This window comes from Amborella trichopoda, chromosome 13 (genome assembly GCF_054954075.1).
Source record: "Amborella trichopoda isolate Santa Cruz 75 chromosome 13, AtrichopodaSantaCruz75HAP2 v2.0, whole genome shotgun sequence".
NCBI classification, from domain to species: Eukaryota; Viridiplantae; Streptophyta; class Magnoliopsida; order Amborellales; family Amborellaceae; genus Amborella; species Amborella trichopoda.
Genome location: NC_142348.1, coordinates 6,321,876 through 6,466,054, shown reverse-complemented (window position 1 = coordinate 6,466,054; position 144,179 = coordinate 6,321,876). Strand labels below are relative to the sequence as shown.

The 144,179-nt window shown below is 34.6% G+C and overlaps 3 protein-coding genes and 3 pseudogenes across 7 annotated transcripts; 5 read left to right on the top strand and 1 right to left on the bottom strand.

Annotated features, from left to right (window-relative positions):
* Window positions 1-26,655: 26,655 nt before the first annotated feature.
* On the top strand, window positions 26,656-48,000 carry LOC18423979 (uncharacterized). 2 transcript variants are annotated; one of them, XM_011630246.3, is made up of 5 exons: window positions 26,656-27,253; window positions 45,486-45,638; window positions 45,751-45,892; window positions 46,267-46,376; window positions 47,683-48,000. In XM_011630246.3, the coding sequence occupies exons 1-5, from the start codon at window positions 26,828-26,830 to the stop codon at window positions 47,887-47,889; spliced, it is 1,038 nt and encodes a 345-aa protein (XP_011628548.1). In that variant the 5' UTR covers window positions 26,656-26,827; the 3' UTR covers window positions 47,890-48,000. The 2 variants fall into 2 exon arrangements, with proteins under 2 accessions (XP_011628548.1, XP_006828636.1); XM_006828573.4 differs by having other exon boundaries at window positions 46,135-46,376.
* A 4,534-nt stretch (window positions 48,001-52,534) lies between these two features.
* On the top strand, window positions 52,535-55,317 carry LOC18423980 (3-ketoacyl-CoA synthase 6-like; annotated as a pseudogene).
* Window positions 55,318-69,913: 14,596 nt separating this feature from the next.
* Window positions 69,914-71,661, top strand: LOC18423983 (3-ketoacyl-CoA synthase 5-like; annotated as a pseudogene). The gene is made up of 2 exons (XR_016046746.1): window positions 69,914-70,799; window positions 71,007-71,661. The product of XR_016046746.1 is annotated as a 3-ketoacyl-CoA synthase 5-like (transcript).
* Window positions 71,662-80,957: 9,296 nt separating this feature from the next.
* Window positions 80,958-85,121, top strand: LOC18423985 (3-ketoacyl-CoA synthase 5). Of its 3 annotated transcripts, none has more exons than XM_020676471.2 (2): window positions 80,958-81,776; window positions 84,334-85,121. In XM_020676471.2, the coding sequence occupies exons 1-2, from the start codon at window positions 81,054-81,056 to the stop codon at window positions 84,883-84,885; spliced, it is 1,275 nt and encodes a 424-aa protein (XP_020532130.1). In that variant the 5' UTR covers window positions 80,958-81,053; the 3' UTR covers window positions 84,886-85,121. The 3 variants fall into 3 exon arrangements, with proteins under 3 accessions (XP_020532130.1, XP_006828642.2, XP_088710884.1); XM_006828579.4 differs by having other exon boundaries at window positions 84,103-85,121; XM_088854758.1 differs by lacking the exon at window positions 80,958-81,776 and adding an exon at window positions 81,785-82,760 and having other exon boundaries at window positions 84,103-85,121.
* A 6,986-nt stretch (window positions 85,122-92,107) lies between these two features.
* Window positions 92,108-112,396, top strand: LOC105421756 (3-ketoacyl-CoA synthase 5 pseudogene; annotated as a pseudogene).
* Window positions 112,397-124,260: 11,864 nt separating this feature from the next.
* LOC18423992 (indole-3-acetic acid-induced protein ARG2) lies at window positions 124,261-125,883 on the bottom strand. The gene is made up of 2 exons (XM_006828586.4): window positions 125,383-125,883; window positions 124,261-124,732 (listed from the first exon to the last, which is right to left on the bottom strand). Exons 1-2 carry the CDS (start codon window positions 125,421-125,423, stop codon window positions 124,489-124,491), a joined length of 285 nt encoding a protein of 94 aa, XP_006828649.1. The 5' UTR covers window positions 125,424-125,883; the 3' UTR covers window positions 124,261-124,488.
* Between the last annotated feature and the right edge of the window lie 18,296 nt (window positions 125,884-144,179).

The window sequence follows — 144,179 nt, the reverse complement described above, 5'->3', positions numbered from 1 at the left end:
AAATTTGTTCCAAAGTGTTCCTATTAAATTGACAAACAAATGTCTTCTCAATCGGTTTTTGGCTTATTTTCACTCTTTTTCTACCATATTCTTCATAGTTTTTTATTTTTATTTTAATTTTGATTCCTATTATATGAAAATAAATATTCGGTTTTAATTTTATCATACTGAGGACCTTTTTAATTTTTTTATCATTTGTATCAACTGCATCTAGCTAGTACCAATGAATGACTCGTCCATTGGAGTTTGTAAACACCTACTTATACTAGCCGAATCAAATCTATTTTATTTGGGACCATATGATATGCTTTAAAGGCATGTTTGTTTCACGTAAAAATATTTTTAAAAAAACATTCTCACATAAAAGAATTCTTTTATGTAGTTAAGTGTGAGAATATTTTCACATCAATTGATTTTAGTGTATCTTTTCACACCAATTAGCTATTCCCACACCTAACCAAATGAACAAAAATTTCATGAAAAATATTTCAAATATTCCACTAAAATATTTTCACGCGAAACAAACATGCCGTAAGAGTCTCATATCTTTTGGTCTAATTTAAAATTAATGGTCCTCCACCCCACCAAACCAAGAGTTCCATGTGCATTGTATGGGTGCTTTTCGACCTCTATTTTATAGCCTTTTTTGGAGCATGCTGTTGTCCTGCCTAAGTTTTCGTTCCAAGAAAGGGTGCGGAACCATCCTCCCCTCTGCCTCTTTGTCTATCCAGCAAATAGTTAAAAAATGGCCCCACCCTTATACTCGGCCACGTCAACTGGCCCACCCTTATATAAATTTGATAAAAATATTGCGAAACAGAAAAGAAAAAAGAAAAGAGGAAGCACCACTAGTTAGAATTAATTTTTTAGATGATTTTGAAAGCTTTTAAAATGATTTGTAAACTTTCATATTTTTCTCTTTTCTTAAATTTTTATGAAATATTCCAGGTCAAAGATCAAAATCTTCAATACTCCATCTTTCTATATATTTTTATTTATTTTGATTTAATTATCCTTCTTATGCTTTCCATTACCTATTTTATTTTCTCTTATTTTTTTATTTTAAAAAAATTGACTCATTTTTTTGGTTTTTTTATTTATCTTATTGGGTTGGACGTACTTGGGTGAGTCAGGGTAATTGGCCTCAGCCAAGGGCCAAGTATCTTGGTCCAGACAGTTTCCAAAACATTAGTTAAAAAAAATAAAAATAAAAAAAGAAAGAAGAAGAAAGCACAGGAAATAAAAGAAAAAAAAAAAAAAAAAGCTGTGTAGAGCCATTTTATCTTTGTTTGTTTGATAATATGTATCTTCAATCATCAAACAAACATTAGAAAAATGGGGAGTCGATTAACTTCGAGAACTAGAGCCGATTCAAGATTGTGGAAGGAATCAACTTGGCAATCCTCCAAACCTGATCATGATAAGCAATTTTACTATCTGGATCTAGATCCGAGATTTTTTTAGCACAATTTTCCAAAGTCGAAGCCAGAGATCTTTTGTTGATAGTTTAGTTCTCAGTTTTGAATGTTTATAATTTAATTCTATTTGATAATATAAAATGCGTTTGACTTATGAGTAATAGTCAAGGTATGGGATTGATATAGATCATTCCACATCACAATATGTGTTTACATATATGTACATGTAAATAGCACTCCTATTTGATTTACATTCGTATTTATTCAGATAAATCCAAAAGAATCCAATTGTCGACTCTTTCAATTCATAAGTTTCTGTCTAGTTCTATGGTGGACTCCAAACTAGAGTCCAATATGGCTGGATTGGACTTGGCTTGACATTAAATTGGACTTGGATTTGAATAATTGATTTCATTTGTTTTACCCCCTTTTCAGTTTATGGATCAGAGTAGACCAGGATTAGTGTTGAATTGGACCTGGTTAGAAATTTTATTTCACATGGTTAATCTCTTTCTTACTGTTCCACTTTTCAATAAGAACAGAAGACTTTAAAGTTATCATTTTCTTTTCTTTTAGTAACTTATCCCTTTTTGTCTGCTATCTGTGGTGACTTAACATCTCATGACTCAGGATCTAAGCTGCTTTGGAGGAAGGGATGATGCTCTAATCTTTGTTGATTATTTTAACTGAACGGCCATTGTACCTTCTCAAATTCATGGCATAGCAGGGTTTGGCGGAATGAAATGACAAACATCCTTAATTCTTTAAGCATCAAAGGCAGAATATAAAAACACTTAATAATAGTGCTTAGTCAATGAAAGGAACTCATGCATAGTATTATCTACCATGAAACTCATGGATAGTATTAACAGAAATAGACTGACAAGCGAATTTGGTTCGACATTTGGTCTAATCAAAACAAGTATGATTGCTCGTCAATCGAGTTAGACTAAATTTTATAGAAAATCAAAAAAGAAAAATAATCATTTAAAGATATAAAGTGTATTATAAAAAAGAAGTTATCTGATTTTATTTTACTGATCCAACCGGTCAAACATTAGTTTTGACCAATTTCAATCAAACCTAATTAATGCTTTAAACCCGGTCAGAGCCAAGATACTGGGTCTCTGGCCAGTCAGGTTCATTCTTGATGACATTGCTCATGCAAACAATAGTTAGTGGTTACGCAACCTCGGGTGCACGTTCACGCTTTCGGTTTGGAGAATGAGACTTTCCCTATTTCTCCCCAAATCCTAGTTAGTTTAAACTCTTACCTAACCATGCCCATCCTGAAAAAAAATTTCTTTTAGAATAAATTGCCCAAAGTAATGAACCTTTGTTCTCTAATTAGACCTGTGAGTTCACATAGTTTAGATATAATCTTAAATAAAATATATTTTATCTCTTTATTAACCTTCTATAAATTGGTGTGGTTTGTATAAGGTTACAATCTTAAACTATCAAAGCAAGGTGCACCTTCAAACTTTGTCATAAAATACAATTTTGGTGTTGAAAATTTTTAGGATGACCGGAGAATCTATTTTCATATCTAATTATAAAACTGTTTACTCCAAAAAACATTTCAAATCAAGTAGATATATAAACACATGAAAATCTTGGTATTGGATAGTCCAAATAATGTGTTGCAAGATATACTATTATTGAGGCTTGAAATTTTTTTTTTTAACTTGGCATTTGTTGTTGGGCATGGGTAGTATTCTAACGGGAGCATATTGTACATTGACTCCCATGGATAAAAAAGATCTACTTGCGTAGATTTTTACGATTTGAAATTCTGAGATCAACATTAAAATCAAAAGCTGAATTATGAAAAATTTTAGATTTTGAGTTTCTAAATACTTGCATCTAAATTTTTAAAGATTAGATGATATTTGTTCAATATTAGAACATTGTTTTTCATGCACCTATAAAGTACCTACAGTTTTGGTTTTTTTTAGTTCATAGCTAAATCAAAGAAATTACATCCCCAAAATTTAGGATAAATTTATGTAGCAGTGCAACAGTTTAAGGAAGCCATAGCTTCGATGAAACAAAGGCATCTAAAAAATCCATCATAAAAGGTTGTTTGGATGTTGGAAGACCTTCTAATTGATCAATGATATCATCATGGATTATAAATACGAATTTCAAACTATAATTTTATGCCCTAATATTCTAATTAAAGAAATTAATCAGATCGCACTTAAGAGATGCAACACATTATCTGGACTATCCATTTTCAAGATTTTCATATTTTTATAGATCTATTTGATTTGAACTCTTTTTTTAGTTTAAAATTTTATAATAAGAGATGAAAACAGATTCTCAAGCCATTCTAAAAAAAAGTTATATCAAAATTATATTTGTGATAAAATTTAAAGGTGCGCTTTAATTGGAATGTTTAAGGTTGCAACCTTATGCAAACCACACGCATTCATAAATACCAATATTCAACTGGGTGACTTGGTAAAACATTGATATCAGAAAACACCATCATCTCATGGGGTTAGGCTTTTAGAGCTAAAAAATACCAAGATCTCATAAGGTGTTCAGATTGAAATAATGGCGAATGGAAGAGTCGATACCTTGTGAAAACTCAGCATTCATCGAACATTGGTATTATAAATTACTAATGTCTCATAAGTTGACTTAGTGAGATATTGATGATTGAATATATCAATATCATGGTTATTTATTTAGTAAGATATTAGTCTTTAAAAATAGGAATATCTCATAGGATATTTAGAGGTATTTGAAATCCAAATATGTTGGTTGCCCAATGGAGGAGCGGACACGACAACTACCCCTCTTAACCATTTCTAACCTATTGTTCATCAGTTATGACATTGTGCTTTGAGGCCTTTAAAAATAATAATAATAATAAATAATAATAATAGCAATAATAAAAAATAATAGTAATAATAAACATAAATAAATAAAAATAATAATAATAAAGGGCATAATGTTAAAGTCAGCCCCTACATTTTGTTTTATTTGGCATTGAAAACTTTATTGCATAAGGAGCGTTATTATTTGAAGGTAGGAGTATTTACAAATTAATGGTGCATGTATAGTTTGGAATTTATGGTGTAAACTCTCTTTGTTTATTATTTACACAAGATGTTCTTGTTATAATTTTAATATATCTTGTTATATTAAAATCAATACTTATGCTAATTGTTATTTATTAAAAATGTAAGTTTGCGAATAAGGTTCATTCAATGATTCAGCTCATTGTGCCTCCAAGTCAACATTGCTTGCAACTCATTGCATTTTAAAAAAATCTAAAATTGAAATTATTTGGAGGTTTCTATTAAAATTTTCCACACATCTAATTATAAATATTTATCTAATTAAAAATTCCAAGTAATTTCGAAAACATTTAAAATTAAGTAGCATGGCACTATTGCATATGCATATCCTTTTATTGAACTCTATAGTTTATGCATTGGATAAGGACGAGTCTCTATCAAAAAAAAGTCAAATATTGTTCTCAAAACCGAAGTCTCACAATGATATTTTTGTTTAAGGTTGGGCGGCCCTTAGATGCAAGCCCTTGTCCTTAGATGCAAGCCCTTTATCACCTTGTGATATATTTTACAAAAATTAATCTTCTTTTCTGTAGTTATGTAAATTAGGATTGAACTTTTCTTGTGTAAAATCAATCTTTCATTTTTTTTAAGTAGGTTAGCTAGAAGTTGAACTCGAAAGCCTAAGTGCGCATGTAATTTTCTTTGATGTTAGCATGCATTACGTTTTTTTGGCAGCTAGTACGCCCGTAAAATATACCTCGAAAGCAAGAAGCAACGGCTAGTGAGAAAGCCGTTGTGATAACGGGCATCTATTGTCTTACAACAAGCAATGGCAAAGCCTAGTGCAAAAATTGTTGCGCTAACGTGTATCTATTTTCTTGCAAGAAGCAACTGCTAGCCTAAAAAGCCATTACACTAATGTGCATTTGTTTTCTTGCTTGCATTTGTTGGTTTGACTTTGAACGCATGTATTGCATTCGCATTCACGCCCTAATCAGGCCCTAACCACCAATCCAATGGACCAATCTTTTCAAGGAATAATTAATGTTTTCACTCAAAAGTTCCTGCTCTTGAATATACAAAGTATTTGATCATGCCCTGCATGTGTATCTAATCCACGCGAGTAAGATAGAGAAGGTAAGAATGCATGTTGAATTCGTATATGAGAGCATCTAGACATACACATGTGTGTGTTTTAAGAATCTCCATAAGAGCATATACATTTGAATGCCCATATGCATACATCCATCAGCATATACATGGGAGAGAGGATGTTGCATGTGTATTAATGTGCATTTGCATGCTTGAAAGTAAAAATCAATATTTGATCGGTTGTAGTTTATTGGAGTGACAATTTTGATGGATTTAACTAGCTAAATAAAGTTGAAAAAATAATATATTTCATATTTTGAAATATTTTTTATTTTAGTTTCTAAAATCTGATCCAACGAGTTCGATTGACATTCATACCAATTTTGATTGGGCTATAATCTTCATAGATTCGTGATAAATACAATCTACTCAACATTCTTTCCCCCAAAGAGAGACAATAATCCCTCCCTAAATAATAAAAAATCTAATTCTTGAGACTAAGATAAAATTCAAAATATAAGGAATCTAGTTAGGCTTCAAGAGCATAGAGAAAGGTCGTAAAAGTTAGGTTTAGATCCAGTTTGTGTGGGTCAGAGATAAGCACGTAATTGCTCCTATTTGGTTGGCTATCAAATTATGGGATGACCTAAAACGTAAATATTTCTTATTCTCTAACCACTCACCAAATAGGAAAAGCATTTGCAAGTGGAGCCCTTATTTTAATTTGCAATAAAAAGGCCCACTCTGCCCTAAAGTGAAAAAAAGTGCAATCCTACTGTGCCCTAAAGTGAAAAAGTTGTTATCATTGAATTTAACAAAAAGAGCAATGAGAAAGTCTAGTGAATTGTAGGGCTTACTCTTGTTGCACTTTATTCTCTTTTAAAAGAGGAGTTGAATTCATATGGATTAAACAAAAATTGGTTGAATAGCCTTTTAATTACCTGATAATTTTTAGCATTGATTTTAACTTCACTAAACCTAACAGCTTCATTTGATCAAACAAAATCAAGTGTTCCATGACCCTCTAACCCCTGCTCTCTCTCTCTCTCTCTCTCTCTCTCTCTCTCTCTCTCTCTAAAGAAACAAAGATGAGCTTTTCCTTATCTCTCCCTCTCTGGCTTTGTTTAAATCCCTGGAAAAATTTGTCGGGAAAATTTATTTCCTGGGAAATAATTTTCTTGTGAAAAATATATTTTCTATAAAATGGTTTTTTGCTATTTGTTTAGCATATGACGCGACATGGAAAATTCATTTCTACTTCAAAAAAGGGTTAAATGCAAGGAATCTCTACATAGTAAAAAATGGTAGATAAAAGAGATAAAGGAAATGACTAGAGCAAAATGCATGCAAAATAATATTTCTATGAATGAGGAGAGGGAGAGAGATATTTGTTTTGTTATTTTATTTATTTATTTATTTTGGTTACCTAAGAAAATCTAGCGAGGAAATTAAACTTTTAGCTTGTAGAAAGAAAAGAATTTTATGTATTTTGGACTTAAATGGAGAAAATAATTTATAGAGAGGGTTTTACTCGCTCATTCTAATGTTTTTGCATGTATAGACTCACGGGGGAGCACACTCAAATACTTACTCCCTCGAGCAAATGACCTGCGCGCTTGTATTCTTTTTATTATGAAAATTTTAGGATACGCTTTAGAATGAAATGGTTGGAGGAGTAATTTCAAAAAAGTAAAACAGGGATTTTGAGATCCTGAACACCTAAATTTGATAGTTCAAAAATTAGGCTGTCGGTGTGCAATCCCATAATTTTTTTTATTTTTTTTATAGAGTGCAAAAGATTATTTTTAGGGTTGCCGAAGGTTCAGGAGGTTACATCCTCAAATTTTGAGATATTAAAAATAGTCCAAGTTAGTAATTTAGTTGAGGGAGTACATACGTGATTACTCCGGCAGGAGCATATAAGCTTATAATGTGTACTCCTTCGAGGTAAATATAATCTAATTTATATCAATGTTTAAAAATTGCCTGTTTGACTTGGCATCCCCGGAATTGGATTAAGATCGGTGCCGAGTCCTTCTAGAATCAAGCAAGTCGGGCTATTTTTTTGCAAACCGAATGTAGAAAAAAATTGATTTCTTTCTGGTGCCTTTGTCAAAATATCTCAGATTTGTCCCAATTTGTTCCAATCTCATTCATATAAAATAATTTTAAGACAAAAAAATCCAACTAAAAGGCAAAAAACACTTTGAAATCCCAAGATCAAATTTCATGTTTTCTTCGCCATTCTTTGAGATCCGGATCCGACTTTCTTTCGATTTATCCCTCGTCTCTACTACGACATTTGTTTCAAAGTGATCCTTTTGGGTCCCTTTAGTAGATTGATATCATAATTTGTTGAATCGAATACCTTGTTTGAAATGATTTAGAGTCAAAATTGGAAATCTTTGATTTCTCACTCGATGTTTATTTTTTCTACCATTTTCTTCACAGTTTTTTTTTTTTTTTTTTATTTGGATTTTGATTCCTAATAGATGAAATTAAATTTGGTTTTGGTTTCATTATATTATGTATTTTGTTTTTTATTTTTTTTATCATTTGTATTAACTAAGTCAGTTGAACCAACTGATAGATTTAGCTGGTACCAATGAATGACGGGTTTGACCATCCGAGTTTATAAACACAAATTTATACTAGCCAAATTAAATCCATTTTCTTTGGGGCCATATGATAGGGTGGTCACAATTAATCTTGACTATTGGATGTGAAATTGGATAGCTGCATTTATTTTTATTAATTAAAGCCAAAGTTCAATATAAATGTTCTTAAACTTTGTGACATACCCAAGCTATCATATTTCACAGAAAGATGATTGTAAATAATTGTGACCTCTATGTATCAAAGATAGGTGGTTTCATTGTATACAATCCCCATATGATATACTTTAAAAGTCTTATGTCTTTTGGTCTATATTTAAAATTAATGCACCTGATTTTGGTCCTCCACCGTACCATACCAAGAGTTCCATGTGGATTGTATGGGTGTTTTTCGCCCTCTATTTTATTGCCATATTTTCTCACGAGTTCCATGAGGGGTATTTGTAATATTATTTTTATATATAATGAAATTTTTATGTCTATATCGATCTTGATTATATCACTAGGTTACTATAAAAGTGGACCATACTGTTGTCCTGCCTAAGTTCCTATTCCAAGAAAGGGTGGAACAATCCTCCCCTTGGCCACTTGTGGGCTCATGCGCTTTGTAGACCGGTTCACACGGTTTGGAATGTTATTTTATTTGAAACTGTTATTTTATTTTCAATGATCTTATATTTATATACTCTATGATTCTTTGGTTCAGTCAAAACCACGTGTATTCTACAATTTAGTAGGTACCATTTTGCTATCAGAACTGAATCATGCCAATTAGACAGATCATGAACAAGATCTCAGTGCAGTTCATTGCCTCAATAAAAGATTAAGATGGTTTGTGATGTCATTGTCATCATCATCTTTCAAGCTTTATCGCAATTATTTGGGATTAATTATATAAATCATGTTTTGTCATTTTGCTCCATCAATGACTGTACATGTCGTTGTAGCTTGTCGTTTTCAGGGAACACCCTAGCTAACATTTTTTCATTATTTACTTCACCCGAGTGCCTGTATACCTCGTCTCTTACCAGGAATGCCCTAGGATGAGCATATAAGATATGATCAAAATTCATGAAATAAAATTGTCAAAAGTTTTACGTTGACTGCTAACCAAACACGGCTTCCTCTTTTATCTGGGCATGAGACTGGCATGACGGGTGGTTAGCACACCTTTCTCTTTTATCTGGGCATGGGATTGGCATGACGGGTGATTAGCATGCCTTCTTTTATTCGGGCATGGGACTGGCATGACGGGCTTGGGATCCACCATGGCATAATTACTAAAATTGTGTGTGATGTATGTTGTAGAATTGTTTTGTAATGATATTAGCCGTATTGAGGACACTTTCCAGTTTCTGTGAGATCAAGGATCTTTGGCGAGTGGTGATTTTGACTTTATTAATGCAGACAAGGAGCATAACACTACATAAGTACTGAAAATGGTAGGCATTCTTGTTTAACATTATATTACATAGATATTAAGGCTTTTTAGAAAAAAAAAAAATTTAAATGGGAGAGATGAATGAGGACTTGCAGAAGAGAGAGGGAATGGAGTCTGTAGGAGACAAAATGAATATTTCGACCAAAATCAATCATTGGAAATCATTAGAAATTCCTCATTTTCTAGAAAGATACTAAAAATTAATTTTTCATGGATTCAAACAGGGAGAGTACTAAATTAACATTAAAAGAAATTAAAATGAGCTCAGCTGAAGCAATAAGGCTCCAAACTTTAATAACAAAATAAAAAATTGTCTGTTGCAGGTCTTCCATAACAATTATTTGCAATTATTTGAAGATAGAAAATACTAAACTCAGTGAGAAAGTAAACCGTGCCTTAATCTTAATCCCTAATTTCATTTGACCCTACTTGTTCATATAAATACTCAAAGGAAAAGCTTTCTATGTGGCTCCACCCACTCATAAATGATATGTGACCCCGCTACTCAGATCTGAATGAACGGCTAGGGTTGTTTCTGTTACAATGTCACAATGTCACGCCAAAATACTATTTGATTTTTATTTTTTTTACGAAACATTTTTGAGTGAAATTTGGGGCGTCCCACCTTGTTGTGGTGTACCTAAAAAAAAAAAAAGGTATTTCCCATGAAAATAAATAACCAAAATTTCTCCAAAAAGTTTTAGGGGTATTCTGGTAAATTTACATCATGAGATTTTTATTTATTTAAATCAAGTGTGCCCATGTCAGATGTATACATTTCTCAAAGTATTTTTGTAAAATTATTTATAGAATAAAAATTAAAAATAAAGCACTCCGAGCCGTATGATCAATATCTGATGCTCCAGAGTAGCTTGTGATATTGTAACTCAAGGCATCCTAGCCATCTACCCAGATTTGAAGGCTGGGAGCAGGGATCACATATACTTTAGATGGAGGTGAGGTCACATATAAAGCTTTCCCATTCCTAAATGCTCTAATGAACCAACAAAACTCGCATTCTATTGTGTCCCATTATCAATGGTTTGGCTCTTATTTGTTGCCTACAATGACTAAATCTAACACAACGTATAGACATAGCACTGGTAGTGCTCCTCAATCTCTTTAGAATAAGAATGTACCCAATGCAATTCCCGGTGTGTCTTTTAGTTTGCCATTAAATAGTTAATAACATAAAAAGATTACTTTAATGATGTGCTTATTGATGTTATCATCCTCCAAATTCTGAACCAGGATTGGATAGAGATGACCTTCACAACCACAAATCCTTTTGGTCATGAGGATCATAATATATTTGTCCTTCAAGTGAATGGGATCATGAGAAGTGTGCAATACAACGGGAAATTAGTTCATACATAATGAGCATAGTGAATATTTTAAAGCAATTTTCGCGTCATCTCAGCCGTAAGCTGGCCATTTCCGATGGCTAGGCTTCAATGAGGTTTTCAGGCTTTCATCACATTGAAAATTACCAAACATGTAAGAATATCCCCAAGACCCAACCATTGGATCACCAAACATGTAAGAATATCACCAAGACCCCAAGCATTGGATCCTATACCATATTGAAACCACATCTCAAAGTATGATATGGATATATACCAGTTATGGGCCTTTTCTTAAAGACCCGGTTTTTATGCGGCCAGCTTGCATATTGTAGAAATGCAGGCCCTGCAATAAATATATTTTTTAAATATAATTTGGTCCTAATTTCAAAAGAATATATAATCTTTAACATGGAGATCCTGAATACGAAAAAAAATATAAATAATAATTGAAACTTAGAAATAATAATTATATTAAGAAAACATTAAGACGGTTAGTTACACTTGTTTTTAGATTGACCACCTATTTGTATCCATCTTTAAGATGGATACTTTATACCTCTGGACCGCATATTGTCGAAAAGTGGTCCAGCCTGCATGAAACAATTTTCATTTCTTAAAATTACATTAGTAATTTATTCCTCTACAACAAAATTTTGCTATGTATTTTTTTCTAGCATTGATGAAAAATTAGATGACTCGGGTGCAGAATCTTCCAAGTCACAAATATGGGTGTCACTCGCCAGAGGGTTTTGGATCAGATCCCAAAAACAAGGAACCGATCCGCCATGAAAAGACAGAGAGTTGCTAATCATACGTCGGTCAAGGGGGTTAGAACTCAAATTCTATGGTGCCCACCTTATACTATACAAGAAAGACGCAACTCTAAATTTTGTCGGAAGATGTAGTTTTAGTATATAAAGAATATAATGAACTGGAGAACTACGTTTAACCCTAAACATGAAATTTTAAATTCTAAAAAAGGTACAAATCGAGCGGATATATAAACACATGAAAATATTGAAAATATATGGTCCAGATAATTTATTACAAGATACACTATTTTTAAGACAAAATTATTTTTTTCTTTTTATCCATATATCTTGAGATTGAGATAATCAATGAGAAGATTTTTCAACTTCGAAAGGCCTCTTGCTATTGGATTTTGCAGGTGCACATTACTTCTATAATCTAAAGTTGCATCTTTATATAAACTTTCTCTTGTTATAAAATGATAAACTCAACAAACGGGTCACAAAGAAACAAGAGAAGATCTATAATAATTGGTGTCAAAATAACATCAACAGCAAAATAATTGGAAAAATAATGGGTTGTAGGGTTAAATGACCAACTGATTACGTTGGTGATTTTGCTCTAGGGGTAAAATACCAGCATTTAGCAAAAACGTTAGGTCTCATTACCAAACCAGGGATGCAATTTTACTTGGGAATCAACTGGGAGCCCCAAAGCATTGTGTAAATAGAAAATGGTTACTTGAAATGAGAACCTTGTTTGATAACTCGTTCGGGAAAATATTAGAAATCCGCTATTGCGAAATTATCTTGTATGCTAATCTGGACACCGCTATTTAACTATCAATTACAAAACTCATTAATTAGAAGTTGAAAGTTATCAACTAAATGAAATTTTTTAGTTACACTGATCCATGTCATTACCTACAAAAATAGATGGTTCAAATTGTAAGGTGTTGGTAAATCTCTCTTCCTGTCCCTCTCCATGTCCTTGTCATATTAACCCATGTGTACACTTTTTTTTAGAGATTTAGATTAAGCCATGTAGACATTTTTTTAAAAGCTTGAAATCCTTTTCTTCTTTTTTTTTCTCAACCATAATGTTCAAGCCAAGATGATTTATGTAAAGGTTTTCTGATGCTTGAATTGCAACTTTCGATGCGGTATGAGTTGAGACAATTAATTTTCCTTTATACTAGATTTCACCTCTAACGGTCAATAATAGTTGTGATCTCTTTGAAGCAAAAGTAAATGGTCTTATTGTATATATTTCCTTATATATTTGATGGTGTAAAAAATATAAAAATATTAATAAACTTCATAACGATAAATATAAGTAATCAATGCATACCATAAAATATTAGTAAAACTACTGACTAACTTATAGATATCATTAAAATATCAAATTTACTAATGAATACTATGAATAACATTTTAAAATATAATTAAATATCAGAAAATACAAATTTTATTGATTTATTAATAAATATCAGTGGATATTACTAAAAATACTAGTAAATAAAAATTTCAATATTAAATGCAACAAATTCATTTTCTATTTTACTAATAAATACATAAAAACATAACATAAAAAAGATAATCAAACATCACTTTTATTGATAAAAATTAATAAATACCATATTCATTATAAATATTAGTAAATATCATATTTTAGTAATATTTAAATGACATATTCAATTTTGTTTTATCTATAAATACAAAATAATACTGTCAAATATCATATTTACTGATGAACATTCGCCAAATACCATATTTATTGAATTTATTAGGTGGAATATTTGACTCCAACAAATCCATGAATTGAAAAAAAAAAAAAAAAAAATCTATCCGTAATTTAGGTCTTGGGCTCGAAGAACACCAATTGATGTGGAAACAACCACAACTTGTGGTTACTACAGTGTGACAACTTATGGGTAAACATTTGCTGTTATAGTAGGAAGTTTTGCGATCGATTATACTATGATCGTATTTGCATGCTTTCTTTTTTGGGCGAGTCAATGGAGAGGGCCCATACCTTGGTAAGAATTAAGCATAGGAGGTAAGGTAGAAAATCGTCAAGTGCTAACCAATTAAGTTCGAGCTTTTTTTCTGGCGTATTTACTGTGCACGTAGTTGCAAGTGTACTCTAGATAAGTCGATTCAACATCAATGGTAAGATGAATAATCCAAAAATAAATAAAAAGTTAGCAGTAAGAGGAGATAAATTGAGTAAAACAAAATGGTATTGAGGCAAACATATTCCTCAAGGTTGAGGCTAACATATTAATTGTTGTAGGTACAAAAAAAAAATGAAAGATTTGTTGGGTGTCCCGTAGCATGTTGGGAGGGCACTAATGGAATTGCCCTTGTTAAATTGGCAATGTGGGAAAGTTAAAAAAAAATGACTTGTTGACCAAGTCACTATCCCACACAATAGAATATCATGTATGGTTTTGGCATGGGGGAGATAGTCATCTTATATTTTTAGGAGATAGTACTCTTGTATCTTTCTAAAAAGAGGAGATAGAGATGTATTGCTCTTTAAGAAGTTATAGATATATTTTTAAATACGGTGGTTATCCCTTGGCCCATATACAAAAGAAAAACTGTGGGAGACTCTTTGTATTGCAGTTGACTCTCTTTGGTGTATTAGAAAAAATACAAGGGGCATTATTTTTGTAGAGAATACAAAGAGCATTTTTTTCCGGGTGCAGTTTGCATATGGATGCATCCGTAGGTGTAGAGGTAAGGTGCACCTTCAAATTTTATCATGGTATATAATTTTGATGTAAAATGTTCTTAGGATTATCTCAAAATCTATTTTTATATTTAATTATAAAATTTTAAATTTCAAAAATGGTTAAAATCAAGTAGATCTATAAACATATGAAAATCTTGAAAATGGACGATGTAGATAATATGTTGTAAAAAACACTATTTCTGAAACTTAAAATCTTTATATTTTTCATAGTTATACATCTCGATAATTTTTGAGGGGCATCCATAGTTCTACATTATAAGGTAGCATCCTTATATAAACTGTTTATTTCTTTTCCAGATAAGAAGAAGAGAGAAAGAGCATTCTTTTGCCGACAAGAAGAAGAGAGAAAGAGCATTTTTTTGCCAACAAGAAGAAGAGAGAAAGAACATTCCTTTGTAGACAAGAAGACGAGAGAAAGCGATATCATTTTCATTTAGAGAGAAAGATGCACTAGAAAAAAAAGAAGCATCTGAGAGAAAAGATCCTCAAAGAAGAAAACCTAGAGATAAAGTCTCTAAAAGAAAGTAAAAAGCTCAAGAAATGTTGTTTTTTGGAAGAAAAAAAAACTAGAGAGAAAGTCTCGAGAAGAAAGTAGAGAGCTCAAGAAATGTTGTTTATTGGAAGACCATTGTAACCTTGTGAAGTTTATAGTAGATTTGATCTCTTTCTCCTATGGACGTGTCTTGAAAAAGTGAACAATTCTATTGCTTATCCGCATTCATGTGAGAGTGCTCTAAGTGGATTAGCCCAACAAAGTTTATCATCATCATAGTCTTTTCTCAATTAATTGGAATTGGCTACATGAACCATGATCCATAATTTTGCTCTATTGAGGGTCACACCTTAAGTAATGCCATAAATCCCTATATTTTTCTCACTACTTCCAATTATATCTACTCTCTCTCTTTCACAACTTCCAATTATATCTACTATCTCTCATCATATCACATGTTGGTGTCACATCTAAATTTTCTCGAATGTATTCATTTCGAATTGTATACCTTCTTGTTTGGCCAGTCATCTATCTCAATATCCCCATTTCCACTCCACTCCACTCCACTCATTCTATGGGTATATTATTTTTGAGTACCTAACATTCTGCCTCATAGAGCAAAGCTGGTCTCATGAAAAGATCAAAGATTGAGCTTTAATATTAATACAAATAATACAAAATTAAAGAAGGGATTCATTATAGATTTCTTTATTTTTTCTATTGGGCGGAAGAGTGACAAAGATAATTGCACATGTTCATAAGCAAAAACAAAATAGCCAACCGAATAAACTATATATATATATAGTTATCTTTTAACAACTTTTATAGATGAAATATATCTTTTAACAACTTTTATAGATGAAATCAAATGTAATCATGAAAGAACAAAATTGTGCACCTATCTCACTCAATTACATCCATTATAGCTAGTAAAAACTCCACAATGTAATAGGGCTGAGCCTCTGGTGGGTTAGAAAAATACTTGAAGCTAAGTAACTGGGCATCGCTCCGTACAAATTTGAGTCAAATTAAATTTTGATGGCAACAGATTAGGCAACCTAGATCTACTAAGATTGGGAGGCCTCCTTAGAAATGAGAAGGGTAGAGTTTCAATCTTGTACTTCGGCCCTTGTGGGGTTGCACTACTCAGTAGAATTAAAGGCTCTCAAACATGGGGTATTTAGCTTGGGGCAAGCTTTCTATGCTTCTGTTACAACGTAAAATTTATATAATTCCCCTTATCCAACCATCCATTCTGAATGGAGGGCTAAGATTGCCCCAATCATAATGTCATGTCTCTACACTATTTTATTTTTAATTTTCTTTATAAACTATTTTGATACCAAATTTTGTAGGTCAATCCTCTATTAGACTCGCACTAACGAAAAATATATATATATAAAATATTTTTAATAAAATAAAATGACCAAAATACCTTTGAAAGTTTCAAAAAGGTATTTTGGTCATTATATTTTATCAAAAAATTATTTTTAATATTTTTTATTAGTGCATCCCAATGAGAAGATGACACGAACTACATTTCATACTCACACAATTTGTATAAAAAAATTTAAAATAAAAAAATTTATATAAAAAAATTAAAAATAAAATACTTTGACATGTCAGATCTAAGATCAAACGGTGAGTGGCTTTCTTGATCCAAATTGCATAGCTGGATGGTAGGAGAAGCGTAAATCTCCTATGTTGTAAGGGAAGTACCGAAACCTTTCCCTTTAGCTTGAAGCTTGACCATCCGAAAATCATCTTTGAGGGAGACTTGTCAAATGTAATTTCCTGGTTTACCAAGCCACGTGTATCTCCCGGTACGCTGCAATCGATTGATTATCTTTCTGATTTTCTTTTGTTTCTATTTTTTTTTTTCCTATTTTGCAATGCATATCTCATAGTACAAAAGTGATTATTAATAACATTTACTTCATGTTCCCAAAAAAAAAAAGAAAACCTCCACAATGGGCCAACAAATCAACCAACTTTGTGCACCTGATGGAATGTCTCCAAAGAGCAATTAATCTCAAAAAACATGTTCATTGATCTTTGTAATTCTCTAGGAGCAACTAAAAAGGTAAAAGAAATAAAGAAAAATAAAAGCACCAATATCTTAATTCCGCATACTAAGAAAATGAATAAAAATAAAAAATAAAAATTTCATTAGCACAAACAAACCAATAAAACAAGGGTACGGTTTGTATAGGGCCTAGGCTCTAAACAATCAACTTAGAGCCTACCTTCAAATAATATCGAGAAATATAGTTTCAATATTGGAAATCTTAATGATAGCCTTAAAATATATTTTTATTTTTATTTATAAAGTTTAAAGCTTCAAAAATAATGTAGATCGACAGATCTATGAAAACTTGAAAATGTTGAAAATTGATGGTTCAAAAATACGTTATAAAATACACTATTTGTAAAACTTGAAATCCATTTTTTTTCTCATGTCCATGCATCTTGATGTCGAGATGATCAATTTGAGGATATTTGAGTATCAAAACAACTTCTTCTAGTGAAATTTTTGAAGTAAGCTCAAATTTGATTATTTAGAGCGTCGTCTCTGTATAAACTTTCACATAAAACAAAAATAGTGTTTTTTTTTTTGCTTTCTATCGTGCTTGTTATCGTTTGTATCTTCGTTGCATGCCTTTCTGAAAATATTGCTATGCATAACGTAAAGAACAGCCCCAACTGGTCCAAGAATCGGTGGGATTACTCATTTGCTTCGCAAAACTCTAATCTCTTGAATAAAACCATAAAAAGACTCTAGTTTTCATATACATTGATTTGATTTTGAAAATTCTTTGAAAATGGAGCCCTACAATATTTTAAATCAAAGTTTCTTTTGAGAGATGACATGGGACTTGATAGAGAGGAATCGGGGTTTGTCTAAGAATCAATATTGAATGTTTAATAAGCCATGACTTGATCTTGGAGGCTTGAATCATCCACATCCAAAGCTTGCCATGCAATTTTCGTAGTCTTGGAAGCTCAAAGAATTTCGTGACTCACCCAAAACCATTTAATGTGACATCTAATGAGTAAAAATAGTTATGACCTTCTACAAAGGTATTGGTCTCTTTGTAGACAATCCTATTTACATTACTCCATATTCCAGAAAGAGGAGAAAGAGAGAGTAGTGATAGGTCCAAATGTAGAGAGGTAGAGAGAGACACCATGTGGAGAAAGCCGGATGCTATAATACTTGAGCAATTTACTTTTCAATTAGTGTAACAATGTCATACTAGCCTAATACCCACAACCAAAGAGATAGAAGAACAATTAAAATGAGGTAAAAAAAAACTTTCATTCAAACCATAAAAATGGGCATTTGTGTACCTTATTTTTCATCATTGAATGAAAGTTTTTTTTCTACCTCATCTTGATTGTTCTTCTATCTCTTTGGTTGTGAGTTTTGGGCTAATATAACATTGTTACACTAATTGAAAAGCAGATTGTTTAGGTATTGTGACATCCGTATTTCCCCATATGGTATCAGAGCCACAAAGGTGGTGGTGATATTGTCTTGACTCCCTTGGTGAAATAGATCGATTATCTTTTTTAAGGTGGATTTGGATGGAAGGTCAAATGGTTTTAGTGTTGATTTGGGAAGTCAATTAAAGGTGAAATTTCTGTTTCGTAATTCTTCTTAAAGATGAATAATCTGTGTTTGGAGATCTCTCATTGATTCAAAAGAACCTATTTTGGAGGCACGAATGAAGTGTTACATCATTCATAGGTAAAAGATGATATTCCCTATGTTATTTGTATTCAATGGTGGGCTACACAATCATCCTTCGTGGAATTTGGAAATTTCCTTAATGGCTTGTCAAATGGCCGGATATTTTATTTTGGGAAGTAATGGAAATGATCATATCATATTTAAGAGCTAGGCATAGTCTCATTTTCTAGAAAATCACTTTAAGGGGGAGCATTAAAATTGTTAAAATATATTTTCTAGAAATTATATTAGTTTTTATATTATTTTATTTTGAGTGATGTAGTAGGGTTGTATTTGTAATTTTGTGTAAAGTAATGAAACTGCTAGGTGGTTAGTAGTTATTGTTGTAAGTTGGTAGTTATTATAGTAAATATAGTTGTAAAAATCTCTATTTAAAGAGGTGTGTGGTGGGAAAATTGGGTCACAAGCATAAAGTTTCTAATACTTTTCTGTACCCTATTTTTCATTGTTTGAATGAAGTTTTTTTTCCACCTCATTTGGATTGTTTTTTTTCTATCTTTTTAGTTGTAAGTCTTGGGTTTATGTGACATTGTTGCACTAATTGAGAAGCGGACTGTTCCGGTACTATGGCATCCAACTTTCTCCACACACCATTCAAAAAAAAAGAGAGATACACAAAGAGAGAAGTTTTTAGAGAGAGTATTTTGGGTATGATAGATTAATATAAATAGAATTCTAGACTCCAATGCTTTGAAAAGACTAATATTTTCCTTTTTAGAGAATGTAACAAGATAGAAAAATGTATATTGTAAGTAACAAGATAGGAACGCATAATAGCATTGTATCACCATTGTATATAAAATATCATTATATATACAATGAAAAAACCACCAAATTAAAGTGTAGGGGGACAATTGACTTTTCAAAAGTTTCTCTTTCTAAAAAAATTTATGAGATCAGAGGTTTGGTTTTTAAGTGAGCGGGTTTTATAGAGAGAGAGAGAGCATGATGGAAGGAACAAATGGTTGGGTTTAAGTGCGGGGAAAGGTTTCTATACTTATGAAAGTTCTATACTTCCCCCCTCATCCAGCCGTCCAATTTAGATCAAATAAGCTATTGATCGTTTGATCTAAATTTGATGCCTTAAGAGTATTTATATTTTTTATTCTGTAGATTCTATGAAAATAAAGTTTGGTAAATTCTATTATCTCAATAGGGACAAACCTAAAAAATTAAAATTAAAACTAATATTTCTAATAAAAATAAAATGACTAAAATACCCCTAAATGTTTCATAGGTATTTTAGTCATTTTATTTTTTCAGGAATATTGTTTTTATATTGTTTATAGGTGCAAGTTTAAGAGAGAAGTGGACACCCAAAATTTGGTATCAAATTGTTGTGAAGAAAAATTTAAAATAAAACAATGTAGAGGAGAGATATTGTAATTGGATCCAGTTTAGCCGTTCGTTCAAATCTGATGGTTAAATAAGGATAAATATATAACTACTATACATTAGAGGAAGTATAACCGGCCTCAATTAATTGAAAAAAAGTTATGATGATGATGAAGATATTAGAGGAAGTATAAAAAGCTTATTATTAAGTGCGAGAGAGGAGCTCTTTTGAAGCGAAAATAAAACTTGACATGCTTATGACATGGTCAGTAAAATATATTAAGAAAAAAAAAGAAGAAGCAATGGGCAGCCCCGAACTGGAGAGCTAGTTCCACGAGTTTCAATTTTGAGGATCTCTCAATGTCTATAGATATTAATATCATGATTACCATGTTTCAAAAGTGAACGACCTAATTCTATATACTTCAAAATCCAAGACTTTGAGAATGCCAAGCAGCAAAAAAGGCTCTAACTATTGAATTTTTTAAATCTAGAGATCAGATCCCTCCAAACCAAATAGGATTCAGTCTAATATATGCCTCCCTTTGTATTTTTGTTCTTTGTTTTGAAGAGCTGCATCCTTTGCCCCCTCAGGAGCAATGTTGTACACTTACTCCCTCAGTGAATGAGCTTCTTGGAGGTTCTTACATTTTGAAATCTAGAGATCCACCTAAGAATTGTTGGTATGTGATGCAAAGATCATACCATGTAGTATTCTCATTAAGGTGATGGGTATTTTAGTCCCTAAAATAAGCTTTTTAGTGAAAGTACATACAAAGACCTTTTTGAGAGAGAGAGAGAGAGAGAGAGAGAAGCGGGCATTTTGAAGAGTGGGGAGCTCTTTTGTAGAGAAAAGGAAACTTGGAGAAAAAGGTTGCAGTTGGAAATTGAAGGTTTTGCAACAAAACCCTAGCACCATCATTTGGACTCGTGTTGGGCTATTATATCGGTATTTCTTCGCGGCATCCATGAATAGGAAAAAGGAATCGATTGTAGCTGATTTGGTGATAGGAAGTTTTTTTGTTTAAGTTTTTTTTTGAGATTGTATGAAGTAACTCTACATAACTCTTTTCTTATAAGTTTTCCTCTTGATAGTGAATACATCGTTGCCGTCTTACCCGTGGACATAGCCCATCTTGGGTGAACCACATAAATGCGTGTGTCCCTATCTACTTTCATTTGTGTGGTTATTTAATGATTTTCCATATAATTTGCTTTCTTGTTTATTTATTTTTTGCAAATATATTGCACTTGTAATTGCATATTGGGCGTGTTATTTGAGTGTTGAAATTATTGTTGAGAGGTGTTCATCACATCAGGAAGGGATTTGAGTTATCCTGATTGGCTCAAAGGGGTAATTGGATTATCCTGATTTTACAACAAGTGGTATCATAGTTTAACGAAGTAGTGTAGTATTTTTGGGAAAATGACATCTCACAAATTTGAGTTGGAGAGCTTTAATGGGAAAGATAATTTTGAAATTTGAAATTTGAAAATGCAAGATTTATTGGTACATCAAAGGCAACACAATGCATTACTTGGAAAAAACAGATAAATATGGCTGATTATGATTGATATGAACTCGATATGAAGGCACGAGCTACTATTTGTTTGTGTTTAGCGAATAAAGCTTTGTTTAATATTATTGGCGAAAAAGTGGCAAAATATTTGTGGGAAAAATTGGAAAGCTTGTATCAAATAAAATCTCTCACAAATCGAATTTTCTTAAAAAGAAAAATTGTATTGATTGAGAATGAAAGATGATGCAAATGTGTCAGAACGCTTGAATGAATTTAATAAATCATTTGTCATCTTGAGAGTATTAGTGCGAGAATGGAAGATGAAGATAAGGCGGTCACCTTGCTTTGTTCATTGCCATAATCTTATGATAATCTTGTTACTACATTGATTTGTCGTAAAGAAGATTCTCTTGATTTGGACTTGGTGTGTAGTGCCCTACTTGCCAATGAACTTTGAAAGAATGTATATTTGGGAAGTTCAGTGGAATCAAAGACAGAAGCTCTTGTGGCAAGGGGTTGATCGAATGAACGGGGTGCTTCAATGTGGGAAGCCCTGTCATATAAGGAAGAATTATTTTAAAAGAAATGAGGTGAATTCTTTCAAAGCTCCTAATGTTGTAGGTGAAATGTCAAGTGAATCCAAGAATGAAACAAATTAAATTGAAGAGTCTATATCTGGGTTCATTGAAGATGAAGTATTGATGATAACATATAATTCAATATTCTATCAAAATTGGATACTTGATAGTGGAGCCACCCATCACATGTGCCCACATAGATCATGGTTTAACTCTTATGAGTCATGTGAAAGAGGATCGGTATTCATGGGTAATAACTCCACTAGTAAGGTGGTTGGAATGAGTCCGATTTGCCTAAGAATATTTGGTGGGACTATTAGGGCAATTAAGCATGTTATGCATGTGCCATAACTAAAAAAGAGCTTCATCTCTCTCTCTTCTTTAGATTCGGAAGTTTATAAGTTTACCGGTTAAGGTGGTATAAAGAAGGGCTTGTACAAGTTATTGGGAAACATAACAATAAATGATGAAGTGAATTTCGTGGTGGAAGGTGAGGAAGTTACATTTCACTTTTGGTATAAAAAGATTGGGGCATATGAGTGATGAGGGTATGAAGGCCTTGATGAAGATGAGTTTTATTCCTACACCTAAAATTGATGGATCCGAATTTTGTGAGCATTGTGTCTATGAGAAATAATATAGACAACTTTTCAAAGCCGGAAACATACAAGCAAGTGCAAACTTGATTATATTCACTTAGATGTATGGGGTCCTTCACCGACTACATCTTATGGAGGTGCATTATATTTTGTTTCATTTGTTGATGACTTCTCAAGAAAGTATGGATCAAAACTCTCAAGTTTAAAAATGATGCATTTTGTGCGTTCAAGAATTTTAAAGCCAAAGTTGAAAAATCTACAAGGCATTACATCAAAGTTTTTCGGACCGATAATAATGGATAGTTTGGATCAAAGGAATTCGAAAGTTTTTGCAAGGCTGAGGAAATTAATAGGTATTATGCAAATGCTTACAATCCTCAACAAAACGGTGTGGCTGAGAGGATGAATCGCACTTTGATGGAGCATGCGAGGTGTACGTTAAGCAATGGAAGTCTAGAACAAGAATTATGGGCAGAAACTGTATCAATGGCTTGTTATCTTGTTAATCAGTCACCTTCGATAGCATTGGGAAGCAAAACTTCTAATGATGTATAATATGGAACTCTGAGTGACTATTCTGATTTAAATTTTGTTTGGTGATGATGCATATGCACTTATTCTAAGTTGCCAAATGAACAAATTGGATCAAAGGTCAAAGAAGTGCATATTTGTGGGTTATAGCAAGAGTGTGAATGGGTACCGGTTATGGGATCCAAGTACCCGAAAAATAATCACTAGCCATGATGTGCATTTCGATAAATCCAAGGTATTGGCAAAATAAATGATGTTGAAGGACAACAGTTAAGAAGTGCAACAAGAGAGCCAAGAATTGGAAGACAACTCTAAATACTTCCACTAAGTGCAATTACGCCTTATGAGAATATACTCATTGATCATGGTGAAGAACGTGAAGAACTACGAAGTCAAGATGAAGAACCACATAGCCATCATGATGAAGTTGTGCCTTTGGCACATCGACACGCTGCTAGAGAAACTCGTGCACTCGAGTGGCACAAATATTATGTGGATCCAAATACTTGGGTTAGTTGCTATGTATGATTTACAGCTTGAGCAAATGGATGTGAAGACAACCTTTTTGCATGGGGAACTTGAAGAGGAAGTGTACTTGCAACCACTGGAGGCTTTATAGAGAAGGGCAAAGAAGAACTTGTGTGCAAATTGAAGAAGTCCTTGTATGGGCTCAAGCAAACATCAAAACAATGGTATAAAATATTTGATATGTTCATAATGAGAATTTGGTACATTAGAAGTAAGTATGACTAATGCATCTTTTTAAAGTTCTTTGATGATGGTACGTACTTAATTTTAGTCTTATATGTGGATAACATATTTTTGGTGTGCAAAGATAAGGCTAAAATTGATGAGCTCAAGACTTTTCGAGCAAAAGATTTGAGATGAAAGATCTCGGGACAACAAGGTAAATCCTTGGTATTGAAATTGAAAGGGATATAGACTAAATGGAATTTTTTCACTATCTCAAAAGGGTTATATAGAACGAGTGTTTGAAAATTTTGGCATGAAGGATACAAAGCCGATGGAGCCACCCTTAGTGCCTCACTTCAAATTGTCTTTAAGGCAAAGTCCGAAGATAGAAGAATAAAGAAGAAGCATGGCTAAGGTGCATTATGCAAATGCGATTGGAAGTTTAATGTTTGCCATGGCATGTAGAAAACTGGATATCGCACATGCAGTTGATGTTCTAAGTCGATTTATGACAAACCCCAGAAAGATTTATTGGGAAGCAACAAAATAGGTGCTTCAATACTTAAGAGGCACAACTAGTTATGCAATCACATTTGGCAAGGGCTCAATTCAAATGCAAGGTCTTGTGGATGTAAATTTTGCCGGTGATCTTGATAGAGGTAGGTCGACCACTACATTTTGTTTTTCGGTTTGCAAATGAACCGGTAAGTTGAATGTCAAAGCTCCAAGGCATGGTAGCATTGTCAACTACTGAAGCCTAGTACATGGCAACAATGAAGGCATCAAAATACTTCGTGCGGCTTCAAGGATTGATGAGTGAGATGAGTATTGTGTGCAAGCTTTTTGAACTATTTTGTGACAATATGAATGCTATCTATTTGGCCAAGAATCCAGTTTACCATAAATGATCAAGACACATATTGGTTTAATATCATTATATCCAACAAATTTTTGAAGATGAAAGAATTTGATTGATCAAAATCAAGACCGAAGACAACCTTACGGATATACTTATGAAGCCCATCAAGTAGAGAAGTTAGAATGGAGCCTAACTTCTCTAAGTTTTAAGAAATGCAAGAAATGATGGGTTGACAAAGCACAAATGTGATTTTGCATCAAGATGGAAATTATTGAGATGTGATGCAAAGATCACACCCTATGGTATAATAAGGTGAAGTTTATTTTAGTCACTAAAATAAGCTTTTTAGTAAAGGCTCATAAAAGGGCCTTTTTTAGAGAGAGAAACGGGCATTTTGAAGAGGGGGGAACTCTTATGTAGAGAAAATGAAACTTGAAAAAAAAGCTTGGGGCTAGAAATTGAGGGTTTTACAACAAAACCCTAATACCATCATTTAGGCTTGTGTTGGGCTATTTTGTCGGCATTTCTTCATGGCATCGGTGAATCGGATAAAGGAGTCGATTGTAGGTGGTTTTGAGGTAAGAAGTTCTTTTTTTTGAGCTTTTCTTGAGATTGTATGATGTAACTCTATATAAATCTAATCTTATAAGTTTTCTTCTTGATAGTGAATACATCTTTGTCGTCTTGCCCGTGGACGTTGCCCATCTTGGGTGAACCACGTAAATGTGTGTGTTCCTCTCTACTTTCATTTGTGTTGTTATTTAATGATTTCCCATATAATTTGCTTTCTTATTTATTTGTTTTTTTCAATTATATTGCACTTGTAATTGCATCTCGGACATATTATTTGAGTCTTGAAATTATTGTTGTGGGGTGTTCACCACATCAAGTAAGAATTTGAGTTATCCTAATTGGCTCAAAGGGGTAATTGAGTTATCCCAATTTTACAACAAGAATCACTAGGTGATTATGTTTAAACAAAAAAAAATATTTGGATTTCAAGTTCTTCAACCCTTAGATCTCATACTCCAAAAAGTGGATAGCTTTTGTTCAATATTGGGAAGTAACTTTTTTAGGCATATGCTAAGTGCAATTTTGTTATTTATTTATTTATTTTTATTTTATTTTTGAGGTTAGTAGGTTGAAAAGGTTACATACCCATAGTTTTAAGGTCCTAACCATTCATACCAATTGAGTTTACCTAAGAGTAAGATAGAGTGTATGCTCCAACTGTAGTGCATAACACTTTTTAACTATTTTGAAACCGTTGCCATAAGGGCATACAAGTTTATTAATAATTTTTTTGGTGAATACAAGTTTACAAATCTTAAAAAAGTAGGTCGGCCTGGCCTTGAAAAAAGTAGGGCCTAGGCCGTGTCCTCTGAGCCGGATTAAGTTACTGCCCATCCTCCTTTTTTCTCTTAACATTTTCTTCTATTTTTTCTTGTTTTGTTTTTGTCCAGCCCGAGGTCCGGCCCTTTGCCACCCTTGGAGCGTTGGACTTCCACAATCATGCCATAACCTCGTCACTCCATCACCGTTCATCCATTGAGCACATGGTGATGATGCAATGGACGATGAAGTTCCAAGCTCTGTTCATGGCTGGCAACGGGCTATCCCGGTCCTATACTCCATAACACCGGCCCAGGCCTCTCCTAGTATAACATTACGCCGCCAAAGTTTGAAGTGGTCATGGACCTATATCGGGCCTAATTGCCCGGTCCAGTCCAAAACTTCCCAGCCTATTGGGCCTGCGCCTGGCGTCCTGGCCTTTTCTAGCCCTTGCGGCTAATAAATTCTCGGACATTACTTTTCCTGCGAATCTCTCTCTTTTACTGCGAATCTCTCTGGTTTCTCTCTCCCTCTTTCTCTCTCTCTCTTTTCCTGCGAATCACTCTGGTTTCTCTCTCCCTCTCTCTCTCTCTCTCTCTCTCTAAAATATCATCACTCGCTTTTTCTCTCCACGAAATCCCGGTGGTCCACCTCGCAGGAATCCGACGCCCTCTATTAAATGTTGAGGCCTTCTGCTTCTTTCATTCTCGACCAACGCGAATCCCTCTCTTCTCCGCCTCCAAATTTAGCGCCTCCTGCAACTATGGCGCCTAAACCCCCAATCCAAGCCGGCTCTGGAGCTGGCTACTACGCCGCTAGAGCCGAGCACCACGCCGTCTCAAGTCACTGGCTTGCCCAAGCCCAAGCCGCCGTTGATGGCGGCCCGGCTAAGCCGGGCCTGAGCGAATCCCATGGTGATAGGCATAGAGACAGAGAGAATGCCTCGTTTAGTGTTATAGATGAATTTAATTTTTGGCGAAAGAAACCCGATTTAGCTGAGGCTGTAGCAGCGATAATGGCTTTGGCAGCGGTGATTAGAACCAGTGAGGCTACGACGATGATGGAGTTGGAGATCGAGTTAAAAAAGGCGTCTGATACTCTAAAGGTTTTTATTAGTATTTTATTTAGGGTTAATTTTTTGGTTAAAATGTACGGGAATGATTTGATTAATGGTTGTTTTTTATCTGTTATTTACTTGTTCCAATCACTAATTCATTTCTATTTTTCTTTTTATCCTACTTGATGTTACTATATTCTTCTTCTTCTTCTTGTTCTTGTCTTGGTGTGATTATCCATTAAAAGGTTAGATTTTTGGGATTGTTATTTGGTTTTGGAGTGGGAAACTGAATTAGGTTTTCTTTTTATTACATTTTTATGTTGTTTTGCTTTAATCACATTCTTCATTCTTGTTTTAATGGGTTATTTTGTGGGTTCTGTTTAAGTTCCTTCGTTTTTCTGTTTTGTTTGAAATGGGAGCTTGAATTTTTTTTTAGGGGTTCTGCTTCTTTTTTTTTATTTTGTATATTTGTTTCTTCAATGGGACATTGGTGTATGTTTATATACTGATAATCTTTCCATTGCATTTTAAAATGTGGCATCCTGTTAAAAAATTGAACTTCTTGGGTTGTGCTTTTCTACTCTTTAAAGGGTAAAATTAGGTTCCAGGCGCAATTCCTACCAAGGGTAGGGACCCTCTCCCCATTGACTCAACCAAAAAAACTTACCCAAAGAAAATGTAAAATGACCAAGCTCTTAATCAATAAACAAAAAAGAGAGACATTTTATCTTTTGAAGGGTGACATCTAGGATTTAGGCATACTTTGCATAAAATTGTGGTTATGATCATCATCATCATCCAAACCTTATCCCAACTATTTGGGGTCCGCCACACAAATCGTTTTCTACCATTTGACTCTATCAAGGATCATATCCTTAGTGGGACCATTCGCATTAAATTGTCGTTATATATGAACATTTTGGTTCTCGGTGATATGTATCATGCTATTTGAGTGCGAACCTATAGTATTTGATTTGTCCTAATTAAAAAATATTATTGTGATGATGGGGTGTGTGTCTTGCTTATCGAACCTTGAGCACTTTGTACAATTGAAGTTCTTGCTTACTAAATTTGCATTGAAGAGCGTCGATGATAATGTCATGTCGTTAGATATAAGTTCCTTCTTTTTTTTTTTTTTTAAGGGGAAACACTTGCCTCAAATTTTAATTTTTGACAATTAGATACAAGTTCCTCTATTTAGTAAACTCTGATGCTACATGCAATTTGAGGTTTCATTTTATTTCCAAGGGTGCCATTCTCCTGAACAAACGACAATCTATCTCTACATGTCTCACCGATTCATGGAGTTTTGATGAAGAGTGCACAAAAATTTCAACACCAAGATTGAATAGGGATCCAAGCAACAAAACATCTTATTACATTAGTTGGATATAAGCCTATATTCCACTTTACTATTGGACTCCAAATGGAATTATTTCTTGCTTTTTAGTGACTTATTGAAAAGCCAAGAAAGACATGGTGCTTTGTCTTGGAAATTTGGTATTAAATCAACCTGGCTAGTATAAATTAGTCGCAAAGGTGTATTTTATATAACGATAATACTTTGCTATACAAGTCCCAAAAATAAATTTGGAGATTATAGCAATTGCACAGATGGGGCTCGGTTGGCAATGGCATACATTAGCTTTTGATTGGTTTAGACTATATTTACTATAGTAATAGCTAGGTATTCTAGCTGTGTGCGATCTATGAATCATAGGATTCTCATTTCATGGTAGCTAATATTGACATTTAGATAGAGGATTAATGTGGAACTTGACATTTTGATCAATGTGGAATCTTGCGGTTGTTAGGCACAAAAGGGCAGACATGGAGATTTTCATCAAAATATTAATTTTTAGCTAACATAAAATAATGATAATCATAGTGATATTATCTCTAATCGTTTTCACATGGACGTGCAATGGACATGTATGCAATGTGACTAGCAATGTATGTTGGGGTTATGTGGCCATTTAAAGGCCTTATGAGAGCATATAAAACTATGAGTATAGTGATGTGCTCCAGTAGAGCATGGTCGGAATAGGGTATGGTCAGGATGGATTATAAGGCGTGGTCCGTATGGACTGTGTGGCATTGGTAATGCTGTGACTCACCTGATTTTTGATAGGCTAGTGTCATTGGTAATGCTGTGTCACAACCTGATTTGTGAGGTGTAGTTTCTAGAAGGGATGGAGTTTTCAGTATATTTGTGATAGTCAGTGTTTCAAAAAGCGCTAGGCGTGTCCTAGGCGGGCACCCAGAACCTGGGCGGCCTAGTTGAATCCAAAAAGGATTCTACAGTTATATATTTTATAAAATATAAGAATTAAGTATTTAGGACACATCAGAATTCAAAGTAAGCACACACTCTATAAGCATAACCATAGGTCGGTCCATAATCGATATCCAATTAAAACTTAAAATTTACCAACCAACCAAATTACCAAACCAAAGTTAACAAATAGTACCAAACCAGTGGAACTACAAATCCACTATCCACAAATCACATTATAGTATTACACCACCATGAGGAAGAAAATAAAAATGAAAGTAATATTTGAAGACTCAAGAATCTTTAATAGACAATAGTTCAATCAAAGTTCAAAGTTTAATAATTATTCAACATTCATCATTTATCATCAGAAAAATTAGGGTCAGCTGCATTGATGTCATATTCATCGGAGTCGTCACCCTCCTGGACATATTGGTCGTCCTCCTCCGTCTCTTCTGAATCTGCCTCTTCTTCCTCCTCTTCCTCCTCCACCCTCTTTCTCTATGCAGAAGATCTAATGGCTCTAGGAGGGTCAGCTGATGTCCCTGAAGCATCCATGACCATGTCCCATGTCAATCCTTCATACCCCTCGACCTTATCATCATCAACTAACCACTCCATAGCATTGTCCATATTTTTTGATCTGATGGGGTCTCTCTTATCTCTCTTAGCAAACCTGTCATTCAAAAATCGATTATACTTGACATAGACTATGTCATTGAGCCTCTTTGATTTAAGCCTGTTCCTTTTCTTTGTATGAATCTAACAAAATCAAATGAAACTAATTAAAATCTATAGTTCATGTATTATTAATACAATTATACAAATTGCCCTTACGGCCTTACCCCTTCAAAAGTACTCGAATTACGCTCACAACCGGATGAGGAAGTGGTTAGGTTTAAGATCCGAATGGCAAACTTTGTAAATTTGGGGAACTACACCCATGTTGGCTCTACCAATTGGCTGCAAAGATATAGAATAAAATCATAAATAAATAATAGAATTATAAAAATGAAACTTGATTACTTGAACTTGATGAACTTAAGAAAATTATTACTACTTGGATCAATTTTGGTCCTTTGCCTCATCACCATTGGACTCCCAAAGGACTTTAATGAGCACGAGTAATTTATCAGCTCATCAGCGAATATAATATCCTGGATATCCGGATCAGGAACTAGCACATCTACACACTTATTAAATCCAGTCATAATTGTGTCATTTGTGTGTATATCCTTGTCAACATAAAAAAAAGCTGGGTTCAAATAATAACCAACTGCATGCAATGGCCGATGTAGCTGCCTATCCCACTTCTCATCAATAATCTCCCAAACAGGCTTGTAGCAGTTCTCATCATCATCAAAATTTTGGGCTATCTCTCTTTTGCATTTCTCCATAACCTCATATATAAAGCCCATAGCAAGCTTGTCACTATCAACCATGTGAAGGACTTTGACAAGAGGAAAAAATACCTTAAGAGCGCCCTTCACCCCTCACCAAAAAGCCTTAGAAAGGATAATATCTCTCACTTTCTTCCCAACCTAATCTTTGGACCACTTGCATGCTCTCCAGTCATTCGAGGTAAACATCTGCCTCAATTGTACACTCCTCGAATGTATGCTATCTAGGCATAAGTACCAGATCCCAAATCTCGTGACCCCACCAGAGCCTCACAATCTCTTTCTTCTTTATAAATCTACTCATCATGTTGAGGGTGAGATGGTGGCCATAAATGAAATTTGTAACTAACTTTGCCTTCTTCACTACACCTGATATCTCGGTTAAACCACCAAGAGCCTCAAGCATGAGGTCTATACAATGTGTTGCACATGGTGTTCAAAAGATTCTAGGATAATCTATGCGCAATAAATTAGCTGCAACAACATTAGGAGCAACATTGTCTGTGACAACCTATACAACATGATGCTCCCTAACCTCCTTGATTTCCTTCTCTAAAACTTGGAATATATAATGGGCATCATGGATATGATCATGGGCATCAATAGACCTAAAAAAAAAATCCCTAAAGGACAATTCACAAGCAAATTTATTTGACATCTTCTCTTCTTATCACTCCAAGCACCAGTCATAATAGAAACCCCATACTGAGTCCATGCATCCTTCTTAACTTCTATAGCTTCCTTCGTGACACTCACCGCCTTTTCAAAAGAGGCTCTGAAAGCTCATATGGGTTTGGGGGTTTTATCTCTGGCCCAAATTGGCCCATTGCCTCTACCGCGGCATAAAAGTTGCTTAAGCGAGCGGTATTGAAAGGAATGCTCGTGTCATAAGACTAGATAATAAGCAGCTCTATCTCTCTCTTCCTTCTTCATTCTATTTTCAATGGTGGTTTGCTTCTTTGTTTCTCTCTTGCAACCTTATGGTCAGGCCGAGGCGAAAAGCTATCCATAGGGCCTCTAACCGAGACTTCTTACTCCTAGAACCAGAATCAGAACCAGAAGCAATTACAACTCGCTTTCCCTTTCCCCTAGTAATGGATTGTTCTACTTCTACCTCTTGACATCCCCAATACCATCCTTATCACTATCATCATCATCATAATTGACTCGAACCTCAGACCTAATCTCTGTTATGAAGGCAAATCTCTCATCTTTTTTCTTTTTTACTATATTCAAAAAATTGGTTATTTTCTCTTTAATAGCATCATGAGTCTTTTACATGGGACAACATTCCCCTTTATAGTGGCAAGATGTTTCTTGAACCAGTTTATGCTCCCTTTTGTATCATTCTCACAAAAATTGCTTCTTATGCAATTTTATCATTAAGATCTGGGTTGTAGCCATATTTCCAACCGGGATCACCTCTCCTATTAGATCCCGAAAACGACATCTCAAAGCAATGCAATTTATACAAGCAATAAAAAAATCACTTACTTTGAGTTTGATTGCTGAATCTCCAAACTTCTACCTCAAAGATGTTTCTAAGGATTCAAAATCTTCTAAAAAACCGCTCAATAGATTTGTAAAACATCAAAAATTAAATCTAATATCAATGGGTGATGTTTTGATCAATATCTCATAACTTTGAGAAACCCTTTGATCCTAAAGAAATCACCAAAAAAGTAGTTTATTGGATGCTCTCCCTCTCTTTAAAATGGGCTCCAATAAGTTTTAGGTTTCAAATGAACCTGAAACTCCATTTTTGGCCCTTTAGTATTAAGAAAACGGACAAAAAATGCCCCCAACAAAAGCAATTTCCGTCTTTGGGAGGGGTGCTGGACAGCCACCTAGGCGGGCGCCGCGCCCAAGAACCACCGCGTTTTTTGGGGGCTTAGGCCTGAGTGATGCGCCCAGGCCCCCAAATCCGCCTAGGCGGCCTCCCAGGTGCTGGACGGTTTACTTTTTTGAACATTGGTGATAGTCTTAACTCTTTGGATCCAATTCCCATCATATTCTTTTTTATATGTTTTATTATATTTTATTTATATTTTAGATTATTTAAATAAATTTTTACATCTCTTTGGATATTTTGTTTTTTTGTGAAAAAGGATTTTTAAATAAGCTAAAATCAATTTTTTGGATTTATTTTTTTCAGAGGGAAAAAATACTTATTGATTTTCTAATTTTTTTTTTAATCTAAGATTAATTTGAGGGTATGGGGGCCCATTAGATCTTTGGCCCACCACATAGGAGCCCACTTTTTGGGGGTGTGGGGTCCACACCTGGGACACCTCATGTCTTCTTTTCCTTATTATATGGCTTGTCATGCGAGGCTTTTCGATGGTTTTGAAATAATAGGAAAGTGTTTTTAAATAAGGATGATTGTTTCAAAAGGGGAAAGTGTAGAGATTGATGAACATTAAGTAGTAATATCTAGTATTTTCGTTTTACAAAATACTTGATGGGAGTGGAGTTATGGAAATTGAGGGGTAATGGTTCCAGCTCATTTATTTAATCATGATGATTGATCTATTGAATGAAGGGCTAAGATCTCTTCACTCAACAGGTCTCCAAGATCTACGATCTAGATTAAGTCTCATAATAATGGCAAAACCCTAGCCTCTACTCTGTAAATGTTCTCTATGGGGGATATTCTGTACATCTCTTTCTCTACAAAAGGTTGGCCCCTCTCTCTCCTTAGACAGGTACCCCAAGCTTCTCTCTCTCTCTCTTATTTATTTTATTTTAGGGTTTTGAATTGTGTTTGATCCTAGAGAAAACCCTAAGGGGCACCCCTAGCCACTAAGGGGTGGCACGCCCTAGACTAGATAGTACATGTTCTTATGTCTTATGCTATGAAATTGTTTCCATCCCATGTCATACTCTCAATAAGTTTTACCTAGGCTTCCTGAATTATGAGACAAAGTTAGGACCGAGATCCTGTATGCCCTTGGTGGAGGAGATCCGATTTGGGGTGTACAAAATCCTTGGGGGTAACCTGAGGCAAGGTATTCGGTATTGTCTTCTTCCATGCTTTCTTGAACTCATTGAATGTCATATGTAATTTTCAGCTTTATGTATTGAATTTCAATTGTGTTTTGATGGCATGCAAGTGAGAATCCTTGGCCTCTCGTGCAAGTGATCCGGGCTATAGAATAAAAGAACAGAAATAAAATTTTTAATAGGTACATTGTTTGGGTCACATGGTCCAACTTTCAAAGTATTTGGGCCACGTGGTGTACTAGATTTTACATGGAAGTGTATATGTGTGCACAGCATGCCTGGCAATATTCTTGGGCCATTTGGTGCACTAGACTACATGAAATGAACATGTCCCCATATCATGACTGGTAATGTGCCAGGGCAATGTGGTGTAAGTGGCGCACCGGACTTCACATGGACATGCAATTCGTATGTGTGATGTGCACTAAATGACTAATAGTGTGCTAGGGCGTTGTGGTGCACCATACTTCACATGGATGTGCAATGGGCATGTGTGCAAATCATAAATAGCAATGGTCTAGGGCCATTTGGTACTTGTGGACTTCACATGGATGTGTGGTAGACATTTGTGCGCAACGTGATTATCAATGGGCTAGGGCTATGTGGTGCACTAGACTTCACATGGACAGGCATTGGACATGTCTGCATTAACATGATTAGCAATTTGCTAAACGTGGCTAATGTATATGTTCTATACTATGAGATGTAAACTCTATACCTCATTAACATAGACATTCAATATCTCCGGGCATGGACATATGCGCATGCAATGATATAGGAGAGCAACTCATTCGATGAATCGATTCTACTGACGCACATGATCAGTTCTACAAAGTCCTTTGATTTGTGAGCAACAAGGTGCTTTAAATGCATGGACCATGTAATACAGACATTAGAAGTTGATGGATGGGTACCATTACAATCAATGTATACTGGTCTTAATGTTGTGTCATTCATATCAGGTGTACACAACCTAACTGCAGTTCTATTAGTTCTCTGCAGGCCACAAATTATGGACCTTATTTGCTTCAAGTTCAAGTTGTCCTCATGCACGTCAGGCATGACACTTGCACATGTTTTCAAATTCCAGCATATAGGAATTACTATTTTATAATACCATGGGTTTATCTCATTGAGATTGAATAACATCCCTGCAAGGCACATACGTAATCCAATCCAAAGGGCAAAATGTGCAAAATCAGCCTAAAAGGTTAGATAGTATGAGGTGAATATCCCTAGGATCTTGTGGGGGTGTTTAGAGAAAGTATATTGTGATCAAAGTTACATCTATTTCCAAAAAGGTGCTGTAGGGGGTCCACGGGGATGAGCTAGCTCTTGCTTACTCTTGTACCTCATGGAGGAACGTTTCAGTCCCTTTTTTGTAGTAGTGGGACTCTATAGCGCATTGTTTTTGCTTCTTTCTTACAAATGAGCACCAGACCCCACCTTTTCTGATGCAGGGGATTTTGTAGACCCCATTTTTGCGTATAGACGATTGTCAAGACCACCTACCTTGTGGGTAGCCATTTTTTGGTGGCTATATAAAGTTGTAAACGTCCACCTTTCATCCAATACATTTCAAATATTCTCAAGAAAGCAAATTATTGTTATTTTACTGTATTACATTTATAGCTTAATTAATTCCTGTTTTATGCTCTCATTCATTTTCTTATTATTGTCATCCCCACTATAATATAGTGCAATAACCTTATATTCAGTTCTTTGATAGTTGAGGGTAAAATAGGAATTACCATCTGTTGGAAGTGACATCTCTAATGTCCTTAGTGCAATAGCCAATGTGCTTGGAATGACTATTATTATCATCGTCATCATCATTATGATGGATATTTATAGATAAATCCCCTTATAAAAACTATATTTGAAAAAGGATCACCAATTTTGCATTCTACACAAAGATCTCACTTTTTGTCCTTTTTTTAATCCCCAAATTTCCCCTAGTTTAGATGCCCAGTGTCTGAGCTGGGGCCTTGTGTCATAAAATAATAACTCTTCTCTTTCATAAAATAAAATTCATTCCAATGACATAAGCATCCCATAATATGACGTCCCGCCTTTTGTATGCCTATGAGATTTTAAAATTAACTTAAGATCCAAATAATCAATTTAAGGCTTTAAAATACCCCTAAACAATATTAAAAATTTCGGATTACCCATGTGAACAGTAACTAGGGAACAATATTCATGAATAGTATCCATGAACAGTACCAGTGAGTAGTAACCAATGAATAGTTAAAAAAAAAAAGCAAATAAAAAATAGATACTATGAAAATAAAAAAATAAAAATTAAGTGTTGGAGATTAATCCCGCATTATGATTTTTTGAAAATTCATCATCATCATCATCCAAGCCTTATCTCAATTATTTGGGGTCAGCTATATGAATTATGGTCCTCCATTCTTCTCTATCAATGGCCATACTTTCAGTAAGATCGAATGTGACAAAAGTTCACCTTTATGAGGCCAATTCTTGAAAAATTAACCCTAAAGAAAAAAAGAATTGAAACATACCCCCACATCCATAAAATTAAAAAATAAATTAAATTTTTGAATCACCCAGCTCTTGATCTCCATCATTCTCCCCTAGTGGGAAAAAATTCGCCCTCGAGTTTTGAAATTGTTTAATACCAAACTTCCTCTAGGTCTCTCTTAACCTGAATATTGCGCATTGACATTGGGGCTTGTCCCGGGACCTATGGGTTATAGGTATGATTCAAATATCCTTGAAAATATTCTCAAGCAAGTTATTGAGGATATTGGTGCACCAAGCTGTAGTATAATGGCCTTGGTGGGATGGAGTCCTCTAATTTGAAACAGGAAAGGTCAGCCCCATCATCAATGAGAGAAAAGAGCTCTTTACATTCACTCCCTCCAGTTGCCTTCTATTTTACCTCTTTACCTTAACCACTCTTTCATTCATGACCATCCTTTTGATGACCATCACCACCGTCGACAACTTGTTGTTTATCATAGAAGGAATGCCAAGTTCTTTGTTTTCATCCAATGGTTCATTAAAAACGGGATCACCATCAAAGATAGGATCAACTGGTTCTTTAAAAAAATCAGATCACTATCAAAGATAGGAACGCTATCAAAGATAAGACCATCCACTGATTCAAATAATATTGGATCCCATCAAAATTGTCCTTCCGTCAGTGCTATCGCACATTAAACCCATCTACATAACGTGACACGTCATAATTCCTTCCACTAGACTTAGGCTTTGATTCGGGCCAATCTCTATAAAAACCCTCACGATTTCGATTTGTCTTAAAGATTAGTCTTCGTTTAGGGTATGCTGTTGCTGGTCTCACTTGCGCAACAGCTGTGTAACCCTCTCCATCAAATTGTTGATTTCTTTCCACAGTTGGATTAGATTGGTTCCCTAGGGTCTAGACGTCCATGACCAGTCATTGCAATCTTTGGCTGTCTTCGAACTGAGCTTTGATAGCACTTGATGCAGGAAGGAAAGGTGGGAAATTAAATCCATCTTTCTCCTGAACCTGAAACAAGTAAAATTAATAATAATGGAGAAAAAACATGGCTGTAAATCAAGCCATGAGAAGAACTTTCTTCTTTCGTAAAATAAAATGCATTCCAATAACATAAGCATTCAATAATGTGATGTCCCACCGTTTATAAGCCTGATAATTTAAGTTTCTAACATACCCCCAAACGATATCAAAATTCTTAGAAATACTCATGTGAACACTAACACGTGAATAGTATCTGTGAACAATACCCATGAATACTAACCAGTGAATAGAAAACATAGAAAATAAAAAAAATAGAAAAGAAAATCAAAATAGAAACTAGGTGTTAGAGATTAACCTCGCATTATAGTTCCTAAAAAATTAAGTCCCTAATAAAAAAAATAAGACGTACAAACCACATCTATGAAATTAAAAGAAATAAATAAATAAAATTTTTGAATCACCCTACTCTTAATCCATGAGAGAGAGAGAGAGAGAGAGAGAGAGAGAGAGATGAGAGAGAGAGAGAGAGAGAGAGAGAGAGAGAGAGAGAGAGAGAGAGAGAGAGATGAGAAGGGATTGCCCCTTTTTGGATCTGAACCATTCTACCCCTTTTTGGATCTGAACCAAAGAATGGAGCAATCTCCCTGGAAAACCATTACTTGGTAATCTTTTTCTTGGGATCCAAACCATAGTTATAGGAATAGGATCAGGAATGGTTCTGGGATGTGGGGTGGGATTGATGGATGTGGACTACCCCTGGAAGCTCTTTATGATAAAGAGTGATGTATGTACAATATTAAATCCAAGGAACTTGATCCATGTGTTTTAGGGATTGAGCTCCCCAATTAGATAGGATCGAGTTCCACATTAAATAGGAATAGCGCCATAGCATAGTCACTACGAGCTCCTTATATGGGTTCTTAATGATATCTTCCCCTTTGTATAGTTCTTCAGCATGTGCACTCATGGTGTTGCATGCTAATGTAGTTGACTATCTGCATGTGATTCATCAGCTGAAAAAACTGATTGAGGGGGGCTAGAATTCGATGTCTATACATCATTAAATCTAAGGAACTCGATCCTTGTGTTCTAGTGATCGACATCCGAAATTCTAAAAAATGGGTCTTAGGGTTGAGCTTCCAGACGGGATAGCCTAACAAAGTAGGTGACCCTTGTAAGTATATCCAAACGATGCCTTAAGTGAGAACTGGGTTTGCACATTGGGTGTCTAAACCTATTCACAATGAGAGGTGTGTTCAGACACCCAATCTAAATGTGTCTCCAACTTAAAAAGAATATTGAGTGAGTAACTTTGGTGAATAGGTGTCTGAACTAGCCCATCTATGTTAATATAAGAGGGGGATGGGTTTGAACCATAGTTGCCGGCATCTCCCAACTTGGTGGCGATCCTGATGTACCCCGGCTCCTGGGGATGGACATTGGGTGGATCTCTCTCCCATATGGGGGGACAGGGTCCCAATCTTTTAGAGATCGATCGGATATAAAACACACTCATGTAAGATTGATCTTTTATGAGGAAACGAGTCTTAAATGCACATGCATTAAAAAAAAGAAGTAATTATGTTGTAAAATCATGTTCTATATATATTTTTCAAAGAGAAAAGAGATGCTTTTAATTGATGGATTTTGAACATTTGGAATATATCACACGATCCCAAAAGGTTGGTATCAAGCTCCCCAATATGTTGGGATCAAGATCCTAAAGTTCAGGGTGTATAAACAGCGATCCTGACCATAGGGTGCTTCTGGTCTATCACGATCCCATGCTCCTAATCCTACTATAGCTCCTGTTCCCAATCCTGATCCCAACAACTATGGTCTACAAATCCAATGTCCAAAGCTGCCCCATTTGAAAAAATAACAATAATAAAAAGAGTGGGTTCAGACATTGTGTCTGAATGTGCTCATCTTATTTCGTTTTTGGGGGCCAATGTACACACTACACACTGCGGTGGTGGTTGTTAAATGAAGGTTTATCTGCAAAATAGTAAACAGTACATCCTTCACCATTTGAGGATTACTATATAAAGAGAGAAATGAGGAATAACTTTGAAATGAACAAAATCATTGAACCATGGCATTCGTATTAAGATGAATACTCCTCCTGACTTTTCGGCTTTGGTTTTATTGTTAATAAGATTAATCCTATATTGAAACGCAAGACTTTTTGTTGATTTGTTTGTCTCTCTGTGAGCTTTGGCAGCGGGGCTGCAGGGTCTCTAGCAACAACTTCTGGGCCTCTTGTTTAGACGCCAATGGCCTGCAATATAAATACAAAACAAAATAAAACAGTGGAAAGGTAATTTCCCATTAATTTTGATATGAGCCATAGGGCATTTGGGCTCCACGTTTTGTTGGCTTTAGAGAGAGAGGTTCAATCCATTTTAAGGGGGGCCCCTGCCATGATCGGCTGCAACCTTGAAAATCATCCTAGAGATGGACTGAGGGCACTGTTCTGCATAATCATCTGCTTGACCTCTCTGAAACAAAAAGTGGATTTGTGGTCCTAAAAATGATCTGTTAGGCATTTTTTCCCCCTTGATTATCCATTTCAAGTTTTTCTAGATTCCTTAGATCTTTACTATTTTTAAATCTTGAATTTGACTTTCGGGGGAAGAAATGGATTTGTAGGTGAAGAGAATGTGCTTTGGGTCCTCAGCCCATCTGAAAGATGGAGTTTTGGGCTGCTGTAATGCCAAAGTATTTCCCATGAGTTTCCTGGATTTTTTAATATATGGATTCTTGCAGATTTTCCCATTCAGTTCACAACTGTTTCCACCTCTTAAGATGTTTCCTGTTATAGCACAGGGATCTGATTAAAGGGAACGAGATCCCAAAAGGGATCTCTGGATTTTTTTAGTTTTGATATCTCATTTCAATTACCTCAAAAATCCTGGCTGAGTGCAGTACATGACCTTGATCATGCACCTGTAGAAGGTCGTTCAGAAAGAAATGTATCGGCGATCCAAGTTTTCAGGGAATGCGATCCTTGATACAATTTACTGAAGTCCTTTGGTTGAGAATCCTGATCCAGTTGCACTGGAACCCTGGTCTTGGGCACTCAAGAACCTCGATTTTCACCAGCAGGAGCTTGAACCTGATGGCTTTTTTGTGCGATTCCAAAAGCTTGGGAACAAGATCCCTTTGGAGTGCTGGAGCACTATTCCAGAGCAAGATTGTGACCTTACCACATGATCCTGGTAACTATGGTTCCACCTAAACTAGGGCCTCTAGTGGGTAAAATGGGTTATCGAGAGTTATCGGTAGACCTGAACATTTGCAATTTTATTAGAAACTTCAGCTGTTGATGTGATTTTTGAGCCATTTGTTGCAGTGATTTCATACTCAGAAACCTTTCGTTTAATATCATACAGTAGGGTTGCTTATTACTTTTGTTGTACTACTTAACAACCTCTAAGACTTTATGGAAAGCAGCGTGAACTATTTCATTTTGGATAATTTAATCTCTAATTTCTTATAATTACACTTACTACAAAAAACACAATTGACAGAAATTATTCGAATGTTTTGTTTTTTTTTGAGTTTTTTATTTGCTTTTATACCTTTCATTGATTGTATGGTACAGGAAATACAACAATGAGAGAAATAAGAAAAGGAAAAGTTTATGTATTTTGAGGTTGGAAGGGAAAAATGTAATATATATATATATATATATATATATATATATATATATATATATATATATATATATATATATATAGGGAAAAGTTTATATAGAGCCGAGGCTCTAAACAATCAAATTAGATCCTACCTCAAAAATTCCACTAGAAGAGGTTGTTTTGATGCTCATATATCCTCAAATTGATCATCTCGACATCAAGATGCATGGGCATGAGAAAAAAAAATGGATTTTAAGTTCGAAATAGTTTATTTTGTAACGCATTTTTGGACCGTCAATTTCAAAATTTTTAAATTTTCATAGATCTGTCGATCTGCACTATTTTTGAAGCTTTAAACTTTATAAATAAAGATGAAAATATATTTTAAGGCTATCACAAAGATTTCCATTAATGAAACCACATTTCTCGACACTATTTGAAGGGAGGCTCGAATTTGATTGTTTAGAGCCTAGGCTCTATACAAACCACACCCATATATATATATATGTATCCTATTTTCTAAGAATGATGACAAATTCTAAATGGTTCCAATCCAAGTAGCTTATAGAAAATCTAAGAAAAGTATCATCTCATGTTCGTTTGAGTCAGTTTTGATTTATTTTATTCTTAATAGAATATATGGGTGAGAGACGAAGAATCACAAGTTAAATATTGTGAAACTCTAGTATTTTATATCTAAAAGGACCGTGTTTGAATGTTATTATAGATTGTCATAATTTATAATATCTAATAATGAAATGTAAAAATATGTCCATTTACTTTTTCATTTTTATTTAATGTTAGCTTGGGACCTTGGTACGGCTGGAACTCTTGACGTCATGTTATGACATCCTGTAAGTTTTTCCACCCTAAACACTTACCTAGAGCCCATTCCTGTATTTCTATTGTAATTTCCGCTTAGAATATAAATTGTTAGAGTCTATTTATTGGCATATTTAATCTTTTATTAGTAATTTTTCATGAAAGTTTGATGTATTCTGAAACTCTAGCATGCCCTAGACGTGCTCACTAATATGCATTTTGAATTTGAAATCGATAGAAATCCTGAAGAAACAGATGCTACATAAATGAGGATTAATCTGTTGCATTTTCATTTGAACCTAGCACTTCAGGCAAAGTTCAAAATGCTGAAATTACAGGTCATATCATATGGATGACCTATCACTAAGCATACAGGAAGCAAGTCCTTCCTTGTCAAGAAGTCTTCTAGGATTTCTATAAATAGAGGGTAGTGTCCTTTTTTTATGTGTTGAGATTAGATTGTAATCCGAGTCAAATATTGTGGGGTTGCCTTCTGCGTTTTCACTCACTTGTTCTTCCAGTGAGAGAGTTCTAACCTTAAAATGTTAGATCGATAGGTAGATTATAAGGGAAGTCATGAGAAATCACTTAAATACAAGTTGCTGTCCAAACAGAAACCATCTCAATGAGTAAATTTTGATACAAATGAGAATATAATAATGGTTGAACATATCAAAAAAATTAAAATAACACTTAAAGAATTGAATTTTGATGATGTTTGCCCATTGAAAAGATCATTCACGAATAAGGTGCCAATGTTGCAGTTTTGTAGTTCCTATTTCAAGCTCTCAAGGATTATATTCTCCAATGTTTCTTGTGTCTTCTAGGACCTGGATCTGTCGCCAGGTAACTTGAAGATGCTTGAGATTGCTAACTGTAGTGATGGATCATACAGCAATATTCCTCTTGACATCTTTCGTTTGCATGTGTGCTCCAACACTTAGGCCATGTATTCAGAATGTACATTGTGATCCACCTAAACTAGGGCCCTTGTGGGGAAATTAGGTCAACTAGAATGGTCATTACTATAGAAACTTCAACAGTTGATACTTGGCGCAACTTTTTCCTTAACAGTCAGATGCCAACATTGACAAGACCAGTTGCATCCCCTTGAAGTCCCATGGATATAAATGAACTTTATTTTGCAACCCAAGCACAAAGTCTATCCAACCAACCTTTATTTGTCTTGCTTTTGGGTTAACTAATTCAAGTGCATTTGCCAATCTTTGCCTGATAATTCAGGGAATGTAAACTTTCTTCTTATTGGATGGGGAAGATGCAAAGCCACAAGGACACAGATACATGTTTTGTTCGCCACGGCAACTTAGAAAATGGTTAATCAGAAACATCACATCCATACATGTGCATAAAATGCCAAGCCAATGCCATTAGGGAATTGTACATAGTGATTTACGTATTAAATTAATTTATTAATTCAATAATAATATAGTTGTCTAAGACTATTTGACATTTGTTCTGAAGTAGACAGGTGTCTATAAATTAGGGCATTGTCTTATCTAGACATCCTGTGTGTCATGTGTATGACTCAAAATTTCAAGACACATTGGAGGTACATCCCAGAACTGTCCATTCGTGTGTCTGATGTGTGTCAACACACGTCATACATGTATTCATGTGAGACATGTCAACACATGCCATTTTTACATAAGGAAGATGATAGTTTTAGATGGAACTTAGAGATTTTCCTTAATATCTGTTGTGGAAAGATCTTTTGTGAGGAGAAAAGAAACCTCCATAAAACATGGATCTGCTGCCAGGCTAGGTGAAGATTGTTTTTGTTTGTTTGTTTTTTTTTTTTTTTTTTTTTTTGTTTTGTTTTTTTTTGTTTTCTTACTTTTTTTGAAACTATGGTTTATGTTCTGATACGACCGTCAAATAAAAGATCTTTTAGTGACGTACATTAAGAAAATACTTTATATTCTGATTATTAATATTATCTTCTCTAACCATCAAAGAGGGAAAATTACATTTTGTGATGTGTAGCAGTAGTCTGCTTATCACTTCAATACTCCACTCAAAAGGAAATGAGTGAAATAACGGCTGGGTCGATGGATTTTGGCATTGAAAATGGGTTGTGCAACAATTTCACTTGTGCTAAAAAACTTCAAGGGAATGCAGCTGGTGTTGTTCATGTTGGATCCATTGTATGGGAAACAAGTGGCGTTAGTTATTGGTAGTTGCAATTTCTAGATTGGTTGAACATGGGTGGGTCTAGCAACCATTATGGGCTCCATGCGCCCACTGGGGCCCCTTATTTTGGGTGAAACACAGTGTATATTTAAATGAGTGGCCCAAGGTTGAAGTGTTGGAGCATGTGTGCAGTTGGGAGATTTAGTGATGTGATTGGTCTCTGGATCCATTTCTGTTGTTAAACCCGAACCCTCTCCATGTTTGTAGGAGGTGGAGGACAATGCATATGTATCTCCTTCTTTGGCTATGGAAGCAATTTGAAATGAATCAATTGAAAAGTATATCGATTGGGATGGATGAGTAAGAACTTAGGCCCTGTCTTGAGCATGTATAAAGCTGCCGACAAGGTGGACTGTATGTGTGGGTCCCTTATGAGGTGTTTGGTTTCACATGAATGAGAGCAGCTCTCTGACAAATTCATGTGGGATATGGACTTCTCCTTGATGTGGCATGTTTTGAAAAGGCCATTTTCCTTCTATTTTGGATAAGTCCATTTTCTGTTCATTGCCTTTTCTTGCAGGGAAAGAGGTCTCTGTTATGGAAACTTTATCCTAAATTGCGGACAATTTTTTAGCAAAATGTGTCAAACTAGTTTGCAAAACATAGTGGCCTGCAGGTACCATGGCTTCATAATGTTTTCATGATTTACATGTTAATTGCTTTAGATGCCTCATGGTGTTTTGTTTTGTCACAACAACAAAAAAAAAAACAACTGAAAAAAGAACAGAAAAGATAGGAAAAGAAAAAGATGAAAGGAAAACTAAACAAAAATGCATTAGTTTTCCCATGCATATTGGCTGGATCTTGATGTTGATTCCTTGTGGTGTTTTATGTCTCCTTTTGGTTTTTTTGCCACGTCAGTACTGGAAATGCTATATTATCAGAAGGTCAAGAGACTTACCATTGGAAGTTGTCAATGGATTGTGTTTTGGCCAAGGGAAAAACCCAAAAATAGCATATACCAGTACAAGTTTATGACATCTGAACATGGGCTTTCACAACCATGTTCACACACTAAAAAGTTCTTATCTAAAATAAACATGCGTTAGAAAACCCATTGCGGCTAGTTTGAACGGGTTGAAACTATTGTACTGGCTGATGGAACAAGTGAAATTTTAGTGTATTCTATATGTACCTGAATTTAATACAGTTGACTGGTTTTCTATTTTGATCACAACTTGTATTTGTGTCTAGTTTCTCATGATGTCCTAGCTGTTGAAAACATAATCCCTCGTGCTAGAAGCTTTGTATTCTTTATAGGAAAGAATCACCATTAGTATATGGTTTGCTTTCCCCAAGGAAAAATGTATAATGGTCATTAACTCTTAGTTCTCACGTAAATGAATAAAAATTTCACTTGTGCTCGTCCTTTCAATTCTTTGATTTCATTTAATATTTTATTTCTTTCTGACAATTGAATAATGGTATCTATCAGTCATGGGACACAACTTCCATATCTCTATCAGCTGGTTGTGACCTGTTCATGCGCCATGTTACAAGGACTTCAGCTTTGGAATATGAGGACTTTGATGCTGCCAAGGCTCGTCTAATTGAACGTGGAGAGAGGTTCGGGGAAATATCCCTAAGGGTATGATGTAAAATAACTTATTTGTACGGTGTTTTTTGATACCATTTCTGGTTTCTCTTTGCTGCAACTTGTTGCTTTGTTACAAAATAGGACCTTACTCACCGATGTTTAGGCTAGGAAAACAATTGCAATGCTGAGTCAAGATTTTATATTTGATGGTTGTACCATTTTGGTCCACGGCTTCTCAAGAGTTGTGTTGGAAGTGTTGAGGCTTGCTGCATCAAGTGGGAAACTCTTTCGGGTCTTTTGCACTGGTAAGTATTTGTCTCTCTCTCCCTCTCTCTCTCTCTCTCTCTCTCTCTCTCTCTCTCATATACACGTGCATAATTGCATTTTGAATGGTTCCTCTTTTTCTTTCTCTGTATATATCTCTCTTCCTATCAGTCATATCACTCTGTCTCTTCCTCTCTATCTAATTCTTTTGCCGTGATTTGGACTTTTACATCTCTTCTCACTCTCTACAGTATTGAAATACCGTACATTTTTGAACTTGTAGAAGGCAGGCCCGATAAGACAGGCCTAAGGTTGTCTACCGAACTTGTTGGCCTTGGGATTCCTGTGAAGCTTTTAATTGATTCTGCTGTTGCGTATAACATCGATGAGGTCGACATGGTATTTGTTGGTGCAGATGGTGTGGTTGAAAGCGGAGGCATCATTAACATGATGGGAACATACCAAATTGCATTGGTAGCTCACAGCATGAACAAACCTGTTTATGTTGCTGCAGAGAGTTACAAGGTATGGATTTAAGCTTTCTGTTTTTTTTTTGAGCTTCTTGAAATTTTAAGCACATTATATTCTTCTCACAAATGCTCAGTACTCAAGGTATTTTGAGCTTCTTGAAATTTTGAGTGTTACATGATATTTTTAGAGTTACAAGGTAATTATAGGATAATCGCTCATGTATGACATGGACTGTATCTTTTCATATACATGGATGAAGATATGAACGCTATGTACTAATCTGTTAAGGAATTGCTATCACACTCTATTTAAGGATATTTCTGCCCCCCATACATGTGCTCTTAAGCCTTTAAGTTGTACTAGGGAGAGAGGGGTACCACCAAAAAATCGATTGATTGCTCTTAAGCCTTAAGTTGCATTTTGAGCCCCTCTTCCAAGTAAGGTTTGTCGAAGTGGAAATACCCAGTCACACACATTGTAGCTGCCATGGCCATCAATTTTCTCTGTTTGTGTAGGCCAACTTTGTACGGGAAAATTGTTCCATGCATCAGGGGACACGTTTCTACATTTGCGTTCTCCGAGGTATAAAGCATTCATCTTAAAGATAGCTGCAAATGGGTGGTCTATCTAAAAACAATTAAAACTATCAGTCTAAACGTTTTCTTCCTATAATTATTATTTTTTAATTTTTAAAATTTATTTATTTATTCATATTCGTTATCTCCATGTTACAGATTATATGTCCTTAAAAATTGGGTCCAAAAATCCATCTCAAAAATAGATTTTGAAGATTTTAAGAGGGGATTCATTTCCACATGGACTCATAAAAACCTTATCCCTTCGTATGTGGATTATGTGTGGGTTCCAAGCAATTGCTTGGTTGTGATGAAGGGTCCCATCACTCAAGAACTCAGCACTTTCCCTGATAAATTCTTGTGTAATTCTAAAAAAATTTATTGTCTTTTTTCTTAATGCTGATTACGAGCCTTCAAGTGGTTTTGTAGATTTGCTACTTTGGGATAGACATTTAGTTATATTGACGGTTGTTGTTGTATGCTCTCAACATTTGCAACTTGTTGGCAGAATTTTTACTGTTTTTGCTGTGAGGCATTATCTCTTTAGATTTGTGACTTCTGATTACAACATGGACTGCATTTACAATGTATTTCTTAGAATTCTAGTTGCTTAAGCATTCTCTCTTTAGAATTGATACTTTTAAATGGAACTTTGGATTCACTACTGGTGATATATTTCTTTAGTATCAATCAAATATATAATACTCTCTCGCTTGTTTGCAGTGAACTATTGACAATGTATGGATAACAGTTTCTAACTTTTGGCTCTGTGGAATCTTTGGTAGTTTGCACGTCTCTATCCTTTGGATCAGAAAGACTTGGCTCCTGCGCTACGCTCGGTTGATTTTGGTGTACCGGTTCCTACTGCTGTTGAGGTGGAAACGTCGGCAAGGGATTACACACCTCCACAGTATCTCACCCTTCTTTTCACCGACCTTGGGGTGTTAACACCTTCTGTAGTTAGTGACGAACTCATTCAGTTGTACCTATAGTACCAGAGCTTCACATAGAGAGAGAGAGTCGATGGTTCAGTCAATATAGATCCACGGCACAAGAAATGAATAGGATTATTTATTTGCGAGAGAAACACGATCTCTAGAAAATTGAATTTGCCTCTATAATATTCCGATCAGGGCCCGATCCTGATCTTAATCGACGGTCAGGTCCATATGTTTGGACCTGGACCCGACTTTGTCCCGACTTGGTAAGCTAGATCTACCCGGTCAGCAATTGACCTCAACCGATTACCTCTCCGATGAAAATAACCTTTCTGAAGGTGGACACCTTTTCTTCCTCCCCTACCTTGCACCCACCCAAAAACAAAGAGAAAAAAAAGAAAAGAAAATTCCTCCCCTACCTTGTACCTTTTGGAAGTAACATCATAACCGCCAACACAAGTTGAGGAATCTTTCCCATTAATAGTGGATATGGTCAGGTATCGCGTTTTCCCCTATTTCTATGGAAGGAAAAATACCGTTAAAGGGGTCAAAACATCTTACAAACATCCCAAGGGCCAAAATATCTCACTTAATGGTCAAAATTAACGTTGGAAGTCTTATTTTCAATATTATCATCTTTTAAAAATATTTTTAAAAAAGTCCAAATTGCATAATTTAACATAAGGCCTCAATAACTATAAAGTTAAAATTTTGAAAAAAAAAGGTATTAAATATATAATAAAAACAAAATTGATTTCAGTTAATGCATAGAATATTAATTTTAAATATTTTATTAAGGGTGTGGTTTGTATAGAGTCGAGGCTCTAAACAATCAAATTTGAGCCTACCTTCGAGAAATATGGCTTTAAATTATATTTTCATCTTTAGTTATGAAATTTAAAGTTTAAAAAATAGTGGAAAAGGAGCAAATCTATGAAAGCTTGAAAATCTTGAAAATTTACGTTCCAAAAATGCATTACAAGATATATTATTTTTAAAACTTAAAATTTATTTATTTTTCATGTCCATGCATCTTGATGTCGAGATGATCAAATTGATGATATTTTGGGATCAAAACAACTTCTTCTAGTGAAAATTTTGATGTAGGCTCTAATTTGATTGTTTAGAGCTTAGGATCTATATAAAGTTTTCCCTTTTATTAGTTAGACAAATAAATAGAGTAACATTTAAATATGGGAAAAGTTTATATAGAGCCAAGGCTCTAAACAATCAAATTCGAGCTTACCTCAAAAGTTTCACTAGAAGATGTTTTTTGATGCCCAAGTATCCTCAAATTCATCATCTCGATATCAAGATGCATGGACATGATGAAAAAATGGATTTCAAGTTGTGGAAATAGTGTATTTTGTAACGCACTTTTGGACCTACAAATTTCAAGATTTTCAAGTTTTCATATCTCTCGATCTACATTATTTTGAAGTTTTAAACTTTATAAATAAAGGTGGAAATATATTTTAAGGCTATCAAAAATATTTTCGGTATTGAAACCATATTTTTCGACACTATTTGAAGGTAGGCTTTAATTTGATTGTTAAGAGCCTAGGCTCTATACGAACCGCACTCTTTAAATATAAAACAAATATTACAAACCCATAAGTATAATTAGATACTATATTCGTTTGGGTATAAATATGCATTCAATAATCGAAATATAATTATCTGTTCAATACGCATTCTCTTATTTTGAGATTTTTTGGTTGACATTATGAATGCAAGAGTATGTATATATGAATAATAATAACTATATTTGGAGCATTTAAAAAATAAATTGGTGAGATATTTTTATTACAAGTTTATCATAATTAAAATTAGAACAATTGTTTCATGCTCTACAATATGCGGTCCACAGGTATAAAGCATTCATCTAACGGTTCAAATGTTCGCTTAATATAATCATTTAATTTTTTTTTTTTCATATCATGATCTCCATGTTAAAGACTATATATATTCTCTAAAAATTAGGGTCAAATAATATTTAAAAATATATTTTTTGCCTAGCCCACATGTCTACCTGTGCGGGTTTGGCCGCATGTTAACCGTGCCCTTAAAATTATTGTACTAAACTATTTTATATTTTTTAAGACTAATCCATTTTTATTACGACTGTTCTATTTTTTACAACGTAATTTATCAACAATTATTTAAATTATATAATTAATTAGTTTCTTATACTAACTAAGTAATCACTATTGTTATAACTTATAAGGGAAAAGTTTAGATAGAGCGAGGCTCTAAACAAAAAAATTTAAGCCTACCTCAAAAATTTCACTAGAAGATGTTGTTTTGAAGTCCATATATCTTCAAATTGATCATCTCGACATTAAGATACATGGACATGAGAACAAAATGGATTGTAAGTTTTGAAAATAGTGTATTTTGTAATGCACTTTTGGGCCGTCAATTTTCAAGATTTTTAAGTTTTCATAGATATGTCGATCTATACTATTTTTTTAAGATTTAAACTTTATAAATAAATATGAAAATATATTTTAAAGATGTCACAAAGATTTTTAATATTGAAACCACATTTCTCGACACTATTTGAAGGTTGGCTTTAATTTAATGTTATAATATTAAAACTTTCGATATATATAAATACTATTAGTTGTATTAATAATATAATTTTAATACATGTTCCAAAAATATAAATATTATAATAACCACAAAATAATTAAATATTATGATAATTATTTATTAATAGTAAGCAAATCCTAACTTTATTTATAAAGATGAAGTTTGAGAGTTAAGTTTGTGTTGTTTTAGAAAGTTTATGCATTGAGGAAAATTTGAATGTTATTTTAGAATGTATGAGAAGGCTTATGCATAAAAAATGATAATATAATGATATATTAATTTCTGACTTGAATTAATTGATGGGAAAATGATTTAGGAAGTGGGGGATAATGATTCTAATACCTTCGATAGGATGTTGATGGTCTATTTATAGAATGGAGAGCTTATATTTCTTACCCTATAAGTAACTCAAGATCAAAGGTGTTCTATTAAATCTAACATGATGGGCAAGCCAAAGAAAATACTAAAAAACCTTAATCTTGTTTTGGCACTATAAAAACAGGTTCTTTCCATCTCTTCTTTAAAAACTCCCAAAGGGGGCACACCCCACTCTACGTTATTTCTCTCTCTTAAAAAAGTTTTTTTTTTCTCTCTTGAAAGGTCCAATGGGCGGTAGCCCCCACTCTCTCTCATCTCATGGTTTCTCTCTCATGGTGTCTCTCATCTTCTCTGATCTCACATTAGGGTTAAGGTCCATAGGGTTGTAGTAGATAGAGAAGTATATCTCTCAAACTAGGTTATCAAGGGGGTTCACCGAAGGGTTTGAGATTTGTGATTAAAGGGTTCATGTTTCATTGGTGTGGCTTGTCCAAATTTGTTTTTCCAGTTGAGATTGAAGGTTGACTATAAAATCCCATACTATCGGAAGGTGGTGACTCGGTGTTAGATGTAAGAAGCCCGGTTAAAGTAATTTCCACACCCTTTTTTATTTATTGCATATTTATTTATTATGTCTTTTATTTCCAATCATAGGTTGTGTATTTTCTTTGTTATTAAAAGAAATGTTTTTGAATGACTTCAAGTTCTTGAGATCTTATTGTATTATTTTATTTTATTTTTATTTAAAATTATTATATTAAAAAAATACTACTTGTGAGTGATCTAGGCTATGAAGAAAAAAAAAAAAAATTATATATTCCGACTAGATTACACAAATCCTTAAAAGGTTGATTGAGCTAAAAACGTTCAAAATAAGATATGAAAAACATAGAAGAAAAGGGCATTATTGATTATTCACTGAGATCATTCCCAAAGATTGTAAAAAATAATAATCCACCCATTAAAGTCATTCTATTTGATTCCATCGATTACTATCCTTTAAACAAATCGACAAACAGAGTGCTATTCACTGAGATCATTCCAAAGGATTGTAAAAACCTTCCACCCATTAAGGTCATTTCATTTGATTCCATCAACTACTGTCCTTTAAACAAACCGACAAACAGTCATTCTATATCCGGATAATAAAATGAGGTTTTTCTGTCAATTTGGCTTTTATTTTCGAATATATGCACCTCATCGACGGGTGATAAGGATCTAAAAGTCCGCAGATCAAACAATCCACCTAACCAATTTTTTTTTTTTTTGGCGTACTAGCTAAATGTAAAAATCTAATTTTGGATTAGTGCCATAAGTTGACGTTGGCCTTGCCGTAACAATAAATCTTTTGTTTTCATGTAATTTTGGAAGCAAAGCGAAGGTGGGAGAGATCAAGACAAAAAGTGAAGAACAAAGGATGTCAGTCCAAGACCCGGCCAAAAATTGGTGAGCGATAAAGGAGGGGAGGAAAGAGTGGGAGTCCCATCAAGGGGACATGAAATGATACTATAATAAACTGACATGAAATGATACTATAATAAACTGATTTTTGTGACCTTTTGGTAGGTCATATTTCTCATTCTCTCAATGAAATTACCGTTAGTATTCCAAAAAAAAAAAAAAAAAATGACAATATAATAATTACAATTAGAAAAGTCGAGAAGAGGGGAGCTGAGCTACCAGTTTTTGGTGCTATACAAGCTTTCATTTATGCCCCATACAATGTCATCAGCAATATTTACATTTTCAAACGAAAGTTCTTTTGAACCGTATTTTGAAAACGTAAATGCCGATAGATGAGATTGTATACAATGAGACTATATACCTTTGATACAAAGAAGTCACAATTACAGATAATCACCTGATGTGAAATCTAATAGCTTGAGCATGTCAAAAAGTTCTAGAGAATTTCTTTTAGAGTTTGAGCTTGGTCATTAAAATAAATACAACCATCTAATTTCATATCCAATACTGTCATCTAATTTCATATTCAATTGTCAAGTTTAATTATGACCACCAAAGTAAATGGTCTCATTGGATACTTTTTCTAGATAAAAATAAAAATTTTAGATGAACGAAAAAAAGGTCTATAGATTTCAACAAGAAACACTTTTGTAGGCAATAAAAGTCGTTTTGCCCCTTATTTTTGAAAAGTCTAGCTGAATGATACTATGTGTGATAATAACATCAAGTAGAGAAGTGGAGGTGAACTACCAGTTTTCGGTGCTGACACAAGCCTTCATTTTTGTCCCCATCATAACTCTTCCCCTTTAAAGAGCAAAAACGAATCACAAAAACACTGGAAAACCAGTGTTGTCCGGCACAATTGCCGGAAAAACCAGAGGGAATCCCACAAACACAAAGGGAAATCAGCCATGCCTGCCTCCCTACTTTCCAGAGCTTAGTTAAGCTAAAATATGTGAAACTTGGTTACCAGTACCTTGTTAACCACCTTCTCACCTTTGTCTTGGTCCCTATAATGGCAGCAGCTGCCGTTGAGCTTTTATGCATGGGTCTGGAGGAGATCCTTCGCCAGTGCCACTCTCTCCACTTAGGCCTCATCCAAATACTGTGTTGGTCTCTTTTCATTGTTTGGCCAGTCTCTACTTTATCTCCAAGCCACGCCCCATTTACTTGGTTGATTACACATGTTATAAGCCACCAGAGAGTTGCAGAGTACCATTGTCTACCATCCTAAACCACGCTAGACTCATTCCCTTCTTAGATCCACAATGTCGAGAGTTTCAGGTTCGAGTTTTGGAGCGTTCCGGTTTGGGGGAAATGACGTGCGTGCCTCGTGGTCTCCACTGCATACCGCCGGACCAGAGCATGGCCAATGCTCGAGCTGAGGCTGAGCTTGTTATCTTCTCTGCCATGGATGCATTATTTAAACGTAAAGGGATCCAGCCTAAAGATATTGATATCTTGATAGTGAATAGTGGCCTATTTTCACCGTCTCCTTCTCTCTCGGCCATGGTGATCAACAAGTATAAGATGAGGAGCAACATCAAGAGCTTCAACCTCTCTGGGATGGGATGCAGTGCCAGCCTCATCTCGGTCAATCTAGCTCGTGATTTATTGCAGGCACGGTTCTTCTAAAATCCCAAGAATATGAACTTCTCTTTACTTAGGGTAGGTTAGTATAGAAAAATAACTACACATGTATCAATTGTTCTTGAAAGTCCTGCAACCGAAAAAGATATTCAGTTCCTACATAGAATTATTTTTTCTTTGGGCTAGATTACTCAAAATTCTTGTCCCTGCCTTTTATGACGCGTGCCATTATAACAGATTTTTAAAACCCTGATGGTGTTTATTCTGGTGCATGCAAATGCGTACGCAGTGGTGGTGAGCACGGAAATCGTCACCCTGAACTGGTACACTGGCAACAAGCGGTCCATGCTCGTCCCAAACTGTCTCTTCCGGATGGGGGTTGCTGCCCTCCTGCTCTGGAACTGCGGCAGCGATAGCCGTCCCGCCGCACAAAGTACCGTTTGGTGCATGTTGTGCGCACCCACGGTGGTGCTGATGATAGAGCCTACCGCTGTGTCTTCCAGGAGGAGGACGCCCAAGGAATGGTCGGCATATCTCTCTCCAAAGATCTCATGGTTATTGCAGGTGAAGCCCTCAAATCGAATATGAGGAGTATGGGACCCCTCGTTTTGCCGGCTTCTGAACAACTTCTCTTCCTCGTCTCTCTAATTGCTCGGAAGATATTTAAGCTGAAGTTGAAGCCTTATATTCCTGATTTTAAACAAGCTTTTGAGCATTTCTGTATACACGCTGGAGGGAGAGCAGTGATTGATGAATTTGCAGTTGTCTCCCTTCTGAGCATGTTGAGGCATCGAGGATGAAAACTTCATAGGTTTGGAAATAACATCATCGAGTAGTTTGTGGTATGAGATGAGTTACATTGAGGCTAAAGGGAGGGAGGGAGGATGAAAAAAAGGCAAATTGCATTAGGGAGGGAGGGAGGATGAAAAAAAAGGCAAATTGCTTTAGGGAGGGAGGGAGGATGAAAAAAAAGGCAAATTGCTTTAGGGAGGGAGGATGAAAAAAAGGCAAGCAAATTGCATTAGGGAGGGAGGGAGGATGAAAAAAAGGCAAGCAAATTGCATTAGGGAGGGAGGGAGGGAGGGAGGGAGGCAATAGTGCGGTTTGGAAGTGCAACAGATGCATCGAAGTGGAGGCTGACGATCCATGGGCGGATTGCATCGACCAATATCCCGGAGGTTTCCAAGTCCAAGCTCAAGCTCAAGCTCTAGAAGTTATAGTAAGTTTATGGAAGGGTAGGAACAGTATCCTCTATTTCTGGTAAGGTTCGATGGTGTAGGATATGTTACATAGAATCCACGCACGTGACTCTCAAAAATGTGAATAAAAACAACAAGACATGGACTGTTGACTGATATAGCAGCCAGTTTTTTATCTTGTGGTTAACAAAATATTGAGTTCCTATTTTTGTGGGATTACATTTGTAACGGGACTTGTTTCCAAATTAACAAAATAAATATCTGGTAAATTAGAGTAATACCATGAATAAGATAGTGGTTTACCCTTCGTGATGTAGGTACTATTGTCAAACCATGTATATGCCTTGTTAATCCATTTCTTTTTCTCACTTCTCTATTTATTTCGTTGCAATTTTATCAGAGCAAGCTGATCTATCACTAGCGATCCATTGTAGGTCAGGTGATTGTGGGATCTAATTTTTTTGTTTTGTTTTGGGTATCCTCTTTCCATAGGCTTGTTCGTGAGTTTCCCAAGATCTCATCCAGAGCTACGTTGTTCTCGCTCTCCAAGAAGTTGTTGTGGTGTACTGATGCAAGGAAGAATGGAGGGAAAAAATAAGTAAAATAAAAGATATTTTCACAATACCAACTCTCTTTGGGTCTGTAAGGAATCCGCCTTAAAAGATCTTTTCGCAATACCAACTCTTTGTTGAATCTAATTATCCATTTATAAATACAAATTTCTTCCCTTTAAATATACTTAGAAAAAAGAAAAATAAATAAACAAACAATCCACAAGAAATAAACTCTCTCTCTCTCTCTCTCTCACTCTCTCAAAGTCACATACATCTCTATCTCCCTATTTTCTCTCACATGAAGGCTTCATGTCTCATCCTTATCTCCTTATTTTCTCTAATGTGAATCTCTATAAGTCTTCTCAAATCCTTCTTAAAAGATTAGTTCCTAATTTATTCTACAAAAAGCATCATAAAAAAACAACTCATGCCAAACTTAAGATTTATCTTTTTAAAATTAACCAATCCAATTGCTACCCTATTATTAAAAAGTGCACACACTAAAATTCTCCCACTTAACTTAGTCCAACACACTAAATTTTGATAAGTTCAATTTTTATTTGTATTATTTTTCTAGGGCTGGGAGAAGCTCGACCTCGAGTTTGAAGCCAATTGATTAATTTATGTACTCCTACCATGCACCTCGACACCTTTTCTTCAATAAACCGATTCTTAAAATACTTTGTGTTTATCTTTAAGTAAAACACTGGGATCTCAAGCTAAATTGTGATTTTGTTTTTCAAATTCTTGATAAAAATTGTGAAGATCATGCTGAATACCAAGATCTTGTGGATGCTCATCAGATCATGATTCTTGTATCACAATGATTGTCACATTCACAATTTCTTTTTTTAGAGGAAACCACATTTCCCATATGGTGACTCGAATAAGGTACAATTTTCATCCCATATATATAATTTTAGGAATCCACACTAAATAGGAAACTTCTCATAGATGTGACATATATCTCAAAAACAAGAGTTCTTCAACCGAATGCACAAACACTAGCCTTGTATTAAACCATGTGTTCTGATAGCACTTGTAAGGATACTTCTCTCTAAGGGAAGCCTTGAATCTGATGCAGAGAAGGCCACGTCTCTCTCTTTAGAGGAAGCCACATTTCCCCTGTGGTGATGCGACTAGGCACACATATTCTTTCAACTTTCATCCCATATATATAAGGTTAAGAGTCGACACTAAATAGGAAACTTCCCATAAATGTGATATATTTCTGCAAACTAAGAGATATACCAAGAGTCCTAATCTTTTTAGATTTTTATTTTCGTTAGGAAACTCCCAATCCCAAATCCCACATGCGGATTTCCTTAGGTGGGTAAATCCAAAATCGATTTCACCTACAACAAAATCCCTTTCATAGGTACAATTAGATCCAAAATCCAATTGAAAGATGTATTATGGGAGGATGGGCACACGATGACAGATGCCCTCGACGCACTTAAACCCGACCCTACCTCTGTACTCATAATAATCAGATACTCTTGGTAGAGTAATTAGAGATTAAAAATATATATTTTCCATAGGGTGCACTCTATGTAAACTGCTGGACGAGTTAATGGTGCAGATTTGCATAGTTGTCACAGAGGACATTTGTACTTGTTTTACAAGAATCGTACATCTTTTCCTTGCAGTTTTGGATGTAAAGCAAAATAAGGTGGGGAAGAAGGAGGACAAAACGGGGAAGGGGTTGGGTCATTGTAGTAGCATCCCCACACTCTAGTCACGATGTTGTGGTTTTCATTCACATCACTAATATCACCTCATTAACAACTTCAAAAAGCTGACTACTTATCTACTTGAAAAAATGGGTAGGGGCATGCCTTCCCCACTGAATTACCCAAAAAAACAAAAATGAAGAGGACAAAACGTGTAAGAAGAACAGATCCGGCAACAGCTTGGTGAGTAATGGTTATTACCGATGAGATGAAGGAGTCAGAGTCCGAAAAAACCGAAGAAACGTAATGATGTATAAATATCACAACATCGATAAGGGAAGGTCAGAGTCAGCTAAGAGTGGGGCTGATACAAGCTTTCATTTATGCCCACATCTGCTCTATTCATTATCTTATCCGTTGGAAAATAACTTTGCTTTAGGCCCTCACCCTCCTGAAATGTTCTTTGTTTCAAGGGGGAAAATGATTTCAAAATGTGTTTTTTCAGTTGTAGTTTGTTTTGAGGAAAAATGGTTTTTGGGTTGCAGGAGTAAAAATAAATGGTTCCGAAAAATGATTTGTTGGGCTTTTTGGTAGGAATACACAGGCGCTGGGTATGAAATTGACAGAGAAATGTGATGCTGTAAAGGACACGGTTTCTATGTGGCCAGCCCGCATATTGTAGAAATGCGAGCTTGGCAATAAATATATTTTTAAATATAATTTGATTTTAATTTATAGATGATATATAATCTTTAAAATGAAAAAGTAAATAAAATTGAAAAATAAAAATAATAATTATATTAAAAAAACATTTGGATCGTTAGTTGGATGGACTACCTATTTTGTATCCATCTTTAAGATGGATGCTTTATACTAGACCGCATATTGTAGAAATGCGGTCCAACCCGCATAAAACAATTGTACCATTGTAAATGGATAAGAAAAAGTATAATAGAAAAGTACACCGTTTTGGTGAGTAAGCCGACACACCTATTACCATGTGGTCCTTTGTCTATCTAATATTCATCTCTAAGATTGATGTTAAAAAATATTCCATCTATTGAAAAAGATGAAATTTTGCATCAAGGGAGTGTTAAAGATGATGCATAATAATAGGAATGTGGGGTAGTTAAGATAGTGGGAAGTTATCTCTCTTCACGTAGGTAATGGGTAGTTATCTAACACGTTGGTAGTGAGTGGTTTTGTTGTAAACGCCTATATATATGGGCTCCATGTATTGAAGTGATATGTGCATGTGGTTGTAGATATAAGCAACTTATGGAGGCAACTAATATGTAATTGTACTTAACCTATGAATGTGTTTGTGTTTATCTCTCCAAGAAAAAAAGTGAGTGCGTGCTTTCAATTATCAATTGTATCAGTACCTAATCCAAAAACTTGCAACATGATATCAAAGCCTTATCCATAAAATTTCAACATGGTATCAAAGCGTATGTAAAATTTCAACATTTACTTGGTTGGTTACACATGTTTTAAGCCACCAGACCCTTGTAGATTATCAATCTCTGGCTTCTACTAGACTCTTGCCCTCCTTTGATATAAAAAGTATTGGATTTCAGGTTCGAATTCTGGAGCACTCTGGTTTGGGGGAAATGACATGCGTGCTTCCTGGTACACCACCGAACTGACCATGGCAAATGCCCGAGCTGAAGCTGAGCTCGGTATTGTTTTTGCCATTGAAGCATTATTTAGACGCACGGGGAACATGCTTAAAGATGTTGATATCCTTATAGTGAACTGCAGTCGGTTTTCACTGACTCCTTCACTCTCGGCCATGTTCACCAACAAATATAAGATTGAGGAGCATCATCAAGAACTTCAACCTCTCTGAAATGGTATGCAGTGCCAACCCCATATCGATCTAGCTCGTGATTTATTGCAAGCATGGTTCTTCTAAAATCCCAAGAATATGAACTTCTCTTTACTAAAGGTGGGTTGGTAAAGAAAAATAACTACACATATGTCAATTGTTCGTGAAATTCCTACAATCTAAAATGTAATTTAATTATTGCATAGGATTATCTTTTGGAAAAATTACAAAAAAACTCGAAGACTACTACACTTTCTATGCAACTTACCCCCAACATAACTTTTTCTCTCGTTTTTTCTTCCCAAAAATATACTTTCTATGCAAATATCAATAAAAAAATACCTAAACTACCCTCCCTTACTTTTATCTTACCCATGCCTCTCTCTCCTCTGTGTAAATGCGCTTCGACACTATGTCACAATGCTCCGGCAGTGGAGCACTCTGGAGTCACAGCGCTCCGGCAGTGCAACACTCTGGAGTCATTGCGCTTTGGCACTGTCTATGTGCTCTCTGGCAGCGGATCATGCACTTCGGCACTGTGTAAGTACGCTTTAGTAGTGGAATCTAGAGTCACAGTGCTCCGGCACTGTGTATGTGTGCTCCGACATTGCATAAGTGCGCTCCGGTAGTGCAATACTTTGGAGTCACAACGTTTCAGCATTGTCTATGTGCGCTCTGACAGTGGATCATATGCTTTGGCACTGTGTAAGTGCTCTTTGGTAGTAGAATTTGGAGTCACAACGCTCCAACACTGTGTAAGTGCACTCCGGTAGTGGAATCTAGAGTCAGAGCGCTCCAGCACTATGTATGCGTTCTCCGACAGCAAATGACGCACTCCGACACCGTGTAAGTGCGCTTGAACCCAACATCTCCCACTTGGCCTTTGGAGGTCTTACATTCTCTCTGTCTCACTTTTTCTCATTCCTATATCTCTCTCTCCCAATTACAATCTCTCTCAAGCATTTTTACTTATTCTCTCAATACATTAATCATGACTTTCGCCATCAATCCTTTCACAAAAGGATTTATAGAGGCAACACATTTTTCTCTTTACTGCTCGGATCTTATCCAAAAAATGGTCGTAGCTCATCTTTCACATCGCATCACGAATCATGGACCTGTTGTCGCAAAATACCATCACGTACCCTCATCACATGGGGTCGTATGTTCATGGGCTCAAAAGAGTTCTTCAAATAAGTTGCTCCCTTTTATAGCCATACAACGAGCACCAAACATTTGGGTTCTATGGGTGAACAACATTATACTCTATTGTTCCATTTGGCATGTCAAATATTAACAGGTGCTCCCACTAGAATATTTAGTTTATCTGGATCTCGATCTTTCTCAATCTCACCTTATTCCTCAGGTGATAAAAACATGGTTTTATATGCTTGGAGTTCTTATGGAATCGTGGCTCCTTTGACACGCATATCGTTACCGTGCTGTCGCAGAAAATTCTTACTGCCTCACAACGCACAAGGTGAAAGCCAAGTCGATTAAGAAATTTCTTAATCCATACGGCCTCCTCGATCACCAAACAGCACGCCACGTACTCTGCCTTCATTGTGGACAATTTCGTCATATCCTGTTTCTTTGATTTCCAAGAAATCGTACCCCCTTCAGCATGAATACATATCTAGATGTAGACTTCGTATCATTTGGATCTGTGAGATAGCTTGCACCTGCATATCTCAATATCCAAGCAGCTAAAAAAACATGGGACTGTAGCAGTTCCCACTCAATTATTACACATACAACATATACATTCTTAACATTCTTATACATATATCATGAGGTAGCATATCAAGTCTCATGCAATATGTAATTCAATAACCGTTGATTTCATAATATGCAAAAATCTTCATGAACCACAAAGGTTCAACTACACTAGACATCTTTGTAGTAAATTCATACAAACCAAATTATCTAATCAACACAATATGTGTCAGGGAAGCCCAACATGATGGCATTCCTACGACATTCCCTATGGTTCAAAATCTTAGGTAATCGAGGGTTCTAAATAACTAGAAACATGGGTCAAGGCATATATATATTTTTTTTAAAAAATGCATGATAGTTTTTCTCTCACTTTTATAGATACCTTCAAGACATAGTGTTTTTCTTTTTAATAATAATAAAAAGAAATTGACTTGGTGCATTCACAAGCAATAGTTATACAATGTATGACAATGTAAAATGATTTTCATAAAGACTTAATAGACCTTGCAAGACTATGTGGTTTTCTTAAAACCATATTCATAGACTTAGGCTTTTTTCAAATCATCTAATTTAATTTTAAATTACATGCTTAGCATTGATAAATCATTTTACCGCACTCACCTTTAATTTCCTACCAAGTCAAGTTCATGGCCACAAAAACAAATCATACATACCATATTATAATTTTATCCAAAATAAAGCACGACCAATAATGTCTATTAAAGCCTTGAAAAAATACTTCGTTTTTTGGCAATTATGAAGAATTTATCAAGAGATCATCATCACATGCAACACATCATATTATACACATTATTGAGAGGGTGGTCACCAAGATCAAGTTCCATCAGAACACTCCCTTTGTGCTTACATATTTGAATGAGCCACACCCATCTCTCATGTTTCATCCTTAGGGTTCAAAACCCTTGATCAAATCACATCTCCATGTGTATCACTACCTTAAGTAGTTCATACTCAAGCACAAGGAGGCACAAAAAACACAAGGTATTCAAAATCGGCACTTTCAAATTTGTTAGCACTTATCACTTAATGTCCATATACTCCATACATATTCATAAAACAATTGGCCAAAATATTAACCAAAGCACATTAATCAAATTTATTGAATCCTCTTTCCCTATATGACCGTACCATGTAATGTGGGATAGATTTCATACCTCAAAACCACGTAGTGTGGTACCTGTGCTTTCTTGATTCATCGTTTTTACTTGTTTCACAAGCTTTTGTGATCTTGGAAGTGCATGCAACTGTTGGAGAATATATTGGTCATTGGTTCCACATGTCACGAAGTGTCCATCTCTTCGACACTTGGATTCTCCTGTCTTACACCGTGAATAAAATCTCTTCTTCATCCCATTATTTCAAATATCACAATTTCGATCTCCAACTGATATTTAGCATTTCTATGCTACCACCAAGTCTTTCTATATATCCCTTTATTTAAAAGAAACCAAGATGCTTTTATAGGTATTGTGTTTCTTCTTCTTTCTGCTATTTTTAGATCGAATACTCTTCACATAGAGTGTCTTATCTTGCTAACTGTATATTACGTTTCTCTGAAGTTGTACTATAATAAATCATACTCATGACACACTATAAAACCTTTTGAAATGATTATTAAAGGTCTTCATAATTGGGAATTCAAGGATGTGCCTTAACATGTCACATCTTTTAATTTATTACAGTATAGAACTTGAGGATCCCATGATAAAAATATGATATCTCTCAACTCATAAAGAGTTAATCGTCGAATCCTTTTGAGTATTGAAATAGACTAAAAAAATATAAAATAGTGCTTAGTTTCATCCCTAAATCATACAATTTAGTGAATATTTATTTCAGTGACATTTACGTCACAATGGAAATTTTTCAGTTGAAAATCAGGTTGAGAACCTCTCAATAAAAAAATTGTTTCTCTCAATCCTCAAAGAATTTCTTCATGAAATATTTTGTGTTGAAAACTAGACTCAAAACTAAATCATAACATCATAGTTTGAATCCCAAATAATACTTTTCTTCAGAAAAATAAATAAGTGACATTTATGTCATAAAATAAATCATACTGTAGAATTCCAAGATGAACACTATCTAGTAAAATTGTCTTTTCTCTATACCATCATGAAGTTTCCCTTTCAAACCAATTTTTGTTTGAAATTAGACACATAATAGGAATACATATATTTTTACAAGACTTATATTACTATGTTAAGTAGGCTTGATAAATATAGGTATTCATATCTTCAATGAAGGACATACCAAATTATAGAAAATTTAGAATGACCTCTTTTCAATCTAAAATTTTTATTCCTCTCTTCCCATAGATATTTTTCTTTCAAATAAATTTTATTAGAAAATAGACTCAGAATGGAAGTAAAAATTTAGTGTGGACTATAAAACATGATGTTAAGTATAGAAATAAAATCATGACTTCCAAGTCATGGAAATAATTCTCGCTGCAAAAAACAACACTGGCATACCCTTTAATAAATTGACTTTATCTTTCAAACCACAAGGAATTTATTGATGAAACATTTTTTTCTTAAAAGTAAACTCAATTTTGTGAGTGACAGTCTAATTTTAGCTAGAAATAAAATCATATGATTGGTGAGAAAAATCATAGAACTCAATGGACAGTTCCTTAATTTTGCATGGTCAAAACTGACACCCTTCATTGTTGAGCCCATAACTCTCAATTCCCTTAGGATCTCCCATTGAAAAGTTGTAGGTAGATCCTACTCTTAAAGACACAAAATATCACTAAAGTATGTAATAAAAAAATACCTCATTATATTCTTCATATCACTACTCCGAAATAGCCCAGAATACTCATTATGCAGAGTGCCTTTTCGGTGCTAGAATATTTCAATAATTCTTAACCGTAGGTGTATTTCTTTACCACAAAGGTCATTATCTTTCTTATATCTCATTCCCAACTTGATCTAAATTCAATAAAGAGAAAAAATAACTAATGATATCAAGTATCAATAGCTCTGATACCAATGAAAGAAAGACCTATGTGATCACTTGCATGTGGTCTTTATTATAATAAGATAAATTTCAAAATCAACGTAACAATAAAACCAAGATCTTAATAACTTGATGCCAATGAAGCAACTATACACTATGCTTAAGAATAAAAGATAAGATTGTAAGAAACAAAAGGAAGAGTGCCGGAGATTTCCTCAATCGGGCTTATTATACCCCACACCGAGTCACCACCATCTGATGGTGCGGGATCAACAGTCTAGCTTCAATCTCGATCCGAAAAAGAAAATTTTGGCAAAGCCACACCAATGGAATATGAACCCCTTTGATCACAAACTCAAACCCTAGGTGAATTCTCTTAGCAACCTAGTTTGAGAGAGATGGATTCTCTTTTGTCTAAACCTTAAAACCCTTAGCCATAAATTCATATTTGAGAGATAGGAGAGAAGAACTCCATAACCTAAACCTTTAGGTTCTTTCACAATGTTGGAGAGAGAGATCAAACATGAGAGAGATAAACTTTCTCAAGAGAGAGATAGAAAGATAAGGTGTAGAGATTTTGGGTAGAGACAATTCCTTTTTTATAGGCTTGAATAAGATTAGGGTTTCTTAGGGTTTTTCTTAGCTTGCCTCTTCTTGTGAGATTCAACATAGACCGTCGATCAAGGGTGACTTGTGGGGTGAGAGATCTGAGCCATCCATTCTATAGATGGGCCATCAACATTATGGAAGGTGCATGGACCACTATCCCCCTTTCCTTAACCATATTCCCATCAATAGAAATTCGATAAATTAAATCTAATTAAAATATTATGCATTCTATAATCTTTCACAAAATATTCCAAAGATATATCAAATCAATATATACTTTCAATATTTGGTCAATATATGGTCAAAATATTTCATATCTTATTTGACCACATGTCATAACATAATATTACCAAAACATGAAATAACTTAAACTCCAAGAAAGAATCCAATGGGTGGGGAGTGCCACCCATGTGTGGCACATGTGGGCCCCACCCACTTGACACATGGTGGGCCCATGTGCACTACGAGCCCCTCCATGATATTTTATATAATTTTAAATTATCAAAAAAAAAAAATCTAAAACATTATTTGAATTTTATAATTTTGTAAAATCAATATCTTCATTTTTATAAGTCCAAAAAAATTATAAATAAAATATCAAATGACTCATAAAAATTCAAATAATAATTCTAAAATAATTTCTATCATAAAACAAACATAATTAAAACTAACCAAAACTCATTGGTGGCTTTTCTAGATGCCCCGATAAAAATTTTGACACTTCAGTATCACAACCGCACTAATAAAAATTAACCTCAATGAAAAATTCAGGGAGAAAGGGAGAAAAAAATAACAACCAAGGGAAAAAAAGAAGAAGAAGCAAATAGCATGTCTTACATGCTCTATGTGCTCTTTCAATATTTACTTATTACAGATAATCCCAAGAGAAAGGAGATCAAAGCTATAACTTGATATCATCCTCGTCTCGAATAAATTTTGCCAGAAAAAGTGAAGCATTTCTACTTTACCTAAAAATTAGGCCATGTGTCCCAGGAATCATTGATGCCACAAGCAAAAAATCATAAACAAAAGGATAGATAAAAATATCCGCCATAGTTGTTGGGTGTGTGTGGCCATTAAAGGCCTTATGAGTGCTTGTAAAAGAATGAACATGAACTTAGTGGGAGTGTGGTCCCGTGTAGACCATACTAAGCAAACGATGTTTATTGATACTGGACTGTGCTTAACGTACTATGTCAGTCTGGTTGGGAAAAACCCATGTTACTTGGGAATAGAGAAACAAACCGATGATGGTTAGATGAGTTATCCATTGATAAGGTCGAAGTATGCCCTGAAGAGTGAGCTAAGAGACTGTATGACCCCTGTGTGTGATGGAAGCATTCAGAAACAGGGCCAAAGCCTCATCATTTATATCATCACACGATATACACATTGATCGCCATTTTCGAGAAAACGAACCACCTTTCACAGTGAAGCGTGTTCATATGCGAGAGATACACCTGTGCACCATCGAGTAATGAATTGCATTAGGCCGGATGACCTTGGGTTGTCTCCAAGAGGGATTGGGACTGCAACCCCTTGTCCTTTGGCTAGACTTTGGTGATCTACTAATGATCCCCTGCATGGACTATGAGTAATGGGCAAAACTGGGTCGGTTTGAGAAAGCATGTGTGGTTCATAGTTTGCAATTGGACATAGACTGCCCTCGTGGATATTTATACTTAGACAATATGAATGGAGAACTCATATCTTTCACGCCACAAGTCACCTATGATCAATGGTGGATATTCAATCTCATATGAGTGACAAGCAAAGGGCAACACTAACAAACCCTAATCTTGTTCAAGCACTATAAAAATAGGCTGATCCTTACCCAAATATCTACACCTAATAACTTTTCATCTCTCTTCTTAAAACTCCAAAATGGGGCATGCCCCACTCTGCATTATTTCTCTCTCTCTTTAAAACATTTTTCTCTCTCTCTTGAAAGGTCCAAGGGGTGTACGCCCCTCTCTATCATCTTATAGTTCCTCTCTCATGGTGTCTCTTATCTCACATTGGGGTTAAGGTTCGTAGGGTTGTAGTAGAAAGAGAAGTATCTCTCTCGAACTAGGTTATCAAGGGGGTTCACTTAAGGGTTTGAGATTTGTGATTAAGGGGTTCATGTTCTATTGGTGTGGGTTGTCCAAACTTTCTTTCCCCGTTGAGATTGAAGGTTGATCATTAGATCTCGTGCCATCGGAGGTGGTGACTCGGTGTGGGATGTAAGAAACCCGGTTGAGGTAATCTCCAGCACCCTCTTTTATTTCTTGCATGTTTATTTATTATGTCTTTTATTCCCAAAAATAGATTGTGTCTTTTTTTTGTTATTGAAAGAAAGATTTTTGAATGACTTCAAGTTTTTGAGATCCTATTGTATTATTTTATTTTATTTTTTATTTAAAATTATTATATTGAAAAAGTACTACTTGTTAGTGATCTAGGCCATAAAGAAAAGAAAAAGAATTGAAAAAAAAAAAAAAATTTATATACTTCGGCTAGATTACACAAGTCCTTTTAAAGGGTTGATTGAGCTAAAAAAGTTCAAATTAAGATATGAAAAACATAGAAGAAAAGGGTATTATTGATTATTCACTGAGATCATTCCAAAAGATTGTAAAATAATAATAATAATCCACCTATTAAAGTCATTCTATTTGATTCCATCGATTACTATCCTTTAAACAAATCGACAAATAGAGTGCATAATAACAATAGATTATTCACTGAGATCTTTCCATAGGATTGTAAAAACCTTCCACCCATTAAAGTCATTCTATTTGATTCCATCAACTCCTGTCCTTTAAACAAACCGACAAACAGTGTGCAGAATAACAATATAATGCTCAAACTAACAGCCATAAATTGAAAATTTGCATACACCAGGAATCTCTGGGCCAGCTTTATAGGCTTGATATTGAAGGGATTTCAAGTATGGACACGATTTATATGAATCCATGTAGAAATGACATTGAGATCATGAATATAAATAAATAAATAAATTTTAAGAAATAAAAATAATGATTTTATGAAGAAAACAATTGAATAGTTAGCTTCAATTGTTTTTACATGGACCTCCTATTTGCTTCAATCTTTAAGATGGATGCTTTATACCTTGAGACCCCATATTGTAGAAATGCGGTCCAGCCAGTATGAAATAATAGGTGAAGCTTTTAGGAGATATTATAAAAAAGAAAAAAAGAAAAAAAAGATATATAAGTAATTTTCTCTATTCTTTTATATTTGTTTACAAATGCATGATGATTAGAATTACATGTTCTCCAAATCTGAACTTAATCGGATGAATTGGAAAATCTACTTTATGCACTCTAAAGAATTGGATTTCATAGTGAAATATAACATATAGTTTTTTTTTGACACAGTTAACCAATATTTCATTGAGAAAATGAAAAGAGTACACGGATAATATGCAGAATCTGTTTCTATATCCGGATAATAAAATGAGATTTCTGTCAATTTCACTTATATTTTCGAACATATGAACCTCATCGACGGGTGATAAAGCTCTAAAAGTCCGCAGATCAAACAATGCACCTGACTTTTTTTTTTTTTTTGGTGTGCTAGCTAAATATAAAAATCTAATTTTGGACTAGTGACCATAGGTTGATGGTCGCCGTGCTGTATCAATAAATCTTTTCTTTTTATGGAATTTTGGAAGCAAAGCAAATAAAGGTGGGAGAGAGCAAGACAAAAGGTGAAGAATAAAGGAGGGGAGGAAAGAGTGGGAGTCCCATCAAGGGGAGATGAAATGATACTATAATAAAATGATTTTTTTGATCCATTCGTAAGCCATATTTCTTATTCTCTCAATGAAATTACCGTCTGCGTTCTAAAAAAAAGAAAGAAGAAAAAGAAAGATAGTATAATAACTTAAGTTAGAAAAGTCGAGCAGAGAAGTGGAGGTGACTTTATGCCCCATGTGACTTTATATGATATAATCAGCTATATTTACATTTTCAAAGGAAAGTTCTTTTGAGCCGAAATTTGAAAACGTAAATGTTAGATAGATGAGATTGTATACAATGAGAACACGTAACTTGATACAGAGGTCACAATTACTGATAACCATTTGATGTGAAATCTGATAGCTTGGGTATGTCACGACAGAATATCTTTTAGGAGCTGTTTCTTACCTCGAAATCTATTACATGACAATAGATTACATGGAAATATGATATTTCCACGGTTTAGGTACACGTTAAAAAGTAAGAAAATGGAAAGAGATTACCTGAGATTTCCCAAAAATCACCACACCGATTGGGCGGTAAGGGGTGAAAAATCATGAACTTACTAAAGTGGTGACAAATCACCAACTTAACCCTTTCTCTTCACTGGTAAGCCCTACTTCTCTCTCTTCTTGAGCCATAATAACTAATTTACATAGGTGCTCCCTCTGTCTCTAAGACTGCCCCCTCTTGCTTGGGCCCTAATAACTGGTTTGCAGCTCCCTCGCTGTCTAAGCCCGCCCCCTTTATCTCTATTGATCCCTAATAACTGGTTCTATTGAACCCTAATAACTGGATAAGCCCCTCTTTAGTCTCATTCAATGCCTTAAAATTTTCTACCGCAATTACCAAACGTTCTAGTTTACTAATCAAACTTCTTCCTATTTTTTAACTTGTACGATAAATATTTTGAATTTTGGTATCATAAATTTATTGCGTATTTATAATTATCATTTGAAAGACTTCTATAAAAAATAAATAAAAATAAGGCTTATCACAACAAAAATATATTACTCCACTCATGTTATTCCAATCACGTATCATGTTAGAACCAAAGTGTAATCATGTTAGAAGACATGTGATTCCATGTAAGTGCCAAAGACATGCAAAATAAATAGGAAATAGTGTGATGGTGACTTTAGAATTGTACAAGTTATTATTACAAAATCTTTTTGGAATGATGCTGCTGTTATTATTAGAAAATATTTTTGGAATGGTCGGATGATGACTTTAATTCCGTATTTCAGTGGAGTTTTGTGACAAAAAAGAAAGAAATGATAGTTTATAGGGTGCTGGTAAATGTTGGTAATGCATTTCCCGTATTTCTTCGAGACATAGCCAAACAGTAACAATGTATTTCCCAGGTTGCATCTAAATACTACCCAGACTGTAACAATTCATTTGCAGGTAATTTAGTACGTAGTAATGTATTATGCTATTAATATATTTCATAGACAATATATTTCCAAGTCCCTTAGAGTTTAATATTTCACAGACAATACATTTCCAGGTATCCTGCAGCGCCTTAGACTTTAAGCTTGGTCAATAAAATAAATACAGCCATCTAATTTCATATCCAAGAGCCAATATTAATTATGAACACCAAAGCAAATGGTCTCGTATACTTTTTCTACATAAAGATAGAAATTTTAGATCTATAGATTTCAAGAAAAAGCACTGTTGTAAGCAATAAAAGTCGTTTTGCGCCGTATTTTTGAAAAGTCAAGCTGAATGATACTATGTATGATAATAACATCGAGTAGAGAAGTGGAGGTGAGCTAGCAGTTTTCGGTGCTGACACAAGCCTTCATTTATGTCCCCATCTGCTACATTCATTAACCCAGCCCTCACCATAACTCTTCCCCTTTAAAACCCAAAACCGAATTACAAAAAAACTGGAAAACCAGTGTTGTCAGGCACAATTGCCGGAAAAACCAGAGGGAATCCCACAAACACAAAGGGAAATCAGCCATGCCTGCCTCCCTACTTTCCAGAGCTCCGTTAAGCTAAAATATGTGAAACTTGGTTACCAGTACCTTGTTAACCTCCTTCTCACCTTTGTCTTGGTCCCTAAAATGGCAGCAGCTGCCGTTGAGCTTTTACCCATGGGTCTGGAGGAGATCCTTCGCCAGTGCCACTCTCTCCACTTAGGCCTCATCCAAATACTGTGTTGGTCTCTTTTCATTGTTTTCATGGCCAGTCTCTACTTTATCTCCAAGCCACGCCCCATTTACTTGGTTGATTACACATGTTATAAGCCACCAGAGAGTTGCAGAGTACCATTGTCTACCATCCTAAAGCATGCTAGACTCATTCCCTTCTTAGATCCACAATGTCTAGAGTTTCAGGTTCGAGTTTTGGAGCGTTCCGGTTTGGGGGAAACGACGTGCGTGCCTCGTGGTCTCCACTGCATACCGGACCAGAGCATGGCCAATGCTCGAGCTGAGGCTGAGCTTGTTATCTTCTCTGCCATGGATGCATTATTTAAACGTACCGGGATCCAGCCTAAAGATATTGATATCTTGATAGTGAATTGTGGCCTATTTTCACCGTCACCTTCTCTCTCGGCCATGGTGATCAACAAGTATAAGATGAGGAGCAACATCAAGAGCTTCAACCTCTCTGGAATGGGATGCAGTGCCAGCCTCATATCGGTCAATCTAGCTCGTGATTTATTGCAGGCACGGTTCTTCTAAAATCCCAAGAATATGAACTTCTCTTTACTTAAGGTAGGTTAGTATAGAAAAAAAACTACACATGTATCAATTGTACTTGAAACTTCTGCAACCTAAAAAGAAATTCAGTTCCTACAAAGAATTATTTTTTCTTTGGGCTAGATTACTCAAAATTCTTATACCTGCCTTTTATGACGCATGCCATTATAACAGATTTTTAAAACCCTGATGGTGTTTATTCTGGTGCAAGCAAATGCATACGCAGTGGTGGTGAGCACGGAGATCCTCACCCCCAACTGGTACACTGGTAATCAGCGGTCCATGCTCATCCCCAACTGTCTCTTCCGGATGGGGGGGTCACCCTCCTGCTCTCGAACTGCCGCACCGATAGCTGCCGTGCAAAGTACCGTTTGGTGCATGTTGTGCGCACCCACCGTGGTGCTGATGATAGCGCCTACCGCTGTGTTTTCGAGGGGGAGGACGCCCAAGGAAAAGCGAGGCTGACTATCCATGGGCGGATTGCATCGACCAATACCCCGTGCATATCCCGGAGGTTGTCAAGCTCCAGCAGTTATAGAAGGTGTTTGGAAAGTATACATAATTGACAATGTATATGGAAGGGTAGGAATAGCATCCTATATTTGTGTGGTAATATTGGATGGTGTAGGATATGTTATATAGAATTCACGCAAGTGTGTCTCAAAAATGTGAAACAAAAAAAAGAAGACATGTACCGTTGACTGATATAGCAGCCGAGTTTTCTATCTCGTGGTTAACAAAAATATTGAGTTTTTAATTTTATGGGATTATATTTGTAATGAGACTTCTTTTTAAAGTGACAAAATAAATCTCTGGTAAATTGGAGTAATTCTTATGAATGATATAGTGGTTTAATCAATTTCTTTTTCCGTTTTCTCTATTTATTTTGTTGCAATTTTACCAGGGCAGGCTGATCTATCACCAGTGAACAATTGTTGGTCAGGTGATTGTGGGATCTAATTTTATTTTTTGTTTTGGATATCCTCTTTCCTTACTCTTGTTCGTGCGTTGTTCTCGCTCTCCATGAAGCCGTTGTGGCGTACTGATGCAAGGAAGAATAGAGGGAAAAAATAAGTAAAATAAAAGATTTTTTCGCAAGACCAACTCTCTTTAGGTCTGCAAAGAAATCTGCCCTAAAAGATCTTTTCACAAGACCAACATTTTATTGAATCCAATTCTCCATATACAAAGATGAACTTCTTCCCTTTAAATACACTTAGAAGAAAAAAAAGCTACAAAAAATAAACTCACTCTCTCTTTCTCTCTCTCAAACTCACTTACATCTCTATCTCCCTATTTTCTCTCACGTGAAGCCTTAATGTCTCATCCTTATCTCTCTCATGTGAATCTTTATAAGCCTTCTCAAATCCTTCCTAAAAGATTAGTTCCTAATCTATTCCAAAACAGCATCCTAAAAGAACAACTCCTACCAAACTTAAGATTTATCTCTTTAAAAATTAACCAACCCCATTGCTACCCTATCATCAAAAAGTGCACACACCAAAATTCTCCCACTTAACTTAGCCCAATGCACTTCCTATTCACAAAACAAAAATTAATCCATTAAAATAAAAGAAGATTAAATTTTGATAAGCTCAATTATTATTTACATCATTCTTCGGGGGTTAGGAGAAGCTCGACCTCGAGCTTGAAGGTAATTAACTATTTGGTGATGTAGTCCTACCATGTGCCTCAGCTTTTTTTCTTCACTAAACCGATTCATAAAATACTTTTTGCTCACCTTTAAGTAAAACATTGGGATCTCGAGCTCAATTGTGATTTTTTTTCAAATTCTTGATAAAACTTGGGAAGATCATGTTGAATACGAAGATCTTGTGGATGCTCATCAGATCATAGTTCTTGCATCACAGTGATCGTCATATTCACAATCTCTTTCTTTAGAGTAAGCCACCTTTTCCATATGTGACTCGAATAGGGCACAACTTACATCCCATATATATAAGGTTAGGAGTCCACACTAACCCGTCTCTCTCCACTAACCTTGTAATAGGCAAATAGATGGTGCCATGGAATGCAAAGCTCGAGCAAGTTTCCAACAATCTCTGCAATAAAATCTGGCCAGTCCTTTGCCGAATCCCTAATACAATCTGGAAAATGGCAATGAAGGAAGCGCTTTGTCCCATCATGGAAAACCAGAGTTTTCAATTGCAGAAGAACCAGAATTCTGAAGCTCAAAGGATCATCCGAGAAATCATACCAGAAAATCCTAATCGTAGAACTATTTTCAAGACACCACAGGTCGAAACAGTTCGAGGAGTACGGTGAACTTGAGCTTCCCACTTCAGAACGAACAGCTGCATTGGATAGTTTAGAGACACGTATAGAAGGGCTGTGTTTATCATGGGCCTGGTTGTTTTCTTTTGGCATGACACGTGGCTTTGGAAGAATAAATATATGGCTAATTTCACCACTCTAATCTCACCGTCAAGAAAACGGTTCCTCTTCTTCTCATTCGTGGCCAATTTTCACCATTCTAATCTCACTGTCAAGAACACGGTTCCTCTTCTTCTCATTCAAATCTCCATGTTTGTAGAAACTTACAAAGAAACTGCACTCACAGTCTGGTTTATGAGGCCTGCATAGAATAGACATTATTTTAGGATCACACTGTCCCTAAATTGAAATTTATTGTAAGCAATCCAATGGCTACTTACTCTCTCTCTCTCTCTCTGAACTCAAAACCAGAATTGGAAAAGAAGCATTTAAAATATTTTCTTGCGAAATTTCATGGCCTGATGATGAAGTGTAGAAATGACTTAAAACTGACAAACAATGGCTCAGGGATTGGATTAGAGCCGAGATAAAGGTGGTTCAGCTAGATAATTGTTGAAAGAGTAATTTGTCACCGCCTCTCATTCCCTCTATAGAACTATCCCACCGTCCTTCTCTATTTCACGTCACTCCACCAATCAAAGGAAAGCATGCACAAATATTGAGTGTACATTGTTACTTTGTGGCAGACGATAGAAGACCATCAAGAACCAAGTAGTATGGCGGTAAAAATACCTATAAAACGGGGTGACCCTAATACCAAAAATCATTCCAGGGGTCTCGTTGTATGAAAAAGAAAGTTAAATAAGAAGGTTATGATCCCTAAAGTCCATAACATTTGTTTGTCATCAAAATTATTTCTAGGAAATAGTGAAATATCATTGAGGCGATATTGCCACTTCTTCACCCCTATTATTTTGTTATTTTCAATCAAATTATTATATCGATGTTTTCGTAAATTCCCAACATTTGGTATCAAAGCTTAGATTCGTGCTTCCTAACCACTTTACCAACGGCATCAACCTCGGGTATAAATTATACCCAAAATTTAATACCCTTCTTAGATGGAGAAGATTACGACTCATGGAGTCTCCAAATGAAGACTCTCTTTATCTCACAAGATTTGTGGGATATTGTTGAAGAAGGTTATGCGGTACCAGAAGATGCAGCAACACTTGATTCGTAGTCGCAGGCAAAGCAGAATGAATTCAAGGAAAATAAAAAGAGATATGCGAAAGCCCTTCTCTTCATCCAGTAAGCTGTAAGTAAATCTATCTTTTCTAGAATAAAAATTGCTTCAAAATCAAAAGAAGCTTGGGATATTTTCAAAATTGAATTTTAGGGATCCGAAAAAGTGATTTCTATCGAATTTCAAAATTTATGGAGAGAATTTGATAATTTGATGATGAAAGATAGTGAAACCGTTTAGAACTTCATTACTAGAGTTGCTGGAATAATAAATCAGATTAAATGTTATGGAGATGATATTCATGATAAAAAAATAGTCTAGAAAATTTTGAGACGCTTCCCTGTAAAGTTTGACCATGTTGTAGTTGCCATAGATGAGTCAAAAGATTTATCTAAATTTTCATTACAAGAATTAAGTGGGTCTCTTGAAGCACATGAGCAACGAATGAACAGATTTTCGAGCCAGAATTTAGAACAAGCTATTCAGTTAAAAATGACAATTTCAGAAAAGAAAAATATTGAAGAAAATAAAGAAAGGGGGGCATTTCAAAATTATCAAAGAAGTTGTGGAAGAAAATTTTTTCTTAAAAGCCAAGAAAGAGGAAGAATTAATTTCAATAACCACAAAAATTCGAATGGAAAAAGTAAATCTGAATCTTACTGTATTATTTGCAAAAAAATCAGGGCGTGAATCCAAGGATTGCTAATATAAATGTCGAAAATGTAGAAACCCCAATCATTCTCAAAGAGATTGTTGGTTTCAATAGAAAAATGAAGCAAATTTTTCTCAGAAAAATAATAATATAGGCCATATGTTTTATTCATGCATGAATGTTCAACAGAATTCACATGATATTTGGCGTCTGGATAGTGGTTGTAGCAATCATATGACAAGAAATCGAAGCAGTTTTGATGAGATGGATGAAAATGTAACTACTCAAGTCAAGCTCGATGATGAGAAGCTCCAAAATGTTGAAGAAAAATGAATAATTGCAGTAAAACCAAAAGGAGGTAATTTGAAATTAATTTATGATGTTCTTTATGTTCCTGGCTTGACTCAAAATCTTTAAAGTGTTGGTCAATTGATGAAAAAAGGACATTCAATCAATTTTAATAGAGATGAATGTGTGATTTTTGATACAAAAAGAAACAGACTATAGCCAAGGTAAAAATAACCCCAAATAAGGTTTTTCCTATGGTGATGCCGTTATGTGAAAATTATGCATAGAGTTATGAAAATATTGATAAATCTTACTTGTGGCATTTAAGATTTGGGCATTTAAATTTTCAAAGTTTGAAATTAATGAATCAGAAATGTATGGTAATTGGGCTACCACCAATAAATGAAGAAAGAAAAATATGTGAAAGTTGTATTTATGGAAAATTACACAGATAACTATTTTCATAATCATCTTGGAGAGCTAGAGCTCCATTGGAATTGGTTCATGCTGATATTTGTGGACCAACTCAAAAACCTTTAACAGAAAAAGGTATTTTCTATTAATTGTTGATGAATACAGCATAATGATGTGGGTATAATTCTTGGCTAAAACATCATAAGCATTTTCAATTTTTACTCAGTTTAAAGTTGATGCCGAAAAGCAACGTGGTTTTTCATTAAAGCCTTGAGAACAAATCAAGAAGGAGAGTTTACATCAAAAGAATTTTGGATTTTTAGCAAAAAGAATGGAATCAGAAGAGAGTTGACAACAACCTATACTCCACAACAAAATGGAGTCGCGGAGAGAAGAAATAGATCAATAGTCGACATGGCTCGGAGTATGTTGAAAGGTAAGAATCTTCCTAATAAATTTTGGGTTGAAGCTGTTTATACTGCTGTTTATATTTTGAATAGGTTTTCTACAAAATCCCTCCAAAATAAAACAGCTTTTGAGGCATGGTATAAGAGAAAACCAAAAGTAAATTATTCCAGAGTTTTTGGATGTATTGCTTATGCTCAAGACAAAGAAAAATTTGATGAAAAAGGTGAAAAATAAATCTTTGATGGATACAGTGAAGTTTCAAAAGTTTATCGTCTTTACCATCCAAAAACAAATAAATTGATAATTTCCAGAGATGTTATCTTTGATGAGAAAAGTGAATGGAACTGGATTGAAAACTCTAGCCAAGAAACAAGAATTTTAGAAAATGACGATTCCAATAGTAATCCAGATCCAAGCCCTTCAAGTACAAGGCAAGAAAGTCCAAGACAAGGAAGTTCAAGTTCAAGTTCTTCAGATTCAGAAACGCCTCTCAGAAAAGTAAGGTCTCTTTCAGATATTTATTAATCATGTGATGTTGCTTTCTTTTCTAGTGAACCACAAAATTTTGAAGAAGCAGCTAAAGAAAAAATTTGGTTAAATGCCATGAATGAAGAAATTTCTAATATAAAGAAAAATAATACATGAGAATTAGTAGATCACCCAAAAGGGAAAGAAATAATTGGTTTGAAATGGATTTACAAAACCAAATATAATGAACATTGGTCCATGCAAAAGCATAAAGCTCGACTAGTGGCAAAAGGCTATTCACAGCAACCTGAAATATATTTTAATAAAACTTTTGCCCCTGTTGCCTGAATGGAAACCATTCGTACTGTTTTGGCCATGGCTGCCCAATTAAAAATTTCGGTTTTTTCTGTTGGATGTAAAATCTGCTGTTTTGAATGGAGAACTTGAAGAAGAAGTTTATGTTGAACAACCATTGGGTTTTATTGAAAAAGGAAATGAAGAAAAAGTTTATAAACTGAAAAAGACGTTATATGGATTAAAACAAGATCCAAGAGGTTGGAATAGACAAATTGATAAATATTTTCAAAAAAATGGATTTGAAAGGAGCCCAAGTGAACCTTCACTTTATGTGAAAAAGGGAAGTGGAAATTCCTTCCAAATTATATGCCTTTATGTGGATGATTTGATTTATACTGGTACGGACAAAGAATGATCGAAGAATTTAAAAAATCTATGATGAAAGAATATGAAATGACTGCTTTGAAAATTATGAAATATTTTCTTGGAATCCAAATAAAACAGTCAGATGGAGAAATATTTATTTCTCAAGAAAAATATGTTGAAGATCTCTTGAAAAGATTCAGAATGTCAAATTGCAAGCCAGTGAGTACTCCAATGGCAGTGAATGAAAAATTGTCAAAATATGATGATGCAGAAAAAATTGATGAATCGATTTATCAAAGCTTGGTGGGATCTTTAATTTATTTGACTAATACAGTGCTAGATATTATGCATGCAGTCAGTATTTGTTCCAGGTTCATGAATGAACCAAGAAAATTGCATTTTGCAGCAGCAAAAAGGATATTTAGATATATCCAAAGAATAAAGAAACACGGTATCAAATATATTTATGAAAATAATACTAATCTTGTTGGATTTTCTGATAGTGATTGGGCATGTTCTATTGATGATCGAAAAATCACTTCCGGCTATATATTTTGCCTAGGTACAAAGCAAAATACTATAGCTCTATCGTCAGCAGAGGTAGAATACATCTCAGCAATAAGTGCAGCATGTGAAGCTGTGTGGCTCAAAAGAATTTTATCAAACTTGCCGCAAAAGCAGAATACCCCTATAGCTATTTTCAACGACAACATGTCAGCCATTTCAATGACAAAAAATCTAGTATTTCACAGTCGATCGAAGCATATAGAAATACGACATCATTTTATCAGGGAGCTGACTGAAAAAGGAGAAGTCGAGCCAAAATTTATCAACACAAATAACCAGCTTGCAGATATTTTCACTATGACAATTTCAACTGAGAAATTCATCGAGTTCCGAGATTTAATGAGTGACAAATTAAGAGGGGATGTTGAAAGAGTAATTTGTCAGTGCCTCATCCCTTCACCGCCTCTCATTCCCTTTCTAGAACTATCCCACGGTCCTTCGCCATTTTACGTCACTCCACCAATCAAAGGAAATCATGCACAAATATTGTGTGTACATTGTTACTTTGTGGCAGACGAATAGAAGACCATCAAGAACCAAGTAGTATGGCGGTAAAAATACCTATAAAAACGGGTGATGCTAATACCAAAAATCAATCCAGGGGGTTTGGTTTTATGAAAAAGAAAGTTAGAAAAGAAGATTATGGTCCCTAAAGACCATAACATTTCTTTGTTATCAAATTTATTTATATGAAATAGTGAAATATTATTGAGTCGATATTGCCACTTCTTCACCCCTATCATTTTGATATTTTCGATCAAATTATTATATCGATGCTTCCACAAATTCCCAACAAGAATGTAGGGGAGCGATAATGAGAGAGACAGATAGAGGGAGAGAGAATCACTGAAAGTTACTAATGAGAGCAAAAGTTACCCTACGATCCCAAGATTTGGAGAGAGAGAGTTGCAGATAGAGAGAGGAGAAAGACAGAAGTAGTGGAAGTTAGAGAGAGAAAACAAGAGAGAGGGCCATCAATAACATAATAGCCCCCGGCACCTGTCGGGTATTTCGAACACCGGACAACTGTTTTACTAAACTCTATAATAGGGGGGTGCCTCACCCTATATGATGGGGGGTGCCTCTTGTAATTTGGGATAAATATGATCTCATTTTGTAAATGACCTCTCCCAATATGGTTCGCACCTAAATTTTTCCTTTTTCTTTAGTATTTCTATTTTTTTTAGGGTTCTATGATTTTTTTTTTATATTTACAGAATTTTGATAGTTATTTAAAAAAATAGCTAGAATACTTATAAAATTATTTGTGTTATTAGGGGTAAAAATGTTATTATAGATTATAATTTTTTTTAATTAGGACTTGTAGTTCAATTAGAATTAGGACTTCATGGATTATAAGTAAGGGAAAATATCTCTTTATCCCATATTTTTAACTTCCATATCTCATGAAACCCAAGAATTGAAAATATTACTTGTAAGCAAAATGTTTCTTTCTTTTCTATCTTACAAACCCATGGACCCCTTTGACCATAAAGTTTTGACTCAAACAAATACTAAAATGACACCCTATTCAAACTCCATCTCTCTCACTCTTCGCTTTTCAGTGAGTTTACCAGCCAAGGGATTGAGCTTGAGCTCGACCACGAGCACACCTTCTTATGTGTGAGAGAGAGATGGAGTTTTAGAAAGAGAAATATATGGAGTTTGGGTTTTAGAGAGAGGGGAGTTTTAGAAAGAGAGAAAGATGGAGTTTGAGTTTTAGGGAGAGAGATGAAATTTTGAGAGAGAGAGACGATGATGTGAGGGAGATGGATTTTAGGTTTTAGAGAGAGATGGAGTTTTAAAAGAGAGAGACGATGATGTGAGAGAGAGATGGAGTTTTAGAGAGAGTCATTTCATAAGTTGTTGATGTCAATAATATATGGTCAAAAAGATTTAAGGGGTTGAAAGATAGAAAAGATGGAGTCCTTTTGCTTACTAGAAGGATTTTTAATTATTGGATCTGATGAGATATAGAAGTTAAAAATATGAGATAATAGGATATTTTCCCTATAAGTAAAGTCTTTATTATAAATAGGGATTGGAAGAGGATTATAAGAAGTTGAAAAGATTTTGAAATAACGAAAGAAGAGAGTTTCGCTTTAGAATCCCTGGTTAGGTTAGCATGCCAAATATGGTAATGGTACATTGAACTTTTGCTAACCATGTTTGCTGCTATCGTCTAGGGCGGCCACCTTGTAAAACCAACTTAGGGGTGCTTTTTGACGTGGAACCGCGGCTAAACTTGTGACCAATTGAAGAGAAAAAAAATGGCACTTTAAACATTTGGCAAAATCATCCCTTGTATGGAAGGAGGAATCAATTATCAAGAGGGTTTGATGTGGAGCATCTTTTATGTTTCGATCAATTTATTAGAGAAGATGTGGAAAAATCCTAATTTATTATTACTTTCCAAAAATCAGAAAAAAAAAAAAAAAAAGTTCAATACTTCAACAATCTAAATTAAAAACAAAATAAAAAAAATCTGAATTTGACAGTTGTTTTCCACAATAGCTACTGAAATATGCAAACATATTAATGCAAAAAGCATACCTTTATTTATTTAGTTTTTTTAAAAAATACCGCACCTTTAGTACGAAAGCACAACTTTGAAGAAGAATAATTGGGACAAAGTTTGTCTTGCACGAGATAAACCCTAGAAGAGCCAGGGATAATCCTAATATCTGGGGAAACAAATTATTTTGCAAGGAATCTATTATTTGAGAAAAAACAACACGACTCTTTTGGTTAGATAAATATAGAAATTTCAAAAAACGAAAAATGATATACAACTTTAAAAAATAAATTTTTTTATGCAAGAAATAAAAAATAAATTCTTTTGAACCGTATTTGGAAAAGTAAATATAACATGATTTTTTAGGTCAGATAATATAGAAATTAAAAAAAAAAAGAAAAAAGATATAGAGCTTTCAACAAGAAACGCTTTTTGTAAGCAATAAGCCAAATCTTTTTACACCGTATTTTTTAAAAGTGGAGCTGAATGATGCTATGTATGGGAATAACGAAAAGAACAAAACTCAAAATGAGCTACCAGTTTTGGGTGCTGATACAAGCCTTCATTTATGGCCCCATCTGCCCCATTCATCACACCACCCCTCTCCAAAACTCTCCCTCTCCAAAACTCTCCCTCTTTAAATCCCAACCTCGATTTCCCCCTCATACCATAAACGACTCATATAAACATCGGAAAGCCAGAGTTCGCTAGCACAATCGCCAGAAAAATCAGAGGGAATCCCACAAACCCAAAGGGAAATCGGCCATGCCAGCCTCTCAAAACATGCCTAATTCCCAGAGCTCAGTTAGTCACAAATATGTGAAACTTGGCTACCAGTACATTGTAAACCACCTTCTCACCTTTCTCTTAGTCCCTATAATGGCAGCCGCTGCCATTGAGCTTTTCCGATTGGGTCCGGAGGAGATCCTTCGCCAGTGCGACTCTCTCCGCTTAGACCTCGTCCAAATACTTTGTTTGTCTCTCTTCATTGTTTTCATGGCCAGTCTCTACTTTATCTCCAAGCCACGCCCCATTTACTTGGTTGATTACACATGTTATAAGCCACCAGACAGTTGCAGAGTACCACGCTCTCTCTTTTTAGAGCACATAAGCCTCTCGCCTTGCTTTGATCCAGAAAGTGTAAAATTTCAGGTTCGAATACTGGAGCGGTCTGGTTTGGGAGAAAGGACCTGCGTGACTCCCTCTCTTTTCTATATACCGCCAGACCCGACCATGGCTGATGCTCGAGCTGATGTTGAGCTCGTTATCTTCTCTGCCGTCGACGCATTATTTAAACGCACGGGGATCAAGCCTGAAGAAGTTGATATCTTGATAGTGAATTGCACTGTGTTTTCGCCGACTCCTTCCCTCTCAGACATGGTGATCAAGAAGTTTAAGATGATGAGCAACATCAAGAGTTTCAACCTCTCTGGGATGGGATGCAGTGCCAACCCCTTAGCTGTCGATCTAGCTCGTCATTTATTGCAGGCATGGTTCTTCTAAAATCCCCATAATATGAACTTCTCTTTACTTAGGGTAGGTTAGTAAAGAAAAATAACTGCACATACGACAATGTTCTTGAAACTCCGGAAAGAGTTTCACCCATTTTTTATTTCTTCTTGTCACCCATTTTCCTTTCTTTTTCTTTTCTTTTGGCAAAGATTACTTACAAGTAGTCTTATTACAATAAATCTTGCTTTAAAGAAAATAAAACTGACAAATTTAAGATCTTAAAAACCTTGATGTCATTAAACCAATTTTCTTTAGACAAAAAAAAATATCCACAATTTTTATGCTTAGGAATATAAAACCAATATAATTAAATATAGCAAGAAACAAAAAAAATAAAAAAAGAGTGTTGGAGATTACCTCAACCAGGCTTATTACACCCCACACCGAGTCACTAACATCCGATGGTGCGGTATCAATAGTTTAGCTTCAATCTCGAACCAAGAAAGCAAATTTCGGTCAAACTGAGTATTCACCCTTAAATCTCTACAAACTCTAACCCCCAAAATTTTCTTGGCTTACCCCTAATTTTCCAACTCTTAATATTTTTTAAGCATGATAGAGAAAGTGGGAGACCTAAGGTTGGGGCGTTAAAGTATGATAGAGAAAGTGAGAGACCTAGGGTTGGGTCGTGCCCCTCTAGACGCTTAGGAGAGAGAGGGTTAAAGAGAGAAAGTTGAAGACAGAGACCCATAGGAGAGAGAAAATTATAGAGAATAGGGAGAGAGTGCACTCCTATTTATAGAGAAAAATTAGGTTTAGGGTTTCTCATAGTTTGCCTCTTTCTTGATATTGAATATGGACTGTTGATCAAGGTGACTTGTGGGGTGAGAGATCTGAGCCATCCATTCCATAGATGGGTCATCAACATTATGGAAGGTGATGGACCATTGATCAAGGTGACTTGTGGAGTGAGAGATCTGAGCCATCCATTCTATAGATGGGCCATCAACATTATGGAAGGTAATGAACCATTATCCCTATTTCCTTAAACCATTTTCCCATCAATATATTTAAACAAATTGAATCTTATTTAAATATTATTCATTCCATAAAATAGCATATTTTTTCTCATACTATTCAAAGATATGTCAAGTCAAGATATGCTTTCAATATTTAGGATAAAATGTGGTCAATCTTTCCCATATCTAATATTAGATCACATACCACAAGATACCTTTTCTAAATTTGAATAACTTGACAACAAAGCAAACAACCAAGAGGTGGGGTGTACCACCTATGTGTGGCACGTGTGGGCCCCACCTACATGGTACATGGTGGGCCCATGTGCACTATGAGCCCTCATGATATTTAACAAATTAATTTCTAAAATATTATTTGAATTTTATATTTTTGTAAAATCAATAACTTTATTTTTATAAGTCTAAAAATTATAAATAAAAGATCAAAAGACTCATAAAAACTCAAATAATATTTTTAAAGCAATTTTTATCATAAAACAATCATAAGTAAATTAATATGATGGAAAATAAATCCATATGGTTTAGGAATTGAATTAACAATCATGGGGTACTCCACCTTCAACTATGGACTACGAACCACACTTGCTTTATCAGATCAACCCAGTGTTTCCCATGACCCACAGTCCAAGCAAGGGCTCATTAGCGGGTCACTGAAGTCTAGTCGATGAGTCAAGGGGTCGCAATTCCAGTCTGTGTATATCAAGTCCTTCCCTAGAGACGAGTCAAGGTCACCAAGACCTTATGCGACCACAGTTCTAAGACACATAGGGGTATTTATCACACATACATACGCTTCACCCTAAAAGGTGGATATCTGGCTTTCCCGAACGATCTATCAATATGCATGCCGTGTGATGGATCATGGATGGGGTTTTGGCCCCTATCTTTGTAGGCCCACCATCGCACACAAGGGTCACACAGTCTGTCGGCTCATTCATCAAGGCATAAGCTCCGACCTCATCAAGGGATAACCCAGAACCCTTCTCGATTTGTTCTCTATGTCCAGATACCTTGGGTTTTCCAACCGATTGGCCTAGATCATCAAGTACAGTCCGGTATCAGCAAATATCGTTTGCTTAGTATGGTCCACGAAGGACCACACTCCCACTGAGTTCATGTTCCACTATATTATTTCATTTTACAAGCACTCATAGGGCCTTTAAATGCTACATAAACCGAACAACTCCTACAACCACAAAAGCAATTTAGTTATTACATAGATTATTTTTTCTTTGGGCTAGATTACTTAAAATTCCTATCCCTGCCCTTGATGGCGCAGGCCGTTATAACAGATTTTTAAAACCATGACGGTGTTTATTTAGGTGCATGCAAATGCGTATGCAATGGTGGTGAGCACGGAGATCTTCACCACCAACTGGTACAACGGCAACCAGCGGTCCATGCTCCTCCCAAACTGTCTCTTTCGGATGGGGGGTGTAGCTCTCCTGCTCTCTAACCACCGCTACGAGAGCTGTCGTGCAAAGTACCGTTTGGTGCATGTTGTGCGCACCCACTGTGGCGCTGATGATCGCGCCTACCGCTGTATTTCGCAGGAGGAGGATCTCCAACAAAATGTCGGCATGTCTCTCTCCAAAGATCTCATGGTTATTGCAGGTGAAGCCCTCAAATCGAATATCACGACTATGGGACCCCTCGTTTTGCCAGCATCTGAACAACTTCTCTTCCTTCTCTCTCTAATTGGTCGAAAGATATTTAACCTAAAGTTGAAGCCTTATATTCCTGATTTTAAACAAGCTTTTGAGCATTTTTGCGTACACGCTGGAGGGAGAGCAGTGATCGATGAACTGGAAAAGAATTTGCAGTTGCCTCCTGAACATGTTGAGGCATCGAGGATGACACTTCACAGGTTTGGGAACACATCATCGAGTAGTTTGTGGTATGAGATGAATTACATTGAGGCTAAAGGCAGGATGAAAAAGGGAGACAGGGTTTGGCAAATTGCGTTTGGGAGTGGGTTTAAATGCAATAGTGCGGTTTGGAAGTGCAACAGAAGCATCAAAGTGGGGACAGACGGGCCATGGGCAGATTGCATCGACCAATACCCTGTGCATATCCCGGAGGTTGTCAAGCTCCAGCAATTATAAATAGTGTATATTGTGGATATGCTTTTTACAGAAAGTATATATGATTGGTAATGTATATGGATAGGTAGGTATAATATCCTATATTTTTCGTAAGATTGGATGTTGTAGGATATGCTACATAGAAATACAGTGTCAAAAATATGAAGATAAAAAAGAAGTCGTATGGATTGTTGATAGTTGTAGCAGCCAGATATTGAGTTTCCTATCTTGTGTTCAATAAAATATTGAGTTTCTTATTTTTAGGATTCCAAAGTAACAAACATTATAATTCTATAATATCTAGTAAACGAGAGTAATTCCTATGAATGAGATACTGGTTTACCCTCTGTGGACATAGACACCGTTGCCGAATCACCTATATGTCATGTCAATTTCTTTCTCTCTCGTCACTATGTCCTTAATGACAAATTCTATATGGATAGAGTTTGTCCCTCTAATATATGAGTATCTACGTATATGCACATGTCTATATATACATATATATTGAAATTTATGTGTTGTTCACATCAACATTTACATATTCAACATTCCATAACAATAGTAAAGCGTCACAGTAAAATTAAATTAAACTAATCTAAAAAATGTCACTTTATGAGTAGAATTTCATCAAAGTTTTTTTTTAGTCCAATGGAAGGTTATGTCACATGGAGAAAGGCTAAAAACTATTGAGTATTTTATTAAATCAAAATGTAATACCCTCATGGCTATTGTATTGGGTTCTAATGTAATTATTCAAGATCTTATGATCGCATCACTTGCACCATCAATAGAAAATAAAAATAATTTTTATATTTATTTATAATCCAGTTTTACTATAAAATATTTTCAAAATAAAATACTATTTGTTGAAGAATAGCATTTTATAAACAAAGAAACACCAAATTCCAAAAATGAAATGTGTCCAAAAAAGAGACACAATGTAAGACATTCCATTGTTGTATGCATTTCTAAAAGTGTAGGCGCAGGTGCCCACATCCACCCATAGTTAGCAAGTTGGTGAATAATAATATATCGGTAAACCAAAATATCGGTAATAAATCGATTTTATTTTAGAAAGTCGGAAGAAAAAGTCGGGTAAAAAATAAGAATAGCCCAAAAATAAGGCAACTTATATAATCATAAATATTTTGGATGGCTCAAAAAAAACAGAGTGAAAAAATATGATATGTAAAAATGACAGAATATAGGATTATGATTTGCAGTTATTGTATAGATGCATCAAAGTCATTGAACAATAATTTTATGGGCTTACTTAGTGTCCTTAAAGTAATAATGGATAATTTTTTGTCAAAACATAAATATGAAATTAATCAAACTTCTTAATTCATAAAAAAAGCAACAAAATGCTTACGCAAATTCAAATCTAACATTGAATTCCTAGCTATCTAAATCTTTAGTATCATCGATTGCTCTTTATAAGGATGTTTCAGGTTTTAAGAAAAAAAAAAAAAGGATTTTCATTGAGTTACTCATCTTTTAATACTGCCTATTATTGTAGGATATACGATTGTTTTGATATCTTAGATTTTGAGGGACATATTGTTCCTATGTTCTGGATCCTTATGGGGTCTTAGGGGTTTTCTCAAGGGCCCAAATATTCTCTATATTTGGTTCCTTTAGGTTAATACCTAAGATGGAGCTGGCCTAGTTATGGGTCTTCAAAAGCTCTGATGTGAAAGTTGTTATGTTTGATTCCTTATAATTGTGGCCTTATACAGTTTCTTTGGAAGGTGTCTGTGACGAATTTTTCCATTAGCCTTTCTTGGTTTTCCCTACTTTTCCACTCTTGTCGTTTACGTTTACTTGACTTTCCTCACTTTGGCTTCTCCCTGCCCATTTTCTTTTGCCCTATTTATCAACACTATTTGGTCACTGATTATGCATTGAAACCTACTGGTTTGCTGCCATGTTGTCTTGCTGCCATGTTGTCGATTCTCTCCTCAGAGCCGGTTGTGTCGCTCCAACCCCAGCTTGTAATGTGATTGTTGTCCTCAGAGCAGGTTGCGTCGCTCCAACCCCAGCTTGTAATGTGATTGTATTGATGGTGAGAAGTCGAGGTTGGGTTGAAGCCAGAGAGAGCATGAGGCCTTTAGAAGTTGCTTTACATGGTCTCTGAGCATTCTTAGGTAGTTGGTGGTATAGGGTCATGTGTTTGAAAAATTGGTGGATGAGGCCTTTAGAAGTTGCTTGGTATATAGTCTAGTGTTTGAAAAATCGGAGACTCATCATTGATCAGGTGGATGAGGGGTTTAAAAGTTGCTTGGTATAGGGTCTTATGTTTGAAAAATCGGAAACTCATCATTGATCAGGTAATTGGTGGTATAGTGTCTTGGAGCTTGTATCAGGTAATTGGTGGCATAGGGTCTTGGAGCATGTAATGTGATTGTATTGATGGTGAGAAGTCGAGGTCGGGTTGAGGCCAGAGAGAGGATGAGGCCTTTAGAATTTCTTTGCATGTTCTCTGAGCATTCTTAGGTAGTTGGTGGTATAGGATCATGTGCTTGAAAAATCGGTGGATGGGGCCTTTAGAAGTTGCTTGGTACAGTGTTTTGTGTTTGAAAAATCGGAGACTCATCATTGATCAGGTGGATGAGGCCTTTAGAAGTTTCTTGGTATAGGGTCCTGTGTTTGAAAAATTGGAGATTCATCATTGATCAGGTAATCAGGCTTAGAGCTCCATGCTTCTCACGCAGGAAGATCATAATGGTTCACGACCTTTTATACTTATATTCTCCTCAAAATCTACGACGTGAGATCAATTCCTCTTGCCGTCGCATCTATACGTCCCAGTACCTATGTCTAAGCCTTAACACCTTAAATTAAATGCTTCTGCACAATGCTATCTTGGAGGAGTAAGCTCTTTTAGGCCAATAATAATAATATTATAATAAAAAAATTATTTTAATAATTATTTTATATGAAAATTTGCCAATTATGTTTTTGTAGGATCATATTATATAGCAACTTTTCGAGCTAAAATTATTATTTAGGAGTTTTTCTTTTTAATTTGAAATTTTAGAATCCATTTAAGCAAGGTTCGAAATTTTGCCAAAAATGTTGCCTAGAGGTTTTTTTTTTTTTTTTTTTTTTGAATTTTATATTTTTATCTTTCAGTTTTTAGTGTAAAGTTATTTTTTTAATTTTTTAAATGTCATAGCATTAAAATTCATAAGAGGTTTTATTTTTTTCTTCAATCATGTCATATGGAAGCATTTTTAATTATTTTTTATCATGTTTATTATATATTATAATTAATAGTTATGCATTGATAACCGACTGTTCATTTATTTGCATTATAAATTATGTAATGTATTAGTTTGTCTTATAGTTGTAAATAAGATGTTTTAAATTAGATGATATCATAAGACTTTTTAGATTTCTTCTTATTTGTATAGTAAAAGAATTACAAATGGAAAAAGCTGGAGTAGACCTATTAGCTCACAACTACATATGAGCCCAATGGCTTGTATTCAATCTGGAACGATCTAACGGCTACAACTCTGTTTCGTATTTGAATTTGAATTTTTTTTTCTACATATCCAAATCACTTGAAATTTTGTGCATGTGTTCTTAAAAAATAATAGAATCTAACAAATATATCAAACAAATAAGTTTCAATAAATAAATTGATCAAAATACCCCCAAAAATATCAGGGGTATTTTGATCAATTTATTTACTATAGATTATTTATTAAATATTTTTATTAGGTGTGCATTGATGAAAAGAATAGACACCTAAAATTTCATGTGATTTAAATTTGTAGAAAAAAAATTTAAATTAAAATACGAAATAAAGTCGTGACTATCAGATCGTCCCAGATTGAATCTGAGCCGTTGGGCTCATATGTAACTATGAGCTAGCGAGCCTATGCTAGCTTTTTCCATTACAAAATACAAAACAACACTTCAATTTCAGTATATAATATTACGGGCAAGCTTTCTATAGTTCCCCTACAATATAAAACTTATATACATCCCTTTATCCAACCGTTCATTCTAAATGGAGGGCTAAGATTGTCTCAAACACAATGTCACATTTTTATACTATTTTATTTTTAATTTTTTTCTATAAATTATTTTGACACCAAATTTTGTACATCCAATCCTCTATTAAACTCGCACTAACGAAAAATATAAAAAAAATATTTTCAATAAATAAAATGACCAAAATACCCTTAAAAGTTTCAAAAGATATTTTGGTCAATATATTTCATCAAAAAATTATTTTTGATATTTTTTTTATAGGTGTGCCCCAATGAGAAGATGACACGTATCAAATTTTATATTCATACAATTTGTATAAAAAAAATAAAAATACAATACTTTGAGACGTCGGATCCAAAATCAAACGATGAGTGGATCTTTTGATCAAAATTGGACAGTTGGATGGTAGGAGAAGCATAGATTTTGTACGGGAAGTATTGGATGAGTAAAGAGATTAATAAATGTTTGATACTTTGATGTGATACTAATTTCACTTTATATGGCGGAATTATTTTTTGTAATCTGAAAGTGCTTTCTAATATTTTTTAATTATTTTGATGCAATATTATAAGAGTAGTGATACCATGAGACCCTCCTGCACCCATGTGAGTAGGACTTCAAAATATCACTGTTAAATTTTGATACAGATCTCTAGAAAAGTTATCAATAAACTCATTCACCCAAGTCCATAAGTTTTCTAGAGATCCGCGTCAAATTTAATGGTGATCTTTTGGGGTCCTACCCATATTGGTGTGGGAGGGTCTCATAGTGTCATTACTCATATTTATAGTACAATATTAATTATTATTCAGATATCCAAAAGAAAAACAATGTCTCAGTACTTATCTATTTTTAGAAAGTAATGATAGTACATAATACATCACTGCTAATTTCTTTTATAAACTAAAACAACACTATTTTTTGAGATTTATAATGATTTTTTGAAAAACTTTTAGGACAAAATTTGCCGTTTCAGTCGATTCTCTAAACCAATCCCCCGACTCACGGATCCGACATTGGTACATGTGACACTGATTCCGGTGAAAAGCAAAGAGTTTTTTTTTTTTTTTTTTTTCTTACTTATGTAGCTTGATTCCTTTTTATTGTCCGGGAAGAGAGAGAGAATTCCATGATTTCAGTAGAAAGGATGGTTGCCCCATCTAGCGGCTTCAATTGATAAGGCTCCGTCTAACTGCCAAAACATTTAGTTTTTATTTTTATTTAAATAAAATATTTACCTGAATTTTAGGGTGTAGATTTATTTTCATAAAAAAATTAAATAAAAATTATTTTGCAAAAACAATAACCAAAATACACCTAAATTTATTTGAATCAATATTTTTTATTACAAATATTTTTTATTATTTTTATTTGATCCTCGTTACAAAACTAAAAAATTTAAAATAAAATACGTAATTTATTTTTAGGGGTTGGATGAGATTGGTTCAATCAGAACCATTCAAAGTCCTTGTCCACATGTTAAGCGTCTAGATACCAACCCTCAAATAGTTGTTGAGGGTATCCAAATCGCGTATTTCACAAGCTTTAGGCTACCCCAAATCGGGAGGCCTATTTCGTAATTAAATTTTCAAAGCCGTAGAATATGGACGGTAATGTCTGAAAACCAGGGGCATTTTTATTCTTTGTACCCCTCCATGAAACTTTCATTCCTATTACTCCTGGGTTAACAAAAATCATTTGCACTCTGTTTTAAATTTTGGGAGTAGCTTTTTAATTATATTTTTTTTTATTTTTTTTATGAATTTAGATTTTTTGCTTTACAAAATGTCAAACCCATACATTAGCCATCCATTTTTTTTTGTGACTTGATATATAAATTTTATTGATGACAATAATTTATAATTATTATAATTAATCATTTTCAAGTTCAAATGAAATTAATATAATTATAAAATAAGTCATAATGTTAAAGAAAAATTCATTTTTTTTCATGTCTAAATTTATAGAGTGGGATCCACGGAGGTAAGATTGATTTTAGGCAATGGAAGAGAAAAAGAAAGGAAGATTTTGTAAAATAAAAATATTGAATTTGTAAAAAAAAAAAAAAATCACAATTAGGGGGTTAACGGTCCCAAAACTTTAAAATAAGAGGGTACAAGGGACTTTAATGAACCCAAAGGGGGGTAAAGGTCATTTTCTCATTTTATAATGCATTTATGGGAAAATATGTTTTTTGTGTTTTTTGTCTTTTCTTTTTTCATTTTTTCCCTTTTGATAGGGCTATAGCTATATCAAAATAAATAGAGCCTTACTTTATAATTCATCAAAAATTACAATTCAAGTATTAAAACTTTTTATATCGATCATCTTGGCTTGAACTTTATGGTTGTAAAAAAATATAGGATTTCAAATCTAAAATTATGATTATTATGACAAATTATCTAGACTGTCTATTTTACCCTTAAAATAAGTGTTAATAGATCCGCAAGATCTATACTATTTTTTGAGTTTCAAATTTCAATATTTGCAAAATGATTTTAGAGCCATCATAGAGATTTCTATTGCCGAAAGTGCATTTTGGACTACGATTTGAAATGAGGCTTTATTTTGTTTTCATGGAGCCTAGGGCTTAGAGAAACCTCATCCCTTAATTTATAATACATTTATGGTGGAAAAACATCCTTTTTTAGTGTTATCTGTCTTTTCTTTTTCCTTCAATTAATCTTTTTCATATATTCAATTGACTTTTTTAAAAACGTTCTTTATTCCTAACCAGAAATTTTTTTCCACTTGCCAGATTAGAAAATGACAGGTCGCTTGAGTTGAATATATAAGGGACAAGGTTTCTAAAACAAATTTCTTACCAATTTGCCCTTTTTTTTTTTTGTATCTCCTAAAATTAACAAACAAAAAAAAAACAAATCCTTGACGGGCTATCTAAATCAACAGCCTATTGGATTTTTATCTGTGTCATCGACGGTTTACAAAGTAGATACACAACAATATGTGTCTCTATAAATCACATCATCATTCTGCTAACCTTCGATTTTTATCTTTGCATAATCGACGGTTTTCACACAACAACATGTGAATCAATAAATCTCATCATCATTTCCCATCGTATTCTTCCAAAAACCCCCACCTGCCTTCATTTATGTCCCACATCTGCCTAATAACCCCCTCCCCCTTTGAAACCCAAGCCCCCTTTGCCTACTTATAAAGAAAAACCAGACTTCTCCAGCATAATCGCCCAAAAAACCAGGGAGAATCCCACAAACACAAAGGGATGCAAACCTCTCAAAACATGCCTAATTTCCAGATGCTAAAATATGTGAAACTTGGTTACCAGTACCTTGTAAACCACCTTCTCACCTTTCTCTTAGTCCCTATAATGGCAACAGCTGCTGTTCAGCTTTTACGCATGCGTCCGGAAGAGATCCTTCGCCAGTGCCACTCTCTCCACTTAGGCGTCGTCCAAATACTGTGTTCCTCTCTCTTCATCGTTTCATGGCGAGTCTCTACTTTATCTCCAAGCCTCGCCCCATTTACTTGGTTGATTACACATGTTGTAACCTACCAGACCCTGGCAGAGTACCAAGCACTCTCTTTATAGAGCATGTTAGACTTTGATCCAGAAAAGTGTAGAATTTCAGGTTCAAATTCTGGAGCGCTCTGGTTTGGGGGAAAGGACCTGCGTGTCTCCCGCTCTCCATTACATACCGCCAGACCCGACCATAGATGATGCTCGAGCTGAGGCTGAGCTTATTATCTTCTCTGCTGTGATGCGCATGGGGATCAAGCCTCAAGATGTTGATATCTTGATAGTGAATTGCAGCCTGTTTTCGCTGACTCCTTACCTCTCAGACTTGGTGGCCAACAAGTATAAGATGAGGGGCAACATCAAGATCCTCAACCTCTCTTGAATGGGATGCGATACCAGCCCTATCTAGCTCGGCATTTATTGCAGGCATGGTTCTTCTAAAATCCCAAGAATATGAACTTCTCTTTACTTAGGTAGGTTGGTAAAGAAAAATAACTACAAATACGTCAATTGTTCTACAATCACAGAAGCAATTCGGTTACATAGAATTATTTTTTAAAATTTTCACACGAGAGAGAGAAAGAGAGGCTATAGAGTGAGAGAAAGAGTTGGGTTAGAGAGAGAGCGCATACCCTAACTTCAGTTTCCTCTTTCCATGCAAGGTAGCTGATGAAACTTTGCTGTGGAATCACATAGCCTGGACCAACCAAATTTTAACAAATTTTCAGAAAAGGAAAAAGTACCGAAAAAATGGCAACACATTGCATGATAAAAAGGGAGAATGGCTCTAGGAATACTGAAACTAAAGAAGGAAGAACTGTGAAAATGGAGCTCGAAATGTATATTTCCATTAGGGCTAGCAGTGGAGAGGATTCTAAATTATTTTTGTACTTAATAAGAAGAAAAATACGGTGAGTTTTCATATGAATTGATGCCGAGATTGGGCATTAAACCAGAGGCTTCAAGCATGCTGTATCAACCTTTCTTCTGCAGTCTCATGTACCATGCTGAGCACATGCTTAAGAACAAATATGGCAAGGCATTAGAAGAAACAGGAGATATGTATGTGTAATCACCAACAAGGAATGCACGCTGTAGCATATGCATCAAAGTTCTGTTAGAATTTCAGTCTTCCCATTTCATTTTGAAACACAGGTCATCAACTATGCAAATCTTATATAGGAATATGCAGAGAGTTAAGGTCAATCCTTTTCAGAAGCAATGGGCACTTTATCCATTTTTCAAAAAGAGAGGGAGAGAGAGACTCGTTTTCACATAAAGATTATGGTGTTGGTCTCCAGTTTAAGAGAGAGGAATTCGGTTTATGAATTTCTCTGGCGATTGTGCCCGAGAACTCGGGTTTTCTGTTTTTCTTGTGATTCGTTTTTGGTAGAAGGGAGCAAAGAGGGGTTCGCTTTTAAAAGGGAAGGGGAGGGGGTTTGGGGTAATAGATGAGGCTGATGTTGTACATAAATGAAGGCTCGTATTAGAACCGAAAACTGGTTGCTCAGCTTTTCTATTCGATGTTAGGCGAATGATGGGGAATGGTGATGGGATTTATAGATACATGTACTCTTGTGTATTTAATTTGAAACCGTCGATTATGCAAAGATAAAAATCGAATAGGCCGTTGATTTGGATGGCGGGGCAAGTGTTTTCTTTTTGAGAAATGTTTTGTGGCCCCAGTTATATGTGGCCTCACTTTTTAACAGTTCGATCTATGAATCGAATGGCTATGATTGTTCAAACCCAATGTCATGCCAAATATTGTTTTATTCATTTTTTTACAAAATATTTTTGGATGAAATTTTTGCAGTCCCATCACAAAATTAGGGCAAATTTTGGAAAAATAAAAAATAAATAACCAAAATGCCTCTATTATTTTTTGGGGTATTTTGGTAAATTTTCATCATAAAAAGTATTTTATGATTATTTTTATCGTGTGTATCCTTGTTAGATCCATACATAACTCAAATTTTGCTTTAAAACGATTTATAGAATAAAAATAAAAAATAAAAATTTCTGAGCCATCCGATCATGATCTGACGGTTCAAAGCTAATTTGTGACATTGTTACTCAACCCATCTTAGCCATCTATCTAGATCTGATGGCTGAGACTAGGGATCACATATGGCATATATGTGGATGGGTCATATAGAAAGCCTTCCCTTTTGTTTTGGTTAATTATGCGAGATTCAAAGAAAATTTCGAAGAAACCTTATCCTTTATATGTTCGACCTTTCATTTTCTAATTTGGCAAGTTCTGGTTAGGAATAAACAACGTTTGTAAAAAGTCAATAGAATAAATGGAAAAATTAATTGAATCAATATAATAAATGAAAACATTAATTGAAGGAAAAAGAAAAGACAAAGACCACAAAAAGCACGTTTTCCCAAAATTGCATTATAAAATAAAAGATGAGGTTTCTATAAAGCCTAAGCTTTTTGAAAACAAAATAAACCCTCATCTTAAATCCAAAGTACACTTTCGGCAATAGAAATCTTCACTCTAAAATCAATTTTCAATATTGACAATGAAATTTAAAACCCAAAAAATTGTACGGATCTTGCGGATCTATAAACACTTGTTTTTAGGGTGAAATGGATGGTCTAAATAATTTATTACAATAATCATATTTTAGAGCTTTTTAAGGCCAATTTGGATGTCAAAGAAAAAAATATTCACGACGAAAAACATACGAGTTTTTTCCACCTCAATTGGAAAACATTCTCAGCTTATTTTATTATGTTGGTAATATGTTTGGATGTCTATTTTGTTGATTCGTCGAATTACCCTCTACCCCATCTTGGCACTTTTTGGGATCAGGGGTACTAGGCTTCTTCAAGCCCCATTCATCACACCAGTTGGAAAGGGCAATTTTGAGGGCAAGATTAGGGATTAGGGCTGAAATGTCTAATTGGGTGGAGATCATGGCCATGGCTCCCATTTCCTTGTAAGCCTCGATGCATCTCCTCTCAAAGGTCCGTCCCGAAGAAACAATGAACGGATAAACTATTGGAGCCACGGAGATGGGATACAGAGACTCCGACGGCCATTCTTGTTGAAACTTCAATGGCTAAAAAGAAACTTCTGAGAGATCGTCCACCTTGCTTTCCTGCTATCCATTTCAAACTCAATCCTCATAACCCTAAAAACTAACTTCTCCAACCATCAAACCCAAGCCGGATGTAATAGTTACAACCAAGAAATGCAGAGTTCTCCTCACAGAGAAACTAATGTCGTAGAGTAAAAGAAAACCTAACCAAATTCACTACGAAGATTTGATGAGCTTCAAGAATCTCAAGAACCCAACCCCGATCAATGTAAAATTTTTTTGATACTTGAAGTGTAATTTTTGATGAGTTATAAAACGAGGCTTTACTTATTGGGGTGCCTTTTGTATAGAGCCTAGGCTCTAAACAACCAAATTAAACACTATTTGAATAGTGTTGAGAAATGTGGTTTCAATACTGAAAATCTTTGTGATAGCCTAAAAATATATTTTCAGTTTTATTTATAAACTTTAAAGCTTCAAAATTAGTGTAGATCGACAGATCTTTGAAACTTGAAAATATTGAAAATTGGTTGAAAAATATATTACAAAATACATTATCTCCAAACCTTGAAACCCAGTTCCATAAATGCATTATAAAATGAAAAGAAAAAAGTAAAATAATGCCTCTGATTTTCAGCCATTCAAAAAGACAATAATAAATTTCATGCTACAGTTAAATTTCCCAGAAAGAGAACAAGAAACAGCTTTCTACCAAGCAAGTTAATTAAACCATTCAAAAGGATAATAGTAAGTTTCATGCCAGAGTTAAGTTCTGGATCTGCCATTACTAGGAGATAAAGGAAACCGCAAGCTTGACCTAATTAGTAGCAACAAAAGATTTATAGATGATGCCTCAATCTGAACCAACCAAAGACCAAAGGCAATCGGAGTTGCAGTCGGATATTCTTAGTGCCTGAGTATGACCCAATCGAAGTTGCAGTCGGATATTCTTAGTGCTCGAGTATGAACCAGGGCAAGGCAGGTGATGTGTTGGACTGGGCCCAACACTTGCAACAACACTTGCTGGAGGTTTGTGAGGATTTTTTGTTTTCTGGAGTGATTTGCTTGTGGGCCGGTGTTGTAGTTCCAGCCACGGGCCAAAAGCCTGTTCCCAAAGCAATGGTTCATGACCAAGGAAAGCAAGTTCGCAATGTTTTAAGGTTAGGGAGACAAATAGAAAACAAAATCCTTGAATGTTTGAGCATAGCAAAAAAAAGGAGACAAATAGACAACAAAGTCCTTTACGTGTTTTAAAGAAAGGCAAACTTAAGCTTGGTGACGGTGCTTGCATCAAGGAAATAAAATAGGAAAGGATGTCAATGGAAAAAATATTCAGAAAAAAATACAAGTTTTTTTACCTCAATTGGAAAATATTGTTGTCTTATTTTATTATGTTTTTCATTCATTTGTAAAAAAAAAAAAAAAATCTCTACCCAAATTTGTCATTTTTTTAAAATCTTGTGGACCGATGCGGACAGGGGCGACAAAAGTAAACGTACAAGAGTGTAGATCAAGGGAAGAAATTGAGAGGGAGCGAGGGAAGACGGGCAACTTTTTTTTCATGTAGAGAGAGAGGATTTTTAATGGCGGACACAAATTAAATACAGGGACAGAGAAGTATTAATTGGAACAGAAGAGACAAAAACTATGGGTTAAGCAGCCCCCGCTAACCAACCGATGGATCGCTACGAGTAGATCGGCCTCCTTTTATACCATATAAAATTTGCAATAAAAAAAATAGTGATGTGAGAGAGAAAATGACAAAACATATACGTTCATCATCCATGAAAGGTATACCAGTATATTATTGATAGGAATTTTTGTGATTTTCCAATGTTTTAGCACTTTGAAAATAAATGTAATCTTACAAAATTGGAAACTCAATCTCTCTCGCTGCTATAACGGTTAACCGTCCATATGTTTTTTTTTTTTTTTCACATTTTTAACACTCACATCTGTGCATTTCTATATAAATTGTCAATCATATAAAGCATATCCACGATATACTCTTTCTATAACTAGTGGAGCTTGAGAACCTCGAGGACATTGACGGGATAAACTAGTGGAGCTTGAAAACATCCGGGATATTGAGGGGATACTGGTCGATACAATCTGCCCATGGCCTCCGCTTTGTTGCTTCTGTTGCACTTCCAAACTGCACTATTGCATTTAAACCCAATTTCCCAAACCCTATCGCCTCTTTTCATCCTCCCTTTAGCCTCAATGTAACTCATCTCATGCCACAAACTATTCGATGATGTGTTTCCAAACCTATGAAGCGTCATCCTTGATGCCTCAACATGCTCAGGAGACAACTGCAAATTCTTTTCCAGTGCATCGACCACCGCTCTCCCTCCAGCGTGTATGCAGAAATGCTCAAAAGCTTGTTTAAAATCAGGAATATAAGGCTTCCACTTCAGCTTAAATATCTTTCGACCAATTCGGGAGATGCCCAAATTTCGTTCGACATCCTCCTCCTGGAAAACACAGCCGTAGGCGTGATCATCAGTGCCACAGTTGGTGCGCACAACATGCTCCAAACGGTACTTTGCGCGGTGACCCTTGCTGCGGCGGTTTGAGAGCATGAGGGCTGCACCCCCCATCCGGAAGAGACAGTTTGGTAGAAGCCTGGACTGCTAGTTGCCGGTGTACCAGTGGAGGATGAAGATCTCCCTGCTCACCACCACTGCATACGCATTTGCATGCACCTGAATAAATATCAACAGGTTTTAAAATTTTGTTACAACGCCCTGCGTCATCAAGGGCAGGGACAAGAATTTGAGTAATCTAGCCCAAAGGAAAACAATGAGTGATTTACATACCAACCTTAAAATTTTAGCTAAAATACGAAATGTTCCAATTATATGTCCAACGTTCAACCGACTTCTTTTTTATTTTTTTTAAATTGCTCTTCGATCCACCTGAATTTTGAATTTTTTTTTTTTTTGTTTATTTTTTCATTAGTAGGTAGTGCCTTATTTTTTTTAAATTGCTCTTCGATCCACCTGAATTTTGAAATTTTTTTTTTTTGTTTATTTTTTCATTAGTAGGCAGTGCCTTATTTTTTTAAAATTGCTCTTCGATCCACCTGAATTTTGAATTTTTTTTTTTTTTGTTTATTTTTTCATTAGTAGGCAGTGCCTTATTTTTTTAAAATTGCTCTTCGATCCACCTGAATTTTGAAATTTTTTTTTTTTTGTTTATCTTTTCATTAGTAGGCAGTGCCTTAAAGCTTGGGGCACTTCCCTACTAACAAAAAAGCTAATAAACAAATTTTAAAAAATTAAAATTTGGGTGGACCAAAAGCTAATTTCGAAAAAAATAAAAAAAAATGGGTTGACTGACTTGCTTTATGATTTCTGCATATAAACGGAGCATTTTGTACTTTACCTAAAATTTTAAGGCTTGTATGTAAATTACTTTTGAACATTTCTGTTTTAAAAGATTGAATTCAGTCTCATTTTAGATTTAAAAAACTGAAAATGGGCATTTTCCATCTTCTAAAATATTGTGAATTTGAAAAACTGAAAATGGGCATTTCCGATCTTCTAAAATATTGTGAAGATGATAAAAAAAAAACATAAGTATAATAACACAAACTTCGAGGTAATCCTATAAAAATGGTAAATATAATGGATAAAACTTCAGTTTCCCTTTTTTCTTTGGGCTAAATTACTCAAAATTCGTATCCATCCCTTTATGGTGCAGGCCGTTATAATATGGTGTTTATTCCGGTGCATGCAAATGCGTATGCAGTGGTGGTGAGCACAGAGATAATCTTCCCAAACTGGTACTCCGGCAACCAGCGGTCCATGCTCCTCCCAAAATGTCTCTTCTAGATGGGGGATGCCACCCTGCTGCTCTCGAACCGTGGCAGCGAGAGCCACCATGCAAAGTACCGTTTGGTGCATGTTGTGCGCACCCACCGTGGTGCTGATGATAGAGCCTACCGCTGTGTTTTCCAGGAGGAGGACACCCAAGGAATGGTCGGCATATCTGTCTCCAAAGATCTCATGGTTATGGCAGGTGAAGCCCTCAAATCGAATATCATGACTATGGGACCCATCGTTTTGCCGGTTTCTGAACAACTGCTCTTCCTTCTCTCTCTAATTGCTCAAAAGATACTTAACCTGAAGTTGAAGCCTTATATTCCTGATTTTAAAAACGCTTTTGAACATTTCTGCATACACGCTGGAGGGAAAGCAGTGATCGATGAACTGGAATAGAATTTACAGTTGTCTCCTGAACATGTTGAGGCATCGAGGATGACACTTCATAGGTTTGGGAACACATCATCGAGTAGTTTGTGGTATGAGATGAGTTACATTGAGGCTAAAGGGCGGATGAAAAAAGGAGATAGGGTTTGGCAAATTATGTTTGGGAGTGGGTTTAAATGCAATAGTGCGGTTTGGAAGTGCAACAGAAGCATCAAAGTCGAGACAGACGGGCCATGGGCGGATTGCATTGAAGCGGTCCCTATTTCTCTATCATTTTTTGCTTTATTTTGCATGCGTAGTCTCCTTGATCAAACAGGACTTGTTTTTTTTTTTTTCTCGTAGTCTTTTATTTTTTTTCTATCATGGTTTTGTACGATGCAAAAGGATTCATATCTGTCATCTCCAACCACCCGACCGCAACAAACACCTAAAGGATTCATTTTTCCTATTTTATTTCCTTGATGCAAGCACCGTCACCAAGCTTAAGTTTGCCTTCTTTAACACCGAAGGGATTTTGTTGCCTATTTGTCACCTTTTTTTTTGCAACGCTCAAACATTCAAGGATTTTGTTTTCTATTTGTGTCCCTCGCCTTAAAACTTGCTTTCCTTGGTCACGAACCATTGCTTTGGGAACATGCTTTTGGCCCCTTGCTGGAACTGTAACATTGGCCAACAAGCGAAATCATTCCAAAAAATCGGAAGCCTCACGAACCTCCAACAAACGTTGTTGCAAGTGTTTCTATATTATAAAGCCTGAGTTGGGGTGGAGTTGTGTCATGAAAAAAAAAAGGGATCTTAATTTTATAGAGATTGTAGGACATATTCTTAAATTTAGAGAAGAGAGATAGAATAAGCACTTATTTTAGGATAACTAAATTTGAAAGAGAGAGAGAATATGAATATACACAAAAGAGATCCCAATATTGTTTCTATATCTCCATATTATTTATATATCTTAATGAGAGAGAGGCAAAGAAAATACGAGTGCGTACATGAGTGAGATCTCAACATTGTCAGAAAATTTGAGAAGGAGAGAGAGAGCATGCACAAGAGATAGAGAATGAGAGATTTTAGGAGAGAGAAATTTTTATAGAAGCTTTGGAAGAGTAGAGAAAGAAAGAATTTCTTAAAACAGGATTTTGGGAAACCAAGGTTTTAGTAAAATTTATTTTCATCAAAATGATAAGTAGTTAAAAAAAATTTATTATCTGAGAGATGATTTGTGATTTATCAAAATTTTTATTAATAAATTTCTTTAATCATTAAATATTTAGTTAATCTTCTACAAGTAATTGCATACATGCAACGCATGTAATTCAACCATGTAATTCAACTTGTATAAATGAAGATAAAGGAACAAGGTTCTATCTTCTATGTCTAAATTTAAATAAAAGTAATGTCATTCTCTCCCACCAAGGTTTTTGAGTAAAGGTTTTTGTGTATGAATTTGGAAGCAAGTAATGTGGAGACAGAGATTGATGTTCCTAAGTGTAAAGCTATCTTAAGCCAGTTATGTTTAATAACACTCTCTTTCCTCATCTCTCATTTCCCCTAGGAAGATTAACCCTTAAAATGGGGTTTACCTTTCCTTTTGGGGGTTGGTACTATGTTGTGGAGCCTCTGGGGTGTTAGGGTTTTTTTGAAGGGCCAAAAAATTCTTTATATTTGGTTACTTTAGGTTAATACTTAAGATGGGGCCGACCTAGTTGTGGGTCTTCACAAGCTCTAATGTGACAGTTGTTGTACCTTTCGGGGGTCTCTCCTTGGCGTGTCCCTACCACTTCTCTTTTGCCCTATTATCAACACTATTTGGTCATTGATTATGTAGCGGAACCTACTCGTATGCTGCCATGTTGTTGTGAATTCTTTAATGGATACCGTCAGAGCAAGTTGTGTCACTCCAACCCCAGCTTGTAATGTGATTGTTGAAGGGTTGTTGCTTGATAAGAGTGATGGTGAGGTTGGGTTGAGGTGGTCGGAGAGGATGAAGCCTTTGGAATTTGCTTCATATGTTCTTTAGGTAGTTGATGGTACAGGGTCTTCGAGGTTGGAGTTATGGTGTATTTTGAGAGTCTGGGCTTCTCTTTATTGAAAAAAACGAGTTTTTGCTTTCTATTTCTTCCTCTATTTATTTATAATTTTACTTATGTGGCTTCATTCCTTCTATCAACGAAAGAAATCGTTAACGTCCGGGAAAAGAGAGAGAGATAGAGTCCCATGATTTCAACAGGAAAAATATCCAATCCATATCATGTGGATACGGGGACTTGCAATAGTTGGGATTTGGCCACATCTAACTGCCAAAATTTACTTTCACACTTTATTTTTATTTCAATAAAATATTTATCTAAATTTTAGGGAATAGATTTATTTTCATAAAAAAATGATTATAAATATTTTAAATAAGCATTAACCAAAATACACCTAGATTTATGTTAATCAGAATTTTTTTTATTATTTTTATTCCGTTTTCCTTATTAAATAAATTAAAAAATAAAAAACGAAATTTATTTTTAGCCGTTGAATGAGATTGGTTCAATATGAACCATTCAAAGTCCTTGTGCACCTTTTAAGCGTCAAGATACCATTCCTTTAATATTTGTTAAGGGTATGCAGATCGTGTATTTCACACGCTTTAGGCTCAGGAAGTCATACCCCAAAATAGGGCGCCTGTTACGGAATTAAAGTTCCAAACCAATGGCATATCGACGGTAATGTCTGAAAACCAGGGGTATATTTGTACTTTTTCCTTTTATTTTATAATCCATTTATGGGAAAACATGTCTTTTGTAATTTTTGTCTTTTCTTTTTGCGTGCATTATTGTATTTTTTTTTTTTTCCCGTAAAAACCTCACTTTATAACTCATAAAAAATAACAACTAGTACTTAAAAAATCTTTCACATCTCCAATATGCGGTTGATATGCTGATTTTTTGCGATACTAGTTTGTAGCAAGTTATGACCCTCTCTCTTTTTCTAAGGTGTTGTAAAGTTACCTTGAGATGCAAAGATAACTTTACTAAAACTTTGTTAGTAGGGGTTGGGTGTGATGGGCCCATTGTAGATCTTTTGGCCGCAAATTTTGGGTATGTGGTGGGTCACTTCCCTATTCCATATATTGGGATCCCCATATCTGACTCTAGACTTAATAGAGCAGTTTGGGACACTGTGCTCAAGAGAGTTTATACTAAATTGGATTTTTAAACATCCAAATTCCTTTTCCCAGGAGGCCGAGTGACTTTGATTAAATCGACTCTATCAAATATGTGAGTTTACTTATTATCCTTATTGCATGTGCTTACAAATGTGATTAAAGAAATAGAACGTCTTATGCAGAACTTCATTTGGGGTTCTCTTGATGGTAATCGTAAATATCATTTGGTAGGATGGGATAAGGTATGTACCCCTAAGCTTTACTTGCGAAGTGGTGATGGAAGTCTACGTTGGGAGAAGATCAGTTATGGAAGGAGGTGTTGGTGGCTAAATATGGAGTAGATCAGGGTGGTTTTATTGGGAGAGGTGGCGCACGTAACACAAGGTCTCAACTTTAGAAAGGTATATATGCTCAAAAGGAGGTGGTTGTGAGAAATGTATGGTGGGAGGTTGGGAAGGGTCCTTCGGTAGAGTTCTGGAATCACAAATGATTGGGGTCTAATATTTTAAAGGTTTAATATAGAGAAAGTTTTAAAAATCAACTAACCATTCTTTGACATTGGTAGATTCTTATGATGTTTGTGCTGTTAAAGTTATATGGGACATACGAATTAGCTATTACAGGGTGCCTAACAGTATTCTGGTACAATTATGTGATCTTATGAGGGACTTATTCACAACTTATATTTCACGTGATTTGGGAGCTTACGAATGATGGTATGTTCTCAGTAAGATTTGTCTATTTTTTGTTATATCACGATAGAGTTAGATGGGAACTACCTTATCTAAAATCCATTTGGAGGTTGGAAGTGGTCCATACTACATAAGATTCAGATCTTCATGTGGACTCTGTCACAAAAAAAAGTACTTATAGTGGATAATTTGAGGAAGAGGGGGAAGATTCTTGTGAATTACCACATTTTATGCAAAGAGGATGACGAGACTGGTGACCATTTATTTTTACATTGTAATTCTGGTCTGAATTATGGAGGTCGGCTTTTCCTTTGATAGGTATTCCATTACCTCTACCTGGCCAACAACTCAAATTATTGATTATCTATCTCTTCCTTTTTTGCCAAAGGTAAGAGTAACGATTTGCAGTTCTTTCAAGCCTCGATTGTGTGCGAGGTTTTGCTTGAAAGGAATAGATGGATATCTGAGGGTAATTGCTTGTATAACAATTCTAAATTTTAAAAAAAAAAAAATTTTAAAAAAAATATATATATATATATATATATATATAAAATAAATATAAATAAATAAATAATTTTTTATAGTGTGATGGTCCATATAAGTATTATGGTCCTTAGGGACCATCACTACTTTGTTAATTTTTTTTTCCGTTCATTACCATGTCCTTTAGTGGACGGGCTTTAAATGTTTCATGTGTAATATAATTGTTACACCTCATGTATGAGGTGCAACTTAATAAAATAATATAATAAGGTATCTTAAGAATTTAAATAGGAGAGGCGAGGACTCCCACCCTAAAAAATTTTTGAGATCTTTCTCTTTCTAGTCGAAAAGCAGTGAGCTCTTTTGCTCTTTAGCCAAATTTTTATCGGAAGCTCCCTCTCAAATATTTTAGGTAAGTGAATTTATTATCTTGAAAAATAATCCGTTCTTTTTAAATATGAAATGAAATAATTACTTCTGCTTATTATCATGAATTTTAGGTACGATAAATTTTATGCGCAAGCGATCTCATTATTTTGAAAAATAATCTTTTTAATAAAATTGTGATATTTTATCTATGTTAGAAATTTTAAATGCTGTAAATTCTTAGAAATAAATTATTTATTTTTCTTGTCCATTGTTAGAAAATTTTAGATACTGTAAAATTATTAAAAATAAATGTGATATTTCTGCTTTTAGTAAAATTGTGAGATTCCTTTCTATTGTTTTTGAATATTTAGACATTGTAAATTTCATGTGCAAATGGCTGCCTTATTATTTGAAAACTGATATTTTTGCAATTGATTATAGCATTGTCTGTGAAATGTTTATTTACGAATTGACATCCCATAAATTGTGATAATTTCGTATTCTTGAATTTCTATAAGAGTTTTTCTATATATATTAGATTGGCAATTATGCTAGAATATCTTTACGAACTGCTACCTTTCTAAATCTGAGCCCAAAATATTTGACTAGTTATTTTTGAAATGTTATTGAAAGTGACTGTTATTAATGGTTTCAGTGAAATTCATATTAATAATTTCAATGATATGTTGAGTACATGATATTGCTGCTTTCGAATGTTTAAAGAAATTTATAAATACTTTAAGTAACAAGTGGACTCATCCGGTTCGCCGGTGAGGTATAAGTGGACCTATCCGGTACGCCGGTAGGGATTAAGTGGACTCATCTAGTACGCCGGTGAGGTATAAGTAGACCTGCAGGTATTACGTGGACCTATCTGGGACGTCGATAGGGATTAAGTGGACCCATCAGGATGCTGATGGGGTATATAGGTCACTTACTTGGGACGTCAATAGGGTAATTTGTGAAATCCTTTGAATTATGCACTGCCGTTAAAATGTTATATGCATTTCAATTATTCGGATTATAATTAATTATGCATTTTTGAAAGTGAAACTGTTAATGCATTTCTGTTAATAGATCTTTTTTTTGAAAATATTGATCTCTTTCAACCCTGATTATTTTTAGGATTATGATGATCACTTACTGAGTAACCAAACTCATCAAATTATGGTAAACATTTTTTTAGGATAACTGCGGTTTCATTTTGACTGCTCGTCAGGATCAACTCTGGAAGATATTGTAGTTATGTTTAAACTTTCTTTTGTTACTTTGTAAGAATTCATCACTGTAAATTTGTCATGTCAAGAGATGTATATATGTTTTGACTGTCACATCTCAGGAATATCAATATTGTAAATTCTTGGGGCGTGACAATTATGGTATAAGCAATAGGTTTAAGATTCTTTGGAAATTTAAAAAGAATGTACTTAAAATCGCATTTATATTGTGTACAGACCGAGACATAATCAATATCCAGAGTAACTGAAGCTAATATGGAAGGAATTCACAAAGCCTTGGAAAATATGGTTGCTCTAATGCAACGTCAGATGGAAAACAATAATTCACCAAGGCTTTGGGAAATGGTGGGAGTAATATCGAACAATATAAAAAATTGAACCTACCTTCTTTTAAGAGTGCTGTAAATCCACTGGAAGCCGAGGGATGGATTATGCAATTAGAGAAAATATTTGAGGTAATGGAATGTTCTGATGACAGGAAGGTGGCCTTGGCAGTTTTTATGTTCGAAGGTGAAGCTCAACATTGGTGGCGAACGACAAAAGGAGTATTGGTTAAAGAAAATAAACCCTTGACTTGTGAAGTATTTCCAGAGGCATTTAATGAAAAGTATTTCCCATATTTTATCCGAGACCAAAAATAAATGAAATTTCTGAAATTAATCCTAGGAAACCGGACAGTAAACACAGTACGAGACCAAGTTTACTGAATTGGCCAAATTTACACCACATATGAGTAACAATGAGGCAAGAAAGGTGAAAAAATTTGAAAGGGGTCTCAGACTAGCTATTAGAAGCAGAATATCAGTCTTAAAATTGAGAACTTATGCTGAAATAGTGGATCAAGCCCAAATTGTCGAAAAAGATTTCGAAGATTACCAAAAGATGAAAAATCAGAAAAGTCAGGTTAGACCCACGCCATCTAATCGACAACAACTTGAAAGGGCAAACAAGAAGCCAAGGCTCTTACCACTTCAAAGCCCAATAGAACCATGTAAAAAATGTGGGAAATACCATGGATCGAGCCCTTGTTATTGAAATATTAGAGCCTGTTTTAAATGTGGAAAATTGGGGCACCAGATTAAAGAGTATCATAGCTTACAGATGCAACAGCTTCCAAAGCAGGGAGAGATAGCTCAAAAGCCTTAGATGAAGGGAAGAGTATTTACGAGCACCCAGCAAGATACTCAGGCCTCAAAATCAGTGATCCAAGGTACTCTTATTATCTTCCAAAAAGTAGCTCATGTATTGATTGATCCTGGATCTACTCATTCATTTGTGTCACCACACTTTGCATGCCACTTAAAGGTAGAACCAAAACAATTAGAATACATTCTAGAGGCAACCACACCTATGGGAAATTCAAGTGACACCAATATAGTGTACAAATCCTGTGTAATGAAGATAGAAGAAAAGGAACTGTTGGTTGATTTAATACTACTAGAAATTCAAGATTTTGATGTAATCTTAAGCATGGATTGGTTTTCTGCATACCATACAAGTATTAATTGTTATAAGAAAATGGTTACCTTTAGTATTCCGGATCAACCAATATTTTACTTCAATGGTATCAAAGAAGACTCCCCATCATATTTAATCTCCTGTATTCGAGCTAATCGCCTCCTTCGAAAAGGGTGTCAAGGCTTTCTTGCCTATCAAAGAAGATAGGAAGGAAGAGATAAATTTGGATACTACTCCGGTTATCCGAGAATTTTCGACGTTTTCCCTGAAGAATTGCCAAGATTACAGCCTGACAGGGAAATTGAATTATCTATTGAATTATTGTTAGGGGTAGCCCCAATTTCTAAGGCACCTTACAGAATAGCACCTGCATAACTTAAGGAACTTAAACAACAATTGGAAGAATTATTAGATAAAAGTTTTATCAGGCCCAGTGTGTCACCTTGGGATGCTCCGGTATTGTTTGTTAAAAAGAAAGATGGGACCATGAGATTGTGTATCAATTATAGACAGTTGAACTAAGTGACAGTGAAAACTAAGTATCCATTACCTAGAATTGATGATTTATTTGATCAATTACAAGGATCACAAGTGTTTTAAAAAATTGATCTTAGATCTGGATACCGTCAGCTTAAGATTAAAAGTGAAGATGTTCCCAAGACAGCTTTCAGAACAAGGTAAGGCCATTTTGAATTTTTAGTCATGCCTTTTGGATTGACCAATGCACCGGCTGCATTTATGGATTTGATGAATCGGGTCTTTAAGCCTTTTTTGGATAAATTTATTGTGGTATTCATTGATGATATTTTAATTTATTCCAAGAATCAGAAGGAACATGAGCATCATGTAAGAAATGGTATTGCAAATATTAAGAGAAAAGAAATTGTATGCTAAACTTAGTAAATGTGAATTTTGGCTTGAACAATTGACATTTTTAGACATGTCATATCAAAGGAAGGTCTATCAGTTGATCCTTCTCGAATCGCAACCCCATTGACTCGATTGACACAGAAAAATGTCAAATTCGAGTTGGACAAGTGAATGTGATGAGAGTTTTCAAGAACTAAAAGGTCGATTAACTTCAACACCTATTTTAACTATTCTTGAGGGGAGTGAGGGATTTGTGATTTATTGCGATGCTTCACATAAAGGCTTGGGCTGTGTATTAATGTACTATGGGAAAGTAGTGGCATATGCATCCAGATAGTTGAAAGAATATGAGAATAAATATTCAATTCATGACTTGGAGCTGGCTGCAATAGTATTCGCTTTGAAAATGTGGAGGCATTATCTATATGGTGAGCAATTCGAAATATACACGAATCATAAGAGCTTGAAATACCTCTTCTCTCAGAAAGATTTAAATATGCGGCAAATAAGATGGATGGATTTCTTAAAAGATTATAATTGTACAATCTATTATCATTCATGAAAAGCTAACGTTGTGGCCGATGCTCTAAGTAGAAAATCTACAGGAGTCTTAGCTCATCTAATGATCCAAGAAATGAGATTGTTAGAAAAAATAGTGGATTGGCATCCGACTCCGTCCATTAATGGTGTAGTAAGTATGATTGCCAACATTAAGGCAGAACCCCAATTAATCCAACAGATTCGATCGGCACAAAAGAAAGACCATCAGCTTATAACAATTGTAGAAGAGGTGAAGCTGGGAAAGATAGAAGAATTATCTATATGCAGTGAGGATTTGCTAAGATTCAAAGGTCAGGTTTGTGTCCCGAATGATGAGAGTGTGAAGAAAGCTATCTTGGAAGAAGCACATCACTCTCGTTGTACGATACATCCCGAAAGTATTAAAATATATCAGGACCTGAAGAAAACCTTTTGGTAGAATAATATGAAAAAAGAGGTAGCACTATTTGTGTCTAAGTGCCTAACATGCTAGCAAGTAAAAGCTGAGCATCAAAGGCCCGCTGGGTTGTTGCAGCCTTTACCCGTGCCAAAGTGGAAGTGGGAGCACATCTCTATAGATTTTGTCTCTGGCTTACCTAGAACATATTCAGGACATGATAGCATTTGGGTCATTGTGGACGGCTGATCAAAGCTGCCCATTTTCTGTCGATTCGCACGACGTACACTTTGGATCGACTGGCCAATTGTACATTGAGGAAATAGTACAGTTGCATGGAGTTCCGATCAGTATTGTATCAGACAGGGATACTCGGTTTACTTCTAAATTTTAGGCTAGGCTACATTCAGCCATGGGGACGAGACTCACCTTTAGCACTGCCTTTCACCCCCAAACTGATGGACAATCGAAGAGGACCATCCAAACTCTAGAAGATATGCTGAGGGCCTGTGTCATTACCTTTACAGGAAGCCCGGATGATCATTTACCCCTAATTGAGTTTGCTTATAATAATAGCTTCCAGGCCAGTATTCAGATGACACCATATGAAGCCCTGTATGGAAGGAAATGCAGGTCACCCATCTGTTGGGACGAGGTTGGTGAAAGAAAGCTTTTGGGCCAGAAATTGTCCAGGTAACCACATATAATATAGCATTAATTCGAGAAAGGCTCAGGACAGCTTAGAGTCGGCAAAAGAGTTATGCCGATAACCGAAGGCGAGATCTTGAATTTGAGGATGGTGATTGAGTTTTCTTAAAAATCTCACCAATAAAAGGCATTATGAGATTCGGCAAGAAAGAAAAGCTGAGCCCACGTTACATCGGACCATTTGAAATCTTGGAAAGAATCGGAGGTGTCACTTATAGACTTGCCTTACCACCTGAATTGGCAAATGCCCATAATGTCTTCCATGTATCATCACTACGAAAATATCAGCCCGACCCATCCCATATCTTGAAATATGAACCTTTACCGATTAGGAAGGACCTATCCTTCATTGAGCAGCCAATTTTGATACTGGATAGAAGGGTACAAGTGTTGCGCAACAAGGAGACTCCTTTGGTCCGTATATTACGGCAGTACCATTCAAGAGAGGAGTCGACTTGGGAACGAGAAGACGATATCAGAGAAAAATATCCTTATCTTTCTCAGTAATCAGGTATACAAATTTAGAGAACTAATTTCTTTAAGGGGAGGAGAATGTAACAATCCTAAACATTCAAAAAAATAAAATAAAAATAAAAATAAATAAATATATATATATATATATATATATATATATATATATATATATATATATATATATATATATATATATATAATAAATATAAATATATAAATAATTCTTTATAGTGTGATGGTCCATATAAGTATTATGGTCTTTAGGGACCATCACCACTTTGTTATTTTTTTTTCCTTTCATTACCATGTCCTTTAATGGACATGGGTTTTAAACATTTCATGTGTAATATAATTGTTACACCTCATGTTTGAGGTGCAACTTAATAAAATAATATAATAAGGTATCTTAAGAATTTAAATAGGAGAGGCGATGACTCCTACCTTAGAAAATTTTTGAGATCTTTTTCTCTAATTGAAACACAGTGAGCTCTTTCCCTCTTTAGCTGAATTTTTATCGGAAGCTCCCTCTCAAATATTTTAGGTAAGTGACTTTATTGTCTGGAAAAATAATCCTTTTTTTTAAAAAATGAAATGAAATAATTACTTCTGCTTGTTATCATGAATTTTAGGCATGATAAATTTTATTCGCAAGCGATCTCATTATTTTGAAAAATAATCCTTTTAATAAAATTGTGATATTTTATCTATGTTAGAAATTTTAAATGCTGTAAATTCGTAGAAATAAATTTATTTATTTTTCTTGTCTATTGTTAGAAAATTTTAGATACTGTAAAATTATTAGAAATAAATGTGATGTTTCTGCTTTTAGTAAAATTGTGAGATTTCTTTCTATTGTTTTTGAATATTTAGACATTGTAAATTTCATGTGCAAATGACTGCCTTATTATTTGAAAACAGATATTTTTGCAATTGATTATAGCATTGTCTGTGAAATGTTTATTTGCGAATTAACATCCCATAAATTGTGATAATTCCAAATTCTTGAATTTCTATAAGAATTTTTCTATACATATTAGATTGGCAATTATGCTAGAATATCTTTACAAACTGCTACCTTTCTAAATCTGAGCCCAAAATATTTGACTAGTTATTTTTGAAATGTTATTGAAAGTGACTGTTATTAATGGTTTCAGTGAAATTCATATTAATAATTTCAGTGATATGTTTAGTACATGATATTGCTGCTTTCGAATGTTTAAAGAAATTTATAAATACTTTAAGTATGCAAGTGGATTCATCCGGTTCGCCGGTGAGGTATAAGTAGACCTATCCGGTATGCCGGTAAGGATTAAGTGGACTCATCTGGTACGCCGGTGACGTATGAGTGGACCTGCAGGGATTAAGTGGACCTATTTGGGATGCCGATAGGGAATAAGTGGACCCATCAAGAAGCTGATGGGGTATTTAGGTGACCTACTTGGGACGCTAGTAGGGTAATTTGTGAAATCCTTTGAATTATGCACTGCCGTTAAAATGTTATATGCACTTCAATTATTCGGATTATATTTAATTATGCATTTTTGAAAGTGAAACTGTTAATGCATTTCTTTTAATAGATCTCCTTTTTGAAAATATTGATATCTTTCAACCATGATTATTTTTAGGATTATGATGATCACTTACTGAGTAGCCAAACTTATCTAATTATGGTAATCATTTTTTTCAGGTTAACGACGGTTTCATTTTGACTGCTCGTTAGGATCAACTCTGGAAGATATTGTAGTTGTGCTTAAACTTTCTTTTGTTACTTTGTAAGAATTCAAATTTGTCCTATCAAGAGATGTATATATGTTTTGACTGTCACATCTCAAGAATATCAGTATTGTAAATTCTTGGGGCATGACAACTTGGTTGTGGCAATCTGTCACCAAAGAAGGATTGAGGATATCTACGACTGATGCGTTCCTAAATCTTAGTTCTTTGATGCTTTTAAGAAACATAGACCTGTTATTAAAAGAACTTGGCTTCGACCTAGTAGGGGTTATATCAAACTAAATTTTGATGAGAGCTCTTATGGGAATTCTGTGCTTGCTGGTTTGGGGGGTTTCGTTTCAGATTCTTCGGGTAGGGAAATCTTATCGTTTTACTATCCTTGTGGGATTGCTATGCTAACAATGCTTGTGGGGTGGGTGATTGAAGGGAACTCCCCTAATGTTATTTATTGGTGTTCGAGATTGAGTAAGCCTCCATGGAGTTATAGGAAGCAGTGGATACAAGTTATGGATTGTTACAGAAATCAGGTGGTTAGTTTAAACCGTGTTTATAGGGAGCCTAATGTGAGAGCTGACTCTCTCACTAAGGATAGTGTTCATGCCAATCGTTTGATTGTTTATGTTTTATCATTGTAATCGTGGTAGTTTATCTTGAATAACATTCTTGTGCGCTTGTCAAAAAATATATTAAGAAATGTTTACATCTATCATCTTGACTTAAAAATTATGGTTATAAAAAAAAGAAAAAGATTTCAAGCTCTAAAAATAATTATTGTAATAAATTAGCTAGACCGTCCATTTCATCATAAAAACAATTGTTTATAAATTCACAAGATCTGTATTATTTTTTGAATTTTAAATTTCAATGTTGATGTTGGAAATTGATTTTAGAGCCATCATAGAGATTTTCATTACCGAAAGTACATTTTGCATGAGGATTTAAGATGAGGCTTTATTTTATTTACATAAAACATAGGCCTTATAAAACGCTAAAGCATAGGCCTTATATAATGCATTTATGGGGAAAACATGTTTTTTGTGGTCTTTCTTTTCTTTTTCCTTCAATTCATTTTTTCATCCATTCTATTTTTACAAACATCTTTTATTCCTAACCAGAACTCGCCAGATTAGAAAATGAAAGGTCGCTTAATTTCTCACGTTAGGGATTCTTATTTAGAAAATCGATTATATAAAGGATAAGGTTTCTTCAAAATTTTCTCCTCTATTTGCCCTCATTTTGTATCTCACGTAATTAACCAAAAAAAAAGAGAAGGCTTTCTATGTGACCCAGCCAGCTATATATAGTATATGTGATCTCTAGCATGAGCCATCAGATATGGTTAAGATGGTTTGAGTCACAATGTCACAAATTGGCTTTTAACCATCTGATCTTGATCGGACGGCTCAGAGTTTTTTATTTTAAATTTTTTATTTTATAAATCAATTTAAAGCAAAATTTGGGACATGCATAGATCTGACAAGGATGCACATTCTAAAAATAATAATAAAATATTTTCCATTATGAACAAGTACCAAAGTACACCAAAAAATTGTAGGGGCATTTTGGTTATTTATTTTTACATAAGTTATTTATTTTTTATTTTTTCCAAGTTTGCCTTAATTTTGTGACGGGAGGCCCAAAATTTCATCCAAAAATATTTTGTAAAAAAATGAAAAATAAAACAATATTTGGCATGACATTGGGGTATGATCAATCATAGTCATTCGATTCATAGATCGAACGGCTAAGAAGTGGGGTCACATATAACTTATATGTTGGGCCACATAACATTTCTCAAAAAGAAAACACTTGCCCCGCTATCCAAATCAACGGCCTATTCGATTTTTATCTTTGCATAATCGACTGTTTACAAATTAAATACACAATAACATCGAATAGAAAAGTCGAGCTGAGCAACCAGTTTTCGGTTCTAATACGAGCCTTCATTTATGTACAACATCAGCCTCATCTATTACCCCAAACCCCCTCCCCTTCCCTTTTAAAAGCCAACCCCTCTTTGCTCCCTTCTACCAAAATCGAATCACAGGCAAAACAGAAAACCAGAGTTCTCCGGCACAATCGCCAGAAAATCAGCCATTCTAGCCTCTCAAAACATGCCTAATTTCGAGAGGCTAAAATATGTGAAACTTGGTTACTAGTACCTTCTAAACCACCTTCTCACCTTTCTCTTAGCCCTATAATGGCAGCAGCTGCCGTTGAGCTTTTTCGCATGGGTCTAATAACCATTGCCTATCCAACTTAAAAAATAGAATTATTGACCTTGTGTCTATTGTCAATGATTTTTGGTGTCATTCGTGGTGTTGGTAAGTCTAAATTTTTTTTTAAGTCCCAGTATTCCAACGTTCTATTTATGTCATCTTTTTCCTCTAACTTGATGATTGTTAGTAAAATTACTCAGAGCATGAATTATAATGTTATTTTTTCTACCAACTTGTAATTTTTTAGGACTAGCCCACGAGGATGAAGATTGGTGAATGAAGATTATCTCATGGAGTATACCTATTTAATAAGGAATATAGGCTTTGATTCCCAGTCAGGGTAATTTTGATATCAATTAATTGTAGCATTGGAGATTTGGACACCCTTCAGATAAATTTTGAAAATTTTAGTGTCTTCTTTATCTTTAAACTCTCATTCTTGAAAAGTCCATAAAATCTCAAACAGGCAAGACTTGCTCTTCAGTTTTCTATGCATATTTCAAATTAATCCTTTTATTTGATACATTCTGATGTGTGGGGATCAGCCCAAGTTCATTATTAAGTTGGCTTTAAGTATGTTGTTACTTTTATTGATGATTGGTCTCGTGCTACTTGAGTGTATTTATTGAAATAAAAGACTTTTGTTTTTTCTATATTTAAAGAATTTTTCAATCTGATTTCCACTCAATATAATGCTAAAGTTAGAATTGTGCACACTAATAATGGTACAGAATATGTGAACAAAGTTTTTTCTGGGCATATAGATAATCTTAGCATCATACACCAAACCTTGTGTACTGGGCAGTAGATTGGAGTTGCTAAAAGAAAAAGTAAACACCATTTATAAGCTATAAGGTCCTTGATATTTCAGATGTTTGTTCCAAAATTTTATTGGTAAGAAGCTATTTTTGTGACTTACTATTTGATTAATAGACTTCCCAGTAAATTCTTTAGGCCAAATCTCCCCTTGAGGTTTAGAAAAATAGAAAAATTGATTTTCCTCATTTACATGTATTTGGGTGTGTGTTTTATGTACATGTGACTGACAATAACATGGATAAACATGTCAATAGATGTATATTTCTTCGATAATCCTCTACTAAAAATGGCTATAAATGTTATGATCCCGCAATAGAAACATGTACGTTTTCAGAAATATCCATTTTGTTGAAACCGGGTCCTATTTTATTGACACCTTGGAAGTGATTTGGAAAATAGGGCTCAGGGGGAGTGTTCCAGATGTCGTTTGCCCTTGCCTAATATTAGTGACAGTGAAATGTTCAACACATCTAGAATAAATCATATGCAAGTCATGATGATCAAGCTGAAGCCGAATATACCATTGAAACTCACTAAGCTGGTTTGGAAGAAAACAACTCCGTTGTGGCCCCACTTGATTCTCCTTTGTGCCAGTCTTCTCGTGTGTCTCAACCTTGTTCTAGATTTCAAGATTTTATACTTATCAAACAATTTCTTATTCTAATTCAAAGTCATATATCCTATGATATTATCTCTCCTCACTATTTTACTTTTTTGAGTTCTATGTCTAATAATTTTGAGCCAACCAAATTTTAAAATGCTATATTTCAACTTGTGTGGAGGAAAGCCATGAAAGAAGAACTTTAGGTACTTGACAAGAACCATAATTGGGACATTGTCAGGTTACCTAAAGGGAATAAGCAGTTGGATGTAGATGGGTATTTAAAACCAAACATTGATGAGTCTGTTGAGAGACATAAGGCCAGGTTAGTAGTCAAATGATTTACCCAAACTTATAGAGTCGACTATAAAGAGACATTTGCACCAGTTGTCAAGATGAATATTGTTCATGTTCTTTTGTCTATAGCAATTAACTATGGATGGTCTTTGCATCAAATGGATGTTAAAATGCATTCTTACATGGTGATCTTGAAGAAGAAGTCTATATAAGTCTTCCTCCTTGACATCCTAAAATAAAAGAGAGATGTCTTGTATGCAAATTAAAAAAAGCATTGTATGGACTTAAATAATCACCCTGTGCATGGTATGTCAAACTCAACACAACCTTGAATCTTAGAAGTTCAGTTGACTATGCTCATAAAAAGGGGAACTTCAAGTACAACATTGTACTAATTTATGTTGATGATATCATCATTACAAGTGATGATAAAGAAAAAATCATGAAGCTTAACAGTTATCTTCATAAGAAATTTGACATCACGGACCTTGGTCAACTAAAATATTTTCTCGATATTGAAGTAGCACATTTAAAAAAGGGTATCTTCATTCTCAAAGGAAATATGTCTTGGATTTGCTTAAAAAAACTAAGAAATTGGGAGTCAAACCTATTGAAACCCCTGTTGATCTTAATTGCAAACTTAATTCAATAGATGATAAACCTTTCAAAGATGTGAGTCGCTTTCAGAGACTTATAGACATATTTATTTATTTGATTGTGACACAACCAGCTACAATGTATGCGGTTAACCTTGTGAACCAATTTATACATACTCCTAGATCATGTCAAATGAAGGCTGTAAATAAAATTCTCAGATATCTTAAGTCATCACTTGATAGAGGTATTTGGATGAAACAAAAAGGTCACACTAATATTATTGGTTATTCTGATGTTAACTGGACAGGAAGTCCAGTTGACATGAGGTCCATTACTAGCTATTGTACATTAGTTGGAAGAAACTTAGTTACTTGGAAAAGCAAAAAACAAAATGTAGTTGCTTGATCCAGTGCAGAATCCAATATAGAGCTATGGTTGAAACTACATGTGAACTGATATAGCTGAAATCACTACTTCAAGATATGGGATTACAAACGGTCAATCCAACGAAGATATTTTGTGATAATCAAATAGTTGTGTATATAGCTTTCAATCCATTCGTTCAGGAAATAACCAAGCATATAGAAGTTAATTGTCACTTTATGAGATAAAAGGTTTAGCCAAAATTTATGAATACTTCTTATATTTGAAGTGAAGACCAAATTGCAAACGTTTTTAACAAAGCTATTGCAAAGACAATGTTCCATCAAAAACTGTCCAAGTTGGGCTCCGTATATATGCACCAACTTGAGGGGGAGTATTGACAGTCATAGCAGCCAGATATTGAGTTTCCTATCTTTTAGTTAACAAGATATTGAGTTTCTTATTTTGTGGGATTACATTTATAATGGGATTTATTTCCAAAGTGACAAACATTGTAACTCTATAAACATCTGGTAAACCAGAGTAATCCCTATGAATGAGATACTGGTTATACTCCGTGGACGTAGACACCACTGTCGAACCATGTATATATTTTGTTTCTGTCTCTTCACTATTTCCTTAATTGTCATTCCTTCTCTCGTGACACTATTTCCTTTATTGCCATTCGTTCGGATGGGTGCGGACCCAAAAATGCTCGAAAGACCTGCACATTATTGTCCATCACAAAGAAATGGATTGGATTTTTAAAAAGCACGAGGAGACCAAAGATTACGCAAATTCTTATCCATTGATTTAGAATTCTAAACAGCTAAACAATTCCAAAATCTTTTTTTTGAGTGTTTTACATACATATCCTAAAATATTTTTGGAACAATAACTACAAATGTAGTTGAAAAACTCAAAAAATGAATCTTAGATATATGTAAATAAACAATAGCAATGCAACTGTAATATTGAATATCTGTAAATAAACAATAGCTAGATGTTTTTAGAAGAGGTTAATCTTGGATATCTGTAAATAAACAATAATTTACAACTGTGTTTGCGGAAGATGTTTTTAGAAGATGTTAAGATGTTTTTAGAAGATGTGTGATTTTTGAGGTTTGAAGATTCGGTTTTCCGGTATATGATTATTGAGGTTTGAAGATTCAGTTTACCGGTACGTATACCGGGAGAAAGATTCCCTCGATTACCGGCAGTAGATTTTTTTATGTGTAATTTCTGGTAATCTTTTATCCATTTCCCTTACTACTATTATCCAAACAATGAAAATGGCATATTTACGTCTAATCTATTTTCATGTAATAGATTTTTGGGAAATCTATTTTCATGTAATAGAGTTTTGGGAAATCTATTTTCATGTAATAGATTTTCAGGTTCCCAAACCGCCCCTGGGTGAATTTCAAGATCTAGCTCTTTATGAATTCAAAATTATTATGTTTTAAACATTGTTAATCTAATAATAATAAAACTATCTAAAAAAATTTTAATGGAAAAAAATACTTCTACGCCTAAATTTATATCTAAAATGGATTGCCAGTATTAATTGGGCTAAAAAAAGTACTTTTTAGATCGATTTTTCAAGTTTTATCTGATTACTCACTAAAATGAAAAGAGCGCATATTCAAATTTTGGGTCAAACAAATGGCCGGGGCATTGTTTTCAAAGATTGTTTTATTATAGTACTCTCTAACCGTTGCATGAAATCACATATAAATACACACTTCAAATAAGGAATCGTTATATGTGTGTTCATGAACGCATTTAGTTCCGAACACATATTCAACTACGAGATCTTAGACTTTATAAAGCCCAATCAATTTGTAATTAAACTACATAAGATAAAAAAATTTGTCGAAGCCATTGAAAACCAAAAATAGACTTTAATTAGAAAAACGATTTTAGAAACTCTTTAATTTCTCGAGAAACCCTATCTATTAAACTTTGAAATATCTTTCGGCACCACTCAATGGACATGATACTTTGCGAAAAAATCCCCTAGATCCTATCCTCTCTCTCCCTCTCTCAATCAAATTAAAAAAAACCATGAAAATGCTTGTAAAATAAATAAATAAAAATATAAATAAAGCCCAATCCGAACCAGGGTTTGAAAACTTACCCCGTGTCGGTTCCACTTCAATACCGGGAATCGCCCGTGTCTAGATAGAACCGGGCGATTCCCAATAGTGAATCGCCAAGTCTCACCATTGACTCGCCCTAGAACACGGGCTGCACAGTGTTCTTCACGGATTTTTTTTTTTTTTTGTCATTTTCTTATCATTTTTCATCTTTTTCAGCCTTATAATCGAATCTTGCAAGCTTTAATTCAATTTTTTCAGCTATTTCAGTCAATAAAAGGTAGTAAAAATCACCGATTTTGATCAAAAAAATTTGGATCAAAGAGTGAGTTTTAGGGTTTCCGCCATTTCATTGATTTCAAGCAAAAGAGAGCATCATTTTTTGTAAAATTTCAGGGTGTTTGATCATAAGAATATTGTTTAGAAGTTTTTGTTTATAATATGTGATTATTTTGGAGGAATACATATCAATTTTGAATTTGAAGGTACGGGTGCATGAAAAACAGGTAAGAACTGTGTTTTTTTTTTTCCACGCCATTCTATTAAATTCACTCAATATTTTACAAATAATGTGTTAAATTTATAGGGTTTTGATTCGTTATCGTATTTTTTATCATCACATGTATTCAATTTGATTTTATTTATTCAATTCGAGCTTGATTTTTGAGAAAAAAAGACTGATGTATGTGAAGAAAACATGGACTGCTGTTTTTTGTTTTTTCCGCCATTCTATCAATTTTACTCAATATTTTGCAAAGAATGTATTAAATTTATATTTGAATCCTTATGGTCTTGTTTATCATCACATGTATTCAATTTGATCTGATTTATTCAATTTGAGCTTGAGTTTTGTGATTGAATGACTGATGTCCGTGAAGAACTGCATTTTTTTTTTCCCCTCAATTCAATAGATTTTATTTAATTTTTTAATAATAATGTCTTAATATTATAGGGCTTTGATTCCTTATAGTGTTGTTTATCAAAACATGTATTCAATTTGATGTAATTTATTCGATTTGAGGTGGATTTTTCAGCTGGAATGACTGATGTTAAGTGGGTCTGTGAAGAACTGCCTTTTTTTTTTTCTTTATAATTTATGATCAATTTTTTTGAAAAATCGTGATTTTCCAAAAAATTGTGAAAATCGTGACTAGGTTTTGATTATCATGAGGAATTAAACAATATTTTTAATTTTTATTGTTAAATTTTTAGTTCAAAAAATTACATGTTGATAGATTATTTATACAAAAAAATAAATGTTATTATATTTTTAATGCAAAACTGTATTTTTTAATTTGTTGTTAATATAAAAAATACATTAACAAATACATGCTATTAAATTGTATTATATTTTTAATGCAGTTTTGCATTAAAAATGTATTTTTAATTTTTTAAATTTTAATGCAAAAAATACATGTTGTTAAACTGTATTATCATGAGGAATTAATGTGAATATCATTGTAAAAAAATCGTGGCATGTATGATAATTATATTATCTAGCATTTTTCAATTTTATTATTAAATTTTTAATGCAAAAAATGTATGTTCTTGGTAATTGAGTTGTAGCCATGTTTGGAGCTTGCATTTTTTATTATATTATCTTGCATTTTTGTAATTGAGATGTATGACTATTTGTAATCATTTCAATTGAGTTGGGATTGTGCCCACTATATCATTGTAAATTTTATTTGTGGTATTGTGAATGACTATATCATTGTAAATGGTTTTTGTGTCAAATATATGTGTAGTGGCATTATGGATGATTATATTATTGCAATTTTTTTCTTGATTCTAAGTGTGACTTATACAGACTTTTTTTTATCTATAATGTTGCATAAATATATTTTTTTTCTCAGTAGGAACTAATTCATGTTTGTCGAAATGAAGATTTGTGACAAGTCCATATGTATAGGCATTGTGAATTACTATACCATTGTAAATATATTTTTTATTCCTACCATGTCAACGTAAATTTTTTGTTCTATATGTAGTGGCTGATATAGGCTATTTTTCTCTATAATGTTGTATAAATAAATTATTTTTCCCAGTAAGAACTAAAATATTTTTGTCAATAGAAATATTTTGCATTAACAACAAATATAACTTCAGGAACTACCCCTACATCTACACATGGTGATTATTTTTCATGTTGAACTGTTAGGTTAATTTTTAACCATTTACATATTAAAACAGTTGAATCATGGCAAGATCTGCTGAAGACCCTGCATGGCAATACGGGGTCAGACTTAATCCCAACAAAAAAGACAAAATTATTTGTAATTACTGCCAAAGAGTGATAAGTAATGGGGTACATAGGTTCAAGCAACACTTGGCATGGGTTAAGGAAGATGTTTCTGCGTGCATTAGTATCCTAATAATGTAAAAAAGCAGATGGCAGCATTTCTCAAAGCTACCAAAGGTAAAAAATTGTAAAACAGATGATGGATGAGAAGATAGCTAGTTTATATACGTCATCAAGTGGGAATGATCTAGAAGAGCAATATAAAAATGACTTGGAGATGGCCACAAGAATGAGTTTACAGGAAACATACCAGAGGAAACGCAGGTTTAGAATGCCTAGTGGTTATGACATGGGCTTGCATGGTGGGCCTAGCTCGGACATGCATGGCGGGCCCAGCTCGAGCATGTATGGCTGGTCCAGCTCAAATATGTATGGAGGGGTTGGTGGTAATATTTATCCAGAGAAATCAGACGTTGAAAAAATTGTTTTTAGCTTATCTAAGAGTGCTAATATTACAGGTCATGGTCGTATAGACCCATTTCTCTCAAAGCCTAAATCAAAACAGATGACCTTCATAGACATGGTGAAAGGTACGAGAAACATGTTGGGCAGATATGTTGATAAATGGTTCTACGATAAAGGGATCCCCTTTGATGCAACTAATAGCCCATATTTTCCACCTATGGTCCACGCAATCCAGAGAGCCGGGCCCTGGGTAAAACCCCTGACGGCATATGAGTTCAGTGGGCCAATATTAGATGAAGAGGTGGAGGAAATTAGAAAGTGGATTGAAGAATATAAATAGAGTTGGCCAAGAGCAGGCATTACTCTCATGAGTGATGGTTAGTTGAATAAAGTTAGCAAAAAAGAGTTTTTAAATTTCTTGGCCTATTCCCTAAAAGGTACAGCTTTTTTGTCTAGCATAGACATATCAGGGACAAAGAAGGATGCAAACTTCTACGTACGACTATATGATTAGATAGTGGAGGAGGTGGGAGATAAGCATGTAGTCCAGTTTATTACGGACAATGCGCGTGCATATGTTTCTGCGGGAAACAAGTTGATGGATAAGAGGAAACATCTAGTATGGACCCCGTGTGCTGTACACAGCATCGATCTTATTTTAAAAGAGAACGGTAAGATCAAAATTGTGAAGGAGACTCTATAGGAAGCGAGGTTGGTGTCAAGATTTATATATAACTATTCTACAATTTTATTTTTGTTCAGAGAACAGTCTAAGAAAAAAAAGATAATCAGGCCTGCCATAACCCGCTTTGCGACAAATTAATTAACTATGGACGCCATTCGAGAATCTACAAGTGGACGGTATATTCTCATGCTGACAAGAAAGCTACCATGAGCATCCTTTATGAAGGTATCGAGAGGGCCAAATCAGCTATTGGGGAGAAACGTAGTTTTACTAGTAAAGTGATCGAGATTATAGAAAAAAGGTGGAACACCAAATTTGGACGTCCAATTCATTATGCAGGTAAACATATATTTATATCATTAGAATGTTTCATTATAAATTACTTTTTTATGAAATTTTAAATGACATTTCTCTATCTATGTATTTTCTAGGTTACTACTTTAACCCAAAATTTTTCTATTTGACACCTGAACATCCCCACAAGATTATGGAAGGGGTCAGATACATTATTACCGGGTTGGAGAGAAGTCATTGAAACCAGGTAGCAGCAATGCAAGAGGTATTATTTAATATTTGCGTAAGAACTTGATTAAGTTGTTATAGTTGTGAGGAATAATGCACTAAAATGAAATATTTTGTTTTAGCTTGCTATATATAGGGATGCTATAGGATCTTTCGGAACTAGACTTGCCAAGAATTCTTGAACTAAGATGGATCCGGGTTATCCCCTAACTAATATTTTGTTCATTCATATATTTAATCTTATGAATTGTTTTTGCCCTTACAATGCTTTTTGCATTTTAATCCAGTTGAATGGTGGGAGATATATGGTAGTGATGCACCTCACCTAAAGAGGATAGCAATCAAGGTGCTTTCACAGACATGTTTTACTACTGGCTGTAAGCGAAACTGGAGTACGTTCCAATGGATGCACACTACTAGGAGGAATCGTTCCAATGGTTGCACACTACTAGGAGGAATCGACTCGCTTCAAAGAAATGAGTAAACTAGTCTATATTTATTACAACTTAAACCTCTGAGAACGACAAATAAGAAGGAAGCTTGAAGGCTACCGATAGACTTGGGCATAGTTATTGTCACAGACACAACAGAATAATGGGTAGTAGAAGAAGAGGAGCCAAGGTTGCATAAGAGAGCGTTCCTTGAGGCTATCGGTGAGGAAGATCTAGAAGAAGGTGATGAGCAACATGAAAAAGGAAGCAACTCGCCAACATATCCATAATTCGTCGGAAAACATATCTACAATTATTCGGAGATGTCGGTGATGTTGCACCTAATGAGGGAGAGTGGGAATGGGGTCTAAGGGAAAATGAGAAAGACGATGATTCTGAGGCCACCCAATCCCAACCAAATTATTCACATATTAAGTCCCAACAACATGATGGTAGGGATAAGCATGATAGTGTAGGTGAGCATGAAGGATGGATAAGCTTCGGGGATTTGGATTAGGACCACAACAAAACACTAACACTCTGGTATTAGGGTATAGTCAGGTGCCCACTAATTTGGATGATTCATTTTTAGAACGAGTCAATGAATTGTCATGCGAGTTCAATCAATGGCACTAGCGTGACCAAGATGAAAAACGACGTCGTCTATCATTTCATTTTTAGATCGTATGTTACGAATTGTATGTTTTATTGTAGTCTATGTATGATGCTATACTTATTCCATGATAATTCTATGTTCATCCTTTTCTGTGATGTAAAATTAAATGGTAAATAGTAGTTCATGTAGGAAAAGAACATATCAATATTTACATATTCATGCAAAGAAATGAAAATTCTTAATGGAGTACCCTCATTTCTCATTGAATTCCTAAAAAACAATATTTATAATGAATTTTAATAAATTTTTCAGATTTTTTTTAAAGTTTAATCCGACCGATTTAGTCGATTCCCGATCCGGATCGCCGATTCACCGATCCGAATGGATTTTTGAGATGCCCGATCCAAATCACCGATCCGCTTTATAAAGCGTTGATTCGAACTATTAGAAAGAACAAAAAAAAACCCATGCAAATGCTTGTAAAAAGAAAAGCCCGAATCTTCATCAGAATTATTAAAAAGAAAAGAGACCAAAATCCAAGGATTTACTATGAAGTATGCCATAAATATAATAAAACTCTTTATCACATTTATCATCCCTTTCGACATGTATCCATCAAAGACCCATTTTATCAAGAAAGAGAGAGAGAGAAATAGTCCAATTTAGAGCAATAGAGGGAATAATTTAGTATCAATTTAGGGCAAGAGAGAGAAAGACTCCAATTTAGAGCAAGAGAGAGAATAATTTAGGGAATGGGAGTTATTTAGTGGTCTATTTCTTGCTGAGAAGCTTCTCTCTGAGCTCGGCGACATCCATGGCTCCAAAATGATTCTCAGGAATCCAATTTCCAGTGACTGGATCCCTCATCCAAAATATCTGCTCACTCCTTTCTCCTCCTCCTTTACTTTCCGGCAAAATTTTTGTCGCGGTGGACTCAGGTGTCTTATTGAGATTTGTTGCTGCCCCGACAATGCTTGCCTTTGCTTCTACTGCTGCAACTGTGTACCTCCTCTGCCTGAACAAGAGAGAGAAACAAGAGTATTAAGAGAGCAAAATAAATAACATAAAAAAAATAAAGACTAACAGAGAGAAAGTTAAATAAAATATAATCATATCATACCAGAAAAGCGCAAAATAAATATGACCAAATGATAAACAAGCCATTAGAGAAAAAAGAAAAAAAAATACAAAATATTTAAAAAACAAGAGTATCTCTTATCAAAATTAACTCTTTAGATTTTGAACCTGATGGTTTAGTCTGGATTAGATGCTTATATAGCTAGAAAAAGTAAAAAGGTGATGGTTTAGGATCGATTAGATGTTAATATTACCAGATCAAGTAAAAATGGAGGCATGTTAGTGATATTGGAGAAAGCAACAATGGCGGAAAATAATAGAGAAAAAACAGAGTAGACAGGGCTTGCATGATCGGTGAAAGAAGCAACAAGAGATAATAGAGAAAGATGAGAGGAAAAAGAAAGAAGAAATAGAGGTGAATAGGATGCCTAGAAATCAAGGAATCAATGAAAAAGAATCAGAAATAAATTGACTAAATTCAGGAAACAGGAAAAAACAGAGGAAATATGCAGTAAAGAAGGAAGAGGAAGAAACAGGAGATGATGCATCAGAAAAGGAAAGAAAAAGAGGATAGGTGGAGATAGTTACCCCATCTGAAAAAGCCGTTTTACACAAAAATTAGTCGCCATTGTTGAGATAGAGAGAAAAAGATTGGATCACAGAATGCTCTCTCTTCTTCTTCTTCTTCTTCTAGATGAGACCTTCAACAGCAAGAAAACCAGTCTCTCTCTCTCTCTAATAAAAATTGAAACGAATTCAAGAATACATTCCCCATCACCTCACACTATTTATACAAGAAAAGAGACTCACGAGTTTAATACCACTCTCTCTCTAAAGTCTGAACCAAGCGTGATTCTCTCTCCTCTTTCCTCTCCCTCTAAGTTCGATACTCATTGGGAAAGCGAAAAGCCCTAATTTATAAGCGGAGAGCGGCCGCTTCAATCTGAGGAAGCCTTCTTCGAACAGGTTTCCGAAAAGAAGAAATAAAAAAAAAGGAAATCAGTATTAAATAATAATAAAATTAAATAAAGGTTCCTTTTACTATTTGCATGGCAGCCGGTTTTTTTAAAAAAATTTAAAAAAGGGAATAAAAACAGAAATTAAATTTTGTATATCAAATATAGAGAAAGTTTCCAAAATTGACTCAACGGCCAAATCATTTGACCTTGGACCAGTAAAGAGAGGGAATGTTTCTCTTCAAACTCACTAACTGTCGAAAATACCCCTGAGTCAGGCGAGTGATAGCAATGAAAAAGAGAGCTGTTTGTTGTATATTTTGGTCATTAGATACAAAGACAGGGAACATTTGGGAATGGAAATGATATATTAGAGAGGGGGACTATAATTATATGCCCATTGCGTGCATAGCGACCATCCACTGAGTCCATCGTCCATTCTCACAGATGAACGGCTCAGACGAGCTGAGAGGTATGCATACCCGGCATATATATGAAAGTGTATTTTATAGTTGCGCCGAGAAAACCAATTTTACTTACCTTTTTTTTTATGAGAAAAGCAATTTAGAGTATGAATCTAATGGATCAAAGGAAAGAACAAACTCCCCTTGTTTTTTTTTTTTTTTAAATCGTATTTTATCCATTCACAAATCTCAGCTCTTCCAACTCATGCTCATACGTGTTTTAAAGCGATTTTTCAGTTTGAATCCAAAACATTTGGCACAATATTGAATATTCCATCCTTTAAGTGTGTATTGATAAGCAAAATGATTTCCTACTCTCTCAGGAGTATACTATCCATCTACACAAAACTGACGCTAGGAATATCTTTTTTATCCCAAATTTTGGAGATGCGATCTCTAAAACCCTACAACCAACCTCAAATATAAAAAATAATTAACTCTCACTCTCTATGTACCTAAAAAAAACGACTATCCAATTTTTGGAGGGAATGATCTAAACCTTTAAATATTATAAAATTAAAATCCTATATATATATATATATATATATATATATATATATATATATATATATATATATATATATATATATATATGTGTGTGTGTGTGTGTGTGTGTGTGTGTGTGTGTGGGAAAGGGCCTAAATAATCGAATTAATGCATGCTATAAAAATTCACAAGAAGAGGTTGTTTTGATGCTAAAAAACCTTCAATTTGATCATCTCAACCTCAAGATTTATGTACACGAGAAAAAATAGATTTCAAGTCTTAGAAATAGTGCATCTTGTAATGTATTATCTAGACCGTCAATTTTCAAGTTTTTCAATGTTCATAGATCTGCTCGATCTACATTAGTTTTGAATATTTAAATTTTATAATTAAAGGTAGAAACAAATTTTTCAGGTGATATTAAAAATTTATAATACTAAAACAACATATTTCAAGATTATTTGAAGGTGTGCTATCACGGTCACAGTTGTCTGGTAGTATTTGAATGTTTATAATTATTATACTAATCAGAGTTATCTAAAATTTGGGCCGTGTGTACATATGATCAATTCGCATTAAAATAAAATATTAAAAAAATAATAGACATAAAATAAAATGATGAAATTACGCCTGAAACTTTATAGGGATATTTTGCATAATTTTTATCATTCAAATTATTTATTTTATATTTTATGCATGTGCATTTCACTAAGGCGCACACACCTACAAAATTTTAGATAATCATGATTTGTAAAAAAAAATTTAAAATTCAAACACTATCAAACATCTGTGATCGTGTGATAAACTTTGAACAGTGATAAAACTATCAGTAAAGTATTATAGAATTTCACCTATAAAAAGATCACTCCTCTTTCAATTTAGAAAGGAGATAAAACCTTCCCAGTATGGGAATATGAGTAGATGGAATTTATACTCCACTAGGGCATTCTACTTTATGGGTCATCGTCTCTGTTGAGTCTTGATGCAATTGCTTTTACTTTGTTTCCTTTTAAAAATATTTTATTGATAAGAGTGGAAACTTATGCATAATACTCAATCTATTTTATTATCAAATTCTTATTCCATCCATCCATATAAGCAACCATTCTAAAAGATGGCGTCATCATAATTCGCACCCGTGACGTGAGCAAAACTGGCGTTTTAAAACCCACGGTTTTCAATTTAAAATTCTAGATCATCAATTTAGAAGGGAAACAATAAGGACCGGGTAAATACCCCTCCAAACCTCCCTGTTATATATATGGAAAAAGTTTATAATATAACTTTTTCTCTCCCACCCTCTCTCTCTGATTTTTACCCACCATCATTAGATGATCTCTCTCTGTCTAAAATACTTGCTTCCTGTATTTGCATTTGCATCTCACGAACTCATTAACCATGTGCTCTAAAAAAAAAGCAGATAATTTCATGGGCTATGAGAAGTAATGAATTGTAATACTTATTTGCAGGTTAATGAAGGAAAAAAGTGTGGGAAGGTGAAAGTGAAAGGTGACAGGAAAAAGTGAGGTACTGGCTCTGCTGAGATGACGAAGGGTGTAAAGGAGAAGTAAGAGGCGTTTTGCGTAAGAGAGATGAGTCTATTTTGGGGTTATCATGTTCAAAGATCGTAGGAGAGCAATCGGAGGTGGAAAAGTGTTTAAACAGGAAAAATTTCTTTGTTACAGGTCTTTCTCACCTCCTTTAAAAGATTTTTTTGGCCTTTCAACTGGGCTCAGAGAGGCTGGGCTTTGTCGTATCTTCCTGTTATAAAGGTTATTGGAGAAAATAAGATTATTTTTAAATTACGGTCTTCAGATGAGGTTTGGAAGGCTTTGATGCATAGGGTTTGCAGGGTGCGCAGTTGTCTTCTTTCCTTGGACACTTAGAAACCCTTGGACCATGCATCTTTTGTCCAGAAGAATTCGTTTTGGATTAAACTTTGGGGAATCCCTTTACACGCTTGGAACTTACAGGTCATCAAACAGGTGGTTGAAAGGTTTGGTGACTATTGTGATTTAGAATGGGATTCGTTCTTGAGTCCAATTTACAAATATGTGCGTGTTAAGATATGGGAAACCCCGGGTGTGCAAATCCCACACAAAGTCTGGTTACACATTGCAAACGATTGCTTTTCTATCTTGATTATCAAAGATAATGAAGTCCAACATGTGGTGAATCATTCCTAGCTTCATTCAAAGACTGAACCTTTGCCAGAAAATTTGAAAGTGGAAAATGATGATAGAAATTCCGGCGAGCAAAGGTTTCGTCAGAATGAGAGGCAATATTTCAGGAGACATAATCAGCATTTCAATTCTCAAAATTTTAATTATGGGCAGTTTCTGAAGGTGTCTAAACGATGGGTCCCCATTGGCAGATTCCCGAATAATACGACAAAGTTTTTGTCGAGATTTTCTTCGGTTACGGAACTTGGCGAACCGAAAATTCTTAATGCCTCTGTGGTGATGATTTGTTTGATACCGCGGGTCTAGCATCGATAGTAGACAATATACCCACCTTTTACATTGAGAAGTCGGTGGACTCAAGTCCCAAGGAGGGTGAGGAGATTTGGGGCCAAGATTTTTTAGGAGTTTCAAAAAGCATGTATCTTTTTGAGAAGACGGTGGGTCATGGATCTATTTCCCAGCTTTGGAAGGAGTTAGAAGCTAAAAGAAACATTCTAGACGTTATCTCAGCGACGATTTTCCTTCTGGGGTGCTTGGCGGGTAGAAGGTTCACGGTCTGGTTGCAACAAAGAAACTTCGCGTGGCTTGTGGTGATAGCCCTCTGCTCCCTCAAAATGTATCCCTCACCTTATCGTGCGACGACCACCAAGAATGCCAAGAAAACCAGCCCTAAACCCCCTTTTGGTAGAACCCCTTGCAATAGAATTGATGGAACAGGAACAGGAACAGGGGAGTGAGGCAGATGAAGAGGAGCCTCGTTCTCAAGTTTTTTATCGTGCCTTGACGGTTTTGGAGGACCTCCCACTAGAAGCCTTTCCACAAGAGGAAGCTTTGCCTCTTGCTCTATTATCCCATGAAGGAGTGTCGATACTGGAGAGGAACACTTCCTCTGATCTTGTTTTGGAGGATGGGTCAGAAATTGCTAGTCTATTGGATGAAATGGGGATGGACGAAGTTCCTCTCGGAGTGGTTTTGGAAGAAATCAAGGTTCGCAGAAGTCAATGATCTAGGTCTATCATAAAAGAATTTGTGACTGGCAAATCTCAAAGCGTGGCTAGTAAGGAGAAGGTCCTCAAGGCCCAAAAAGGAGAATGCAGGCAAAAAAAAGAAGATGGTTACAGGTGGGGTAAGATCTTCTGCACGTTTGGAGGCTAGAGGAATTGTTAAGAAGGGTCCACCTAGAGGGATTGAGTTTCGCTAGCCGATGCTAGTGGACCTTGACTCTTCTTCATCGAGTGGATTGTCCAGGGATGATGATGAACAGAACGAAGCCTTGCTGTTGGAGGAGCATTATTTTGGAGTAGGTCCTGATGGACCAGGTGCTTTTTCTTCTAACCCAACTATTTAATGAATTGTTTATCTTGGAATGTTCGGGGTTTGGGTGACTCCCATAAGAAAAATGATGTTTTATTTTTGGTTTCCAAGTTTAAACCTACTGTTTTACTTTTACAAGAAACTAAACTTCCTAGGCCCACTTTGTCAGTGTTTAGGAAAGTTTGGGTTCCTGGGGCAGTCTCTTTTTGTGGGATTGATGCAGTGGGTGCGTCAGGGGGTTTATGGGTGTTGTGGGATCGTTTGGTTTTACAGAAGTTTGAAATCCTTTTGAAAAATAGTTGTTTGCTTTTGGGTTTTCATGGACCTCGACCAGGCTTATCCTGAGGGATGTTGAATGTGTATGGACTTACTGATCCTGCTCTTTAAGATGATTTTATTGCTGATTTGAACTCTGTTATTTATTCCTTTAATTTTCATGTGGTATTGGGGTGTGATTTCAACCTTATTAGATGGCCTGAAGAGTGTCTTGTTGCCACTCCTATTAATGCTTCAATACGACTCTTCAATGAGTTTATTGAATGTAATGCCTTAATGGAATTACCTATTATTGGATCATATTTTATGTGGTCCAACAATAGCTTGATCAGACCAGCTATGTCTAAGTTAGACCGTTTCTTGATTTCGATGGAATGGCTAGAGGAATTTCCTTTAGCATCGGTTAAAACTTTGTCGTAACTGAGTTATGATCATCAACCAATTTTGCTAAATACTACGGTGTGGCATGGTGATCCAATGCCCTTTCGAATGAATATGGAATGGTTGGAGGTGGATGGGGTTCTGGTTCTTATAAAAAGGGCTTGGACTAACTGCGTGGTTGAAGGTACTGTAGACTTTCAGTTACATAATAAATTGTTGAATATCAAAAGCAAATTGATTGATTGGAAGAAGGAAAATAATCTTGATATCAAAAGGAAGTTGGATGAGGTTCTTCGTGATATTGAAGGCTTGGATCATAGCATTCAAGAAGAGGGTTCCTTTACTGAGCAGTTTCTCGGGGTTTAATATTGCAAACTCATCAATTACAATTTCTCATTTGCAATATGTAGATGACACTCTAATTTTCTGTGATGCAGATATCCATTAAGTAAAAGGTATTGCGTGATTTTTAAAGTGTTGTGAGGTAACTTTGGTTCTGAAAGTAAACTTTAACAAATCCTTTATGATTGGCATAAATTGTCCTCAACCTTAAGTGGAACTTTTGGCTAATGCAATGGGGTGTAAAGTTGAGTCCTTTCCTATTGTTTATCTTGGTATACCCATCTCATATTCAAGTTTATCTATTTCTGTTTGGGACAAGATTTTGGAAAGAGTACAACTAAAGCTTGATTTATGGAAGCCAAAATATTTGTCTCTAGGAGGCACGGTAACTTTGCTACGCTCATGTTTGACAAATTTACCGGTGTATCAAATGTCGTTAAATTCTATCCCAATTTCGGCTGCAAAAGAATTTTAAAAATGATGAGAGATTTCCTCTAGGGTAGCTATGGAGAGAATCGGAAATACCATTTGCTAAGATGGAATAGAATTTACATCCCAAAAAGAGAAGAAGGCTTGGGTACTCGCAAAATCAGACTTTTAACCAAACTCTTCTATGCAAATGGTGGTGGTGGAGCAGCATTTGTTTGAAGAATCATTTGTGGTACAGAGTTTTATGTATGAAATATGGTTTAGACAAATCACTTGTGTGGTTCGGGGGTGGTAGAAGAAAGAATTCACCGCTGTGGAAAAATATCTTGAGCTATAGACCAATGATTTCTGGTTACTTTCCGTGGAATGTGGGTAATGGAGTTCAAGTGTCTTTTTGGCATCACAAGTGGTTGGGGGATTATCCATTGAAATCAAGGTTTCCTGATCTTTTCAAAATTGTCGCTAGGCCTGATATGCTAGTGAGTGAGGCAATAGAAAGGAGGGGCCAAAACATTTCTTGGGATATCTTTGTAGCATATAGTCGGCTGAATAATACATTATTGGCTCAATGGTGTCAATTGATGGAAAATATTGGACAAAGTGTATATCTCTCAAAATACTGAAGATGAATTGATTTGGGAGATAGAAAGTGATGGAATATTCTCGGTAAAGCCTTGTTATACCTTATTCTTTCATGATAGATGGAGATGGTCATGCACACACATAGCACAAATATGGAAATGGCCAATCCCACATAAGGTCCAAATTTTTATATGGCTGGCTGTGCAGGACAAAATTCTTACGATTGATAATTTGATTAAAAGGGGGAAGATTCTTGCAATGTCTGTCTCTTTTGTAAGGATGATGGTGAGTCTGGGGCACATCTCTTCATCCATTGCTCGTTCACAACGAGATTTTTGTATTGGCTCTTTGGGATGGTTGGGATTCAGATGCCAAAACCCCAAAGAATTGGTGACTTGTTGTTTCCTTTGAAAGCACCGTTTCTACCAAAGATTGCGCGCATAGTATGGAAAATTACAATTGGAGTGATTCTTTGGGAGATGTGGAAAGAAAGAAATAGAAAGACTTTTGAAGGTGTTGTTTGCTCTTTTGAAAGACTTATTCACATTTGTAAATGCTCTATTTGGTCGTGGATTTCATTGAATAAAGAAGGATGGCGTATATCCAAGGTGGATGTGATGGCTAATCTGTAAAATTTATTTTATCTTGGTTCTGAAGATCGAGAGTGAGAAGCATCTGGATTGCTCCTTGTGCAGGTAGCTTCAAGCTTAATTTTGATGGAAGTTCCTTAGGAAACCCGGGATTAGCAGAAATTGGAGGTATTTTGCGAGATTGTTTTGGTAATGTTATTTTCTCTTAAGCTGGCCCAATTGGTTTTGCAATAGCTAACTTTGCAGAACTAAGTGCTTTGTTGTGTGGTTTGAAGAATTTCATTGGAAGGCATATGGAAAAATGTTGCCCGATAGAAGGTGATTCCTTAAACGTTATTAGATGATGTAAGAAAGAACAGAAAGTCCCTTGGGAACTTCGACCATTATGGTTGGAGGTAATGGATTTGGCTGCTAATAAAATGGTGTCCTTCGCTCATGTTTATAGAGAGGCGAATGATGTAATCGAGTTTTCTTGCTTAGGGGGGAATTTCTATTTCTGCTTTTTTAGTTTCTAATGATGTAATTTCCTTTTCGTAATTGAATAAAAGTAATGATATTGGTCAAACAAAAAAAAAATCACATTTTTAGAAAATTATGTTTGTCCCCAAATTTTGTACATACTCTATCCCTCCAACGATGAATATAAACCATCCATTTGATGAATTTTAAGATCTACGCCTTTACGAATACAAAATTAACTTTTCTTGAACATTGCTAATCTAATAATAACAAAACTATTTAAAAATTTTGGAAAAGAAAAAAATACTTCTAAGCCTATATCAATGCATCTAACTAAAAAAATCATGTTTATATAAAAGCAAAAAGTTTATAATAAAACTATACTTTTACGAAATTATGTTTGTCTCCATTTGATGAATTGCAAGATCTATGCCTTTACAAATTCAAAATTAATCTTTCTTTAACATTGTTGATCTAATAGTAATAAAACTATCTAAAAATTTTGGAAATGCTAAAAAGTACTTCTATGCCTAGATCTAAGCATCTAACTAAAATGGGCGGCCCATACTAATTAGGTTGGAAAACTTTTGCTAGGACAAATTTTCAATTTTAATTTTTTTATAATTCCTAGTTAGAATGAAAAGAGTCTATATCCGAAATTTGGGGGTCAAACAAATGCCTCTCACATGGTTTTTTAAGATTGTTTTATTATATTACTATAGAACAGTGGCATTAAATCACTTCGTTATATATATATATATATATATATATATATATATATATATATATATATATATATATATATATATATATATATATATATATATATATATAATTCTTCCCAATGCCTACAGGCAAAAATGAAAAATGATTTCGCCTATGCTCATTCTCGTCCAAAGTTCATCACACGGTCACGATTGTCTGGTAGTGTTTTATTTTTCATTGTTTTTTTCTATGAATCGAAATGATATGAAATTTGAAGCGTATGTACATTTTAGTAAGGCGCACCTAATAAAAACATGAAAAAAATATTTTGAAAAATATAAATTGACCAAAATACCCCTATAAATTTCCAGGGGTATTTTGGTCCATTTATATTTTATGAATTATTTTTTTTTATATTTTTATTAGATTCTCCTATTTTTTATGAAAACATATTCTAAAATTTTGGATCATTCTGATTTGTAAAAAAAAATAAAAATTAAATACTATCAGACAATCGTGAACGTGCGATGAACTTTGGACGGTGATGAGGGTAGGCGAAATCACTGTTTATTTTCACCTTTAGGTGTTGGGAAGACTTTATATATATATATATATATATATATATATATATATATATATATATATATATATATATATATATATATATATATATATATATATATATATATATATATATATATATATATATATATATATATATATATATATATATATATATATATATATGTATATGTAGAAAAAGCTGGGATTAGCCCACTAGCTCATATGAACATATGAATCCAACGGCCCAGATTGAATGTGGGTCGATCTGACAATCACGGATGTCCAGTAGCATTTGAATTTTTATTTTCTATAAATTCAAATTACTTGAAATTTTAGGAGTGTGTTTAACAAAAATAAGTGAATCTTCGAAAAATATGAAAAAAAGATTTTACAGGAAATAATCAACCAAAATACCCCTGAAAAGCTTCGAGGGGTATTTTGATCTTTTTTTCACAAATAATTTGTTTTTATATTTTTATTTGGTGCTCCTTGATAAGAATAACACAAACCTAAAGCTTTAAGTGATTTGGATTTGTAGAAAAAAAAAAATACAATTCAAGCACTATCGGATATCGGTGATCATTAGATCTGCCTAGATTCAATCTGGACCGTTAGGCTCATATATTTATATGAGCTAGTGGGCTAATCCTAGTTTTTTCAGTAGAAACAATTGCCAGGAATATTTTACCTTTAATGCAAAACTTTTATGGCACTTTTGGAAAATATCAAGTAATGTCCAGTTTTGCAATTAGGTCAATTATGGTATCAAAGCTAGTTTTATTTAGTAGAAAGCTGAACCAATTTGTACATTTATCTGTAAACATACCTAAAGTCGCTGTGACCCAAAGACCACCGGGAGCCAGGAAGGCCATAAGGTGCGGGGACTGTTTCCAGTTGACTCATGGAAAGAAAACTAAGATAAAATGACAAATTTGTTTAGAACACTATCGAATATAACTTCTTCTGGTAGTTCTAGTAACAATACTCTACGAGTAAATAATAGAGAAGAAATAATAATAGATAATATTGAGAAACAATTGCAAAACTGGAATATCCCAAAGGTCCCTACAAATGATATTTATAAAAGGGGAACATTTGAGTTTAAAAGCAATTTTTCAATAAAAACAATTAAAGAAACTCTCTTAGTTATGAAAAATCAAGATAGCTTTCAACTCTTTTCAACTAGAATGATTGCAGATCATATAAAAAGGGGCTATAACTATCTTAATATAGGTCTTGTACAAATAGCAGTAAAACCATTAGCTAGAGAAGGATTAAATAATTCGGTTTTACTTTGTTTAAGAGATAGTAGAAATAGAAGATTCAGTGACTCTCTTTTAGGGATCGTTGAGTCGAGTGTCTGTAATGGACTCATATATTTCAACTACTTTCTAAATTTTTCTGTGTCCTTATCCAATCCAAATTTATTACAAGTGTTAACCCTTAACCTTAAAACTCAAGGTTTTGACATGGACCCTGGATCTCAGAATTTGGCTTTTGTTTATAAAATTTGTTATAAGGTCATGAACACTCTTTGTCCTAATGCAAGATTAATGGATAAAAAGGGACAAACAATATTTTTTCAAACAAATATAGAAAAATCCAATATTGTCACCCCTAAAGCTAAATACTGGAAGCAGGTAAACTTACCTGAAAATTGGTCTCTGCAAATTAAGACTCGTTTACCTATTCCCGAAAATAAAGAACCTAAACAAATAATTGAATATCCAAATGGAAAAATTGAAATTCAATTTCCATCCCTTAGAAGAACTAGATTGAGTATTCCAAATACTGTTTTAGCTCATAAGCTGCATGCTAGGAATACTGTACCTTCAACTTATACTCCTTCTAGAAGTTCGACTTCTTCAGTACCTCAATCTAATTATGAAAGAGCACATGATGACAAGATCATTTTAGAAGGATTAAGAAAAAATAAAAAACAGGTACAACATCCAGTTTATACTGTAAATACTCCCAGCTCTTCTCAGACTGAGCCTGATGAGCCAACCATGTCTGAATTCGATTTTGAAGTTCTGACAATTCAAACCGAAGATAGTTTGTCATAGATAAAGAATGGGTAAAAAGGGATTTTTTGTCTGAAAAAAATAAACAAATAAGGGAATAGTTCCTCAAATAATTTAGTGAAAGACTAAAAGAACTCTTTCATAGTAAATTCAATAAATTTATGATACAACATAAAACAAACATAAAAGTTTTTAAATAGCTTAGATATATCGTTAAAAAGGAAGGAATAAAATACTCAGAATTTCAGGATAATACTATCCATAATATTAATACTGTCCAAAGCACCTTCCAACCATTTCATACAGTTAAAGGAGAAAGCATTGAAGCTATCCATCCTCCTGAAACTAGTCTAAACCTAAAAAGAGAAAAACAAGACATAAAAGCTTCACCTTTCAAAATTAGACCAAAAGATTTTGATAACCAGATGGCTAAAATTGAAGCCATACCCCATATAATATAACAAAATAATTATACAAATCTATTCCTACAGACTATAGGAAAACATACCAAAAGAATAGAAAACGGCTTCAATAACATAAAACCTCAAGAGAAGAAATAAGATAAAGAAAATAGTGCAGTTTTATTCAAACCGCCTCAGAATATTGCTGCAGGAAAATTTAACCTGCAAGGAGTTAAAAGGAAAGAAGATAATAAAGAATTGGTAGATGAGCTCATGAAAAGATTTGAAAAATTAGACATTAAAGAAAAATCAGGTAATGTCCAAGTGTTTCAACAAGAAAAAATTTCTTCTGATCTTGAAATATTTAAAATAGAAGAAGCTTTTAAACCAGAAAGCTTGGAGCTTAATATGATTGACTATGGGAAAAAGAATAGGCCTCTAGGCCTAACAAGAATGTATTATCCTAAGCTCACTCCTGTAGATCTACAAATAGAAGATGACCTCATTACTACCTCAGTTTCCTGTAAATTGGAATATTGATGGGATATCTGAGAATCAAATTATCAATCTCATGAAACATATGACTACCTATGTCACCACATGTAAAGCAAGTGGAAATCAAGACCACGTAATTACTAAAGCCATTATATGTGGGTTTACTGGATGGCTTAAAGGATGGTGGGATTTTCATATGGACGAAGAAGCAAAAAATCAAATCCTAAATGCTACTAAGCAATGGGATGTTAAAAGTGAGGAGAACTAGGACAGGTCCTTGAGAGCATAGTTACTGATGGAGATGCAGTAGATGCTCTAATATATACCATCACAATTCACTTTGTGCTGAGTACGACTCTTTTATCACCTAGATTTGAGGATTTACTTTCAAATCTTTGTTGTCCAACTCTCTCATATTTCAAATGGTATAAAGATGTATTTTATTCCAAACTGCTATCCAGAGAAGATAGTAAAACTGACTATTAGAAAGAAAAATTCATTGCTAGACTTCCTCATTTGTTTGGAGAAAGGTTAAAATAAGATTAAAAAATAAGCATGGAGGAATTATTCCTTATTCTTTGTACACTTTTGGAGAATTATCAGCAGAAATATGTGTTGAAGGTATTGCTTTATGCACAGACTTAAAATTGAAAAGACAATTGGAGAAACAAAGAATGACGGGGAAAAATGAGGGAGATTTTTGTGAGCGATTCGGCTTTAATACAATACTTACTTCCAAACCCTCTCACAAACAGAAATTTAGAGACTCTAGAGATTCTAGAATGATAAAGTCTAGATATTCAAAAGGAAAGAAATATACATTTCCCAAGAAATTCTTACAAGATCACTCCTTTAAAAAAAAAGGAAAAAGAAAAATACCAGTTTGCTACAACTGTGGAAAAGTAGGACATTATAAAAATAAATGTCGTGTGAAAAAGAAAATAAATGCTTTAGAAATATACCTTGAAATAAAAACACAATTATTTGATATCCTCTTAATTAAAAGAGATGATTTTGAAGAATCTTCGGACTCTGATGAAGAAATGCTCATTGGAAAGATAAATGATGAAGAATTGATTTTCTCCAGTTTAGACTCTAAAACAAATTATGAAGATATAAATTGTCAATGCAATTTTTTGAAAGACCTAAAATTAAATACTCTTACCAAAGAAGAAAATCTCATAATTGACCTAATTGATAAAACAAGTGACCCTGAGGCTAAAAGAGAAGCCTTAATTCATTATATCAACATGGCCAAAGGACCTTCAAGTTCTCTTGCTCCTAGACCAACTCTAGTTCCTACTATTGAATATTACAGTTTTAGTGATATTTTGAAAAGAGTTCAAAATAAAACTCAACACAAAAAAGAACCTACAATTCATGATCTAAAAGATGAAATAAATGAGGTTTGGAATGAACTAATAACTCTAAAAACTAGAATACAAATTCTTGAAGTAGCAGCCACTAAAAATGAAAGTGGGAATGAAGAAGAAAATCCTGAAGAAGAATTTAATAATCTAATGCATGATTATAATCATAGTATAATCACAATCTGTTACCACCAGAAATGGACGATACACTTCCAAGAGTAATAGACGATCCACAAACTTCCAATAACTGTAATATGTTAAGAAAAATACAAGATTATAAATATGTAAACCTCTTGGATAAAGTAATAACCCAAAGATGGTTTACCATCATAACAATAATGGTACAAAAGGAATTCACTTTTCAAACTATTGCTCTTATCGATTCAAAACAACCCAAGTCTTGAATACTGCTGATGGTAGTAAAATGATAATCATATATAAACTATCTAATGCAGCAGTTTATAATAATGGTGCATGCTTTAAATTTCTTTTTATAATGGTTAAAGGATTGAGCCAGCCTGTAATACTTGGAACTCCCTTCTTAAACATGCTCTATCCTATTAAAATTAACAATACTGGGATAAAAGCTGATATTTAGGGATATGAAGTAAATTTTGACTTTATTGATAAACCAAGAATTCATGAAATAAATAGCATCAAAAATAAGATTTCTACAAAAGAAAGTGGAACTTCCTTATGAACCAGGCTTTAACGAACAAAAAATTGCAACTAAAGCCAGGCCAATACAAATGAATAACAGACTCCTAGAAATTTGTAAAACTGAAATACAAGAACTCCTTGACAAAAAACTAATCAGAAAAAGTTCTTCACCCTAGAGCTGTGCAGCTTTTTATGTAGAAAAAGCTTCGGAGATTGAAAGGGGAGCCCCACGCCTTGTTATAAATTATAAACCCTTGAATAAGGTTTTGAGATGGATTCGCTACCCTATTCCAAATAAAAGGGATCTCCTTAATAGATTAGTCAATGCATGTATTTTTTCAAATCTTGATCTAAAATCAGGATATTGGCAAATTCAAATTTTAGAGAAAGATAAATATAAAACGGCATTTAATGTTCCTTTCAGGCACTTTGAATAGAATCTAATGCCTTTTGGGTTAAAAAATGCCCCTTCAGAATTTCATAATATTATGAATGGCATTTTTAATCCATATACTAAATTCATTATTGTTTATATTGATAATGTTCTCGTATATTCTGATAATATTGACCAACATTGGAAACATTTAAATATATTTTTAAAAGCTATAAAAAATTCCGAACTAGTTGTTTCTGCAAGAAAAATATATCTTTTTAAAACAAAAATTAGGTTTCTTGGGCATAATATCTTTCAAGGAAGGATAATTCCTATCGATAAAGCAATTGAATTTGCTTCCAGATTTCCTGACATCATAAAAGATAAAAAAGAATTACAAAGATTTTTAGGATGTCTAAATTATATTTCAAATTTTTATAAAGATTTAGCCTTAGATGCTAAACCTTTATTCCAGATACTAAAAAAAGATCCTCCAGAGTGGACTAATGAGCATACCATAGCAGTCAGAAAATTAAAGCAAAAGGTCAAAGAGTTACCCTGTTTAGCTCTATCCAATCCTACAGCTTTTATGACTATTGAAACAGATGCTTCTGAAATAGGATTAGGAGGTATCCTCAAACAGAAAATTCTAGATGAGGAACAACTTATACGCTTTACCTCTAAAGCCTGAAATCCGGCACAACAGAAGTATTTTATTGTTAAAAAAGAGGTCTTAGCAATAATATATTATGTCACAAAATTTGAAAGTGACCTACTTAACAAAAAATTCCTCATACGGACTAATTGCAAATCAGCCAAAGACATTTTAGAAAATGATGTCAAAAATCTCATCGCCAAGCAAATTTTCTCTCAATGGCAAGGTATTCTTTCTGCTTTTGATTTTGATATGGAACTTATTCAAGGGAAAAATAATCATCTTCCTGACTTTTTGACTCGATAATTTTTGCAGATAGGGAAGGAGAAGCCAACGATCGAGAATACACAATGGATATAGTCCCTAGCTCAGGGAAAGACCTAACTATATATAATAGTCCAGGAAAACACCTGGCCACAAATGGTTCTAGCCCAAGAAAATCCCCAGCATCCTCATCAAATTCGAATGCTTTAATAAGAAAGCAAGCTCAAGATATTCCAATATCTCCTCAACAATCCCCTCTAAGCTACAATAGTCCAAACCCTGATAGAAGTTCATTTCTTGATACAGCCCATATCCCGCTGAGCATAATAGAAAATGTATACAGGGAAAAAGACCCTGTTGAATTAGCCGCCATATATCTGCGCCATCATCTGCATCCTAATATGGGAGAAAGATGTAGATAATGGTATGAAGTTATTTTAATGGAAACCGGGTCGATGTCAACAGTACACCACTATAGAAACAATGACTCGAAAGTAGCATATTCAAAATTTCAAATACATAAGATTATCTCTTATAATGACTGGGGTCTGAATCCCTTAAAATCAAGGGCACTAATTACCGAAGGATTTAAAATCAAATCGTATCTTTATTTTGAATGCATTAAGGCGTGGGACGAAGTCTTTGCCTACCAGAATGCAAAAAATACACACAGTTGGTATGTGCAGTTAACATAACTGAGCCAATAGAATTTCCAAATTGGTTTAAAAGTTGGTTCCTGTTATGGGGATCATTAAGCCAAATACTTCCAGAAAAATTCCAAATATCATAGAGAAAATTTTCTGAATAATAATAAAGCTAGTCTAAAACGAGACTATCACATTTATTTCATGGCCCTATATCAGGTTCCTTGGATTTTAAAATGGTCCTACCAAATTTCTGAAGATGATTCAGACCGGTAGGATTATATTTCATAACTACAAAGACAAATTTCAGTTAAATGGTGGGACAACAATGAGAATGATTCTCTAGATCCGGGAAAAATCTGTATGAAGGAAATTCCGAACTCTTCACCAAAATCAGATATGGGATTCTCCGATTGCATTGCTCTAATGCAACAGAAAAATGCCACTCTGTCAAAAGCAGAGCTCAGGAGAAAATTATTCTTTGCCCTAGAAGAAGTAGAATTTAAAATACCAACTTCCTCAAATGATACGGAAACCAAAGATTTGGATCCTCCAAATGAAGATGATTGTATAGGGATATTTTCCCAACTAAACTAGATAAAATATCAGGGACGGTACGACTCCATCACCATTCAAGACATGTGTCCCAAAAATGATGGTAAAAGAAGACTGTTAACACATCAATCACTATTACTATAGTAAATGAAGCATTATTGTTGACACTATTGCTACAGTAAAAGAAACATTATTGTCGACACTGTTGCTACAGTAAAAAACAACAAGAATATTTGTTTTTTGCTTTGAAGTGAAGAAAAAGGCATCTTACCTTGTCGGTGCGGACTTAAGAACGTTTGGAATCCGTCCTCCCCTCTTCTATAAAGGAGAACCATGCCTCAGAAGAAGAACACCTTGGGATTTCTTTCTACATATCATAGCTAAGGTTTTAGTAAGCTTGAGTGATTTCTGAGTGAATGTTGTATGTTTGAGTGATTTCTGAGTGATTGTTGTAAGCCTCAGCATTTACTAGGAGTACTTTAAGTTTGCCTCTCACCTCTACTTCGAGCTTTCATGTAAGTGCCTATCTTTATTCTGCTTCTATACTACTGTTTTATTTTATAATTTAATGTTATTATGTTAGAATGTTATTCTTTTTATTTAATGAATTTTATTGACTCTCCTTCTGCTATTTATGGTCACTCAAACTTACAACAATCACTCAGAAATCACTCAAACTTACTAAAACCTTAGCTATGATATGTAGAAAGAAATCCTAAGGTGTTCTCCTTCTGAGGCATGGTCCTCCTTTTATAGAAGAGGGGAGGGCGGATTCCAAACGTTCTTAAGTCCGCACTGACAAGGTAAGATGCCTTTTCCTTCATGTCAAAGCAAAAAACAAATATTCTTGTCGTTTTTTACTGTAGCAACAATGTCGACAATAATGTTTATGTTACTGTAGCAATAGTGTCAACAATAATGCTTCTTTCACTGTAGTATACATATATATATATATATATATATATATATATATATATATATATATATATATATATATATATATATATATATATATATATATATATATATATATATATATATATATATATGGAAGATACTACAAAGTGATTTCGCCTACACTCATTACCGTCCAAAATTCATCGCAGCGTCACAATTGTCTGATAGTGTTTCATTTTTCATTTTTTTTCTACAAATCGCAATGACCTAGAATATAGAGCCACTATACATCTTAGTGAAGCACACGTAATTACAAACATAAAAATAATTATTCACAAAAACTAATTGATTAAAATACCCACAAAATATTTCAGGGGTAGTTTGGTCAATGGTTTTCATGTAAAGTATTTTTTTGTTATTTTTCATAGATTCACCTATTTTTCATTAACACATATTCCAAATTTCAAGTCAGTCTGGTTTGTAAAAAAAAAATGAAAAATGAAACACTATTGAACAATCGTGGCCGTACGATGAACTTTTGATGGTGATGAGGGTACGTGTAATCACTGTTCATTTTCGCTTATAGGCGTTGGGAAGAGTTTTACATATATATATATATATATATATATATATATATATATATATATATATCCAAACTTCATCGTAAGGTCACAGTTGTCTGATAATATTTCAATTTTCACTTTTTTTTTTCACAAATCCAAATTACGTGACATTTGGAGCGTGTGTACATATTAGTCAATTTATTATTTGTTTTATATTTTTATTAGCTGCACCTTCTAATATGTACCCACACTCCAAATTTTAGATAATTCTGATTAGTAAAGAAAATGAAAATTGAAACACTACCGAACAACTATGACCTAGCGATGAAGTTTAGATGGTGATGAGCGTAAGCGAATCACTGTTCATTTTTCGTCTATAGGCATTTTGTAATATTTTCTGTATATATATATAAAAAGGCTGAAGCCCTAAACCATCAAAGTAAGTCGTGCCTTTAAATAGTGACGAAAGGTGTTATTTCAATTCTGAAAATCTTTGTGATGGCCTAAAACTTTATTTTCATGTATAGTTATAAAATTTAATTCTTCAAAATAGTGTAGATTAAGTAGATATATAAACTGTTGAAAATCTTGAAAATTGACGGTCCAAATTCACTACAAGATGCACTATTTCGATACTTGAAATCCATTTTATTTCATATCCATTCATCTTGAGGTTGAGATGATAAATCTGAGGATTTTTTGGTATTGGAACAACCTCTAGTGAAGTTTTGAGGTGTGTCATAATTTAATTGT

What these genes read in the sequence shown, in the direction of transcription:
- LOC18423992 (XM_006828586.4), bottom strand. Translation starts at nt 125,423, where the DNA reads ATGGCGACTAATTTTTGTGTAAAACGGCTTTTTCAGATGGG. An exon ending in AAACGGCTTTTTCAGATGGG is followed by an intron (nt 124,733 to 125,382) that starts GTAACTATCTCC and finishes TCTCTTGTTCAG; the next exon opens with GCAGAGGAGGTACACAGTTG.
- LOC18423985 (XM_006828579.4), top strand. Translation starts at nt 81,054, where the DNA reads ATGCCAGCCTCTCAAAACATGCCTAATTCCCAGAGCTCAGTTAGTCAC. An exon ending in TAGCTCGTCATTTATTGCAG is followed by an intron (nt 81,777 to 84,102) that starts GCATGGTTCTTC and finishes GTGTTTATTTAG; the next exon opens with GTGCATGCAAATGCGTATGC.
- LOC18423979 (XM_006828573.4), top strand. Translation starts at nt 26,828, where the DNA reads ATGTTGAGGCCTTCTGCTTCTTTCATTCTCGACCAACGCGAATCCCTC. An exon ending in TCGGGGAAATATCCCTAAGG is followed by an intron (nt 45,639 to 45,750) that starts GTATGATGTAAA and finishes ACCGATGTTTAG; the next exon opens with GCTAGGAAAACAATTGCAAT. An exon ending in CTTTCGGGTCTTTTGCACTG is followed by an intron (nt 45,893 to 46,134) that starts GTAAGTATTTGT and finishes TTGAACTTGTAG; the next exon opens with AAGGCAGGCCCGATAAGACA.